General features: G+C 42.5%; 5 protein-coding genes and 1 pseudogene across 6 annotated transcripts; 2 read left to right on the forward strand and 4 right to left on the reverse strand.

The window, feature by feature from the left end:
* Window positions 1-6,955: 6,955 nt before the first annotated feature.
* LOC115139954 (TBC1 domain family member 10A-like) lies at window positions 6,956-17,324 on the reverse strand. 2 transcript variants are annotated; one of them, XM_029677862.2, is made up of 9 exons: window positions 16,350-17,324; window positions 14,437-14,536; window positions 13,013-13,120; window positions 12,831-12,937; window positions 12,583-12,697; window positions 12,281-12,346; window positions 11,973-12,162; window positions 10,797-10,951; window positions 6,956-10,202 (listed from the first exon to the last, which is right to left on the reverse strand). In XM_029677862.2, exons 1-9 carry the CDS (start codon window positions 16,529-16,531, stop codon window positions 9,603-9,605), a joined length of 1,623 nt encoding a protein of 540 aa, XP_029533722.2. In that variant the 5' UTR covers window positions 16,532-17,324; the 3' UTR covers window positions 6,956-9,602. The 2 variants fall into 2 exon arrangements, with proteins under 2 accessions (XP_029533722.2, XP_029533723.2); XM_029677863.2 differs by lacking the exons at window positions 14,437-14,536; window positions 16,350-17,324 and adding an exon at window positions 13,855-14,391.
* A 512-nt stretch (window positions 17,325-17,836) lies between these two features.
* LOC115139953 (splicing factor 3A subunit 1-like) lies at window positions 17,837-32,129 on the reverse strand. Its single transcript, XM_029677859.2, is given in 17 exon segments — window positions 17,837-18,245; window positions 18,333-18,404; window positions 18,533-18,634; window positions 18,812-18,972; window positions 19,144-19,233; window positions 19,236-19,350; window positions 21,056-21,310; window positions 21,443-21,750; window positions 21,886-22,000; window positions 22,155-22,354; window positions 22,476-22,626; window positions 27,084-27,158; window positions 28,056-28,313; window positions 28,454-28,661; window positions 28,774-28,883; window positions 31,833-31,908; window positions 32,030-32,129. Coding segments are annotated over 16 exon segments (2,370 nt in total). The 5' UTR covers window positions 31,881-31,908; window positions 32,030-32,129; the 3' UTR covers window positions 17,837-18,143.
* LOC115140672 (coiled-coil domain-containing protein 157-like) lies at window positions 32,062-36,821 on the forward strand (annotated as a pseudogene).
* A 1,894-nt stretch (window positions 36,822-38,715) lies between these two features.
* Window positions 38,716-48,776, reverse strand: LOC115139955 (cationic amino acid transporter 4-like). Its single transcript, XM_029677864.2, has 5 exons — window positions 48,674-48,776; window positions 46,521-47,588; window positions 45,525-46,237; window positions 44,218-44,326; window positions 38,716-43,442 (listed from the first exon to the last, which is right to left on the reverse strand). Exons 2-5 carry the CDS (start codon window positions 47,500-47,502, stop codon window positions 43,231-43,233), a joined length of 2,016 nt encoding a protein of 671 aa, XP_029533724.1. The 5' UTR covers window positions 47,503-47,588; window positions 48,674-48,776; the 3' UTR covers window positions 38,716-43,230.
* Window positions 48,777-53,161: 4,385 nt separating this feature from the next.
* On the reverse strand, window positions 53,162-56,065 carry dgcr6 (DiGeorge syndrome critical region gene 6). Its single transcript, XM_029678903.2, has 6 exons — window positions 55,930-56,065; window positions 55,578-55,690; window positions 55,075-55,235; window positions 54,833-54,933; window positions 54,523-54,663; window positions 53,162-53,742 (listed from the first exon to the last, which is right to left on the reverse strand). The coding sequence occupies exons 2-6, from the start codon at window positions 55,685-55,687 to the stop codon at window positions 53,662-53,664; spliced, it is 594 nt and encodes a 197-aa protein (XP_029534763.1). The 5' UTR covers window positions 55,688-55,690; window positions 55,930-56,065; the 3' UTR covers window positions 53,162-53,661.
* Window positions 56,066-56,437: 372 nt separating this feature from the next.
* On the forward strand, window positions 56,438-117,483 carry LOC115139956 (rasGAP-activating-like protein 1). Its single transcript, XM_065026600.1, has 21 exons — window positions 56,438-56,965; window positions 57,380-57,436; window positions 69,394-69,507; window positions 70,278-70,339; window positions 77,712-77,841; window positions 90,355-90,436; window positions 90,560-90,700; window positions 90,886-90,977; window positions 100,388-100,505; window positions 102,666-102,819; window positions 105,487-105,551; window positions 105,785-105,897; window positions 107,259-107,451; window positions 107,613-107,750; window positions 108,583-108,727; window positions 110,395-110,574; window positions 111,631-111,764; window positions 111,934-112,069; window positions 112,281-112,401; window positions 114,562-114,629; window positions 114,781-117,483. The coding sequence occupies exons 1-21, from the start codon at window positions 56,901-56,903 to the stop codon at window positions 114,927-114,929; spliced, it is 2,457 nt and encodes an 818-aa protein (XP_064882672.1). The 5' UTR covers window positions 56,438-56,900; the 3' UTR covers window positions 114,930-117,483.
* The last annotated feature ends 3,533 nt before the right edge of the window (window positions 117,484-121,016 follow it).

Below are 121,016 nucleotides of genomic sequence, written 5' to 3' on the forward strand. Positions count from 1 at the left end.
GGCTATTTGACCAAGAAGGAGTGATGGAGTGTTGCATCAGATGACCTGGCCTCCACAATCACCAGACCTCAACTCAAATGAGATGGTTTGGGATGAGTTGGACCGCAGAGTGAAGGAAAAGCAGCCAACAAGTGCTCAGCATATGTGGGAACTCCTTCAAGACTGTTGGAAAAGCATTCAAGGTGAAGCTGGTTGAGAGATACTGTACATACAGTGTACATACAGTGTACATACAGTGCCTTCAGAAAGTATTCACCCCTTCACTGTCCAATTATTGTTGTGTTACAGCCTGAATTTAAAATGGAATACATTTAGATTTTGTGTCACTGGCCTACACACAACACCCCATAATGTCAAAGTGGAATTATGTTAATTTTTTTAAATGAATAAAAACATGAAATGTCTTGAGCCAATAAGTATTCAACCCCTTTGTCATGGCAAGCCTACATAAATTCAGGAGGAAACATTTCTACATGTGTTTAACATGACTTTTTAATGACTACCTCATCTCTGTACCCCACACATGCAGATAATTGTAAGGTCCCTCAGTCGAGCAGTGACTTTCAAACACAGATTCAACCACAAAGACCAGGGAGGTTTTCCAATGCCTCGTAAACAAGGGCACCCATTGGTAGATGGGTAAAAATACAATTTTAAAATCCTGACATTGAATATTCCACTTTTGATGTTGTATCAATACACCTAGTCCTTCCTAACTCTGTTGCTGGAGAGGAAGTAAACAGCTTAGGAACATAAAATCAGCTGTAATAGGAGAAAATGGAGGATGGATCAACAACAGTTTAGTTACTCCACAATACTAACCTACATGACAAGAGTTAAAAGCTTGTACAGAAAAAGAATATTGCAAAACATGCTTCCTGAATACAAAGTGTTATTTTTGGGGCAAATCCAACACATCACTGAGTACCACTCTTCATATTTTCAAGCATGGTGGTGGCTGCATCATGCTATGGGTATGCTTGTCATCAGCAAGGACTATGGCGTTTTTTTTAGGATAAAAATAAATGGACTAGAGCTAAGTACAGACAAAATCCTAGGGGGAAATCTGGTTCAGTCTGCTTTCCAACATACACAGGGAGACAAATTCACCTTTCAGTAGGACAATAACCTAAAGCACAAGGCCAAATATACACTGGAGTTGCTTATCAAGACGACATTGAATGTTCCTGAGTGGCAAGACTTGAAAATGGCTGTCTAGCAATGAACAACCACCAACTTGACAGAGCTTGAAAAATGTTAAAAAGAATAATGCGCAAATATTGTACAATCCAGGTGTGCAAGGCTCTTAGAGACTTACCCAGAAAGATGCACAGATGTAATCGCTGCCAAAGCTGATTCAAACACGTATTGACTCAGGGGTGTGAATACTTATGCAAATGAGATGTTTCTGTATTTCATTTTCACAAAAAATGTGAGATTTTAAAATGTTTTAATAAAAATGTTTAAGTCAAGGGGTATGAATATTTTCCAAAGTCACTATATTTACCTCGTACTCCTGAACATCGACTCTGTATTGGTACCCCGTGTATATAACCAAGATATCGCTTACTTAACGCTTGCATTTATTCCTATGTTTCTCTCTGCATTGTTGGGAAGGGCCCATAAATCAGCAACTCACTGTTAATTTACACCTGTTGTTTACGAAGCATGTGACGAAAACAATCGTGATTGATTTGATTCGAATCAAAGATCGGAGATGCAGTAGCATCACAACAACATGCTAGAACAGAAACGTAATGCCATCTTAAAACAAGATAGTTTGCTTGAAAAAGGCTGCTCAAACAGACAAGCAAAGCAGGTCTCCCCCGTCCCACCCCCTCCATGCCCTCTCTCTGGGAGCCCCTGAGCCTGTTTGTCCCACTCCACCCTCTGTGGGACTAGATAAGCCAGTGGCCCCCCTCCATCAACAATGGAGTCCTACCACAGAGGGTAGAGTTACAGAAGCAGGCAAGGCAGTCCTCTGGGGGCTCAGTGGGAGTGGGCTGCATAGGGCTGAATTAGACATGGGAGGCTAATAAGTTCCCGGGCCGGGCCAGGCTGCTTATGCCCACCATCTGTGTCTGTTACTCATCACCTACTGACCAGGAACCACCATAAGCACATCTAAACAAACACCCCCCAGCAGAAATCCATTTAACAGCAAACTCTCTACCTGCTTGGGCCATTTCATTACTGACAATCAGTGCCACCAAAGCAGCAGAGTTCAGAAACCCTTTGCCATGTTTAAATCTCTTAAGATTGTTTTATTTAATGTATTTATTGAACCTTTATTTGACCAGGGAGTCATACTGAGACCAAGGTCTATTTTACAGATGAGCCCTGAATGACAGAAATGACAGAAAAAACACACATTCATATAAATACTAAATGCAAGCAGAAGAAAAGCCATAAAAACACATTCATCAGTCCTCAATCAACTTTCTGAATTGCCCTAGAGGCACCAAAACATCACATTTAAGAACATTCTTAAGATTATTCCACAAATAAGGAGCAAGAAAACTAAAAGCTGATTTTCCGAACTCAGTAGAGACCAAAGGAATTCCCAGAGTTAGCTCATATGTAACTCATATGTCTAAAGTTTACTAAAGATGTTAGGTACCGTGGGACTTTTTGTAAAAGGGCTTTATAAATGAAAATATAGCAATGTATCAACCTACGAGACATCAAAGAGGGCCAACCAACTTTCTGGTAGAGAAGGCTGTGATGAGTACTACAATTGTCGTCTGTAATAAAGCGCAGTGCGCTATGATAAACCGCATTTAATGAAGAGGCAGTTGCGTTCATATAAATGACAACCCCATAGTCTAGGACCGACTAAATAATCTGCTTTCTACTATTTAGCGAGAGGCAGGACCTATTTCTATGGAAGAAGGCCATTTTTATTCTCAGCTTCTTAACTCATAAATATGCTTTTTAAAAGACAGCTTTTTATCTATCCAGATGCCCAGATATTTGTAAGCAGGGACACGATCAATATGGACACCATCCCAACTATATATAAATCAGAGTTATTTACATGCGCTCTAGAGAACAACATATACTTACTTCAATTTACCTGCATTCAATACTAATTTCAGGTCAATAAAGCTTCTGTAATACAATAAAGGCAGACTTTTGTTCAGTTAAAGCCTGGTCAACCATGGGGGAAATAGCATACACAACAGTATCATCGGCATACAAGTGCAGGTTACAGTTCTTTACAGACAACAAAGATGATGATATTAATGTAAATGTAAATGATATTGTTAATATAATAGTAAAAAGTACAGGACCCAGAATCGACCCCTGCGGGATACCTTTCGTAATATCCAGGAAACCTGATTTAACACCATCAGTAGATCCACGTTTAGTTCTATCAGTCAAGTAATTATTTTGCCAGTTACATGCAGCCTGGTCTACCTAGGCCAATTTGGAAAGCCTCTGAATTAGCAGTGAGTGATCAACAGTATCGAAAGCCTTTGACAGGTCAATGAAGAGGGCAGCACAATGTTGCCTTTTGTCCAAACAATGAACCACATTTATAACTATGGATGCAGCAGAGATAGTACTATGACTTGATCTAAAACCCGACTGATGTAAATTTAGAATAGATTTCAAAGATAAGATCTTAGCTGAGAATTAATCAAGGATTCTAATATTTTAGCTAGAACGTTTAGAAATAGGGCAATAATGATTTAGGTCACAAGGGTCACGAGCTTTGTGAAGGAGGAGTACATGATATAACCGTCAGGTAAAAAATATTTAATGATTCAGCAATCAGAGGGGAAGAGAGCTGCAGCAAAAACGATAAAGTATATCAGATGGAAGGATGATGAGGAGACTGAGACTAACATACAAGCATTATATGAGGAAGAACATGCCCAGAGTCAGGTCATTCGGGATTAGTTTAACATCCAGTACATGATTAAGACAAGCAAGGGAGACACTAACCTAACTTGGACCAAGGTTCATGAGTTTCAGGGTGAGAATGTGGGTGTACGCTTCATGGTTCATTTTCTTGACAAAACTTCAGCCCTAATTGAGCCTGCCTCTGGCACTGCTGAGCTGGAGGAGGAGATGGATTAGAGGGGTCGTAGTGGAGGGGAACTGTGTAAGAGGAAATGAAAAGCTTCAACACCCAGGATTGTGACAGCCTTTGCAGGGCACACAGGTGTGTATCATTCAGCCCCCGCACACACCCATCATCTCTTTCTGCTCAGTGTTCCGTGGGCTTAGCACCAAGGTGATTAGCAGACACTTACTACGCTTCACTTGTCTTTCCACCATTCACCCACACTTTATTGTAGCTTACAAGATGAACACCGTCTCTATTGTTCATCAGATAAGAGTCTACTGATTGGCAGGCTGAATTTAGCCCTCAGACTATTCAATCGCTGTATTTTATTTGTTTTTAGCCGCAGGGCGTATGTCAACTGGGGGTAACTGGAGTAAAGACCATGATGACATTAAGTATTTCAGTTCCCTTTAAAACGTGCCCTTGGGCATTCTTGCTTGTTATCATAAGTTACATTTACCACCTTGGAATTAAGTGTATACTTAGACCCCATATGAGGATAATATTAACATGGAAAAATGTAGAACAGCTGGCAAAATTACAGTCCCACGTGTTTTCAAAAGCCTCTATATAAGGAGGCTGTATGGTGGCGTACTGGGGCCCGCAGGCTAAACTCAACACTGAAAACATTAACAGACATAATGATAACACGAATAAACGGCAGCCTGTTTGGAATGGTTAGGAATACACAAGCCAAAACAAGGGGAATATTTACAAGGACACACGAGACAAGCAAAGTCTGTATGGAGGAAGGGATTTGTAAGTAAGTGCAGTGTTAGCACAGCATATACACAAAGACAAGCATTGCTTTGCACAACTTCCCCGTGCATATATAAATATAGACTTTGTGTATTACCAATGTTACACAAGGTTGCTACAGGTAACTACATCTTCATAAGGAAGGGAAAACGTCAAAGTGTAGAGTTTCCCTTTGACAGTTGATGAGAACTCCACATGGAGGAGAAACACTGGGATGATTCAATTATCAGGCCTGCCCCAGACCCCCTTCCTGAGTAGGGCTCCTCGCACAACACCTAATGTTTTCCATAGGTGTGATAAATGACACTTATTTCACCATGCCTTGAAAATCTCACCTGCCTGGCCTATAACAAGGTCCGTAGACATGTTCGTTACCTCGGCCTTTTAATTTGACCTGAGCCAACCTGTCATGTGCCATCAAACATGGGAATCGGAGACCTCAGAAATACAGGCGGCTTTTGCTTTGCACTTTGCCGTGCCCCCTATTCCTTAACACAAAGAGCCATGGGAGCATTGAGTTCCAAGCAACCCGCATCACATGAATCAACCACTGTGACAGGGGTCCGTTAGGTCGAAGGATCAGGACCACAAGTCCCTCTTTTCCTGCTCCTTCTCCTCATCTCTATTAGCGGAGGACAAGAAGGGAGGGATGATTTCTAAAGGCACATATTTCCGTTGAACAGATAAATCAGATCATTTCTGGAGAGTGGAGAAGAGCACAGAAAGGGCCTTCTTGATGTCCCCCTTTGAGATGTAAATGGAGCGGGGGCAGGTGTCCACTGCTGAGAGGGAGTGCGTAACGGTGGGTGCATGGATTCCTAGACCATTAACTGTTGACATACCTCTAGCCAGTTTAGAGACCACGGGAGCAAGAGGCAATACAAAATGTGACTCACAAATCATTGTGCTCTTTACCATGGTTTCGCAAAGCCCCATGCAACCAGCTATTATCAAACTTGTGAAATTATGCACAATAAAGTGTATTCAGCATTTTACAGTATTTCAAAATGTTTGGTTCTCTGTACCAAATAAAACAATTCAATATAAGAAATTCAAATTCTGGTAATTGTTTAGTAATTTTTCAATCTTGACTTGCATTTGTTCATTTGACACAAGAAACAATAGAAATGGAAAGACCTAATTATTCATGCCTACTGACCTCAAGGAAAGAAATTACCTGTTGCTTGGAGACACAGGTAGTCCACCTATTGTCTGACCAGAAATGGGTTTATTGGGGGCGTAGAGGTAGCAATTTGTGCTGAACAAGGGGAAGAGGTTAGGCATTCACTCCAATTATCTCACACCTCGAGGTGGGAATAAGAGATGTTTGACCATCAAATCAAATGAAGAAAAACAAAACCGTGTGTATAATTAGTCAGGGTGGCAGAAGTACCTTGGGATGACCTCACCTCGAGTAGGTTACACATCGCAGAAATGAGGGTAAAAAGAGACGTCAAATATTTCCTTAATTGGTTGAAGTGTTTGAGCGTTCTTGGAAGACAAGTCTACAATGTGTACAAAACATCAGGAACACCGGCTCTTTCCATGACAGACTGACCAGGTGAAAGCTATGATCCCTCATTGTCACTTGTTAAGTTCACTTAAATCAGTGTAGATGAAGGGGAGACCAGTATAAAGAAGGATTTTTAAGCCTCGAGAAAATTGAGACATGGATTGTGTATGCGCTATTCAGAGGGGGAATGGGCAAGACAAAAGATTGAAGTGCATTTGAACGGGGTATAGTAGTAGGTGCTAGGGACACCGGTTTGAGTGTGTCAAACTGCAAAGTTGCTCGTTTTTACCAGGCATAACAGTTTCCTGTGTGTGTATATCAAGAATGGTCCACCACCCAAAGGACATCGAACCAACTTGACAACTGTGGGAAGCATTGGCGTCAACATGGACCAGCATCCCTGTGGAATGCTTGACACCTTGTAGAGTTCATGCCCTGACGAATTGAGGCTGTTCTGGGTGTAGGAATGTGTTCCTGTTTTGCACACTCTGTGTATACGGTCTTCTACAGCTCTACTGCGCCCTCTGCTGCTATAAAGTAAACTCACCCCACAAACCTCATCAGGCTCACTACTATACTAAATAACCAATTTCCAATTTGCAAAGTCATTAGTTGGTGAAGATCAAAGTGATTTTATTTGTAAAAACAACAATATGTAACCCCTTCTAGGAGAAATACAGAACATATGATATATTTACTGATGGTTGACATTAATACCAGAGGTCTCTTCAGAAGAACAATTAAAACCAACATTCTGCTGAGAAGATATTTCTAGGGAAGAAAGCATTGACTTTTGTGTTTGCTTTTCAAACTGTGAAACTAGTGTCAAAATTGTCTAGCTAAAATAGATAAGTCTACCATGATATGGCAAATGGTGGATTTTGATTATTGGTTGTTAAATAAAATATGTAGCATGGAGACAATTGAAAAAATAAATGTTCATTACAAAATAACGTAATTTTACAAATTAGTCTTATCTACACATTTGAAGCATCAAGGTCAACTAGAATACCTGCAGAATGGGAAGTATGTAATACAGGCCACTATGCACTTAGGTGGAGAAAGGCTTTGTTATTCGCTCTCCATTCAACTTGTATTGCTTTTTAGTGAGGTCTTAGAGGTGACTTGTATAAGAAAGTTGCAGGATTCAGTGGAATGATGTGTAATAATACTTGATGTGCATCGAGTCATGCACATCTTAATCCCTAATGAATCATTTCCCATCGTGCTGTAAACAGAATATTTAAACTTGATACCTTCGATTGCAAACCTTAAGCTCCCTCTAAACTGAATTCCTCAAAAAGGTTATGGTCACTGTCCAATTAGTTTGTTTCTTCCCCAAAGAAAAGGCAGGATCATAACAGGCCTCACGACGTTCCCAAATGAATTACACTGATTTAAAAATGGAAAGGCTCCCACGTTATCCCAAAACATGAAGGTTCCAAAAATTTCCCAAAAGTAAGGTCTCAATCACCATGTACAGAAACCCTCTTTGCCCGTCTGCAACGATTGCATTGAGACAACTAAGTATCTAGTAAAAGGAAGTGGATCACTGATGATTCGAATCACATCTTTGCGCCTTCTGGATCGGTCACTCAGTGTAGCAATGAGGTCATTCACGTCTTTCCAATACCACAGAGATACAGTAACTAGCCTGCCAGGTCCAGAACACCTAGCACACCTGTGGCAAGGAGCAGAGGTGAACACTTCACAGCTAACTGGCATAGCACACATATAACCCCCCCCCAAAGAAGTGTTAAAAATAGAAACATGCATTAATACATACACGATACAGAGAAGACTATGCATGTTAGCCACAGGACTAATTGGCTTTTAAGGAACCCAAGGGTAGGAATGTGTCATATTGTGAGGAATGACCAGTCCTCTCTCCCTTTCACTTATCTTACACGAGTTAAACGCTACATAGGGACTGGAACAGCCTGGCACAGTGAGGATTTGTCTGGTCTCAGGACATCAGGCCCATTACCACCTGACTAGGAGAATAAACAGTCACAAGTCATGCTGGTCCGGAGGATTTATGCACACGTACGAGGCACACGTCATGTTTCACTGGAAAGTAAAACATGCTAACGAAGTTCCTTTGAAAGTATGGAAAGTAGGGAATTGATAGGGAGTGTATGTCCTCGTATTGTAAATTTGAGACAAGATTGTTGTGCGTTCCTTTTTAGGAAGGGGAATGTAACAGATGGAAGCACATACCAAGGCTGCTCTCTGGTGGTGAAGAATGGAAGCGCTCTTTGCTTATCACCAAGGCTAACTGGGACTATAAACAATATTTCTCTCTTTCTTAAGCATTCCTATTTCTTACACACCACAGGTGATTTGGAGATTTGAATTAATATAAAAATTTAAAAAACACGCATTTTGCCCAAACAAAGGCAGGTTGAATAAAACCCTAGAACCTGGTACACTATTGGGTGGTCTTTGACATGTTTAAAAAGGAATGCATCATGTATACAATAACTACACTACCAGTAAATGAGTAACATGTCTCCCTTTCACATCACTAATAGTCAGAGTAAAGAATAATGAAGAGGTAACATATGGATTAAAGTAGTAGAACACTTAGAAGTGACGCATTAGTGAATGCTGCCGACTGTGTGGTCTAGGCAACACGGTGTCTTAATAAAAGCAAGCAGGGAAGAAAAAAACATCTATAGAAAAATATACAATTGTGGCACATGGTTGGGCAGCAGTGCCATTGGCCATGATACACCCAGTTGCAGGTTGATGGCGGAGCTGTGCTAGTGCCTGGTAAACAGACAGAGGGCTTGGTTGGCATGCAGAGGGCCTAAAGTGAGCGAGTGAATGGGAAGATCTCAATGTCATAATCCTTGTGTCCTCGCTCCTCATCTCCTTCTCAAAACCCACTGGAGGAGAATGTCAGAGGGGAGAGACCTCTGGCTTTCTCATCCAATGGCTTTTGAGAAGGAGACGAGGAGAGAGGACACAAGTAGTATGCCATTGAGATCGTCCCAATGACAACTGGAACATCCTCTGTAGAGCCATCCTGGAATCTCCCACAAGAGGTCAGGGGGCACATATGCCTGGCCTGGGGCAGAGCAAGGCTTTTTGTGTCTGGGTGACATCAGATTTAGACTCATTGTGGAAGTGAGTCATGTCCAGGATAACACAGGGATTGTTCCAGTTTCTCTTTTACTATTCACTCCTCCACCTTGTACCCATCATGCCCAGTTTCAGACATGCTGTTCCACCCTCTGCCCAAAGCAAGAGCTACAGGTATGTGTCTTGATCTGCCTCTATGCTACTCAGGCTCTGTGTGGACTTCTGGAGGGGCGACACTGTTAGAAGAGACTGGTCGTTAAGCGTTGGTTGGTGTGGCGGTGGAGAGTCTTCAGGTGTGTTTGGGAGGGGTGTGTCATTGACAAGGGGCTGCTGTACTGTTGAGTTTCTGAGAGTAGGCATAGGATCTCTCAGTGGAAGCTGGGGATCTCTCAGTGGAAGCTGGGGATCTCTCAGTGGAAGCTGGGGATCTCTCTGGGGGTCACCGGCTAAAGGATAAGGGTTGGGGATCTCCATGACAGTAGGGGCTTTCTTCATACTTCCTTTCTTCTTGCTCTTCTCCTCCTTGCTCTTCTCTCCCTTCTTCAGCTGAGGTGTAGGCTGAGGGGGAGGCAGGGGCGACTCTACGATGATGGTGGGGTTCTGACGCAGGTCCTGGCGACTGGGAGGCTCTGAAGCCATAATAGCCCTAGCACCGTGCATTCTGGGAGGGGACTTGCAGTGAAGCTCACCACGGTTCTTCCTCCAGCGCTTCAGCTGAACATGGTGCTCCCTTTCAACGTCCCGCTCTGACACAGGCACCTCCAGAACCTGAGGGAGGAGAAGAGAGGTTACTGCTGGTGGTTGACATTACAGGCACATAGTGTTACTAAATAGAAAATTGTTTTAGTCTGCCTTGTAGGAAATGTCATGCAAAAAGACCAGGGCTAATGGCCAAGAGGAGAGAAGGCTTTTCAGTGGGGATTCATTCCAGTCCTAATCTTAACCTTGTTAGTAAATGTCAAACTGCCTGAGGCTGAAGGAGCTTCTCACAGTGAGAATGGTCAGAGAAGCCATTGTCAAACTGAAGAGACACTCACACGAAGCCAGGGAAAGGGACTAGACACAGACTAGTCAGAACTGTGGTCAATGTGTCTCTCTCTGCATCACTTGAACTTCCACCCTGAACTCTACATTTCCACAGTACTATAGACTTCTGAACAGCCATTGTCCTCTACAGACAAACACAGATGACTATTCTCAATCTGGGTGAAATAGGGGTGTGACCTCATTCTCTTGGTCCTTTCTACTACCCCAGTCTGCTCAAAGACCATACTTATCCTGCGGTCATGCATCTCTAACTGTGTTTATTATTGGTCCTGTGTCTCTCTACCGTCATTGATTCCCTGCTAGTGAAGTCCTTACCTCCCTGACTAGGAAGCCCTCCTGCATGTAGCGTGGCTCTATGGCCCTCAGCAGCTCCATGGTCTCATACTGGCCCTGACACGCCTTCAGCTTCTCACGGGTACCCAGCATGCATTTCAGCAGCACCAGGCCCACCCGGAAGATGATCTTCACACCTGGGGGAGGGGTCAGAGGTCACACAGTCACTAACTGGACATGAGGGATGATCGCAGATGTTAGAATCCACAATTACAAGCATCACAGGAACTTTATTGATTATCTAATGTGGGTGATCAACAAATAGGAAGAGTGGGATAAGTTGAGCCACCCTTGTTTCTGGGGAACCATTCACAAAATGTATAATTTGACTAAATATTTAGGGAGCGGTCACAATTTTATGGCGTCTGAAAGAAGAAACCACATGGAAAAAGTGGTAAACAAGTTAGGTCCAAAAAACGGGTTTTTCACCAAATCAAATGTATCTAAACCAAAGTAGATCATTTGAAGACCTTGCTATACATCAGTTGGGCTCTCTAGAAGCTTCCATAGGAGGTCCTAAACCTTGGATGAAAGTCAATCCTTGTAGCTGTTTTGGGTAATATAGTCAAAATGTTAGCCTTGGGGTAGGTTCAGCCAATGGCCATGGGGTAAGTTGAGCCAATTGACGTGTTCTCTTCCCAGGTGAAATGCAAGGCATTATGGCTGGGATATGATGTAACAACAGGGCCTGGTCCATGTTAAAAGTTTTCTATAAAGGTGTTAAACGTGTTAAGATGCTTAAAATTATTAAAAGACCAAAAAGCAATTATGATTATGTTGAATTGTGTTTGGGAAATAAAGACTGCCATGGCTTTAAAAGGGTAGTGGTAATATTTCATTCAGCAGAGAAATGTGTAGACAGCTTAACTTACCCTGTCCAGCAGCTCAACTTACCCCATAGTAAGTGCCAACATGCTATGTTTTCAAAACTGTTATGTTTACATGAATTCAGATTATTTCCAGGGATACCCATCACCCTGAAAAATATGTAGATTTCTTTGTTAGAAAGAATACTATATTTCCCTTGACAGAGTGAAATTAAAAAAAAAATGGCTCAACTTACCCCACTCTCCCTTACTGTAGATGTATAGTGTCAATTGGAGGTCGTAACTAAATGAATGCAAGACAGATGTTTGTGTGGAAGTTTCTGCAACAAACCGTCACAGAGGAACATGTCCCAGACGCGGAGCACAGAGGCCCAGGGCAGGGTGCGGGAGAAGGCACACATGAACCACTCTGTCATGTAGAGGATGGGCTCCATCTTGTGTTTCTCCAGGTGACGGTAGACTAAAGGGGAGACGCGCCGAGTCAAGGCATACAGGATTTCTCCATCTAACTGAATGGCCTCCTGCAGGGACAGATGAGCATGTAGTCTCATATGGACAGGACAACAAAACACATCTTGTGTGGTCTAGTTAACTCTGTGCCTTTTCCTGTAGAGCATTTGTGAAGGGCACATGTCTTACCAGCCCAGCACTGTAGTATCCAGGAAGGTACTTCTCACAAATTTGGACCAGCCCCCAGAACGCATCCTGTGGGAAAACGTAGAGGATGGTGGTGTGAGGAAATTGTGAACGGAACCATCCCTTACAGAGGGAACCAAAACTAAAGCACACACTAGCAGGCAAACTACAGGTGTAGCATACAAACAATTTCATTGTAAATAGGAAGCTAGTTCAAAGCACTATTCACTGAGCTACACCACAGGTCAGGCAGTCATTTTGAGAGAACTATAGTTCAAGCATGAGCCCAGAGGCACAGGGTTCACCTCAGCAGGCATGTGCATGAGCAGCACAGCAGCAATAGGGGCCTGGGCTTGACAGTAGCCCTCCTCTGGCCTGTACAGTGTGTAGGCCTTCAGAACACGGAACAGGTCCTGTTGCCTGTGTGGGTAAACAAACATACAAACCCATGAACAAGGCAATGAACACACAAGGACAAAGGTCAAACAAGACTAAAAGTCAAACATCAGTCACTGAGTGAGGGTCAATTATTCCATTGTTTGAGACAACTAACCCGTGGCCCCCCCGTGACACAAACATCTCATGGAAGGGGAACTGTCTGTGCAGGTCTTTCTCAATCACATCCAGCTCCTTCGGGTCTCCAGCCTGACTGTCCAGCTCCTGAAACAACACCAGGGAGTCAACCACACTCTCACACAGTAAAAATCACACAGAGCAAGAGAGAACATAACCAACCTCAAACTTCCCTCGGTTCTGTTCCCTCTTCACTTTTCCCCCTGACAGGTAAAGCCAAGCACGGCCTCGCAGTGAGGGAGGAATCCCTTTCTGACACCGCAGTCTCACCTGTTAAACAGAGACAGAAATGTATTCATCACCAACCAAGGAATGTGCCAGTGAAGATAAAGCTGCTTGCAATAGAGTTGTTATACAACACATTTATACTGTAGGGCAGTATTGTTGACTGAACAGGATGGACCTCGTATTCAGGGAAAACAGAACAGGCCTTTGGAAATAGATGATCCAAGACAATATTGTACAGGTTCAGTGGAATAATGGCTTATTCACAGTACTACTCAGTCCATTTATTTTTACTGAGATCATAGGCCCCTCCTCCTCCTCCCAGAAGAGTGTGAACATCCATGAGGATGTCATGGAACAACAAAGTAGAGAAGGGGAAACAGACACTATGACCTTCACTGACTGACCTCAATTAACCAGCACAGCAGTCAGAGGCAAAAAATGCCTACTGAATAATTGTGTGTATATTTAAGTGTGCTTCAGTACATGTCATGTGGTAATGCCCTTAACCATGTCCATACTTGAGATTGCAGTGAGAACAAGCTAGTCGCTGTCAAACCCGAAACCTCACCACCATCTTTGTAACAGGGACGTGGTGTTAGTACAACCACACCCAGAGTCTTGCTCTGTTACTTAGCCAAACATGGAGTCAGTGAGGGAGATGAAGGATCTTTGCTATCTGGGTTCCTTGGGACATCCATACTATATTAAAGTAAAATGGTTAGCTAAGGTTAGTGTGTATGGTAAGGACCCCCTAAGGATCCTGGGAAAGCACTAACCGGAGACAAAGGGACGGGTTGTGTCACTCCCTGCTGCTGACTCATGGAAAATTAGATGAGGCTGTAGTTGAATAGCTAACGCTAGACACACGGGTAGATCCGGCTAGGCAACTAGAGATGAAAAACTGGCCAAAGGCCAAAGACAAGCACAACCTCCATGAAGAAAACTATCATCAAAAGGTCAGCTTCTTCCAAACATTTTAAGTTTACAGAGGAACAAACAGGCCAATGTCTGAGTGACATACAGGTTCATCACTGGCTTGTCTTTGAATTATTAGGCACTGCAAAATGTTGTTGTCATCCAATACAACCCAAACCTCCAACATGCCTGCCCTGGATAGAGGATGGAAGTAACAGTTGGGTTTACACATACAGGGCAGAGTGCCAACAAGATGAAAGCACTAACTAGGCCCCGGTTGGCTAATAACATAATAAGGAGTTGCCACATACTGTGAACAAACTTATTTAGGATCGTTTGAGGAATAATTAAGACCAGATGGTGAGAGACAGTGTCACAACAGTCTAGACATGGCAACAAATGAAGTCAGACCTATGAATTCCAACTCTCAGCAGGTCTCTGACCTTTTTGTGTCTCTTGACCATCCATTTGTCCCAGTTGCTGAGCATGTCCAGCCACTTGACCTCTCGCTGTCTCAAAACCTCTGGAGGGACGTCCTGAGCCCTGGGGGAGAGAGAACAACAAGAAGGAAAATATTAGAATTTCCAAAACTATAATCTTTAAAAAATTATATAATATATATATAATATATATATATATAATATATAATATAACATTCTCAGAAATGTGTGTGTATTACAGCTAGTTGCATATAAACGGTGTCTAGAAGAACTATAATGCAAATGTACAGGTTTTGAAGCATTAAAGATAAGAGATTCAAGCAGGGGGAAAGGGAAAACCAGGTATGCTATCAGAGGCCTTCGACTTTCCCTCTACGTACTTAGGCAGGGCGGGCCTGGTGCAGAACCAGTCAAGAGATGAGGTAATGCTATAATGTGGTAAGTTTGGCTCTAGCCAATAAACGGAACTGAGAATAGAACACTCACAATGCATGACAAAATATAGGCCTAACGTTTTCTTATAGGTTGGCCTGATGGCACTCAACTAGTATGTAATCATGAGCACAACCTTGTAATCATGAGATGTTAGAAGTCTTCAAAGAGAGGCCTTTAAATTTGGACAATCCTCTCTCCTAGAAGTCTGCTGTAATTCTGTTCACTCCAATACCCAAAAGTGTGCAAAGGGCTATAAATATGTGTATCTTCCTTTGCAAGTTTGCCTACCACCCTACACAAATGAAAATAAAACCCTTTTGTCTTCCACTTCCTATACAACCCTGAGCCAGAATAGGCACTCCAACAGGGCACCAGAGCTGTGGCACAAGGCCAGTCAACCTCACAGAAAACAGGAAGCTCCCAAGCAACTAATGCTTGGCACAACTTTCACTCATTCCTCCACTCACAGTGTGCTACTCAGCAGGGCCAAGGGGCATGAGCACAAGAACAGAGCCTTCTCACAATCAGAGAGACTCATTTGTTACCTCTGCTCTGGTAAAACCAGAGAGGAAATGGGAAAAGTGCTCATGGCGCAGATAATGAAATACATAATATTGTTTAGATATGAAGTTGTTTGGAAGGTGAAGGGAGCAGTAATCCAATGACCAAATCCAGTTGTGCTCCAACTCTATGCATCTTAAGGGAACTATTAACGTTAAGAAATAAGCGGAATCAAAGTCAGAAAAAAAGATGTGCTGAACCAAGTGTAGAAGGAAGTACATGTGTTCAAGAAAACAAAACCTGGTGTCCCTCCAATCACAAAGGGGAGCGTTTGCGTCTCCATTCTGCCAGCAGTTATATGCCATCAGTGTCCATAAGGCATTGTCGTTCAAAGAGACACAACAAAAGAGATGGATGAACAGGAAAGGGATTAAAATGATGAAGCCGGTCAGCGTCGCCCTTCACACCACTCAGGTTATTCTCGGTTTGCCTCCAGAGCATTCTGTTCTTATCTTATACAAGACCAAACATTGGACATAAACAATCAGGGGCCTCCCCTGACCAGAGAAGTAGTTGTCAGGGAGGGCTCTGTTTACAGAGACGTTATGATGTTAGCAAATTTGTTCAGGTCTTAAAATAGTATTGTATTTAAATGACATAAGCTAGCTAGTGAAATAAAACATTATTTTAGAACAGTGAGTTTCTGTCAAGTCCACCTCAAATAGTCCATTCACATATCAACTAGGTGACATGATCGGGAGGTTGATACTAGTGGCATTTATTTTTCATGGGTGGGGTTTGAGACGAGACAAACCTTTAAAAACACATTTGATGTAGTTCAGTTCATGTACATCTGAAAGAACTGGCATTTGGTAAACATTTCACATCTTCCCCACCAAAGTTGAGAGTTAGCCAACCAACTATAGGAATGTACAAGCTTACAAATGGGGCCATGCGAGCAGAACACCAAGGTTACTTACGATTCTTCTGAATACTGTTGCGCCCCTCCAATAAATCCATATTTATCCGTATGCCTGTCGTTGGTGAAGCCATTGATCTCGGAGTCTGAGCCAAGGGAGCTCTCGTCGTCCATATAACTGCTGCTAATTGTCCTGATACTTCTAGAGTCGGCCGACTTGCGACCATTCTCTATTTTAGCCATGATAGCTCAATAACCAAAGCTAACGTTATTTCGTTGGCACGGTCACAACCAACAGTATGAAACCAGACGAAAGTTTCCAAACAAACAAAACCATTGCCATGGCATGGAACACGTAGCTAGGCTATCGTTAGTTAGCTAGTGTTAGCCGCTAGCAAATAGCCTGTCAGGACTAATCGACTTTTAAAAAAAGTCGATTAACTACTGTAACTAACTACTACCGTTAATTAGCTAGTTACTTTATCTGGTTATTAACACAAACAAATACTTAACATGATCTCTGAGCGAGCCAAATTAGTAAATACCGCAAAATCCCCCATATGATGTTGACTTTCCAGCCTTTCAAAGCTGACTAACGCGTTAGCCTAGCTAGCTTGTGATGTGTCAATGATGTATTTAGTTCGCTAGTAAGTTAACGCATAAAGACGCATGCTAGGTTGAAATAACTTCAATCGACTACATGTTAATCTAACTAGCACAATTCACCACAAATGTGACATTTGTGTTTGTTATGTCGGTGAAGCAAGCTAAACAACGTTTTAGTGTCATTCCTTCCTTCCTGGTCCATGGATTCCGTTTCCTCGCCTGGGGGGGAAGTTCGGCTGTCTCATTTAGTCTGTGTTCAGGGTGTAATTAGTCCAAAACAGTTGCAAAAGGTAGGTCCCTCCTCTCTGCTTCGTTTAAGAAATCCATTAGTCGATTGATGCGTCCCGAAAATCTGCCTTCTCGCGAAAACGTCTGTATTGTTCGAACGGTTTGACCTAAACTATTATGACCACTCTATGGTAAGGGAAGAAGTGTCACGGGACTCGTCTGAAGGTAAGCGGTAACGTTAAAATAAAATAATCAAGGTAGTTGTGCGCCTACCCCAAAAATGGGGTTACATATGTGTAAAATAAAATATGCTAAAATTATTTCCTGAGCTTTCTTATCTCCTAGATATAGTACTGACACTTCAAAAACTTTTTATTTTTTGACTGTCTTTTTTTGTAATTTATGGTGTTCAATGCCTTTCTCTGGACTATAGTAATAAAGGCCAAATTCGATATTTTATCAAATCATATATACATTACACACACCTAAAGAGGTCCTAAAATGCAATAGCAAATGGTCATACTATGGATCGTTTAGCTATCTTAAAACAATTCCCCCAACAGCTTAAATTTACATCTATTGCCAAACCAGCTGCCTCACTTTTGAACTTCTGCTGACTTAATATTTTGACCTACGCATATAATACCCCACTTGCACAGCATGACAATATGCCCCATTCCATTCAACATACTGAACAAACTAAAATGACAATGGTGGCATTTTATTACTTTATTTGATGATTGACATGGGCTGTAAGCTCTGGACATGGGTAACAAATACACTGACCAAAATAGCAACATGAACAACTATCCCCTTAAACAATACAATTAACCTTTAGAAACTAATCAACGCTTAACATAAGAAACTGTAGCAAGTTATAGTTTTTATTTATGGTTTATTTATGCCTTAAGCATTCTTTAAAATTGCTATGACCAACAAAGGATATAAATCGTTTAGAAAGATCTGCTCAGACAAATGTCCCAAACTACTAGAGAGAAACTTGTTGAGGGGGATGTACACCTCACTTCTTTCTCCCACCTCTCTCCTTCAGTGCCAGGTGTATGACTGAACCGTTGTTTATGTTGTAGTAGGCCAGAGAGTTGGAATCTTTGATGAAAATTCCCTGTAATGGAAGACGTAATAGATGTAAATGACTCGATCATGCCAGTTTACATTTACAATTATTCAAAACGGGGACGACAATGCTTACCTCATACTGCAGCTTTTGCTTTCCGGCTGGCATTCCAGTGGCTTCATGGATTTTCACTTTAATAACAGACACCTGTGGTGAGAGAATGGGAAGATGAACTATTATAAATATTCCAGTAAATTTGACTTGGGGGTGCACTCCTGAGAATATATGAAGTATAGCTAAAAGAGTGTGGAATGGTGGGTGAACTAGTAACATACCTGATCTGTGAGTGGGATAGTGAAATTGAGCGCTTGTCCACTTAGCTTCCATTCAGTCTTGTCCTGCATGTTGGGAACTTGCACTGTGACGGACACTGAACCCTACAAAAAAATATATACAGTAGAATAACTATATTTGTACAGGAAGCCTTACATGCCAATATACAGAACTACTAACAGCAAGCATAGGATGAATGACGGCATATCTAAATCCAGCTGTGGATCATTCACACTACTGCATTTTGCCAGTAGTCCTTGACATCTAATTGGCCAACAAACCTTGTATCTACGGAGGAACTCCTCCTCTGGCATGAGGTTGTCCTCTGTCTTCATCTTCTTGCTGGCAGGCTCATCATTATGGGGTGGGGGTGGCTGGGAAGGTGGCTGCGGGTCAGGGCGGGGGCGGGGGGGCTGCGGGACTGGAGGGGCAGGGACAAATGCTGGACAGGGAAGAATAAAATGAGTCAATAAATAGTATGCTTAAAAGACAACCTGAATTAAAATGGTAAATAATCATGAAAGTAATTTGTAGCAATGCATATTTCTGAAGTCATCCATTGGATTTCAAAGTATTTAACACTGTGGGAATAGTGTAGCAATGGTTGTCTTACCAGTTGGGACCACCATGGGTGGTGGTCTGGGGGCCATCATGTGAGGTGGTTGGGGCATGGGCACCACGTTGATGCGGGGGGCATGCATCATGGGGGCATGGGTGTTAGAACCTGCCCTGGGGCTAGGCGCATCTGCACAGGGGCCATGGGTGGCCGTGGAATCACAGGCACAGCTGACAGGAGAGTGGTGCGTACAGGGGGCAGCATCTACATGATTCACAGTGGAAAATACAGTCAACCATATACAGTTGAAGTCGGAAGTTTACATACACCTCAGCAAAATACATTTAAACTCAGTTTCACAATTCCTGACATTTAATCCTAGTAAAATTTCCCTGTCTTAGGTCAGTTAGGATCACCACTTAATTTTAAGAATGTGAAATGTCAGAATAATAGTACAGTGATTTAATTCCGCTTTTATTTCTTTCATCACATTCCCAGTGGGTCAGAAGTTTACATACACTCAATTAGTATTTGGTGGCATTGCCTTTAAATTGTTTAACTTGGGTCAAACGTTTCAGGTAGCCTTCCACAAGCCCATTCCTCCTGACAGAGCTGGTGTAACTGAGTCAGGTTTGTAGGCCTCCTTGCTCACACACGCCTTTTCAGTTCTGCCCACAGATTTTCTATAGGATTGAAGTCAGGGCTTTGTGATGGCCACTCCAATACCTCGACTTCGTTGTCCTTAAGCCATTTTGCCACAACTTTATTAGTATGCTTGGGGACATTGTCCATTTGGAAGACCCATTTGCGACCAAGCTTTAAATTCCTGACTGATGTCTTGAGATGTTGCTTCAATATATCCACATCATTTTCCTTCCCTCATGATGCCATCTATTTTGTGAAGTGCACCAGTCCCTCCTGCACCCCCACAACCTGATGCTGCCACCACCGTGTTTCACGGTTGGGATGGTGTTCTTCGGCTTGCAAGCATCGCCCTTTTTCCTCCAAACAAAACGATGGTCATTATGGCCAAACAGTTCTGTTTTTGTTTCATCAGACCAGAGGACATTTCTCCAAAAAGTATGATCTTTGTCCTTATATGCAGTTGCAACCCGTAGTCCGGATTTTTTTAGTGGCGGTTTTGGAGCAGTAGCCTCTTCCTTGCTGAGCGGCCTTTCAGGTTATGTCAATAGAGGAGTCGTTTTACTGTGGATATAGATACTTTTGTACCGGTTTCCTCCAGCATCTTCACAAGGTCCTTTGCTGTTGGTCTGGGATTGATTTGCACTTCTAGCACCAAAGTACATTCATCTCTAGGAGACAGAATGCGTCTCCTTCCTGAGCGGTATGATGGCTGCGTTGTCCCATGTTGTTTATACTTGCATACTATTGCTTGTACAGTTGAATGTGGTACCTTCAGGCACTTGGGAATTGCCCCCAAGGATGAACCAGACTGTGGAGGTCTACCATTTTTTTTTCTGGGGTCTCGGCTGATTTCTTTTGATTTTCCCATGATGTCAAGCAAAGAGGCACTGAGTTTGAAGGTAGGCCTTGAAATACATCCACAGGTACACCTCCAATTGACAGGCTAATTTACATATTTACCAGAAGCTTCTAAAGCCATGACAATTTTCTGGAATTTTCCAAGCTTTTTAAAGGCACAGTCAACTTAGTGTATGTAAACTTCTGACCCACTGGAATTGTGATACAGTGAATTATAAGTGAAATAATCTGTCTGCAAACAATTGTTGGAAAAATTACTTGTGTCATTCACAAAGTAAATGTCCTAAACGACTTGCCAAAACTATAGCTGGTTAACAAGAAACACGAAATTTGTGGAGTGTTTGAAAAACGAGTTTTAATGACTCCAACCTAAGTGTATGTAAACTTCCGACTTCAAGTGTATATTGATATAATAACCTGACAGAAAAGTGTTTTAGCACTTCTATTGAACAAGAAAGCAACTTACGGAAGGAGGGGCCCGAGCCATCGTGTTCATTGGAGGGCTGGGTTTGGGCAGAAGGGGGGCAGAGGAGATGAGGGGTGATTGATGATGATGATGGTAAAGCTCAGGCTTGCTTGGCCCAATCTTCTCTTTGCTTTCATCCTCCTGCACCAGTCCCTTGGCCTTGTGAATGGCCTCAATCTGCTCTTGTAGGGTGATGTTGGCCTGTGCTGCCTGCTGAGTACGCGCCATGCTGCCAGAGTGCCCATCCCAGGTCACCTAAGAAGGTGCATTAAGTAAAGACTTTGACCTCATAATGACAACAAAAATAAATAAGATTGAACCTAAACAGCAATTATACACTAATCACTCATAAACCACATGGATAATTCCCTCATCACTTGCACGCACCTTCTCCTCAGGCTTCTGGATCTCCTCTTCTCCAATCTTCTTACCGATGGCGGTCTCCTCCACACCAAAGATATCAGTACGCCTCTCAGCCAGCTGTTTTAGGCTGCTCTCAATGTCCATGCCAGGGGCGTAAACCTCATCCTCTATTTGCCTCTCTCTGATGCCGCGGTCCCTCTGCTCCAGCCAGCGGGGATCCAGTAGTCCGATGCGCATGTGCTCCTGCATCTTACTGGCTTGGATCCTCTCACCCGTGATGGGAGAGATGAGGAACTCATCCAGAGTCTTGGCTGGAGGCTGGGGCTTGGAGGCTACAGGGCAAGAAAAAGGGATCAAATGTAAGGGCAAATTAAGAACAGGCATGTATTTTCCAGTCCTTTATGTCATGTCATGCATGATAATAAAACATCTAGATATTTAGGTCCTGATGATGAAATCCCTCTCACCCTTGGGGTCGTAGTCCTTGCGGATAATGACCTGGTCTGGAGTAGGGGGCAGTGGGGGTGGCATGGGGTTGTCTGGAGGCAATGGTGCCTTGCCATCATCCTCTTCATCAGAACCCTGGGGAGAAGGCATCAAAGACTCTACATTGATTACACCATTTCCTAACAATGGTAATATTACATTCAGATTCAATCAGTAACTCTGAAGAAGTAATACGCTGTTAATTATATCCTGTTGTGTGTGTCTACTAAAACAGGTTGTGTTTACTAACCTCATCCATGTCTTGCAGCTGTGTGTCCTGATCAGGCTGTGTGGGACGCCCATCATCCCGATCCTCCTGCTCAACGTCATCCTCGTCCTCACTTTCAACCTCCATCTCCACCTCCTCACTCTCTCCAAACTTGTCATAACGCTCCTGGGTCAGGATGCGAGCTCCCAGTTCCTCAGGTGTGGTGGGTGGTGGAAAGTGGCCTGTTGGAAGTCACAACACCATCATTACAAAGCGATTGACACAGGGGGTGGATAACATTCTCTCAGGAACAGGAATTATCTATTCAAATAATCTTGTCTGGCTCTCAGTTAATTTCCCGACCTTGCTCATTAGGTTGGAAGTCCACGGTCTCCACCACTACAAAGTCATGCCAGTCAATTTGGGCGTAGGACACACGCTCTTTCTCCCGCTCCTCCTCCTCCTTCTTCCTTTCACGCTCCTGAAATTTCGCCCACTCAACGCGGTACCTCACCTGTTGGTAAAACCAGGAGATAAGCTGTTAAGACAATGAACATTTTATGAGCCAATTGTGGGTAAACCCTAACAGACAAGGGCAGAAGTGTTATTTTGTAGTTTATTTGAAAATACCAACTTCTCAAATACTCAAGGTAGTCAAATATCATTTGTATAGAGTTTCAACTAAAAAGGCAACTATTTTCTTTGATAATCAAATACAGGTCTCATAAAAACGAATAATATTGAAAAGTATTTTGAAAACCAAATCATATTTTAAGGTATTTGAATATGCAAGTTATTTGAAAACAAAAAAATAAACGTTTTTTTGGGCATGCTGTATTAATTTTGATAGACTCACGTTTACCGGACTGCCTTTCACCCGAGTGAGACATAAGGTAATACATCAACACTTGACAGCAGATTCTTATACATGTGTAGTAACTCTGATTATTACAAAAGCAAAGATGTGGTTACATAGGACATTGCTTTATAATGGAGTTATTACATGAGTGGAATAAGGAAGTCACTATTCATTGTGTACAGTACGTGTGACAGATCAATTGCTTTTCGTAAGGCTGTTGGTCGACCGAGATTGTTTTAGTCGAGCAGTGACAAACATACATACACCACAAGTTTGGACACACCTACTCATTCAAGGGTTTTTCTTTATGTGTACTATTTTACCTTTATTTAACTAGGCAAGTCAGTTAAGAACAAATTCTTATTTTCAATGACGGCCTAGGAAGTGGGTTAACTGCCTGTTCAGGGGCAGAGTGACAGATTTGTACCTTGTCAGGTCGGGGATTTGAACTTGCAACCTTCCAGTTACTAGTCCAACGCTCTAACCACTAGGCTACCCTGCCGCCCCAATAATAGTGAAGACGTCAAAACTATGAAATAACACACATGGAATCATGAAGTAAGCAAAAAGTAAATAGTGTTAAATAAAAATATTTTATATTTGTGATTCTTCAAACTTGCCACCCTTTGCCTTGATGACAGCTTTGCACACTCTTGGAATTATCTCAACCAGCTTCACCTGGAATACTTTTCCAACAGTCTTGTTGGAATTCCCACATATGCTGAGCACTTGTTGGCTGCTTTTCCTTCACTCTGCGGTCCAACTCATCCCAAAACAATTGGGTTGAGGTCGGGTGATTGTAGAGGCCGGGTCATCTGATGCAAAACTCCATCACTCTCCTTCTTGGTCAAATAGCCCTTACACAACCTGGAGGTGTGTTGGGTCATTTTCCAGTTGAAAAACAAATGATAGTCCCCCTAAGCGCAAACCAGGTGGGATGACGTATCGCTGCAGAATGCTGTGGTAGCCATGCTGGATAAGTGTAGCTTGAATTCTAAATAAATCACTGACTGTTTCCAGCAAAGCACCCCCACACCACCTCCTCCATGCTTCACGGTGGGAACCACACACGTGGAGATCATCCATTCACCTACTCTGCGTCTCACGATGACATGGCAATTGGAACCAAAAATCGCAATCTCAGCTCATCACTGCTCTGTGAAGCAAAAGAAGTATGACTTCTGCTGAGGCCATTCTTGCCCTGACTTCTGCAGAGGCCATATCACTGTGAATGCTGCATGGTCAATGCAGACATCTGAAACTATCCGCCGCCATTGTCGCAACCCCTATTACCAGCCTGTTCAACCTCTCTTTCATATCGTCTGAGATCCCCAAGGATTGGAAAGCTGCCGCAGTCATCCCCCTCTTCAAAGGGGGAGACACCCTGGACCCAAACTGTTACAGACCTATATCCATCCTGCCCTGCCTATCTAAGGTCTTCGAAAGCCAAGTCAACAAACAGGTCACTGACCATCTCGAATCCCACCGTACCTTCTCCGCTGTGCAATCTGGTTTCCGAGCCGGTCACGGGTGCACCTCAGCCACACTCAAGGTACTAAACGATATCATAACCGCCATCGATAAAAGACAGTACTGTGCAGCAGTCTTCATCGACCTTGCCAAGGCTTTCGACTCTGTCAATCACCATATTCTTATCGGCAGACTCAGTAGCCTCGGCTTTTCGGATGACTGCCTTGCCTGGTTCACCAATTACTTTGCAGACAGAGTTCAGTGTGTCAAATCGGAGGGCATGCTGTCCGGTCCTCTGGCAGTCTCTGTGGGGGTGCCACAGGGTTCAATTCTCGGGCCGACTCTTTTCTCTGTATATATCAATGATGTTGCTCTTGCTGCGGGCGATTCCCTGATCCACCTCTACGCAGACGACACCAGTCTATATACTTTCGGCCCGTCACTGGACACTGTGCTATCTAACCTCCAAACGAGCTTCAATGCCATACAACACTCCTTCCGTGGCCTCCAACTGCTCTTAAACGCTAGTAAAACCAAATGCATGCTTTTCAACCGATCGCTGCCTGCACCCGCATGCCCGACTAGCATCACCACCCTGGATGGTTCCGACCTTGAATATGTGGACATCTATAAGTACCTAGGTGTCTGGCTAGACTGCAAACTCTCCTTCCAGACTCATATCAAACATCTCCAATCGAAAATCAAATCAAGAGTCGGCTTTCTATTCCGCAACAAAGCATCCTTCACTCACGCCGCCAAGCTTACCCTAGTAAAACTGACTATCCTACCGATCCTCGACTTCGGAGATGTCATCTACAAAATGGCTTCCAACACTCTACTCAGCAAACTGGATGCAGTTTATCACAGCGCCATCCGTTTTGTCACTAAAGCACCTTATACCACCCACCACTGCGACTTGTATGCTCTAGTCGGCTGGCCCTCGCTACATATTCGTCGCCAGACCCACTGGCTCCAGGTCATCTACAAGTCCATGCTAGGTAAAGCTCCGCCTTATCTCAGTTCACTAGTCACGATGGCAACACCCATCCGTAGCACGCGCTCCAGCAGGTGTATCTCACTGATCATCCCTAAAGCCAACACCTCATTTGGCCGCCTTTCGTTCCAGTACTCTGCTGCCTGTGACTGGAACGAATTGCAAAAATCGCTGAAGTTGGAGACTTATCTCCCTCACCAACTTCAAACATCAGCTATCTGAGCAGCTAACCGATCGCTGCAGCTGTACATAGTCTATTGGTAAATAGCCCACCCATTTTCACCTACCTCATCCCCATACTGTTTTTATTTATTTACTTTTCTGCTCTTTTGCACACCAATATCTCTACCTGTACATGACCATCTGATCATTTATCACTCTAGTGTTAATCTGCAAAATTGTAATTATTCGCCTACCTCCTCATGCCTTTTGCACACATTGTATATAGACTCCCCTTTTTTTTCTCTACTGTGTTATTGCCTTGTTAATTGTTTACTCCATGTGTAACTGTGTTGTCTGTTCACACTGCTATGCTTTATCTTGGCCAGGTCGCAGTTGCAAATGAGAACTTGTTCTCAACTAGCCTACCTGGTTAAATAAAGGTGAAATAAAAAATACAAATCATTTTTAAAAATTCTAAAAAATGACCATGTGCCCAGATGCACAATGCACTTCTCTCTCCAGAATGTGCTCTCTCCTGCCAATTTGTGAACATTCATTGTTTCATAACTTCATTGTGTGAATTATTTGCATTTGATTGTTCGTGTATATCAATTCCCTATTACATACAGTTGAAGTTGGAAGTTTACATACACCATAGCCAAATACATTTAAACCCAGTTTTTCACAATTCCTGAGATTTAATCCTGTAAAAATTCCCGGTCTTCGGTCAGTTATGACCCATTTTAAGAATGTGAAATGTCAGAATAATAGCAGAGTGATTTATTTAAGCTTTTATTTCTTTCATCCCATTCCGAGTGGGTCAGAAGTTTACATACACTTATTTATTATTTGGTAGCATTGCCTTTAAATTGCTTAACTTGGGTCAAATGTTTCAGGTAGCCTTCCACAATAAATTGGGTGAATTTTGGCCCATTCCTCCTGACAGAGCTGGTGTAACTGAGTTAGGTTTGTAGGCCTCCTTGCTTTGTAGGCCTCCTAAACAATGAACAATAGTTTTATTGACTACAAACTAAGTGTATGTAAACTTCAGACTTCAACTGTATAATTGGTTAGTTGGTTTGACTTAACATTCACCTGGGGCAATGGACATTTATAGAATGTTCAGATAGAAATGTATTGTTTAGATCAAATAGGACTGTCAGATATATTGGAATAGTATAGAAGACTGTCTTCTCCATTTCTATGTTCAACATGCAGTTCCATTAATTGAAGGCAGACAATCCAATAGTTTCTGAATATTAGTCACTGCCTGAAATCAGTATTTAAATATTTTGAATAAGTAGTTGCTTTCTCAGATCTGTATTATATTAGTTTAAAAAAGTAATGGCAGTTACTTTCTGAGATCTGAATTCAAATAGTAGTACTTTTTTGGGACCTGTATTCAAATGGTTTATTTTCACAAAGCATAGATAAAAACTATAGTTATCCAAGATCTGAACCCAACAGCAAAGCTTCAGGGGCTTACCTGGTCCAGCACCTCCCTGGGGTTCTCAGCCTCTCTTTTCAGCTTCATGAGCAGTCCCTTGGGAGGGATCAGAATCTAGGAAAAAAAGACCCAAGACAAACACAAGTGAGCATCACAACACAACCAGCTGAAGACATGGTCTACTACTAACAAGTCAAATAATTGAAATATAATATTTCAACAAAACACACTACATGACAAAGTATGTGGACACCTGCTTGTCAAACATCTCATTCCAAAATTATGGGCACTAATATGGAGTTGGTCCCCCCTTTGCTGCTATAACAGCCTCCACTCTTCTGGGAAAGCTTTCCACTAGGGCTGTGGTCCAAACACTTCAGAGACACCCTATCCCCTCAGCCCTCAAATTAAGTAGACACTTCTGATGACGTGTCATGACATCTGACGAGTATACACTTGCAGGGCAAGGGGAGAGGGAGGAAGGAATGCTTTTTAAATGGACCATCCTTAGCCGGAAGTTCAATCCGCGATGATTCTGTTTTCAGCCACCCAACGAACAGTTATTGTGCTGACGATGCTTCCAGAGGCAATTTGGAACTCAGTAGTGGGTGTTGCAAACGAGGACAGACAACTTTTACATGCTTCAGAAGTCCTGTTCTGTGAGCTTGTATGGCCTACCACTTTGCGGCTGAGCCATTGTTGGTCCTCGACGTTTCCACTTCACAATAACAGCACTTACAGTTGAGCGGGGAGCTCTAGAAGGGCAGAAATTTGACGAACTGACTTGTTGGATAGGTGCCACATTAGAAGTCATTGAGCTCTTCAGTAAGGCTATTCTACTGCCATTGTCTGTCTATAGAGATTGCATGGCTGTGTGCCTGATATTATACACCTGTCAGCAAAGAGTCTGGCTGAAATAGCCAAATCCATTAATTTGAAGGGGTGTCCACATACTTTGTATAAAAAGTGTATGTGCCACAATCAATAATAATAATTAGTAAGAAGTTGTACCTTAGTATACTGCTCCACCAGCTTGGTGAAGTAGTTGAAGAGGCTGTGTTGAGGTCGCAGGAAGTCAAACTGGTAATTTCGCTGTTCTTTCTGCATGAGCTGTGTGAGGAACTGGCGCCCGTTGCGAGCCACAAACTGGGCGGTCAGCTTGACAACATCCAGGTCGAATGCCGAGATTGAAGGAGGGTCAGCAATGAACTCAAACTCAGGCGGAGGCTCCTTTGGCACCACTGTCTCATGAATCACCTGGGCCTGCAACTACCGGTAAAGGAAACCATAACTTAGAATAGCTCTTTTAAGGCATCAATCACATCTTACACTTTACAGTGAACCATTGACACAATCAGTGATTTATAAATCGATAGACAAGGAACCACTCAATGTCTAGGAAGGCACACCTTTTGAGGAAGCTGCTGCGAGTTCAGCAGGGCCTGCTGCTGCATGACCTTTGGCACGGCCGCAGACGGCTCCTGGCCCTTGCCCTCCTTGAATTCATTGACCTTGTGGCGATAGTAAGCATGGTAGGGGTCATTGGGGTTCAGGAAGTTGAACTTTGGGTTGTTGATCTCATTCTGACGGATCCTTGCTTCGAACTCTGGTCCATTCCTGAGAATTAATGGTAGGAAAAGAATGAATGATCATTGCAATATGACATCATATTCAAGACTTCATACAATTTTATAAAAAACATGACTGAGAATGAGACTGAAAAACCAACCTGGCAACAAAGCTGGCAGTCTTATCAACGATGTTTCGGACCTCAGGAGGTGGATAGATGATCCCAACTATGGGTTTCGTTGCTGGGGTTTCCCCTGTAGGCTCATCTGCCTGTTGAAACAATAGAAATTGAAGTCTCATCACGTGGAGGTGTTTGAGGGTACATTAATGACATTTAATTGTCCCTACATCCTACCCCCTCTAAGTACTATGGTAGTAGATCTTCTGATGACTGGGTGGATTTTTCATCAATCCAAACCTTTCCGATAGGGCTGGGCGATATATAGAATTAATTCAAATCTATGTTTTTGCACGATATTCCAAATGCCTGTATTGCAAGAATCTAGTTTTTAATTTTTATCCGTTTGTCTTTTTGGTATTGTCTCCTTCAGTCTTTCTGTGCACTTTTCCATTTACACCAGAGATCTGTATATAATGACAAGAAGTTCATGTTTCTGCCCTAACAATGGGAGTTCTTGTCCTAACGGCGGGAAGGCTCATCCTCTCCGTCTACACACACCAAGTCCATTCCCCCTGCCACTCACAACAACAAAGAGATCACTTCTTCTCTGACAAGCAGTTTCACAATTATATAAGGAATTGGCAACGTGTTCTCATTCTGAGAAATAAGGTATGCCACTTGATTTCAACATCTGAAAAAGTGGACAGGCTAGCATGCTGTTCAAACAGTTGGAGATGGACAGAAGGGTGTGTTCACAACAACTCAACCGTTTTACCTTGTTCGCTAGCAATAGATCCAAGTTGGCTAAACTTGAAACATAACAATTAGCTGGCTACTTACTAGCACGGGGGCTTGTGCTTGAGAGATTATGAGACCTGGGCTAATTTGCCTGCTTAGTCATTATTATTGTAATGTGCATTATGCATGGTTCTGGTAAAATGTGTAACGAAAAGGGCATTTTCACAGACTTGAAAACCAGATCAGTGATTATTGCAAAAAGGCAGGTTAAACTATTTCGATAAAATAATACAATTATTAGTGGGTCTTATGGTTGTGTAAGGCTTATATTTAGCTTAGTTATAATTTACAGACAGGACCAGACAGGACCGGAGTCTACGCAGACCGGTGCACGGGAGTCCTCTTACATTTGGAAACTTTACAGTCCTATTGATCAAACAACCATAAAAAGGTAGGCTATCTTTCCCTATATGCACATTAACAAGATCTTGTTATGCACATTAACAAGATCAACAACTAATGAGCTAAAATCTAACGAAGGAACATTATATAATCCCTCAAACTTTTTCAGCTACTTGGCCATCAAATTAGCACTGATAAACGATGGGGGATAGCCTGCTCATCCTTCTGTAGCTTGCCTGACAATGCATGCGTTGTCCCAACCAGGCACCCAAGCTAACTAGCTAAAGTTGGCTAGCTTGCTACTTCCAGTCGCAAATGAGAGAACACCTCACTGACCATTTTACTCACCCTAGCAGAGCTGGTTAGGCTGTTTACATGTTATATAGAGCGTGCTTTACTCGTATTTTTTATGTATTTTTTAAAATGTGCTTTCCTTTACTGACACCGGTCATATTCAGCGTGTCTTGCGTGTTCGTAAATTCAGCAGTTATTCTGCGCTCTGGCACACTCACACAAGAGTGCTCTGAAATGCTAAATAGATAAGTCGTTCAGCATAGCTAGCAATTCACATTTCTTTCTAGCTAACCAAATGACACCTGAATCTCCAGCTGTAGGCACTGAAAAAACAATATGAGGTGGAAAAGACACTCACCCAGCTACTCCTAAAATGACATCCTCCTAGCAGTTAGTTAGTTAGCTATCGTTAGGCTCTGTGTTTTTAGCTTTCTACATAGATACTCTAGCATATTAGCTACATTATGAATGACTTGTGATCATTGCCCTTACTAGTTTGATTGTATGGACATTCCCAGCCTTGGTTACATTTGTCCGTTTTTGTACAAAATATTGAGAAACAGAAACAGTGCATCCCGAATGGAGGCAGAAAACAATGTACCAGGTCAGTTGTGATTTACATCCTGATAGCAATATTTTTTGGACTACCAAGAAATGTGTTGGCGAATTATATAGATTATGCATTGAACTGCATCCATCTATTCTACCAACAATGCCTTGGTGTACACCATGGACTGTTGAGTCAAATATAACCTATTCTTAAAACCTCTTATCTGTTGGTTTTGTAGCATAAACTGGGAATTTTATCATTTTTACTGATATTATGATTGCCTGTTTATTTCATATCTGCAAAGTAATTAAAACGCACACCAAAATAATGTTTTGACTTATCCTATACTCATAATCGTGGACAAAGTATACATTTGAGGGAAAAAAGCACACATTTGAGGGAAAACCCTACCTCAAATAGACCGTTTAAAACATAGCTTGCTATTTCCTCGGGGGATGAGAGTTGGCCAATCATCAACTCTACATTACTTATCTCATATGTATATACTGTACTCGATACCATCTACTGCATCTTGCCTATGCCGTTCTGTACCATCACTCATTCATATATCTTTATGTACATATTCTTTATCACTTTACACTTGTGTGTATAAGGTAGTAGTTTTGGAATTGTTAGGTTAGATTACTCGTTGGTTACTACTGCATTGTCGGAACTAGAAGCACAAGCATTTCGCTACACTCGCATTAACATCTGCTAACCATGTGTATGTGACAAATACATTTGATTTGAATATTTGTAATGATTACTAAACACCTACCCCATAATGCTGTTGGGTTACGCCCACACCATTCCAACACAGAAAAGTTGCATTTTAACATACTTTTTTTTTAAATGGAAGGGAAACTATTTCCCTCATATTGTAATTTATTATAGGTCATATTTCACATAAACGTGGAAAAACTGGACAGTTACTTTAAGTTAGGTAGCGCTAGCATTAGTAACTATACAAACAGAAACAGATAGCAACGTTTCTGGACACAGCTAGCTACTCTTTTTAGACAATACGCAACACGGTGGTAATGTTACCCCACATCTTCACAATTACAGGGAGGTAGTAAAAACGTTAAAGGGCGATTGAGGTAGCAAATCTTACCTTGCTGTTGGGCTCAAGCTGAACAAGTTGTACAGGCCCAGGCGGCATGGCTGCGTCAATTCTTTGATTGGGTTATCTGTTAAAACGTGAAAAGTCCAACAAAAGCGTTATTTATCTTCACAATTTCACTACTTGTTGTCGTACTGTATGTCTAGAAACCTAATAAATGGCACAAAATATTTACAGATAAGACCTACGAGTGCGTTTTTCTGTCGTTGACCTGCCTGGAATGGAGGTCTTTTACTTCCGGAAACACATCTAAGCATTGTGGGATTTGCAGTTCTTCTAGCAGGTAGCTGTGGAAATGAAGTGACACCATCCAACCGACTAAACTCTACTCGCTCACAGCGGCTTCCTGAAGCAGGCACAACACATGAGAGAAAGAGTGCAAGCTACTAAGTTTTGTCAAGATTACCCATCTCTTAGGACTGCGTGGAAAGTCTCCTGAACCAACTAATAGCTCTTCATGGTGCTATTCTGGATGTCTTCTCTCGGACTGGCCCAGTTCGATTCCACTCCTGGAAGTTCTCAGATAAGCTTTCATTCGATCTGGACCTGGTGCCACAATTAGAACAATACGACTTTGTTGATGGGAAGGTGGAATTCAATCAGCATTCACATTGTTTTGCTGAATTTGGTGATTTAAGTGATAATGCCCGAGAAGACGGTGTTTTGAGGATATATTGACACGGGTGTTGTTAGTAGAGGGCCAGCAAACCGTGCCAATATATCCTCCAAACACCGGCTTCGAGGGCATTACCACTTTTATACGGGTTACCAACATATTAAAATAATGATTTACATATTTTCATTACAAACGTTTTTTTTTTTTAAATAAATGTATTCATACAATTTCATCCTTACACAAGATATAGTCCCGACACAAATCGGGACTATATATGCTACTCAAACTGGCTGGTCGTTTGTTCAATAGGTTCGTTTGCCAGAGACGCGACCCAGTATTTTTGTTCTGTATCTATGGACGAGACCCAGTCGTCCAAATGTTCCATTGCCATACTAGCTGGCAACGTTATTATCCTTTGCCTTCTAGCTAGCCAACTACGGCTAATTCAGCCATGTCAAAAATTGCATTCAGAATAACAGCAAAGTAGCTACATTTGCATTTGTGGAGACATCCATAACAATGAGTTAATGAGACGCGATTTCGTCTCATAGAAAATGTGCTCATTTGTCAGGACACCGTTATTTAGAGCAACTGAAGCTGGAGATAGAATTTGAATATTGAAACAATTTGGCAAATGTCGGCGAGACAGACCGCAAGGTTGTTACAAATCATACTGTTGAAACTAAATGTTAGTCTAAAAGAAATGTGAGATAATGTCTAGATGCTTTTTATAGTGGAGATCAAGTTTATAAATTGCTTGGCTGGGCTGATGAGCCAGTGGATTGTGCAGTCAGATGGAACAGAGTAAATAGACATTTTTAACTTCATAGATTAGCCAGTGGTAAATTGTGGAATAGACACCATCTGAAATGCGGATTTAACCAATCTGCATTCAGGATTAGACCCACCCGTAGCTAGAGAATAGTTGGAAATTAACGATACATGACTGTAATCCATTTATTTTCCCTAGATTACTATTCCTGCTGCAAAGTTTCAGTGCATATGCAGAGCAGTTGAAGATTGGACAGAAAGAAAACATGAAGAAAACAGCTGCATGTGTATCAATTGGCCTTGTAGTTGGACACTATTGGAATAACTTTATCCAGATTGGCAACCAGAGTGAGTTTTTAAAGCACTCCTGGTGTTTAGTTTTTTTTTTTTTTTCATAAAATGTATATTTTATGACCATGTTGTTCCCTCTTATTCAGAGCATGAAGCAAGATATTCAAGAATGGATCAAAACTCCAAAGTGTGAGGAAAACACCACTTTCTCTTTAGCATCCTCACTCCTGACCACAAAAAGAGATATTTGTCCACAGTCTCCATCCGTAGTGTCTCAGCACTGTACTTCAAGAACAACAGCAAGCACTCCATTCCTCCACAGACAATAGCAAATGGCGGCCCCTCCTGTCCTACTCGCAGAACAGAAAGCATCATCCCCTCCTGCCTTTCCCCTATATCCACAGACACTCATAATGTAAGTTGCCAGACAGTAGAGTCCTCCCTTGTCCCCTGTGATGCCTGTGCTCAGGTCCAGTCCAGCCTGAGGGAGACTGGTGATGCTCTTGTGGAGCTGTGTCGGAGCGAGGGCCTTCCCACCCCTCTGCAGCGCCTCCTGGTGGCTGTGGATGACACTATGTAACAGGGCCATCTGACTGTAGGAGATGTGTCCCATTGGTCCACAGAGCAGCACAGGGACATGGGTCAGGTGGGAAAGCATCTGCTGAAGGTGCAGTCCACAGTGCAGGGCTCAGCTGGGGGAGGGAACAGGAGGAACTAAAGCGTGAATGGGCAAAGGACCAAGCAAGACTGTAGGAGGCCCAGGCATCCAGGAAGGAGACAGAGAGGAGACTGCAGGACGAACATGAGGAGGTGAGGTACAGTAGCACTCAGAGGAAACCTCGCTGACAACAATATATTTGAAGGGGGATGAAATATTGTAACATTTCAATAGTAAATATGCTTTCATGTTATTCACAATATACTGTAAATCTGTCCATTTTAGGCTCCATGTCCCTGGAGAATAGCAACTCCAAACTGAAGGCAGAGATTAGTTTGCAACAAAAAAGGTTACACAAACTCGGTAAGGACGTACAGCCCCACCCCAAGTCTGATGTTTTAGGAGCAGAAGGAGACAGCCCACGTTATCTAATTGTTGTGAACAGAAAATATGTGGAACCTTGTCCTTTCATTGTCAGAGTGTGAGAGAGATAAGCTACATCAGGAAGTGAAGGCCTTGCAGGTAGAGGAAGAGGCACGGAATAAACAAGAGGAGAAGACACAAACACTGGAGGCTCAACTGTCCAGTACTCAGCTCTTACTTGACAAAGAGAACTCCAAGTACCAGAATGCATGTCACCAACAGGAGGTCAGTATAACAGCCATGAAGGGGGTTGGATACTCATGGGGGCAGATGAGTCTTTAAAACCAGACCTGGGGCAGTACTGTAAATGTGTTAAAGGACACATCTAAAAACTCTGATCCTGATCCTGTTTTATGTGAGTTGTTACTGCACAGTCTCACTCTGTGTCTTCAACAGTCACTGCAGGCCAAGCAGATGTCTCTATTGGAGAGAGTGGATGCTCTGGACCAGGAGTGTGAGGAGCTTCAAGGACAGTTGGGGGAGACTGAGGACACACAGACAGGCCTATAGGATAGACTGACACACATCTCAGAGGAGAAGGACCAACTTAAAACCCAGCTCACCCAATAACAAGTACATTACTACCAGACAGATGTGACTCAACACAATATTAAGCACAATGAAATGTTTTACGTTATAGTTCATTTTATAGTGCTGCTTGCATACGCTGGGCAGAGCCATACTTCAGCATAGCAGATACAGTATATAAATATGATCCTATTTCATTTTCAAAGAACAATAATGTGTATGTAACTAATGGCCTTGCCTCTGCAGTCCCTGAGGCCTTGTGTTCTGAGCTGCAGCAGGAGAAGCAGAGATTGGAGAGTCATGTGAGCAAGCCAAAAGACAGTTTGGATCAGCTGAGAGGAGAGGTGCAGGAGTTAGCACAGAGGGAGAGGCTGCTGGTGGCATTCCCAGAGCTCAACCCACTGCCTCAGGGACCGCCACAGAGTAGGATCACTTCCCTAAATAACTCAGAGCATTTTCTGTATGTTAACCACAATGTTGACTTTACTTGTACAACCTGTATTGTTTGTATTGTATTGTTTGTTCATGTGGGTTTACTTGCATATGGTTTCAAATATAAATACCAGTATTACAAGCATAGACTGAGTTACAACTCCAGTGCATTTGGAAAGTATTCAGTCCCCTTGACTTTTTCCACATTTTGTTACTTTACAGCCTTATTCTAAAAAGTATTAAAGAAAAACTTTTCCTCCGCAATCTACACACAATACCCCATAATGACAAAGAGAAAACCGGTTTAGAAATTTTTGCAAATGTATTAAAAATAAGAAACTCAGAATTGAGCTCAGGTGCATCCTGTTTCCATTGATCATCCTTGAGATGTTTTTAAAACTTGATTGGAGTCCACCTGTGGTAAATTCAATTGATTGGACATTATTTGGAAAGGCACACACCTTTCTATATAAGGTCCCACAGTTGACAGTGAATGTCAGAGCAAAAACCAAGCCATAAGGTTGAGGAATTGTCCGTAGAGCTCATAGAAAGGATTGTGTCGAGGCACAGACCTGGGGAAGGGTACTAAAAATATTCTGCAGCATTGAAGCTCCCCCAAAACACACTGGCCTCCATTATTCTTAAATTGTTTTTATCCCTTTCTCTCCTAGTAGTTACAGTCTTGTCTCATCGCTGCAACTCCCGTAAGGCCTCGGGAGAGGCAAAGGTCGAGAGCCGTGCGTCCTCCGAAACACCACCCACCCAAACCGCACTGCTTCTTGACACAATCCGGGGATAATGCTGCTGGAGAACTACAGATGTAGGATCTTAATTTGATCACTATTTTGTTGCTGAGAATTTTCCTGCAGAGCCGGAAATGCAAACTTGTAGTGTATTCAAGGTTTAACTAGGCTTCTAATGTTTGTAATTTCCCCTTTAAAATGTCAGACTTGATTTGCTCTATTGAAAAATGTATAACCCCCTACAAAAATGTCTATTCATTATAATCCACATAATAATTCACATGTCCTGTTGCTGCAGGATTATTTTCCTGCTGTTGCAAACTGACTCAAATTAAGATCCTACATCTGTACTGCATGTTTTATTTATCGACTACACCTGAACAATGCTAATGACAGTTGTAAAACATAAAACATATTATCTCTTACAGACAACCTCTCTCAGCAGCTTTGGATTCTCCCAGTCTGCCTGAAGCTCCCAGAGAGAGACAGCTAAATCCCACCCCCTACGTACAACACAGCCCTCTGTAAGTCAACACCACAGAAAGAACATGTACATTTATGTATACTGCAGGTAATATAGCAGTCAACTGTTTTGCTTGGCCAACTGTTTTTCTGGGGACTACAAAAAATGGAATCTTACCTTAGCATGTATACTGTTTTAATTCTAGTAGTGTTTTCATAAATGCATCATTTATGAATGTATTTATGACTCATCTTTTCTCTCATTTTGCCCATCCCAGACAGACCTCCAGTGCAGGAGTGTTGAAACATTGATTGCGGAGGAAGGGAGCAGACAAAGGGGATTCCATCCCTGTGGTGATGGGGCCTTGGGATCACGTCTCTGCCACCTTCTCTACAGCTCTGGTGCACCAGCGGACTCTACGGCTCTCCCCAGACACCAGCGCAGCCAGAGCCTAAGCAAAGATACGCCAGGTGTCCCAAACATGCTCTTTCTCCAGAGGAAGAAATAAATCCAGCACTGGGTGATCAACCTCATGTTGACAATTTTTGGAGCATAGTAATGCCGAAAGAGGCTGAGGCAGAAAGAGGCTGTTAGAAGTATATGTCAGGCTTCTCCATCAGGAGACTGCAGTAAGGCATTGCATTGTAGCTCATACACATAGTTGTTTGTGTATCAGCTGAGGCAGATGCAGAAAAGTTATAGAGTTCGGGATCTTGGCAACATTGAGCTGGCTTGAAGTTGCTATTTAACTGAAAATGAATTTGATTAATTCACAAACTGTGGTATCATGTTTTTCTTTCTTGAACTGTTGTGTTAATCACTTTGCTACTTTGGATTGCAAATGTGCATTTGTTGACTTCATGCATTTAGAAAAACAGTTTTACCTAGTTTAGAATGGTAAAGCAATAAGACAGCATAACGAGCCTATCAAAGCACATTCATTATTTCAACTCAAAGAATCTGGTCATGCACAAACACACACTAAAAATAAGTGTCTTAAAATGATCAGTCTAGAAAAGGGAGAGGCTAGGTAAAAGACAAGCCATGGTGTGTGTCTGTGTGTTTAGCTAAGTGTGTGGTCTTCTAAAAGCTCTACTATTGTGTCACCAACACAATCACACGAATGCAGATGTGTCTAATGATTTACAGAGTACTCTGACGAGGGAGGGGTAAGTTCCTATGGCAACATTGATGATCAGAGCATGACATCTTGTGTGGGTTCCCTCCTGTCCTTACTGTCAGTCCAACCCTTCACCTATTGAGGAGTATACTTGATGGTAGACCAACCAATTCATTGAAGTATGCTTCCCATGGCATGTTAGGGTGCAATATTTTTGTCCTTTGTATTTCCTTGCACTAGAAATGCCAAATTACTTTTCTGAAGGTGGGTTGTAGTCATGGATATACCTGTGAAAAGCCCCATAGATCCAGACTAGATATTGACTACACCTGAAACTATGCAATTCAAGCCCATAGTATTGTTCATGCCTGTTCAAATGTTTCTGCATGAGTTCAGTGGTAGCACAATACTGGGTTTCATTTCCAGGGATATAATTAGATACTGAAGTATTTGCGGAATGCAGATGTACTAATGAAATCAATCATTTCTTAGCCCACTAACTCACAAATCCTTCTCCGCAGAGACAAACTTGCTTGATCAAGTCTAACCTTGGACCTCAGAGTTCAGTCTTTCAGTTGAGCCAATTATACAGCTGTGTCATCCCTCAAGCATGTAATTGAGATGTTCCCCCCCATAGATAATGTATTGTCTATGGTATGCTTGTCTCATGATTGACAGACTGATTTAGCCTAATTGTTAAATTGTTGCATGGAGTATAAAAACAAAATATGGCAGACAGTATTTATCTGAAAATGTAAAATGGAGCATTGTATAATCAATTTAGTTATTTTAATAGTATGCTACCCTGTAAAAATAACAATATTCAGAATGCTGCTTCAAAACATTTATTTGTCACAAAATAACTTATTTTAGACTATACAACAAAAAGACATTTGGATGTGAAAGTAGAGTACATAGGTACAGTCAGACCTCATATCGCACTGTGCTTACTGATACACAAAAGACAAAGACCGTAACTCAGAGGTGAGGAAATGTTCAGCTTGCCAAAAGCACCAGTGTCAACACCTGCAACTTGCCCCCACAGGAAAAAGAGAGACACGGTGGAAGAAGGACACATACAGTCATTTGCAGTTAGAAACTTAAACAATGTGCAAAGTTGTACAAAAATCCATTGAATATTTTTGGTATCCCCGCATCCAATAACATTAGATTATTTCAAAGGTTATATCTGTTGTTCAAATCAATTGAATGTTATATAGTCATTTACAATATAATATTCTATGAGTAAATACTGAGATTATAACAGGGAAAACTACTTGGACAGAGGAAAAAAAAATACCTGAACAACAATTTAGATTTCACGTAAGCTTTGGGAATCATTCCATATTCATGAAAACATATTTAAGGCCATTGGTTACTTGTGTCATATATTTACATAAGCATACTGGTTTGTTTATAATAACTAATAAATAGTGATAAAGAGACAAAACAACATATTTCTGAGTACAACACTAAGCTGAGCTACAGACACTTCTGAGGCTGGTAGCCAGTAGTCAGGAATCATGCTCATTCTTCATCATTCTAAGGACTGTGGTATATAGAAACTGCTAATAACATTAAGGCAATGTTTTAGAAACATTATTAAAACACAGATAAATGGTAGATGTTTTACCACAATCTCCAAACGTGACAACCATGCAAATCTACACTTAATAGGTAACAAAATAACACCTCGTCAGGACTTGACTGAAAACTTCAGCCATTGGAATGCTATGATTATCACCTTAAGACATTGTTACATCTTAGACACCGACAGGAAAGGGAGTAACTGTTGGTGAGAGTGCTGTCTCTCCGAGACATTCAGTGTAATTCAGCCCTGTGTGATCTCACATATGTGTTTTATCATCTAGGTCAAGCTATTAGGCAGCTGCAGGGACCGCTGCAAATCTGTCAGATTACAGAGGCCTCATGAGGATGAGGGATGTCCCATGGCTGGCATTACTCCCAATCTCTGCTTGCCAATATGCTTTTAAGCAGCACCACCACCAAATACCCTGTTCTGGTACATCATGCACTGGGTTTGTACTTGCCTTACAAAAAGCATGTATTAAATCATATGCCCATAAAATTGTCAGAGACTCCAGTCACCCAAGTCTTAGACTGTTCCCTCTGCTACCTCACGACAAGCGGTACCAGAACGGAAAGTTTAGGTCCAAAAGGCCCCTTAACAGCTTCTACCCCCAAGCCATAAGACTGCTGAACAATTAATCAAATGGCCACTTGGAGTATTTACTGTGACACCCCCCCACATTTTGTTTTTACACTGCTGCTACTCGCTGCTTATTATCTATGCATAGTCACTTTACCCCTGCCTACATGTACAAATTACCTTAACTAACCTGTAACCCCGCACATTGACTTGGTACCGGTACCCCCTGTACATAGCCTCGGTATTATTTTTTATTGTGTTACTTTAGTATTTTTAGTAAATATTTTGTTTACTCTATTTCTTGAACTGCATTGTTGGTTAAGGACAACACCTGTTGTATTCGGTGCATGTGACAAATAACATTTGATTTGATTTTTAATTTGATATGTTTATAACTCTCGTTATCCCTCTTGTGAATGAGGAGAAATGAGAATAAAACAATAGCTAAAACAATCCATGTGCTTTTATATCAGCTGGTTGTATAATCTAACCTCATGCTAGCAGAGCGACAGGGAATGGGCCGCTGCCTAGTTATTGTGCATGGGAAAAAACCCTTCTCAGCAGAGATTAAGTTTATTGACAAAATGTGGGACACATAAGAGAGAGTGAGGTCATGGGATAGGAGTCTGTGGATTAAGTGAGAGGTTGAAAGGTCTTCTCACCCCCTAGTCACCATTAGAATAATTTTCACTTGACCATCTCAAGTGGAGTCAGGTCACTATAATACGAAGTGAGGTACCAAAATATAATATGTGTGTGATATGCTGATTGGCCTAGTCACGGATAGGGGAAAAACACAGATTAATTAAAGAGAGTACCATCTGAGAGAGTTCATCATCAGTGAAATGTATCACAGTTCAGAGAATACACAAAATAAATCAATATCTAAAAAAAACCCAGAAAAGGTCAGTTTAAGAAACTTTTGCAATGTTGTTGATTTGCATTTGGCTGAGCAGCCACCAGCGTGAGGGAGCTACAGAGGTGGTCACAGGGGTTGTAAGTAGAGCCACATGACCCACTGACAGAATCTAGTCTCTCCTCAGGCGAGAATAATGCTTGTGTGTGTGTGCGCGCGCGCCCCCACAAGAATAGTAAACAAACAACAATTTGACCAACTGGGGACATTTTGTTCGTCCCCACAAGGTCAAATGCTATTTCTAGGGGGTTTAGGGCTAAGGTTAGAATTAGTGTTAGAATTAGGTTTAGGAGCCAGGATTAGTTTTAGGGTTAGGTTAAGGGTGAAGGTTAAGGTTGGAGAAAATAGGATTTTGAATGGGACTGAATTGTGTCCCCACAAGGTTATTTATACAAGACTGTGTGTGTGTGTGTGAGAGATAATTTTTCAGCCGATGATTGTCAAGCAAATAACTGCCAGTCTCACGGTAACTGACCTGTAATTAACATAAACACATTTAGCATCTCCTGGCTTCCACACAAGCCACTGATGCAGACCTTTGGAACAGCTCCATTTTAAAAAGTCTAATAAATCCATGTAATATAGCCTTCACAATGAATCCATTATTTATTTTAGACAGGTCTAAAGAAGCATGATATTAAGAAAATGTGGTCTATTTCAGAAGAACAGAATAGCTTACTCGGAGTTATCCTTATGTTAGGTCCTGACCTGGCTATGCTAAATGGCTGTGGGCTACACTAGTTCATTTAGCAGACAAGATTTGCTTAGAATTCCATGGCATTATTTTATAGTTTGAAGAATACAATTGAACAAAGTTGAATAAAATAGAAAGGATATTTTCTCCAAACTCACACTCGGTTATTCTGTGTTGAGCGGTTAACAAAGAAATAGGTACTCCTATATGCTTAATTTAGAGTTATTAATGTAACTTTAGTTGTTCTACAAACGTTGGTCTATATGTTTTGATTTTTAACACATTGTAAGGCTGCATGATGCGACTAATGAGGATTTGAAAAAAGCTTGAAAGGCATGAGATCTTTTTGCGTTGGCTGTACACACTACATCAGTCCCTCATTCACAATTTGACAAGCACTTGATAATGCCTCGAATTTCCCGGCGGCATCCCCTTTGTGTGGCCATTAAGCACCCTAAAAAAATCTGTCTTTTGCATCCAGTGGCTGTTGTGCCCTTGGCCTGGAATGCTGCACGCTCCGAAGCACCTCTCACTCACATGGCTCTCCAGCAGTGATCTGGTCTTTCTCACAGGCTACAAGTGAAGACAGACACATCGGGGACGCAACTGTGCATGTCCTTATACAATTCCGAAGTGCATATTGAAGATATTGGGAAAACTGTCCACTTACTTTTCAACAGACAAAAATAAGAGTAGGTCACTATCAAAAGTGACTAAATGCATTATGCATGTAATGCTTTTATTATAGGTGCATTTTTATGGTGAAAATTATCTTACTCAAACTTGAAACTTACACATTGCTTATGTATGCCCGTTAGGCTCTGCACCCAGTGTAAAGCGGATTAATGTGCTTAATTCTAAGAAGTTATTGGCCACTTTAGTTGTGATACAAAACATATAGGCGTTTGGACTAGGCTGCATGACATGTGCGACTAGGATTTGAAAAAGTTAATTACATTTGCATCGATGTCAGACAAAGTGCTGAGTACCAGGCAGTTAGCAAGTTTGGTAGGCTACTAACAACCATCAGCAGCATCAGAGCTTGGAGAAGCCTAATTACTGTGACTAAACGGTCACATGGAATTTGACTGTCTTCATGACTCGTGACCGCCGGTGTGGCAGTAATATGGTCGCCGCAACAGCCCTAATCATGATTCAATGTATGCCATAATCATAAGCACTTTCCATCTTCCAGAAACATTCAATTGTGAGTGCCAAAGGGACGTTAAAGTTGAGAGCAATGCTAACAATAAAAAAATACCTGTGCTGGTTTATTGAAATAAATAATATAGTAAACAAAGCTGGATAGCTATAAAAAAGGTATGTTCCCATATAAACAGCGATAAATATGCTTCATAATGAGAGTGAGTCCCATCCTGTGATGTGTGTTTACTAATGCAGAGAAACAGAGCCTTGTGGGGTTACACACCAACTGTATGAGGCCAGTCACATGAGGGAGGGGTGAGAAGAGAAGAGTGAGGTAATGAAAGCAGTAAAAGTATATGAGCAGGAGCAGATAGACGATAATGGCCCACTTGAATAAGAATGGCTCCCTTCGTACACATCATGTCTTTGCCTGCTGCTCCTCAGCAGACCGGGAGGGAGTGGTGTGGAGGGTGCTGGCGTCACGCTGTCCATTCGGCTGCACAGACTGGACTGTCTCTACCAGGCTGCCACTGGGGAGCACCACATACCTGGCTGCCATATCCTTGGGCTGCAGCTCCCTCAGGCCCTCCTTACTGTGCCAGATCCCATAGCCAAAATACACAAGCAGACCTGGAGAGGTGCAACACATACTGATAATTGAATTTGAATATTCTAAAAAGCAAATGGTATTTGTTACAGCATTGGGTAGCACTTTTGAATATTGTTTGACTACATACTAACATACGCCTACATAATCAGAATCACACAGACATGTTGTTATTGTTATCATACTGTATGTGCAACTCTGTTGAGAACATACAGCTATAGCAGGAATATGGCGGTGCTTAACAGTCACCACAGCCTATAGACACATCTTGGCCCATCCCATCTGTGTGTTATGGTCACAACTTTCACCAGGGAAATTATTACTTAGACATGGCTTAGCCCAAGCCTCTGTCATGTCCAATATTCCCTGTGAAGCCAGTTAAATCTCTGTAGGCAGACAGGTGTGTTTAAATGGTTTACATGGTCCAGAAGACCTCTGAGCCCATACAGCCACTCATGTTTCCTTGATGATCAACTTTTATGACAGCAATCTCTACAGCCAATTAACACCTTCTCACTGCAGCAGGTGTTGGCTAGAAAACTCACTGTCTCTTCAGGGGTTTACATTTAAATACAAACTTGTACCATGTACAAAACCCTGTAGGTATAAAACCCTGTTTCGTATCCTGCTATTTATCATCAATCAGTATTAAGTAACCATACTATTTGTCGATCATTTAGGTTAAAAGGCACAGTATTTCTGCCTGACATGATGTTTGGCTTACAAGGCCTGTCAGTGCTACATAGCACATGGTCTTTACACAGCACATATTTGTGCCATTAGCAGATGTAATCTTACCTGCGGCCACCCATACAGTAAAGCGGATCCAGGTCATGGGGCTGAGCTTCAGCATTAGGAACACATTCATGAGGATGCTTGCAGCGGGAATGAATGGGACCAAGGGTACCTAGAAATATTACAACAGCAAACAACCATACTGACATGCATTAAAATTTGTCAAATAGCACACCTCAATTTCATAAGTCTTAGTCACTGACAAAAAGGAAGCTGGGCCTCCCGGGTGGCGCAGTGGTTAAGGGCGCTGTACTGCAGCGCCAGCTGTGCCATCAAAGTCCCTGTGTTCGCGCCCAGGCTCTGTCGTAACCGGCCGCGACCGGGAGGTCCGTGGGGCGACGCACAATTGGCCTAGCGTCGTCCGGGTTAGGGGAGGGCTTGGTCGGTAGGCATGTCCTTGTCTCATCGCGCACCAGCGACTCCTGTGGCGGGCCGGGCGCAGTGCGCGCTAACCAAGGTTACCAGGTGCGCGGTGTACCCTCCGACACATTGGTGCGGCTGGCTTCCGGGTTGGATGCTTGCTGTGTTAAGAAGCATTACGGCTGGTTGGGTTGTGTATCGGAGGACGCATGACTTTCAACCTTCGTCTCTCCCGAGCCCGTACGGGAGTTGTAGCGATGAGACAAGATAGTAGCTACTACAACAATTGGATACCACGAAATTGGGGAGCAAAAAGGGGTAAAATTAAAAATTAAAAAAGGAAGCTGGAGAGCCAGAAAGACCACTAGTCTTTACTAAAAGATGAAGAACTTGGTTAACTTAATTTAATTCAGCAGAATGAATAGGTTGGTGCCAGGGGGAACACGGGTCCTGCTTGAGCTCACAGAAACGTCTGCCTCTTAAATATGAGTCACAGAAACAGCTTTTATTTTATATGAGGAGCAGATCGGCCACACAGCAGAGAGCGAGTGTCTTCTGGCTGATAATGTGGCTCCCCGAGTCCCTGTCTACTGGGCTATAGGCAGTCTGGGCTCTAGTCAGACTGAGCAGAGTTTATCACACCTGAAGTGTAGCGACAGCTACAATTAGTCTGTGAGAGACTTAAAACTCATAAAGAGTAGTATCAGTTTATCATAGCTACATAAGAACTTAGGGAAATATAAAAGGCTGTTTGCTCAACTCCCCAGGCAGACAACATTATACAGATAATAACACTAAGGTGAGGGTTTTGTTCTGCTTCCATAACTTTATGGGTGGGCCCACACTATTCTATACAAGTGAAAGTCAACAAAGTTGTGAATGGCTTTACATTTAAACTTCGGGCATATGAGCAGACATATAATACAAAAGTGAGAATCGGTTTGGCTCACCTGGAAGGTTTTGGTGTTGACATGAGGTTCATGGGCATATATGATGACCAGGCAGAGAAGGAAGGTTGAGCCAAACACCACTATTAGCAGGGCGATGCTCCACGTAGGCAGCTGAAGCTGGTTACTCCCAAACACAAACACAGCACAGAGGGACACTGAGCTCACCATCACCGCCAGCACAGAAAAGGCCACCACTTCCCCTGGCTCAAAGTCCCCCAGCAACCTGCCCAGGTAAGGCTCCCAGCGGGCCTTCAACACCCCTGGGGCACTCCGTTCCCTGGTCTTCTGCATCTCCACCAGCTGCAGCTTGTCTGAGAAGGACTCATACTCCTTCAGCTCCCCACTGTCCTGAGCTATGATCTGAGACTCTGAGACTTCGGGCGAGGGCTCAGGGTTAGAGTTGGGGGAGGTAGTGGAGTTAGCCTTGGAACTGGTCTTCTCTTTCTCAGGCTGGAAGCGCAGCACGATGACACTGGCTGCCACAAAGGTGTAGGCCAGGAGGGTGCCGATGGACAGGAACTGGACCAGGGCCTCCAGGTCAAAGATGAGGGCCATGATGGCCATGAGGAGGCCAAACACCAAGATGGCATTAACAGGGACCTTGGTGACAGGGTTGACCTTGGCGAAGAAGGAGAAGAAGAGGCCATCTTCCGCCATAGCGTAAACAATCCGAGGGAGAGAGAAGAGGTTGCTGAGTAGCACTGTGTTCATGGCTGGAAAAGGGGATGGAGAGAGAGTCACATTATCAGCCCAAGAGACCTACTGTATGAAGTAAAAATTAAATGTCATACACATTTGCCCTTCAATCATTTATATCATCAACTAACCAAAATAAACTTAATGACATGATACATTGGTGTAGCCTCGTAACTACCAGATTGACTACTGCTGCGCTATCATGATTCCGTGGTAGCAAACCATTCATGTAAGCTTGCGACATCAGGTGGCTTGCTAGGCTAACATTGGTGTGGTTACAGTCTTTCAGGAGACACTTACCACAGATGGACCCTACTGCCACAATGTAGCCAGCCCAGCTGTAGCCTCGGCGGAAGAAGGCGTCAGACAGGGCTGAGTTTGGGTCGAGCGAGTGCCAAGGCACCATGAGAGTGAGGACTGTGGAGACCAGGATATAGGCTGTGGCGGCCATGCCCAGGGAAATGGCTGTGGCCATGGGAATGGCTCGCTGGGGGTTCTTTGCCTCCTCGCTGGAGGCTGCAATCACATCGAAGCCAACAAATGCGTAAAAGCAGGTGGCTGTGCCCGCCATTACCCCATTGACACCAAACGGTGCAAAACCTCCTTCCTTCTGGCTCCAGTTGACTGGGTCGGCTAGCATGAAGCCAAACACCAAGATGAAGAGTATGACAACTAGACTAACGGCTGAGAAGATGTGGTTGAGCCAAGAGGAGACTCGCACTCCGAAGGTTATGAAGATCGTGGCAACAACTAGAATCCCGGCAGCCAGCAGGTCAGGGTAGTGGGCGATATAGGGAACATTCCACTTCATTATGTGGTTCTCTGTGTAGTTCTGGATGGTGTGGTTAAACATGGAGTCCAGGTAACCACTCCACGCCCGCGCCACTGCGGCTCCACCAATCATGTACTCCAACACTACGTTCCAGCCAATGAGAAAGGCCCAGATCTCTCCACAAGAAACATAGGTGAACATGTAGGCCGAGCCCGTTCTGGGAACACGAGCTCCGAACTCTGCATAGCAGAGGGCAGCCATCAGGGAGGCGATGCCTGCTATGAGGAAGGAGAGGACCACGGCAGGTCCAGCGGTGTCCTTGGCAACAGTGCCAGTCAGGACATATAGGCCAGAACCCACCATGCCCCCAACACCCAGCAGGGCCAGGTCCACCATGGTCAGGCAACGCTTCATTGACGTCACCATCAAGTCATCATCCAGGGTCTTCAGTCGGTTCAGCCTCTGGCAGAAACGCACTGCAGGGACACAGCCACGCCCACAGGTCGCCATGGTTACAGGATCACACTCAGCAACTGGACAGGGTCTTATCAGTCAAGATGCTCAAACTGGATCCATTCTTCTCCTGATCGACTAACCTGAGAGACAAAAACACACATGCATACCATCATGCAGGGACAAAGCAGCCATCATTGAATTTGCCCTGAAGCCTGTGACTTCAGAGCAGGTAGACAAAAGCAACTCAACTCATCCATCGATCACCTATCCACACTGCTGCCTGATGTCATATTGCTGATGATGCTGTGCTTTCCATGTCTGCCCTCATCAAAATGTGGAAACAACATGTTCAGAATTGCAGACACATTTTTCGTATTTGCCTTATGTGGGGTAGCTTAATAAATGTCTATTGGGTCTACCTGAGTAATGTAAAACATATAAATAAAGCTATAAAGTATGCAATTTAACAAATGTGATCGCTCTGTCTAAGGAGTGATTAATAACTGTCCATACTAAAGAGTTCAAACATCTGCTCTGGGTGTTTGACACGTCGTCTATTCACTGGCAGTCCAATTTGCCTAATGATGACAGGCCTGTTGGCTATTATATTCAGCTTCCTGTAATGAGACTGACTAGAAGTAGCCTAACCATATTCATGCACAGCTGTTTGGTTATGATTTAACGCTGCTGTACCAAAATCAAACATCAATGGACGTTTTATGTGATAGAATACATTTACAAATTGGACCATCGGTAGGCGGCTTTTCTGATGCACCGTTTCCGACAAAACTGCGCGCTGCGAGCATATGGCGAGTTGTGCCTCAATGCTAGAAATACATTACGTAACGCTTTTATTCCCTAGAAATAAACAGCAACACAAAGGGAAGCGACCCATACATCTGTCCTCCATAATAACCGGGTGATTCGTGTGAAATAGAATGAATGGCTTTATGCGCGTCGTTTTCACAAAATCCACATTAATAATTTAAAAGAAAATGGAAACTCATGCAAATATTATTCATGACAAACGATAAGCTATTTCAATAAAGCAATGGCTGACTATTCTATGACATTTTACGTTTTATATTGCTTTATTATGGCACAAACAAGGTGGTTCAATAGGTAGCCTATGGCAAGAGCCAGGTGAGAAACACAACCATTGCTGATATTCTGCATATATATAGTGTAATATAAAACGGTCTAACAAATTAATTTATTGGTTTACCTTGAATGCTGAATATTGCTTATCAGTAGCCTATCTCGGGCCCGGTTGATATCCCTTGAAGCTCAACGGAAGGGAGGAAGGTGGAGAACCAGAGGATTGTGAGCTGACCGAGCTCTCTTCTTAAAGGCACAGTACTGGTCTATTGTACATCTGATGACGATAGGATCAGCCATCAGACAAGCGTCGCATACCGCTTCTCAGACATTGCATGCATCATCAGTTCCTTGCCATCGACTGTATCACCGAATGACAGATTGCTATAACATAACATGGTTAGCCGAAACTTAAAATACTTATCCACAAGTTATAAAATCTGGAATAAGTCAGTAATGTCTGGGAAAAGGAAGGCCTGTGTACAGCCAGTGTTTAAATGGATAGTTCAAGAAAATTCAAAAAATCCACAATGGTTTCCTTACCTTGTTAAAAGTAACCTGTTGTATGACAACAATCCATGCTTTTGGTTTAGTTTCCCTGTTACTGTTTTCACATGCTAACGTTTTAACATAATGGCATAAATCCCATTCAAGTCATGGGACAGATATTAGCATTTTCCGTGCACCATCTCCAAATCATCTGAAAGTATCTATAATTGATTGTGAAGCTCTACAAAGTCACTTATAGATGTTTGAACATGATGCTGAAAAATTATAATATCGGTCCCATGACTTTAGCATGTGGAAACAGTGCCAGGGAAACTCAACCAAAGCACTGCCTGGTATGGCAACTGCTTGGCCTCCGACCACAAGGCACTATAGAGGGTAGTGCGTATGGCCCAGTACATCACTGGGGTCAAGCTTCCTGCTATCCAGGACCTCTATACCAGGCGGTGTCAGAGGAAGGCCCTAAAAATTGTCAAAGACTCCAGCCACCCTAGTCATAGACTGTTCTCTCTGCTACCGCAAGGCAAGTGGTACCAGAACGCCAAGTCTAGGCCAAGGAGGCTTATAAACAGCTTCTACCCCCAAGCCATAAGACTCCTACCCAGACTATTTGCAACCCCCCCCACCCCCCACCCCATTTACACTGCTGCTATTCTCTGTTATTATCTATGCATAGTCACTTTAATAACTCTACCTACATGTACATACTACCTCAATTACCTCGACTAACCGGTGCCCCCGCAAATGGACTCTGTAACAGTACCCCCTGTTTATAACAGTACCCCCTGTATATAGCATTTTACCACTGCTCTTTAATTATTTGTTACTTTTATTTCTTATTCTTCTTATTTTTTAAATTTTTTTTAACTGCATTGTTGGTTAAGGGCTTGTATGTAAGCATTTCACTGTAAGGTGAACCTGTTGTATTCGGCACATTTTTTTTATTTCATTGTTGTCATACAGTGCCTTCAGAAAGTATTCACACCCTTTTATATCCTTCCTGTTTGGCCCTGTCCGGGGGTGTCCTCGGATGGGGCCACAGTGTCTCCTGACCCCTCTTGTTTCAGCCTCCAGTAATTATGCTGCAGTAGTTTATTTGTCGGGGGGGCTAGGGTCAGTTTGTTATATCTGGAGTACTTCTCCTGTCCTATTCGGTGTCCTGTGTGAATTTAAGTGTGCTCTCTCTAATTCTCTCTTTCTTTCTCTCTTTCGGAGGACCTGAGCCCTAGGACCATGCCTCAGGACTACCTGACATGATGACTCCTTGCTGTCCCCAGTCCACCTGACCGTGCTGCTGCTCCAGTTTCAACTGTTCTGCCTTATTATTATTGGACCATGCTGGTCATTTATGAACATTTGAACATCTTGGCCATGTTCTGTTATAATCTCCACCCGGCACAGCCAGAAGAGGACTGGCCACCCCACATAGCCTGGTTCCTCTCCTCTAGGTTTTGGCCTTTCTAGGGAGTTTTTCCTAGCCACCGTGCTTCTACACCTGCATTGCTTGCTGTTTGGGGTTTTAGGCTGGGTTTCTGTACAGCACTTTGAGATATCAGCTGATGTACGAAGGGCTAAATAAATACATTTGAATTGAATTGTACTTTTTCCACGTTTTCCACGTTGTGTTACAAAGTGGGATTAAAATGTATTTAATAGTCATTTTTGTCAACGATCTACACAAAATATTCTGTAATGTCAAAGTGGAAGAAAAATGTGAACTTATTTTTAATTAAAAATAACAATAATAAATTTTGATTAGATAAGTATTCAACCCCCTGAGTCAATACATGTTAGAATCACCTTTGGCAGCGATTACTTTCTGGGTCTTTCTGAGTCTTGTAGAATATTTGCCCTTGTTCTTTTTTAAATTCTTCAAGCTCTGTGAAGTTGGTTGTTGATCATTACTAGACAGCCATAGATTTTCAAACTGATTTAAGTCAAAACTGTAACTAGGCCACTCAGGAAATTCAATGTCATCTTGGGAAGTAACTCCACTGTATATTTGGCTTTACGTATTAGGACTTTGCCTGTGCTTGAATCTATTCCATTTCTTCATCCCAAAAAACTCCCCTAGTCCTTGCCGATGACAAACATACCCATAACATGATGCAACCACCACCATGTTTGAAAATATGAAGATTGGTACTCAGTGATGTGCTGTGTTGGATTTTTCCCAAACACAATGCTTTATATTCAGGACAAAAAGTTAATTTCTTTGCCAATTTTTATTGCAGTATTGCCTTATTGCAAACAGGATCCATGCTTTTGAATATTTTAATTCTGTACAAACTTCCTTATTTTCACTCTGTCATTTAGGTTAGTATTGGGGAGTAACTACAATTGTGTTGGTCCATCCTCAGTTTTCTCCTACCACAGCCATTTAACTCTGTCACTGGTTTAAAATCACCATTGAGGGGCCTCCTGAGTGGCACAGCGGTCTAAGGCACTGCATCGTGGTGCTTGAAGCGTCACTACAGACCCCAGGTCCAGCGTCGTCCGGGCTAGGGGAGGGTTTGGCCGGGGGGGCTTTACTTGGCTCATCGCGCTCTAGCGACTCCTTGTGGTGGGCCAGGCTCCTGCAGGATGACTTCAGTTAGTTGAACAGTGTTTCCTCCGACACATTGGTGCGGCTGCCTTCCGGCTTAAGCAGGCGGGTGTTAAGAAGCGCGGTTTGGCGGGTCATGTTTCACATGACTCAACCTTCGCCTCTCCCGAGCCCGTTTGCAGCGATGAAACAAGATCATAATTGGATATCACGAAATTGGGAAGAAAAAGGTGATAAAATACAATTGATAAAAACATTTAAATCACCATTGGCCTCATGGTGAAATCCCTGAGCGGTTTCCTTTATCTCCATCAACTGAATTTGGAAGGATGCCTGTATCTTTGTAGTGACTGGGTGTATTGACACACCATCCCAAGTGTAATTATTAACTTCACCATGCTCAAAGAAATATTCAATGTCTGTTGTTTGGGATTGGAAAACCTCCCTGGTCTTTGTTGTTGAATCTGACATTTCAACTTTTCATTTTATATTAATTTGTAAAAATGTCTAAAAACATTTAACTTTGACATTATGGGGTATTGTGTGTAGATGACATTACAAGATGACATGGCTTCATACACTGGGTTGTTCTGAACAGAATGAGCCTATGTCTATTGTGAAGAAAATTGGCTGTGGAACACGCATCTGAATGTACTCATGAATCCATTCCATGCGCATCAAAATGATCTGCTTCTTTGAATTGCCTTGTGAAATCCTCACACTAAGATTGGATTTTATAACTTAGCTAGTCATGTAGGCAATATAACAAGCTTTTAAATTATTCCCACCTGACTCAGATTGCAATCTATAATGGACTGTTTTTAGATTGTGTAAACTACAAGTTATTGTGTGATGCCTGGGATGCAGGGCTGTGTTCCAAACAAAACAAATACAAGTGCGCTTGCTCTAGTTCCTCAATTGCATAGCTAAGATATTTTAAAAAGCACCTTATGGTTGAAGATGATTTGAGTCATAAAAGTGCATTGAAATGACTTAGGAACTGTGAACATTTTGGAGATGTGTTGCCAGTCATTGACCAGTTAGACCCTCACTCAAACCCTTGTCATTTCCGTGTCTTATGTTGCACCTACCCCACATTTTCAATTAATATTCTTATGTTACTGAATGTATCCAGAGTATTTTAAGATTTCATTATGAACAAATGAAGAAAATGTCAAATGCTCATTAAATCAACAGGGCAATGTTTGAATTCAGTTGTGTCAGGTGAACTATTGTGTCCTCACCTTAATAAGTCTAATAATTTACTCATAATCTCCAAACTCTATTTTAATTGTCACCATGGTTATGCTTTCATATTTCTTCAGTAAGAAACATTTCAATTTAGCTCTATCCATATAGGCCAATTCCCACAAGTTTATGTCTCAAGCTGTCAGAAGTATTCATCTACCATAGTAACTCATAACTGGATGCTACAGTATCAGAATGCAAATTATATTCAAGTCCTCTAAGTATGTATAGTACTAGTCGCTTTGAATACCTTTTAACCAATGTAGGTTGACCCTATTGTCACTGACTAGACTAATAAAGAAACAGGGGTCACAATCAAAAGTAAATTGACTTTATTTCATGAACACACATTTTACAGTGGCCAAAATCATGGTAAACATGTAATGTTGATAAACATGAATGAAAAATAATGTCATCACAAACATGATAACTTGGATGAATAATATGAATTATTTCCATTTTTTATCTGTGAGTGAGTGGCAACACAAATAGAAACGTATCTACAGCCTTCAGTGATTCTTCAAATTCCCGCACTCTCATCAGGGCCCCATTACCATCCAGAACCAGTGATTTCTACACAGAATCACAAAGCAATACAACTTCTTGGTTTCCATGTGCATTTAGGGGAACACACACAGCACCTGAGGACATGAACCTGAACGTGAATCCTGAGCCCCGCTCAAGTGCTCACTAACAAGACGACAGGATGCTCTTTGAAGTGTCTATCCACTCTAGGATATGCTCTTCAGTGTCCAGTGCTTTATTTAACACAACCAGACCCTGTCTGTGTGTGTGTGTGTGTGTGTGTGTCTGTCTCATGACAGAACTCCTGACTGGGACTCTTTCTGTTGAAGTTTAAGGATCAGTTCAAGCAGGTTAATCTGCATCGTCAGCTCCTGCAATGACAAGAATGGAACATGAAATCTCCCGAGGCATTACAGACCTACTACTACACTGGACATGCAACTTTTGCCAGGTGTGAGCTGCTAGTGACGCACGCCGATTGCTGTCAATGAAGCCTGCTACACTGGCTGTGTGAGCAGTGCAGTCCCACAAAACCAAGAATGCGTTAAGCTGCTCACGCCCAAAATCATTTTTATGTCTCGGTGTGCATTATGAAGGAAGTTAGAGGTAGTTTTGCGAGTCAATGCTAACTAGCATTAGCGCAATAACTGGAAGTCTACAGGTACAGTAGGAGGTATAAAAACGGTTTCATTGCCGCAGTATTCCTTTAAAGTGGCTGGCGCTCTGCTTGCACTGTCTGCTTCCAGGATATGCTTCCAGTGAAGCAGCTAAAAACCCACAATTTGTCTACACCTGCAGCATAACAGGTATGTTACAATGGTGGATGAGAGAGCCTCTACCACCATCTACTGGGAATGTTTCTGCACTGCAATCGGTGTTTCACCCCCTGACTCCAATGGAAGTGTACTTAGCTTTCAACACTTCAAACGGCAGAACAAATAATTTCTCTAGAATTCAAGGCAATACATTTACCTAAATAAATCAGGATTACGTCAACATTAGAATGGAGACAAACTAAAATGTACCATATTATTTGATAGAACAGACATCTGGTTATGAGCTTATGTAGAAGCACACAATGACATTGAACCATTTTGTTTCATGCATCTGCCATATGCACAAGAATGTACATTTACAAAGTGTTGATTCACCTGGGGATTGGTGGTTATGTAAAACCCTGGGACTCCAGCCATCTCCAAGGTGTTCTGCTGGTCTATCACCTTTTGGTCCATCTCCACCACAATCTTCTCATCCATCATCCTTTGCTCCTCTCTCACTCGAATCTCCAGAGCCTGATAGAGACAATCATAATGTCCTCTGACATGATCAACAGAATTTAACTCTGTGGCTGTGATATAGAAGGATGGATGTTTCGATAACATGTGAAAAACTAATATAACAGCATATCAACAACAACAAAAAGACCAATACAATGCCATGTTGCTCTGTCAATTCCCATACCTCAGTTTCTCCTTGTTGATTGGTTTTCATAACTGCAAGGTTGTGGGACTTGCAAACCTGTAGGGCTTCTTTATGCTTACGAACCAAATCCTGCTTGAGTGCTGGGCATGAGGAAGAGAATAGAGACATTGTAAGGTCAAAGGACCTCAGATCCCTAGTATAATGGGGCACACCAACATATAAAAAAAAATAACCATTTGAGTGTAAGACAGAGAACATGTGAAACCTAGAGAGACACACACCTCGATGCTCACAGTGCAGCTTTTGTCTCTGGTTGTACAGATTCCTCTCAGTCAGGTGCTGGATGTCCAGGAGTCCCTGTACTATATCATACACTGTTCCATCTATGAGTGCCTGAGCCAGGTCACTCAGTGTGGTGTAGGACAGGCGCTGCTGAAAGGAGCTGGACATGGGGGAGAAATAGTTCAACAGATTTGTTTCTGGAGGTCAAGTCTAGTTTCTGTAACGCCTGAGGTGTATTCACTAGGAATCAAACAGACTGAAACAGGGAAGGGACTACCTGAAATTCTGACATGCCTCTGACCTCCAACAACTGTAGATATCTTATATGCACTCATGGTTCCTAGTTATGTGGAGACTCTCAATTGCTTTAACTTGATTCCTCGCATCCTCACCTTCTCAAATAATCAATTGGAAGGGACCATTCGATGGGGTTTTAGATGGACGCGAGGAATAAGGTGAATGCAATTGAGATTCTCCCATGGTGCTAGGTTGGGCTGGTTACCTGGGCAAATCTTTGACAAGGGTTTGTAGTTCTGAAAGTAAGTAGTAATGTCTCTCTTGTTGTTTTGTAGAATCATTCTGCTCTTCGTATACCGCAGGATAACTCTCCATTTTCTAAAGTTAAGTCAAAGAACCATATCAATCACCAAAATCCATAATATTTACACCAGAAGGTCGATGTTTTTAGCTATCCCCGAGCTAGCTTTCGAGAAAAATCAAGGGAGCCCAAAGGATTTCCGAGTTATGAATAAATCAGCAATCCATCATGCTAGCTAGTTAGCTTCACTCTGAGCCAAAGCACAGGTTATTATCATACCCTTTACCGTAAAAGCGTAGATGAACCACATACTTACCAAGTTACCCAACTACAGTAATTTATTTGAGAAGTTCATCAAAAAGTAGTATACACAATGTATCGTGCATTTCTGCTGTAGCCTAGCAAACAGTCAGGCAAGCGGCTGATGCTCTGTGGAAGGACCCTAACAAAAGGTTTGTTGTCTATAAGATATGCCTGCTTGTAATCCATCTTCTCATATGATTTTTATTTAATGTAATTTTTGTTATCAATCTTAGTATGTATTATATTAGGAAAGAAAAGTTCAATTTAAATATGTAACTATAATTTGACACAAACAAAAGCGAGTTAGGGGGCGCGAGAACTTGCAGAAGGTACATTCGTCCGCTAGATGGCGTGCGCCGCACAATGTCTGTCAATCGAGTAAAGTGCAGATGCAACAAGGCGAGCAGCTGAGCATCGCTAATGACTTGAGGATGCTTGTGTTCGCAACTGTAGTTGACAGTGTCATGTGTCTCTTTTCGGCAGGTAGTGCAGGTTAATGAGACGCCAATGAAGTCTAAAGATGTATAGTTTTTTAAAGTAGCTACTATGATCTACATTTTTTTCCATTAAAATAGGTGGCTACAAATCGTATCTGGAATTTCTAAAATACGCATAGGATGATTATTTTCTTCAAAGGACCGAAATTAGGAAAGTAAATGTCAGTCAGAAAATATAGATTTGTTTATTGGCACGATACTTTAGATATATAAAACATTTGGTTGTTTCCACCCAAACATTTAACAACATTGTTGTTTGTTTGTCTACACTGGCCTTACGCTTATTCGTTTGCAACGTGACTGTTAATTATATATCTAAACCTGTACAATGCAAACGATACAACATTGATTAACATGGGCTCGACGCGCCGTCACGCGCAAAAGGTGCCAGAAATGAAGAGAACACACTTGCTGATGAGGGGAGCACCGTAGTAAGGATCTCGGATGGGCAGATGAAAACAAGTGGCAAAACCACTCTCTGTCAGAAATGGCCAAAAACACATCCCTATATTTCCGTATTGTAGAGGGCAGAAGCCTACCAGCCAAAGACGTGTGAGTATTTCGTAATTGTAATCAGGCAGCAATTACTACTATTTGCTTATTTATAGGTGTATCGTTGTGTGAAGTACACTTATAGGACGTACACTTGTTTGAAGTCAAGAATACCTTTGTTTTACAGATTAGTGTATGTTAAAAATGAGTATACTTGACAGGTGTTCTCTAAGAAATGTATATCAATAAGTTCTTAAGCAAATAATAAGTGAAGAGATATCTGTAGGTTTCCTCTCCCACTGGGAACACGCTGGTTGAATCAACGTTGTTTCCACGTAATGTCATACGTTGAACCAACGTGGAACAGATGTTGAAATGACCTGCACAGTGGGCTTCTACCTGAATTCCATCTTAATTCCATCTTATTTAAATATATATATATTTAACTTGTTTTATTTATTTTTATCTCTGAAGCTCTGGGACCAGTGACCCATATTGCATTGTAAAAGTGGACAATGAAGTTGTGGCCAGGTGAGTCCATCAAGTCCTATATGTTCTTGTTTTGTTTGCTACTTAATTGGACTATTTTATTATCATAAATGCTATTGATAAGTGGGCTAGACTGCTACTTTAGAATTTCATGTGACAGCAAGTGGCATGCTGCTGCCAAGAACATGAAAACTGATGTACATGAGGGGACAACTGTAAATGCAAAAATATTTATCAGTTCAAATGAAACTATTGTATCCTGCATACATGTTGAATTCAAAACTGGATGAGAACAGGATGTATGATTAGGGAGTGGGTTGGGATGTGGTACAGTAGGATAGATGTGTGATTACTGATCAGGACTGTGGTGTTCTTAGCTTGAGCCCCCCAAGCCCATGAGAACCTGATCCAAGGCTTGCCTTTAGGACACCAGCAGGTAACCATGGTTCAGGCAGTGCATTGCCCTGTTTTTTGGCTGTGTGTGTCTCCACATTTGCAATGGTGTAAGTTTGTGTTTCGGGGGTCGGGGTCAGTGGTTTCCGGTGTCAGTTCACCCCTCTAGGGTGTCCGAGGTCCTCCTGTTGTTAAAAAAGCTTTGAAATGGTTATTTCTGGTGAATTCTGAAGGGGAAATGCATTCAAAAATGTCCTGATCATTTGGTCAATATACCCCAATAACAACAAACTCAGAAAGTCCACAGCCCTTCTTTAAACTACATTTAAAAAGTTAAAACCCATTATTCTATTTGTGTACTCTTAACCACATGGTCTTCAATAACACATTTCTTATACCCAATTAACATCAAAGGAGTCAAGGCAATCTGAGTCGAGAAACATCTTCCTTGGTTACACAACTCAAATTCTCACCTGATGACTTGTTCGTCCTCTCCTTGCCTCAACATGGGTGGTGCTCTCTCACTCACTCTCTGTATTGCCTGTCTTTGAACCATCCCATAATCGTATAACCAAATACCATTATCATATGACAAAAATGGCTGGACTTAACAGTGATGGGGTTAGCTTATTAACATGAATTAGATTCTGCTTTTATTAGCAAAGTTATTAATTTATTGTCTGGCACTATGTATAGCTAGTTAGCTGACTATGTAGTACCAGTCTATTGAATTGTACAGTGTAGTTAGCCAGCTAGCTAGCTATACCTATTGCCAGACAGTAAATAAATAATAGTGAATAAAAGCATAATCTAATTCATGTTAATAAGCTAACATTTACTTACAGTCCTCTGCACTCCCCAAAAATCTTTGTCCTACACTTTTCTCCTCTTTGGCATTGGCATCTCCATTAAAGTGTAACTGGCAGCGTTTTAGCAACATGAAATCTTTTTAAAAATCTGTTCATATAAATCCCCAGGAAGAATGACAGAATTTCTTAATGTTCTGACAAGCGAGCACTTAGATATGGTCATTTTCATAAATTCATAGAATGTTTGGGAATGACATATGCTAAGGCATTTGTGAAAAATCTATAGCAATATAGAGTGGGAAAACGGAAGAGCAATTGGACAATTAATAGACACTGCAGTAAATAAAACTAAATACAAACATGTTTTGTCCTGGACTCTATGCAGACTGGTGCGCCGTAGCCAATCAGAGCTACAGTGGACCTATATGCAAATAAGCCATTTGCCACACGGGCCTGCCGTCATTTACTTTGAACTGGACTGTGTGTTTACAGGCAGTAGCAACAGCAAGACTTTAGATCCTTAGAACGCATTCGCCAAAAGCCACAAAACACACCTGAATGTATTTCTGCAAATATCTATGTAAATACCACGGGAGTCCTCTTACATTTAGGAACTTCACAGTAATATTGCAACCATGAACAGGTAGGCTCTTTCTCCCTCAGTTGCCTATGTACATCAACAACAAGATCAACAACTAATGCTAGCCAGAGTGAGATGAGCTACAATCTAACAAGGGAACCCAGACCCTCTCAAACTTTTTCAGCCAGTTGGCCGTCAAAATTGCACAGATAAACGATGGGGAATTAGTAGCCTGCTCTTCCTTTTGCAGCTTGCCTACCAATGCATGCTTGTCCCAATCCACTTTTTGACAACTGAATGGGATCTTGCTTGCCTGCCTGCCAAATACATTTGATTGACAACTAAAAGATATGCTAACTGTGAATAAGTCAATATACATTTCTTGCTAGCTAACCAAATGATGCATGCATCCCTAGTTGTAGCCACTGACAAATTATATGAGGGGAAAAGTCGGTCACTCATGTCACTCCTCCAATGACATCCTCCCAGCAGCTAGCTAGCTAACGTTAGGCTCCGTGTTTTTAGCTAGCTACATAAATAGATATGCAAGCTTATGGGTGTCAAACTCTATCAGTGGACGGGTCGTATTGAAAAAAAATGTAACGGATGTGAAACTGCTAGCTAGTTAGCGGTGGTGCGCGCTAAATAGCGTTTCAATCGGTGACGTCACTTGCTCTGATACCTTGAAGTAGTGGTTCCCCTTGCTCTGCAAGGGCCACAGCTTTTGTGGAGCGATGGGTAACGATGCTTCGTGGGTGACTTGTTGATGGGTGCAGAGGGTCCCTGTTTCGCACCCGGGTATGGGCGAGGGGACGGTCTAAAGTTATACTGTTACACTGACATAGCCTATTTGTTTTATTTTTAAAAGCGTGCAACTTGCGACCCAAACTGGCCATTGCTAAGTTTTTGAAAGAAATATGGTCCTTTATAATGTCCACTTAGGTACATAGGATACTGTATATAGCATTTTAACCATGTTAAAACAAAATAAGCGATACATAATATTTATCCAGTCTTTGCTGCTATGCTTGCATATGTGCATAATATGCTGCGACCCTAATATACAAATATTTAATCATTCCAAATAACAAAAACGTAGCTATAGGTTGTTTTGCACTGCATGGATCACCGGTGCGGTTGAATGCACCATTGTTGTATGGTGCACTCAAAATGTCTTGTAGTTGTGTAGCCAGCCTAGGCTACTTCTCAAATGTTGCTGTAATATACCTACATGTTTCCCCTTTGTATTGTGTTTTGTTGCAGGTTTTGTTTTTTGGTATTCATTGTCAAGCTTTAAAAACTGAAGCCAGACTGCAACATTTTGTCTTAAGAAGCAGTGCGGCTTGGTTGGGTTGTGTTTCGGAGGACGCATGGCTTTCGTCTCTCCTGAGCCCGTACAGGAGTTGTAGCGATGAGACAAGATAGTAACTACTAACAATTGGATACCACGAAATTTGGGAGAAAAGGGGGTAAAAAAAAGAATATGCATATCCTTGCTTCAGGGCCTGAGCTACAGGCAGTTAGATTTGGTATGTCATTTAGGTACTGCAGGGTACCTCGGACCCAATGAGCCTCCAAGAGACACCGGACAGTGTAGGCCGGACGACCATCAACAAGTCGAGGGGGTGGAGGGGCCGAAGGGACTGGTCCTCACCAGCTTGAGACGGGAGACATGGAAGGTTGGACAGACCCTCATAGACCAGGGAAACTGGAGACGTTAGGTGACTGGGTTGATGCGACTCAGGATCTTGAATGGTCCTATGTAGAGCGGAGTGAGCTTCCGCAAGTCTACCTTTCAAGGGAAGATCAGGGGTGGACAGCCACACCAGAAGAGGCCTTCGGTGTCAGTGTTGTTGTCGGGCAGAGGAGCGGAGCAAGGAGGATCGCGCTCTGATCCAGGTGCTGCAACATCGTTGAATGAAAGCCGAGGCACCCCCGCTTCGGCCTCTTGTTCAGAAAGCGGGGGGGGGGCCCAAACTGACACTCGAATGGCGAGAGTCCAGTGGACGAGTTCGGCGGTGTGTTGTTAGTATAGTCCGCCCACACAGGGAACTTGCTCCTGTTGCTGGACAGGGTAGAGATGAAATAGTGGAGGAACTTCTCCAGATCCTGCTGGCCCGCGCCGTTTGCCCATTCGACTGTGGGTGGAACCCAGAGGAGAGACTCACCGACTCCCCCAGCAGGGAACAGAAGGCTTCACAATACCGTGCAGCGAACTGGGGCCCACAATCCAAGACAATGTCCTGGGAAAGTCCTTGTAGTCGAAAGACATGGTTAATCATGAGATCAGAGGTCTCCTTCGCTGAGGGCAACTTGGGTAAGGCAATGAAATGGGCTGCCTTGGAGAACCGATCAATGACCACCAGGATAGTGGTAAGCCCTTGGGATGGAGGTAACACTGTGATAAAGTCTCCGGACAGGTGGACCAGGGCCGGCTGGGGATGGGCAGAGGTTGGCGCAACCCAGCTGGTCGCTGTCGTGAGGACTTGACCTGGATGTGCAGTTAATTGAGAGGAGTGTCCTCATTGTAGTACTTGGGAATGGGCTGATTGCGGAACGTAAAGTCTTTTTAGTGGGTACCCCGCCGGGGTCAGGTTCCTGGGTCTCGGAATGTTGGACCGTGGTCTCAATACTCCATATCCCAGGGGCCACAACGCGGGAGCTGGGGATGATGGGCTCGGAGTCTCTCTCCTTGTTAGAGACATTGTGTTGGCGGAACAGGGCGTCTGCTTTTTGATTCTTGGATTCCAGTCGATAGGCTAGTGTGAAAACAAACCTGTTAAAAAACAGAGCCCACCTAGCCTGGCAAGCGTTCAATCTCTTGGCTTCTTGAATGGAGACCAAGTTCTTATAGTACGTCCAGATCACGAAGGATGAGGTGCCCCCGCCAACCAGTGTCTCCACCCCTCAAGGGCTCACTTAACTGCCAAGAGCTCCTGGTGCCTACATCTTAGTTGTGTTCCGCTGGCGAGAACCGCTTGGAGAGAAAGGCGCATGCCTGCAGTTTCTTGTCCTCCTCGTTCCGCTGTGAAAGGACCACCCCTGCTCTGGTGTCTGAGGTGTCCACCTCTGCCACAAAGGGAAGAGTAGGATCAGGATGAACAAGGATGTGTTCGGAGGTGAAATGTCCCTTGAGCTCCATGAATGCCCTGTCAGCCTCAGGAGTCCAGCAACTTGGGGGTTAGACTTGCGGGTTAGAACCGTGAGAGTCGCTGCCACCACAACAAAGTTGCGTAAGAACTGGCAAACCCGAGGAACCACTGGATCTGCTTGAGGGAGGTGGGACGGGGCCAGTCGGCGACCGCCTCTACGGGATCCATTTGGATTCCTGCGGTAGAGATAATGTGACCCAGGAAGGACACTTGGGATACATGGAACTCACACTTCTCTATCTTGACAGTTGACTCTGCAGGAGGCGTCTAAGGACTTGGCGGGCGTGCAGTATGTGTTCCGGAAGGGATTTGGAGAAGATCAGGATGTTGTAGAAGTAAACAAAGATGAACAGATTCAACATATCCCTAAGAGTGTCATTGATCAATGCTTGAAAGATCGCTGGTGACTTCAATAATCTGAAGGGGATGACTAAATACTCAGTGACCACTAGGGGTGTTAAAGGCTAACTCCAATGCGGTGGGACATAAGGGGTGGGGAGTAACAATTCTTTATCGTAATCCATTTCAGCCCTCTAATCGATGCAAGAATGCAGGCCTCCATCCTTCTTACCCATGAAGAAGAAGCCTGCACCAGCTGGAGATATAGAGGGGTGAATGAAACCTGCCTCCAGCGACTCCCAGATGTAATTGACCATGACCGCTGCTTCAGGGATTGAGAGGGAGTACAGACGACCCCAGGGAGGTGTGGAGCCAGGTAGGAGTTCTATGATGCAGTCGTCCATCGAGGCCTTGAATCTGCAGAGGGATGGGACATTTCACTCAGGGGATTTGTAATTCTCTGGCAAAGTTCTGATCAATCAAATGAACTGTGTCCCCGGATTACACGAAGGCTTGAATCTGGTGCTGACGGTTGTCCCAGTGGAGGGTTGCAGGTAGTGACAGACGGTGACTGGGTAGCCGGTGTGTAACTTCACAGCTTGTCAGGGCCTCACCTTGTCCTGGCTCCCATCAGCTCTGGGCATGTAGCACGGAGATGGTCGAGACCTCCGCAGTAGAGACATCAGCCTTCGCACATGCGCCTGTCACGCTGCTGTGGGCTCAGACGTGTGTCCCCCATCTGATGATGATACTCCTTGGTGGGTTACAACATTTTTGATCTGGGCGATCTCTTCTGGGTCCATGTTTGGGCAGAAGCTTGCTGTGACGTGGTGAGGTTGGACCCAGGTGCAGAAAAAAGAACAGACAAGGAATCGGTGGTTAAGGATAAACATAATACTTTACTAAGAAACGGTAGCCCCGGGATCACAGTACACTTGAAAAAACAACAACTCTCAAACTCACTCAGGAAAGGAATGCACATGGTAAACAATTCAAGCTTCAGCAAAGAGAAACAGAAAACAGACCTCGTTTTTAAGGGGAAATCATAATGAGTAATAGAACACACCTGAGTGTCATAATTGTCTCTAAGATGGTCTCTGCGCCCTCTGGTGACAGCTGGAACCATGACAGAGATCATCCGTTCACCTACTCTGAGGTTGGAACCAAAATTTTAAATCTGGACTCATCAGACCAATGGACAGATTTCCACCAGTCTAATGTCCATTGCTCATGTTTCTTGTCCCAAGCAAGTATTTTCTTCTTGTTGGTTTCTTTGCAGCAATTCAACCATGAAGGCCTGATTCACGCAGTCTCCTCTGAACAGTTGATGTTAAGATGTGTCTGTTACTTGAACTCTGTGAATCATTTATCTGGGCTGCAATCTGAGGTGCAGTTAACTCTAATGAAGTTATCCTGTGCAGCAGAGGTAACTCTGGGTCTTCCTTTCCTGGGGTGGTCCTCATGAGAGCCAGTTTCATCATAGCGATTGATGGTTTTTGCGGTTGCGCTTGAAGAAACTTCAAAAGTTCTTGGCATTTTCCTGATTGACTGACCTTCATGTCTTAAAGTAATGATGGACTGTGGTTTCTCTTTGCTTATTTGAGCTATTCTTGCCATAATATGGACTTGGTCTTATACCAAATAGGGCTGTCTTCTGTATACCACCCCTACCTTGTCACAACACAACTGATTGGCTCAAACGCATTGAGAAGGAAAGAAATTACACAAATAAATGTTTAACAAGGCACACCTGTTAATGGAAATGCATTCCAGGTGACTACTTCATGAAGCTGGTTGAGAGAATGCAAAGAGTGTGCAAAGCTGACATCAAAGCAAAGGGTGGTAACTTAAAAGAATCTCAAATATAAAATATATTTTGTTTTGTTTAGCACTTTTGTGGTTACTACATGATTCCATATGTGTTATTTCATAGTTGTGATGTCTTCACTATTATTCTACAATGTAGAAAATAGTAAAAATAAAGAAAAACCCTTTGAAACAGTAGGTGTGTCCAAACTTATGGCGGGTACTGTATACTGTACATATGACTGGAGGTCGACCGATTGTGATTTTTCAACGCCGATGCCGATTATTGGAGGCCCAAAAAAGCTGATGCCGATTAATCGGCCGTTTAAAAAAATAAATAAATTTGTAATAATGACAATTACAACAATACTGAATTAACACTTATTTTAACTTAATATAATACATCAATAAAATCTATTTAGCCTAAAATAAATAATGAAACATGTTCAATTTGGTTTAAATAATGCAAAAACAAAGTGTTGGAGAAGAAAGTAATGTGTCAATATGCAATATGTGCCATGTAGAAATGTGTGCCATGTAAAATATGTGCCATGTAAAAAAGCTAACGTTTAAGTTCCTTGCTCAGAACATGAGAACCTATGAACGTTGGTGGTTCCTTTTAACATGAGACTTCAATATTCCAAGGTAAGAGGTTTTAGGTTGTAGTTAATATAGTATTTATAGGATTATTTCTCTCTATACCATTTGTATGTCATATACCTTTGACTATTGGATGTTCTTATAGGCACTATAGTATTGCCATTGTAACAGTATAGCTTCCGTCCCCCTCCTCGCCCCTACCTGGGCTCGAACCAGGAACACATCGGCAACAGCCACACTCGAAGCAGCGTTACCCATCGCTCCACAAAAGCCGCGGCCCTTGCAGCGCAAGGGAATAACTACTCCAAATCTAAAAGCGAGTGACGTTTGAAACGGTATTAGAGCACACCCAGCTAACTAGCTTGCCATTTCACATTCGTTACACCAGCCATTAGGCTGATAGGCTTGAAGTCATAAACATCGCTGTGCTTGCAAAGAGCTGCTGAATGAATGATTACGGGCCTGCTGCTGCTCAGTCAGACTGCTCTATCAAATCAGACTTAATTATAAATGTTATGTCATAATTACGTAAAATTCTGGCAAATTAGTTTGCAATGAGCCAGGCAGCCCAAACTGTTGCATATACCCTGACTCTGCGTGCAATGAACGCAAGAGAAATGACACAATTTCACCTGGTTAATATTGCCTGCTAAACTGGATTAGTAGTTATAACTAGTGATTATGATTGATTGTTTTTTACAAGATAAGTTTAATGCTAGCTAGCAATTTACCTTGGCTTCTACTGCATTCGCGTAACAGGCAGGCTACTCGTGGATTGCAATGGTTAGAGCGTTGGACTAGTTAACTGTACGGTTGCAAGATTGGATCCCCTGAGCTGACAAGGTGAAAATCTGTCGTTCTGCCCCTGAACAAGGCAGTTAACCCACCATTCCTAGGCCGTCATTGAAAATAAGAATGTGTTCTTAACTGACTTGCCTAGTTAAAACCACTTAAGCCTACCCCCTACTTTTTCGAACATTCTGATAAAAATCGCGCAACATTCAAGCGTCCTGCTACTCATGCCAGGAATATAGTATATGCATATGATTAGTATGTGTGGATAGAAAACACTCTGATGTTTCTAAAACTGGTTAAATCACGGCTGTGACTATAACAGAACGTGTGTCTCATCGAAAAGCGGAAGAAAAACTGATCACCAAAATCTGGGAAAAATATCAATCCGCCACTTGCATATATTGTCTATGGGGAAGCAAATTAGATGGGGCTGAGATTGCAAGTCCTACAGCTTCCACACGATGTCGCCAGTCTTGTCAATTGCCTGGGCTTTGTTTCTTGGTCAAACGAGTAAGAGAGAGCCCATTCCTTCCGGTCTCCGACAGGATGTTTTGGAGGAGAAATTTCCGAACATGATTTGAAGACGTGGAGCTATTCAATACACATCGCCCCGTGATCAATTTGATAGATTATTAACGTTTACTAATACCTAAAGTTGGATTACAAAAGTATTTCGAAGTGTTTTGTGAAAGTTTATCGTCGACTTTTTTAATTTAAAAAAATGACGTTACGTTAAAAAATGCTCATTTTTCCCTTGATCACTCACTATTCATAGATCGATATCTAGGCTATATATGGACCGATTTAATCGAAAAAAGACCCAAAATGATGTTTATGGGACATCTAGGAGTGCCAAGAAAGAAGCTCGTCAAAGGTAATGAATGTTTTATATTTTATTTCTGCGTTTTGAGTAGCCCCCGGCTATCGCAAAATCTGTCGTTAGGTGACGTTGCAGTATTTTGAGGGATACATGCTATCAGATAATAGCTTCTCATGCTTTTGCCGAAAAGCATTTTACAAATCTGACTTGGTGGATAGATTCACAACGAGTGTAGCTTTAATTCAGTACATTGTATGTGCATTTTAATGAAAGTTTGAGTTTTATCAAAAACTATAGGTGGCGCACTTGAAATTTCCGCTGATTGTTGTTCCCACCACGGGAACACGGCCCTGACCTTGGCTCGTATTTCTGTGTGTTTTTATGTTATAATTAAGTCTATGATTTGATAGAGCAGTCTGACTGAGCGATGGTAGGCACCAGCAGGCTCGTAGCATTCATTCAAACAGCACTTTTGTGCGTTTTGCCAGCAGCTCGTTTATGACTTCAAGCCTATCAACTCCCGAGATTAGGCTGGTGTAACTGATTTGAGCTGTTCTAATATGGAATTGGTCTTTTACTAAATAGGGCTATCTTCTGTATACCACCCCTACACAACTGAATGGTTCAAATGCATTAAGAAGGAAATAAATTCCACACATGAACTTTTAACAAAGCATACATGTTAATTGAAATTAATTCCAGGTGACTATCTCATGAAGCTGGTTGATAGAATGCCAAGAGTCCGCAAAGCTGTCATCAAGGCAAAGGGTGGCTACCTTTTTGGTTACTACATGATTCCATATGTGTTATTTCATAGTTTTGATGTCTTTACTGTTATTCTACAATGTAGAAAATAGTACAAATAAAGAAAATAATGTTTTGTGCAAATTGTTTGCTGTTTGGGGTTTTAAAGAAACACTTGAATATATAAATAAATTTGATTTGATTTGATTTGATTTGTGTGCCCAAACCTTTGACTGGTACTTTATATAATTAGCCTAAATCTCAAAGTGTAGCCTAGGTGATATGTCCACATCGATGCTGACATGAGGGGGGAACCATAAAATGTAGCCAAACTTTTAATTACATAAATATAGACTAAACGCCAGTCGTATTTGACAAATATAATTTAGTATAATTAACGTCTAAAGGCCTGATTCTGTTGACATAATCGAGGCACAGTTTGTTCAGAGAAAATGGTCAAAAGAGCGGAGAGAAAGGCACATCACCCACTATGCAATCTGAGTGGAGGAAGTCAGCATTTCAAATCAATTTAACCATTAACCTAATCGTTTAATAACCTGGAGGTTTTATGGTATTTTTAATGTCTTATTTTGTTTCATATTAGCCAAATCAGACCATAGAAATGTTTAGGGAATCATTTTATAAACTCTTCCTTATGCCATTGATACCAGCATTTCTATAATGTATTGGTTTGCAAATCAACTTTCTTTCATTGCCCAGCAGCCAAAGACAGAATCGTGGTTATATTAGCAACCCATGGTAGTTGTTGCATCTTTAGATCTCCCCTCTCTCTCAATTCCAAACAGATATTTTCATCTCTGTCACATGAAACCGCTCGCATGTGTGGTGCGCTTTTTAGAACAGTGTGTTCCAGCTAATTGCCATTTTGGAACATTTGCTTGTATCCTATAGTGTGTGTGCGCATTGCTGCGCTTACCGAACAGCCGGCTGCCTCTGGGGACCTGCACAACAAAAAAGCATCTTTGGCAGCGGGGGATCCAGTCATAAAATTAGGAACTGAGTCTGTGGTGCAAAGGCACATAGCCAGTAGCTGCCATGGCGCTTTACAGTGGGGACATTTTTACCAATCCATCAAACTAATCATGGTGTGTTTCTAATATTGCAAGTTATGCGCCTGCACACAAGTCTACTCTGTGTATATACATTTCCCATATGTTTAATTTATTGTCATTTAAGGACTGTGTATGAGTCCCCTCTATAAGAACTTTTGGGTCGATTTGTCCTTATGTGGAACCACTAACGAGTTGGCTAATCAAGACTCCTGATACCTCTTTGTAAAATGAATGCAGACCAGATCCCAACGCACTGTTTCTACTTCCTGACAAACTGAAGTGTTTCAGGTTGATAAGATGCGTTTGTTTTGTCTTTTAATGTTGTTTGCTCTCCCATAATGAGATGAGTTGGAGGGTTGACTGACTGCAGAGATCTTGCATCAGTCTCTGGTTGGCTCGTTGTCAGCATCATGGTGCTTTGACCCTGCTGTGGGCTAATGGTGTCTGGAAAAGCGGTGTCATTATAATAAAGGGATGCACATTACTGATGAAAATAGACCTTCCAGCTACCCATTGGCATAGAGGACATGATGCAGATGTCATTCCTCAATATCATGTCTAGACAGCACGTTTGCAATCTCCAGTTTATGGTTCGAGTTAATGTTAATGTTTCATAATGAAACGGTTGATTTAAGAATGATTGCATGTAGACTTGTATTTTGTTACGCTATACACCACCTTTTGAAGTTATTGCATCATCATTCTGTCACTGTGTTTCATTACTTTCAACACATCACAACATTCCTCACACAACCCTCATTCTAAATGGTCATCTTTCATTGTTACTGACATCCATGACGACAGGGTATATTGTTCTAAATAAGAAATAAGGGCCATACAGTACTTTCTGAGGTTACTGTCACAATTATTTGCAACCTTTCCTTGCAGGACAGCCACAGTGTGGAAGAATCTTAACCCTTTCTGGGGAGAAGAATACACACTGCACCTCCCAACGGGGTTCCACTCGCTCTCCTTCTATGTCATGGATGAGGACACCATTGGGTAAGATGGTCTTCAACAGCTGTCAAAGATAATTCAGAGAATTGTTGTAGTGTGTCAACAAACTAGTTGATAATGGTGTATAAACAAGTTATATCTATATAACCTGTAAAGGTCTCAAAGTTTTGTAATGTAAGAGATGTTCATGATTGTATTTGCTTGTTTAGCAGAGGCTGTGATTTGAGAGTTTTGTTACCTAGACGGACTGGGTTAGGAGCCATGGATGTGTGTTTTGGAAAAACCTGCTTTGAATAAACAAACACCAACACGCAGATGATACCACAGATTGAAAAATGAAAGACAACCTCAGTATTTTCCTTCCTGTACTGATCAACGGTCTCGTCAGTTTATGAATATATTTTAGCTGTTATATCAGGGAACTCTATAGGATATTAAGTTATTTTTTGAGAAATATCTCGTGAAGTTCTCTTCAGATTGGCTATCTTAATTTTGTCACTCTGTTGTCACAGATCATTTTCCTGTGTAGCAGGAAATGCAAATTGTGGTGTATTCAAGGTTTAAAGAGGCTTCTAAAGATTGTAATTTCCACTTTAAAATTTCAGACTTGATTTGCCCCACTGATAAATATATCAGCCCCTACAAAAATGTCCATTAATTATAATCCACATAATAATTCACATTTCCTCTTGTTGCTGGATTGTTTTCCTGCTGTGAGAAGCAGGGTCAATTTTAGACAGCGTATCTGTATTTTCTATAATACGTTTTTATGAATATGGTATTGTGGTATTAAAATTCTCTATTTTTTGCCCTAGCCATGATGATGTCATTGGAAAGATATTGCTGAGCAAAGACGCCATCGGGGCCCAGGCTAAAGGTATACCTGATCACTATGCCACAATACTGTTGGTGTCTTTAAATGAAAGGGTGGCACCATCATGATGGGGAAAAACTACCAGCACAGTAACAATTCTAAATGCTTTTCATTGCTGCGGTTTATCTGTGAGTCTTCTTCTCTGCCTATGCCATGCTAAAGAGGGCAAGCCAAAAGAGGGTCACCAGAGAGGGGTTATTCCCACGACTCTGAGTAAGGCTCTGCCATGTAGGTCACTGTAATTGAGGAGCTGGGCCTTTTTTAGGTCCTCTTGCTGGGAAATATTGCCAGTGTATTCTCACTCATCCATGGGTTAATTTAGAGATGTATTTTCTGACTTATGCTTGTTTATTTGCTCACACGCTGTCCACCTCTTTTTTTTTCTGATTTGTCTCTGAGCAACATGCTCTCATTTCATTGGACAGGCTACAGACCTGTATATAGTTACATTTTTGCAGGATTGCTCTTTGAATCAGGGTTTACATCAACTCCAGGATCATTCATTGTACAGTGCAGTTGTCCTTTATGTCTGAAATGCCACTGTAGTCTGTGAGAATCAGCCAAAGCTTTTCAAACTGTCAGCCTGTGGCTTTCTTCACCACAGTACACCTGGCTCTCCTACAGTGGTTTTTAACTTGGGAATTAGTTCGAATATCTAGCAATACGGTATATCCTTGCACTGCTTTTTCTTATCCATGGCAACTAGGTATAAAACCCTGAAGAAGAAAAAAAACACGCAAGTGTGTTGGTTAGAAATATATTGTTACTTTGAATGTGTTTTATCGCTACATAAAACTAAATGTGAAACCTTTTCTGTTAGTTAGTGTCTGATACCAGTCCTCTCCTGGTAACATTCTGCATTCAGTCCTGTGATTCACTGCAACATGTTGCCACTGAGTCAACAACTCCTTCACAGGATCTTAGGAATTCTCTCCTCTTTTGGCTGTGAAACTGAAGTTACTGCCCTCGGCACATTGTATCTCAACCAGAAATGTCAGCAGCAGTGCCCATATTATTACACACAAAAGGATCCTCTTGTCTTCTGATATACTGTATCTTCAGAAAGTATTCACACCCGTTGACTTTTTAAACATTTTGTTGTGTTACAGCCTGAATTTAAAATGGATTAAATCGTTTTTTTGTCACTGGCCTACACACAATACTCTATAATGTTCAAGTGGAATTATGTTTTATTCATTCTTACAAATGAATTCAAATGAAAAGCTGAAATGTCTTGTATTCAACCCCTTTTTATGGTAGGCGTAAATATGTACAGAACAAAAGATTTGCTTAACAAGTCAATAATAAGTTGCATGGACTCACTCTGTGTGCAATAATAGGGTTTATGATCTTTGAATGACTACCTCATCTCTGTACCCCACACATACATTTATCTGTAAGGTCCCTCAGTCGAGCAGTGAATTTCAAACACAGATTCAACCACAAAGACCAGGGAGGTTATCCAATGCCTCGCCGAAGAAGGGCACCTATTGGTAGATGGATAGAAATAAAAAAGTAGACATTGAATATCCCTTTGAGCATGATGCAGTTATTAATTACACTTTGGATGGTATATCAATACACCCAGTCACTACAAAGACGCAGGCATCCTTCCTAACTGAGTTGCCGGAGAGGAAGGAAACCGCTCAAGAATTTCACCATGAGGCTAATGGTGACTTTAAAACAGTTAGAGTTTAATGGCTGTGATGGAGGATGGATCAACAAAATTGTAGTTAATACAATACTAACCTAATTGACAGAGTGAAAATAAAGAAGCCTGTACATAATAAAATGTTTCAAAACATGCATCCTGTTTGCAACAAGGCACTAAACTAATATTGCAAAAAATGTGACAAATAAAATGTTTTCAAAAAAAAGAAACATGCATCCTGTTTTCAGCAACAAGGCACTAAAACTAGTAATTGTTGCTAACCAAGTGGTCCTGATCAACAAATCTACAATTTGAAAATGGTTGTCTAGTAATGATCAACAACCAATTTGACAGCGATTGAAGAATTTTGAAAAGAATAATGGGCAAATGTTGCACAATCCAGGTGTGGAAAGCTTTTTAGTGAAGGGTTCCGCAACGAATTTGGCCTGTTATTGTTGAATTTTCATTGTTGGACATAAAAAAAACTGTACAAACACCAGGAAATCAGCTCTAAGTGATTTTAATTTGTTCCCAAATATTTCCACGCATAATAGAGATACATTATCATATACAAATTTAAGCAAGATTTGAAATTATTATGTTTCAGTCAAATATTATATTTGTTTTTGGCTTCTTGCGGTCAATTTGCAGTCTACAAATGATTTGTCATTCTTGTTCTGGCCACCCGACCATTTGCTCAAGAAAAAAATTGGCCCTGTCTTAGAGACTTACCCAGAAAAACTTGCAGCTGTATCGCTGCCAAAGGTGCTTCCTCAAAGTCCTCAAAGTATTGACTTAACAGCTGCACCATTGAGAGCATCTTGACTCGCTGCATCACTGCTTGGTATGGCAACTATTTGGCATCCGACCGCAAGGTGCTACAGAGGGTAGTACATCAGTGGGGCCGAGCTCCCTGCCATCCAGGACCTCTATACCAGGCGGTGTCAGAGGAATGCCCTAAAAATTGTTAGACTCCAGCCACCCAAGTCATAGACTGTTCTCTCTGCTACCGCACGGCAAGCGGCATCGACTCACCAAGTCTGGGACTATCAGGACCCTGAACAGCTTCTATCCCCAAGCTATACGACTGCTAAAAAGTTTGTTAAATAGTTAACCAATATCTACCCAGAATATCTGCATTGACCATATTTGCACTCATCTCTTTTGACTCATCACGTACTCTGCTGTTACTGTTTATTATCTATCCCTTTACCTTGTCACTTTATCCTTACCTATATGTACATATCTACCTCGTTTACCCCTGCACATTGACTCAGTACTGGTACCACGTGTATATGGACAAGTTATCGTTACTCATTGTGTATTTATTCCTTGTTTCTATTTTTTTCTACTATTTCAGTTTTTTTCTCTCTGTATTGTTGGGAAGGGCCAGTAAGTCTGAACCAAGAGTTTCATATCAGACCATTTCTTACATGAATACAGTATGCCACTTTGAGTTGTCTTGCCTTCCAGGTCTCCTACTTTGTCATTTTGTAAATATATATGATTTTCTGTAACTACTACATGTGCCCATCTCATTGATATCAAATTATTAGAGATACACAAATTGTTTTTGCACCCACCATGTGGCATGTGCATAATGGTCATATGAGGTGAAACTTTGTTGGTTTGACCTGACGAAGATCCGTTTTGGATTGAAACATTGTCAATAAAGCGGTGAATTGGGAGCTTTAACCGTGTGCGGTCCTTCTTGTTCTTTACTAGGGCCAGTAAGTAAGCATTTCACTGTTGGTCTACACCTGTTGTTTATGAAGCAGGTGACAAATTAAATTTGATTTGAATACTTATGTAAATGAGATCTGTATTTAATTTTTTTTAAAATCAAAATACATTTGCAAACATTTTTAAAAACATGTTTTCACTTTGTCATTATTGAGTATTGTGTTTAGATGGGTGAGAAAACAAATCTATTCAATCCATTTTGAATTCAGGCTGTAACACAACAAAAGGGGTATGAATACTTTCTGAAGGCACTGTATGTAGCAGACAGTGGCGGTCGGTGCCGTTTAAGATGAGGGAGGATGATACATTTTTTTGCCTTATTTCTATTACAGCATATTGGATGACTGTCATTCATGTTCTGTTCACCCAGTGCACAGGTCTGGAGAATTTATTTTGTAATCAAGGCGACCGTGACATTCAAAATCACCTTGCACACTCTTGCCTGCATCTAGCTGATCTAGGGTGTAATCATTAGTCGCAACAGTTGTAAACGAGAGCTTCTATTAGAGAAATTCAGGTATGTTTATCCCTGGTTCGTTCCGTTTGCCCTCCGTTTAAGATTTTTTGTCAACAGAATTGGCGGAATGAATACACACCCACCAACACAGTTCACTTTGATAGTAGACACATACAAACAGCATGATCACTTTGCTCATTGTATAATCCCTTCTCGCATCTATCCTGTCCTCCTACTGTACACCTTCATTGAAAAACTGTGTTTTAAGAAATTATTTGGTGACGTGAATATATTTAGTATAGTTTTATCTAAAAAGGATAACTTTTAATGTTTCACTATTTTTATTTTTATGAAATTCACTGAGGAGGATGGTCCTCCCCTTCCTCCTTTGAGGAGCCTCCAATGATAGCTGACATTTATCCAGGGTCTGACTTATGAGGATGTTTAAGGATTTACAAAATGTTCACAATAACAGAACCATGCAGGGCACTACCCATTAGAGCCACTAGGCATTATTGATGTAGAACTGGGCTGGCTGTTCTACATTTCACTGATGGGTAGTGTTGTGTTCGAGACCACCTAAAGCGAAACGATTCAACACCAAGACTGAAGGAAATCGAATCCGAGTCAAGACCAAAACTGGGAGGGGGGTGAGTGGGTTGAGACCAAGTCAAGACCGAGACCAGACAAATGCGAATCTGTCACGAGAATTTTCAATCCCAATGATAATAACTGACAATCAATAGCTCTGACCAATCCCCGAGATCTGTAAGACCATGGGCTTAATAATAATTAGTCAAAGACTCAGCTTATGCAAAAAGATAGTACAGTTTATTCAGAGAACGTTCTTAAGTCCATTATACAAAGACATCCATTTTATAGCTGCGCACATACTTCCACACAAACAGTAGGTATCCTACGCACATACTTCCACACAAACAGTAGGTATCCTACGCACATACTTCCACACAAACAGTAGGTATCCTACACACATACTTCCACACAAACAGTAGGTATCCTACGCACATACTTCCACACAAACAGTAGGTATCCTACGCACATACTTCCACACAAACAGTAGGTATCCTACGCACATACTTCCACACAAACAGTAGGTATCCTACGCACATACTTCCACACAAACAGTAGGTGAGTTTTATCTCTGTAGTTCTCACCACTGTGTATCACTGCCTAGCCGACAGTTCCATTCCCCTGAGATTAGGGAAACCTTGAGAAGTACTCCCTATGCTATCATAGGTTCCTCAGAGGCCTAGCCAGGTCGGTTCAAACACAGTTTTAATTGTTCTTCGGTATTTTCCTAGGCACCCACATTCAAGTTCAAATCCTTGCTCAGACAGTCTGTTTTTCCACTATACAGATACATTGTTTAACCTAATTCTGACTAAAACTACACACATCATCAGATTATCATTTTATCATTTTATGATTCTAATCAATTTCATACAGTTATAAGGTTTCAGAGTGGAATTATTTTATCACTATCTTTCAACATATACATTATTTTATCAGAATCCAATGTCAAATTGCCACCATAATAAGAGTTAAAAATTTCCAGTATTTCTGTGTTCATATTTCTTTAGACATTCAGAATGGTGAAACAATACATGCCAAGGACAAATAGAGAGACACTTTACAAATTATCACGAACCCAAACAGGTCTATAATAGAAAAAAATACTATGTTATAAATTCCCCGGTCTCCCCTAATATTAGTGGGCATGCAACTTTCAAACTTCCCTCATTCTTCCCTACCAGCAAATCAAGGAAATTCTGATGAGCGTTTTTATTTTTATTTTTTATTTTACCTTTATTTTACTAGGCAAGTCAGTTAAGAACAAATTCTTATTTTCAATGACAGCCTAGGAACAGTGGGTTAACTGCCTGTTCAGGGGCAGAAGACAGATTTGTACCTTGTCAGCTCGGGGATTTGAACTTGCAACCTTTCGGTTACTAGTCCAACACTCTAACCACTAGGCTACCCTGCCGCCCAGCGTGACAAGGTATTGAGGATATTTTTCAACGAAAGTAAAGGACAGCAATGCTATGAGTAAAGCAGGAAGCCCAGCTTTCAATGGGCAATAACATATCAACGTGTCATTTAAAAGAGTGTGCCTGACCAAGTGGTTTTATGCGCTGAGTGAATGGGAGCTGATCATTTAGAGTTTTTTTTACTCCTCTGGTCTTGGCTGGTATCTGAAAGAAAATATGAGTCCTCACTGTCCGAGACCGAGTCCAGACCGGATTAAAAAGGTATCCGACCCCGAGACAAGACAGGGACACTCAATATGTGGTCTTGAGTACTACAACACTGCTGATGGGCTTTATTAAACAATACATACGCTACATGACCAAAAGTTTGTTTACACCTGTTTGTTGAACATCTCATTCCAAAATCATGGGTATTAATATGAAGTTGGTTCCCCCCTTTGCTGCTATAACAGTCTTCACTCTTCTGGAAATGCTTTCCACTAGATGTTGGAACATTGCTGCTGGGACATTGCTGATTTTGGGCAATTAGTCCTGGCTCGCAGTTGGCGTTCCAATTCGTCCCAAAGGTGTTCTATGGGGTTGTGGTCAGGGCTCTGTGTAGGCCAGTCAAGTTGTTTGTTTTGTGCATGGGGGCATTGTCATGCAGAAACAGGAAAAGTCCTTCCCCAAAGTTGTAAGCACAGAATCATCTAGAATGTCATTGTATGCTGTAGCATTAAAACTTTGCTTCACTGGAACTAAGGGGCCTAGCCCGAAATATGAAAACAACCCCAGACCATTATTCCTCCTCCACCAAACTTTAGTTGGCATTATGCATTGGGGCAGTTATTGTTCTCCTGGCATCCACCAAACCCAGATTAATCCGTCAGACTGACAGATGGTGAAGCGTGATTCTTCACTCCAGAGAACGTGTGTACACTGCTCCAGAGTCCAATGGCGGCGAGCTTTACACCACTCCAGCTAACGCTTGGCATTGCGCATGGTGATCTTAGGCTTGTGTGCAGCTGCTCGGCCATGGAAACCCATGAAGCACCCGACGAACAGTTATTGTGCTGACGTTGCTCCCAGGGGCAGTTTGGAACTCTGTAGTGAGTATTGCAAACAAGGACAGGTGATTTTTACCCGCTATGCACTTCACCACTCTGAGGTCCCGTTCTTTGAGCTTGTGTCACCTACCACTTCGTGGCTGAGTCGTTGTTGCCTCTAGACGTTTCCACTTCACAATAACAGCACTTACAGTTGAGCGGGGCAGCTCTAGCAGGGCAGAAATTTGACGAATTGACTTGTTGGAAAGGTGGCATCCTATGCCAGTGCCACGTTGAAAGTCACTGAGCTCTTCAGTAAGGCCATTCTACTGCCAAGGTTTGTCTATGGAGATTGCATGGCTGTGTTTTAGATTTTATACACCTGTCAGCAACGTGTGTGGCTGAAATAGCCGAATCCATTCATTTGAAGGGATGTCCACATACTTTTGTATATATTGTGTATGCGTTGTAAAATGTCCCCTGTGTCCAGGGTTGGATAACTGGCTGAATCTAACCCGGGTGGACCCAGATGAGGAAGTGCAGGGGGAGATCCACCTGGGTCTGGAGCTTCTCAGAGATGCCAAGAGGATAGGACTGCGCTGCCATTTCATAGAGGCCAGGTAATACACCCATTTTATTGCCTAATTGATGCTACTGTAAGCCGTTATGGTCTCTTGTTCAAATATATAACTTCTTGTTGAAATATATAACTGCTTCTTCAATCTCAAAAGGTCGTCAAAATGCTCATCCTCTGTGTGACAGATCATCATACAATATTTCATGTTACCAGGAATATCACACTCCATTTCAGTGTTTTATAAAAGAGTCTCGAATGCATAATATGGAAATTGTGAGATTTTAAGGTTGACTTGGCAGAGGGATCTTAATTGTTACATTGAGGAGGATGTATGGAAAAATATTGTTTCCAATGTAGGGTGGTGTACCAGGGTTGCAAGGGTGAAATGTACACATAAGATTGTTTATAGGTACTATTGGACCCCTGTTAGATGAAATAAATTGGGTTTATTGCAAAATAATGTATGCTGGAATTGCAAGGGTAGGTAGGTACCTTTCTGCATGCTATATGGGATTGTCCCATGGTGCTCCTTTTCTGGAAGGAGGTTCTTCAAAAGCTTGAAGAATGGGTGGGACAGCCTATCCCAGAGTCCTCACAGCTGTTCTTATTAGGGGATATATCTATTTTACCGGTGGTGTGAAGTACTTAAGTAAAAATACTTGAAAGGACTACTTAAGTCGTTTTTTTTCTACTTAAGTCGTTTATCTGTGCTTTACTTCACTATTTATATTTGTTGCTACTTTTACTTCACTGCATTCCTAAAGAAATGTATGCACTTTTTATGCCATACATTTTCCCTGACACCCAAAAGTACTTATTTCAATTTGAATGCTTAGCAGGACAGGAAAATGTTCCAATTCCCACACTTATCAAGAGAACATCCGTGGCCATCCCTGCTGCCTCTGATCTGACGGACTCACTAAACTAATGCTTTGTTTGTAAATGATGTCTAAGTGTTGGAGTGTGCCCCTGGCTATCTGTAAACAAAAACAAAAAAACAATGATGATATCTGGTTTGCTTAATAAAATGATTTTTTAATTACTTATACTTGTACATTTACTTTTGATAGTTAAGTATATTTTAGCAATTACATTTACTTTTGATACTTAAGTATCAAACCAAATACCTTTAGACTTTTACTCAAGTAGAATTTTACTGGGTGACTTTCACTTTCATTTTCTATTGAGGTATCTTTACTTTTACTCAAGTATGACAATTGGGTACTTTTTCCACCACTATATTTTAGCACCAGACGTTAGCAAAGAAAAGTTTGGTTTTGCCTCAGTGGGTTTTCTTACTATACTCATAACTGGAAGAGTGCAGATTGTCTGAAATCAACAAATTGGCTCAAATTTATGGGGGAGACTGCATCTCATGAATCAATGATAGCAAAATGACAGGAGAGGAAAGGGAAATTTAGTAAGATATGGGATCACTTTTTGAACTATTTAAGGGACATGCGAGGGTGTAAGTTATTACAAATAATTTATTTGATTATTATTGTAACTTTTTTATATTATTATTATTACTTGTTGTTTAATATTCCAGCCACTGATATATATGGTTGAAAGGTGCTGTCTTGTTTCCTGTCTTGTCGGGTGTTAGGTTTTTATTATTATTAGTGTTATGTAATGTCATATCGATTAAAAAAAACATTAAAAACTTTATTGACAATATCTGCAATGTTCATCAATCAATAGTGCCTGAAAAGGTATTTATACCCCTTGCCTTATTTCACATTTTGTTGTGTTAGAGCCTGAATTCAAAATTGATTGAACACAGAAATCGCTTTCTATGCGTGTGAACTTTTTGTATTTTTCTTGTCGTCAAATCCCTGCCGAAAGTCAGGTGACCGAAGCGCTTCCAAATTATGGAGATGCTGTCAAGAAACACTGGCATGTTTTATCATCGGACCCAGTTTTGCCAGCTGAATTTAAGAATCCACCACTTATTGTATATAAGAGAGGTCGAAACTTACGGGATAAATTGGTCCATGCCAACTGCCAGCCACGAATGAAAATCAGCCAGGCATTTTTTCGCCTTCTTCCGAATGGTAGCTTCTAAATGCAGAGGTTGCGCACCGTGCAGTAATATGAAGTGTGAATATTTCTGCCACCCACATATAGGTCCCAAATAAATGACATTATTACGTGCTCAAACCCACCCATGTTATCTACATGATTAAATGTCCATGTGGGCTGTGTTTTGTAGGTAAAACCTCTTGTTAACATAAAAGTTAAATCAGGAGTAACAACAGGGATTATCCAGTCGCAGTACATTTAATGAACAAAAACAGGACATTCTACTTTTAGGTTCTGTGGCATAGAGAAAGTTAAGATATCAGACAGGGGAGGTGATATAGATAATACTCTAAGCAAAATATAATGTTTTGGGATTTTCACCCTCCAGACATTATTTCCTCAAGGTCTTTAATGATGAAATGCCTATGTATGTTATGTTGTAAATGTCAACATTAATTCATGCCCCCATTTCAAATTTCTCTGACGCTTATCTTGGGCTATTCCCAATGATTTATGAAAAGTTGCTTGATGGGTCGATGTCCTCATTGTGGTTTTACAGGTTTTACATTGTGTTTAATACGTCTTATGTACACACACGATTAAATATTTATGAAATGCGCGTTGTTATGTTTGGTAACACTCATTTCCCCTCGACTCCAACCCCATTCGATGCATGGAATGGATGTGGGTGGAGCTGTGTCTATCATAAGGGTGCTAATTTTAAAACAACTCACAAAAGCTCTGAGGAAGGCCTTGAGACCTATAAATAAAGCTTATTAAAGAGCAGTGATACTATAAAGAGCAGTGGGCGGGTTCCTTTTTTTCTCATCTTATTCAACTGTTACCATGCACATGAAAAAAAGATAGCTCAGATGTGCGAATGCCTTTTGAATTAAGATTATTTATGTCAAAACTGTAACTCGGCCACTCAGGAACATTCACTGATTTCTTGGTAAGCAACTCCAGTGTAGATTTGGCCTTGTTTTAGCATATTGTCTTGCTGAAAGGTGAATTAAACTCCCAGTGTCTGATGGAAAGCAGACTGAACCAGGTATTCCTCTAGGATTTTGCCTGCGCTTAGCTTCTTAGCTCCATTCCGTTTATTTTTAGTCCTGAAAAACTCCCAAGTCCTTAACGATTACAAGCATACTCATAATATGCTGCAGCCACTACTATGCTTGAAAGTAGTAGTAGTTGGATTTTCCCCAAATCTCCCCCACTTTGTATTCAGGAAAAAAATGTAATGGCTTTGCCACATGCATGTTGCATGTTTTGGAATATTTGTATTCTGTACAGGCTCCCTTATTTTCACTCTGTTGTTTTAGGTTAGTATTGTGGAGTAACTACAATGTTGTTGATCCATCCTCAATTTTCTCCAATCGCAGCCATGTAAACTGTGTAACTGTTTTAAAGTCACCATTGGCGTCGTGAATACTTTCTTAAGGCACTGTATGTTATTGATGTCGCCTTTATTCTTAAAATAAATACAAGTCCCAGAGGAGATTGTGTTTACCCGCCTGTTGAAGTGCCAGCAGACACCAAGGCCACAGAGTTACAGTAAGCAGATTTTGAGGAGGATACGCTCATTTAGAAAAAGGAATGTGCCACAGAGAAAGCCATTAAGAAATGAGAGGCAGAGAGGTCCCTGAGAGGGTTTCAATAACGTGATGGGGACTGAGCACTGTAAGCATGGCATCTGTCCAGCTTGGCTGTTTCTGCAGGGTTTGAGCAATCACTGGCAATGTGCTCAAGACCCCCTGAAGGAGGGCTTCTAACTAGATCTGGCAAGCTCTCATTACTGCCTAACATTTGAGATTAGGGGTTTCAATTTAGTTATTTTCTACTAAATTCATCCTAACAAAATTTGTACACTGTAGTGATGTCTGATAGATATCTCCGTAATTGATTGGTTATGCGTATCATTGTCATAACCGGATGTGACTGACCTAGCGAACTACGCTAATAGAACTAACCTAGCAGTGAGGACAAGCAGATAGTTACTCGGTGAACTGCATGTTAATTGCCTGATTTAAGAGTTTGTAACATAACTAAACCGGATAATTCAGAGCCTGGCCTACATCATGACATGTGGTCAGAATTAAAGAACTCACACGTCAAAGATTAGTGGGGAAATGTCAAAATTCAACCTACCAGAGGCGTTCGATTTTTCACAGCCGTCGCCATCGGCATGGCCGATCTGGAGACAACGCTTTTCCTGTTTTCGAGTAGCATCGAAACTAGATAAGGAGACAGGTGTGGTGCAGGTGAATTCACTAGTTTATGCAATGGGGAAAGATGGAGATATTTTCTACAATGCATTCTCCTTTGATTACTTTAATGATGAGTTCAACAACGATGTGGTGATCGAAAAACTGAATGAACATCTTGTGCCACGGCGCAACGTGATTCACGAACGAGCATGTTTCCATAAACGGATTAAAATAAAAAGGGAAGAGAGACAATGGAGTCTTTTGTAAGGAATCTGTATGAGCTAGCTGAACACCGCGAGTTTGGAACTACAAAGGATGAACAAATAAGGGACAGGATTGTGATTGACCTTATGGACAGTGATCTTTCACAAAAGCTACAGCTGGTGGCAGACTTGACACTGGAGAAGACGATACAAATCACATGCCAGTCTGAGCAGATAAAGAAGCAGCACGGACATGCGAGTGGGAGCTGAGAACTACGTTGATGAGAGGCAACCCACAGCATAGAACAAACAGTTTAAGCAAAGAAATAGTCTATCAAAACAGGGGAATTTCTCACGTTGTAACCACAGCCATGATTACAGTGAAAATTGTCCAGCACTCAACGAAAGATGCAGGAAGTGTCACAAAATGGGGCATTTTGAGATTGCATGCAAAACAAAAATGGTCAAAGAAGTTACAGCTGAGGATGTAGAGGAAATGCAAGGGGCAATTCTTTTTAGGATCAGTTACTGAGGAGTCTGAAGATCAGTGGCATGTTGAGCTCCCAGTAAATGGCACACCTGTAAAGTTCAAGATTAACACCGGTGCTGATGTTAGAGCGATGTCTCAGAGCACTTACCAGAGAATGCAACAGCTCCCCCGGCTGGTTAACATTGTAACTGATGTTCGCAGCCCAGGTGGCAGGTTTGACTGTATGGGAAAATTCTTAGCCATGAGTGAAAGAAAAGGAGAAAAGTACCAATTCTGGATCTTTGTGATTCAAGAACCATATGCTAATAACCAAGTTAGCAGAATCGTTGCTTGCAAGATGAGTTTGTTCCTCAGAGCAGATGAGATCAGCACAGATGTGTTTGGAGAGATAGGGCCACTGAACTGTGAACCGGTCAAGATTGAATTTAGGCCCGATGCAGTCCCCTATTCTCTGACTTCGCCACGCGGAATTCCTTTTCCACTCCCTTCCAAAAGCGGAGGATGAACTCAACAGAATGGAAAGAAATGGCATCAGAGGGAGAAACCGAGTCTACAGACTGGTGTGTTCCCATGGTGCTGGTGATGAAGAAAAATGGCAAAGTGAGAACATGCGTAGACTTAAAACGACTCAACGAAGCAGTGAAGCGGGAGAGGTTCATCTTACTCACCTTGGAGGATATAGTACCCAAGCTATCCAGGGCGAGAGTCTTCTCCACACTCGATGCGTCTAGCGGTTTTTGTCAGATACCGTTTGAACCCAGCTGCAACCCATCAAAGAGTCAGTACTAAAGCTGTACAAAAACAAGTGTCAAATGAAAAAAGAGTGCCTTACAGGTGTAAGTGCATGCAAACGATTTGCCCACTACCTGCAGTGGATGGGCAGCTTTGCTTTACATACAGACCATAAGCCACTCGTTCCATTGATCAACACGTACGACCTGGACAAAGCACCACTCAGCTGTCAGCAACTGCTCATGCGCCTCATGCGTGTCAATGGGAAGGCAGTGTTCCCTGGGAAGCAGTTAGTGGTGGCTGACACACTGTCAAGAAACCCACTGAAAGAAAACACGTCAGACACAGAAGAAGAAGTCAAAGCATATGTGGAGGCTGTGGGGGAGAACAGACCAGTGTCTGCACACAGGTCGGATGACATCAGAGAGGCGACATGCAACGATGCACACCTCCAAATGGTCATGGGCTACATCCGAAAAGGCTGGCCTCAGAGAATGGTGCAGCTACCCTACACTCTACAGGGATTCCACACAGCGAGAGCGCATCTATCGGAGCGGGACGGACTTGTGCTATATCAAGACAGGATTGTCATCCCAGCTTCACAGAGGGAAACAGATCTACAACAGATACACAAAGGTCACATGGGGCTGACAAAGTGCAGAGAAAGAGCCAAGATGTCGGTGTGGTGGTCGGGCATCAGTGCCCACATCGCGAGAAAGGTGATGTCATGCAGGTTCTGTACAGAGAACATACCAACTCAAAAGAGAGAACCACTTGTCATCACACCTTTATCTAAGGGTCCGTGGCAGAAGATCACAGCCAACTTGTGTGAGCTATAGGGCAAGAAATACCTCATAGTGGTGGACTACTATTCTAGGGACATAGAAATAGCTCACCTGCCCACTACCACTAGCCAGCAGGTCATCACCCGCCTCAATGGTATGTTTGTACCTACAGAGCTCGTTAGTGACAATGCTACTCAGTTTGTCTGCACTGAGTTCAAGGAGTTCAGAAAGAAGTATGGAAGTATGGAAAACACCAGCAGTTGTCATCAGCAAATCTCCAGAGCCGAGATCCTACGTTGTGGAAACTGAACACGGCACCATCGCTCAGAGAAACATGCAACACCTTCAGGCTTTTCCAGAGTCACCTACTCCAGAGAGACAGCAGCAGAACAACAAGAGAGTCACCCAGTCTACAAGTGAGGGCCAGCCAGCTCCCTCACTCAGTCCACCACCTCAGCCAGCCTCACCACAACTGGTGAGAATGACCTCGAGAGGTAAAACTACCACTGAGGTTAATAGACACCTGAGAAAAACATAAGAAAGAAAGAGGTATAGGAACAGCAACTGTTTTGGGGCAGAATAATCCTTATGTTGCTGTGGACAAAGGGCCCTATGTCCTAGTTGACACAGTTATGTGTATTGTCGATGTTAGAGAAAAACAAAACGTATGTTAATATGTTACAAAAAAATATATACTGTATGTTATTGAAAAACAAATATTTGTATTTGTATTGAAACGGTCCACAGGGTGAATATTTGTATTAGGTCGAGAGGATGTTATAGTTTTGATTCCTCTCAGAAAAGCCGATATGTAGTAATGTCTGATAGGTATGACTGACCTATCGAACTACGGTAATAGGACTAACCTAGCAATGAGGACTAGCAGATAGTAGCTCGGTGGACTGCATGATAATTGTCTGATTTAAGAGTTATTACACATAACTAAACCGGATAATTCATGCCTGGTCTCCATCATGACATACACCAACTTCTGCGCAAAGGGTGAGAACCAAGAATAATGAGGATACCGTTCCAGAGATTTGCGATTATGGGATGAAACAACTTTGTTTTCTCTCATGGAAGCAGAGCACCGCATGGGAAACATCCCACTAGCACAAACTGGTTGAATTAACGTTGTTTCAACTAATTTTGTTTACCTATTGTGATGTGGAATCATGGAGCAAATTGTGGTGACAATTTCAAACCACAGGATTTATGTCATCATTGTAATCCGATATTCAACATAAAACAATCTTTAAAAAAAAAATCATGACAGGCCTGATATGGAAACAGAAAAATGTTGGGTAACTTTCAAAATGTTGACAAAACAAAATACGCTACACACGTTGGGTTCTTTTTGTGTCTGTAAAATTAATTAGAAAAGAAATGTCGGTGGAAACACTTATGCGCAAATATTTATATAATAACCATCAAGTCACGCGATGACATGTTGCGTGGTCCTCCCACTACAACTCGTCAGGAAAGCATTCAGTTTATTAGGCTAATGATGAAATAAGTTATGATGAACTACACAGGGTGGTGAAAGGTGATGAACTTGATGCTCCTTTTCCAATCAATTCTACATGTATTTGCGATTCGATACTATGATTTTATTGCGATTCGATGTTCCAAGCATATTGCTCACAATAGAGAGACAGAGAGAGTCATGAGAAAATGACTTTTGATTAGTCATGAGAATAAAAGTGCTGAAAACAAATTGGCTCCCTATTTAAAAAGCAGATGGAGAACAAGCTATGAAGGAAAAATACTGGCATTTTGGTGGAAGTACAGGTTTTTCCCCGTCACTATTGTTTACTACCAATGTGCTATTTTGAGAATGATTAAAATGGAGACCTTTTAATAACTAAATATATTCACTGTTACTATCAAAGTCATTCCAAAGGGTAGGTTTAACAAAGCAAATGAATTCAAACCAGGGTTCAACTAAAACGAGACAATACATATAGGCCTAGGGCATCAAGCTTTCATTGATTTCAAATGTAATCTTCACATTGATGTTTAATATGTTCAATTCACGTCTCCGTCTCAACCAAACATCTAAGTTAAAGAATAGGACTAAATCAAACTTTATTTAAAGTGCATTGAATGTTTGATTAGATTTAGTCCTATTTTTTTTACTTATATTTTTGCTTGAGATGGAGTCATGAATCCAACATATAAATTATGAATTTGTAGACAAACTGGATATTTATATTTTGTTTGGTTGTCAATGCAACCAAATATAAACATTTGAAGGAGAGGTATCTCCTGCTTGGATAGTTCCACTGAATTAGTCTGGCTTTAATTCCAGTTTGTCTACAAATTAATAATAGTTTGAGGTATTTCATTGGAATCCCCATTAGCTGTTGCAAAAGTAGCAGCTACTCTTCCTGGGGTCCACACAAAACATGAAACATGACATAATACAGAACATTAATAGACAAGAACAGTACTACATCAATTAAAACAATTACAAAAGGCACATACAGTGCATTCAGAAAGTATTCAGACCCCTTGACTTTTGACACACTTTGTTAAGTTACAGCCGTATTCTAAAATTGATTAAATAGCAAAAACAGGCTTTTAGAAATGTTGGTACATTTATTAAAAAAGAAAATATCAAATTGACTTAAGTATTCAGACCCTTTACTCAGTACTTTGTTGAAGCACCTTTGGCAGTGATTACAGCCTCGAGTCTTCTTGGGTATGACGCTACAAGCTTGGCACATCTGTATTTGGGGAGTTTCTCCCATTCCTCTCTGCAGATCCTCTCAAGCTCTGTCAGGTTGAATGGGGAGCGTTGCTGCACAACTATTTTCATGTCTCTCCGGAGATGTTTAAAATCCGGGCTCTAGTTGGGCAACTCAAGGACATTCAGGGACTTGTCCCGAAGCCACTCCTGCGTTGTCTTGGCTGTATGCTTAGGGTTGTTGTCGTGTTGGAAGGTGAACCTTTGCCCCAGTCTGAGGTCCTGAGCGCTCTGGAGCAGGTTTTCATCAAGGACCTCTCTGTACTTTGCTCCGTTCATCTTGAGTGCTGCAGAGTGCTGTAGAGTGCTGCAGAGATGATTGTCCTTCTGGAAGGTTCTCCTATCTCCACAGAGGAACTCTAGAGCTCTGTCAAAGTGACAATTGGGTTCTTGGTCACCTCCCTGACCAAGGCCCTTCTACCCCATTTGCTCAGTTTTGCCAGGCGGCCAGCTCTAGGAAGCGTCTTGGTTATTCCAACCTTCTTCCATTTAAGAATGATGGAAGTCACTGTGTTCTTGGGGACCTTTAATGCTGCAGAATTTTTTTGGTACCCTTTTCCAGATCTGTGGCTCTACACAATCTTGTCTCAGAGCTCTACGGACAATTCCTTTGACCTCATGGCTTAGTTTTTGGTCTGACATGCACTGTCAACTGTGGGACCTTTATATAGACAGGTATGTGCCTTTCCAAATTATGTCCAATCAATTGAATTTACCACAGGTGGACTCCAATCAGGTTGTAGAAACATCTCAAGGATGATCAATGGAAACAGGATGGCCCTAAGCTCATAGCAAAGGGTCTGAATACTTATGTAAATAAGTATTTAGGTATTTATTTATTTGCAAACATTTCTAAAAGCCTGTTTTCGCTTTGTCATTATGGGATATTTTCTGTAGATTGCTGAGGAATTAAAAAATAAAACATATTTTTTTTAGAATAAGGCTGTAATGTAACAAAATGTGGAAAAAGTCAAGGGGTCTGAATACTTTCCGAAGGCACTGTATTTTGGATTCCCGTCTCAATCTCAACCTAATATCAAAGTTAAAGAATAGGACTAAATTTAATCAAATCAAACATTAAATGGATGCAGTCTATCACAGTGCCATCCGCTTTGTCACCAAAGCCCCTTATACTACCCACCACTGCGACCTGTATGCTCTCATTGGCTGGTCCTCGCTACATATTCGTCGCCAAACCCACTGGCTCCAGGTCATCTGTAAGTCTTTGCTAGGTAAAGCTCCGCCTTATCTCAGCTCACTTGTCACCATAGCAACACCCACCTGTAGCACACACTCCAGCATGTATATTTCACTGGTCATCCCCAAAGCCAACACCTGTTTTGGCCTCCTTTCCTTACAGTTCTCTGCTGCCCATGACTGGAACAAATTGCAAAAATCACTGAAGTTGGAGACTTATATCTCTCTCACTAACTTTAAGCGTCAGCAGTCTGATCAGCTTACCGATCGCTGCAGCTGTACACAGCCCATCTGTAAATAGCCCATCCAACCAACTACCTACCTCATCCCCATATTTGTTTTTGTTTTTCTGCTCTTTTGCACACCAGTATTTCTACTTGCACATCCTCATCTGCACATCTATCACTCCAGTGTAATTTGCTCAATTGTAATTACTTCGCCACTATAGCCTATTTATTGCCTTACCTCCTTACTTCATTTGCACTGTATACAGATTTTTCTATTGTGTTATTTATCCCATATGTAACTCCGTTGTTTTTGTCGCTTTGCTTTATCTTGGCATGGTCGCAGTTGTAAATAAGAACTTGTTCTCAATTGGCCTACCTGGTTAAATAAAGATGGAAAAAAAGCACTTTAAATCAAGTTTTATTGAATTTAGTCCTATTCTTTAACTTTAATTATTGGTTGAGATGGAGATGTGAATCCAACATAAAAATGATTAATTTGTAGACAAACTGGAATTTGTTGACATCCAAACACATTTCAGTACCACATTTGCAATTGTATAAATAGCCCATCAACTTGTCGACAAGTTAATAAATTAAATGTTGGATTCACGTCTCCAACTAAACCAAAACCAAAAGAAAAAAAGAATAGGATTAAGCCAGTGGCTCAGATGAAACTATCCAAGCATTAGATATCATTTAAATGTTGATAGTCTCAGTGGAGATCACAATTTCTGTAATAATCAGCATTGATCACTTGCACCGTGTACTTTGAATGTAATCTCAACTACAATCCAAGTCATTTGTTTCTGCTATTAGATGAAGCACAATGATAACACGTTAAGTTGTTGTATAAATACAAAATATCTGACATTGTATTCCTATTTGAACTTTGTTGTGGTTTTGAATGGTTGAAAGCGCATTGATAACACATTTAGACAACTAAACAAAACATCTGACCTTATTTTTCCATTGGATTTTGGCTTTGCTTTTATATTGGTTGAAAGCATAGCGATAACACATTGGGAATTCAACAAACTTCTGGCTGTCTTTTTGAGTGGGTGATTAAAGGTTCAAACCTCATTGATCGACGTCTCAACCAAATATTGCCAAAATGTCCACGTTGAAATGACTTGGTGTGCCCAGTGGGATTGTATCAAACAGCAGAGTTAAGAAAGTCTGGTGCTCCTTTGCCTTTGTGTCCTGTAGACAGCAATGGGCTCCCAATGAGAACATAGTTTTAATGGATTATGTGCCCTGGCCCCTGAATGTGGTAAATATGCTTTCTGTTGTGGTCCAAGTATTTTAGCTGTTATGATGACGGTGACATAGCTAACTATCTTACATGCCCATTCACATCTCTTACACATGAGAATGTATTCAACAAAATGTATCCAGTATAGCTTTGTCTCTGTTTGTCAGACAGTGTTTATCTCTGTAGAGACATGATATACCATGGTGGTTTGTGCTCTCACTTATCTGAGTGAGAATGCACCTCGTCTTAGCACTGGGAGCAGTGAGAGACAGGTTTGATCATGAAAACTGGGTGTATAAACAGGTCACTAACTGGCTCTCTGTGAAAGAGTCTGTCTCTAGCCGACACAGGTCACTAACTGGCTCTCTGTGAAAGAGTCTGTCTCTAGCCGACCTCTATGGTGAAGTCACTGTCTCAGTGCTGCTCACTCTTCACCACTGTCGCTCAGCAGCTTGCCTTCTGCTCATGGATGCAGTTCAGTCTGAGTCATACTCTCACTACGCTTACTGTCTCACAACACAGGCCCATCTAACAAGCTTCTATGCTGTTCAAAGTTCTCTCATCTTTAGATTTAGCAGAGTAATGTCAAATCTCACTCATTGAATCATTCCAGCACCATGTATAGGGACAGGTAAAGGGGTTGAGGGGTTGCTCATACATTAATGTGTTTCTGTTCGTTGACCTCTTAGAGACCTGGCGCCAAGAGACATCTCTGGAACCTCTGACCCCTTTGCCAGAATCCTCTTCAATAACCACAGTGCAGAAACTTCGGTGAGGAGGGAGATGAGCCAGATAACATGTTCATGTCTGAATTATCACCAACTTTAGTGGAAACAAAGACTGATTTGAGCATGTGAAATAGTAAATGAAGGGTTTTTCTGGTGTGTGTGTTAGATCATTAAGAAGACTCGTTATCCACACTGGAGTGAGACCCTGGAGCTGGAGCTGGAGGCCTGGGAGCTGACTGAGGGAGGGAATGTCACAGTGGAAGTCTGGGACTGGGACATGGTGGGCAAGAATGACTTCCTGGGAAAGGTGAAGAGGTTATGTTCCTAATGTCTATGGGTTACTTATGTTATTCTGTGAGGACACATTATACTTATTTCTACTATGTGGAATCATTCATATTTTTACAAATGCCAGTATGTATTGTTGGTGCTAGAGTGCTGTTTCAGTTTAGTGTATGGTATGATGTTTTGGTTATTTGTTTTCCTGTTCAGGTGAAAATCCCTTTTGCTTGCCTGCACAAGACACCTGTGTTGCAGGGTTGGTTTCGTCTGCTGCCCCTGGGAAACCATGAGGATGATGCAGGGTAAGGGGTGTGTGTATGTGTTTTTGGACTAGAAGTCCTCACAAGGATAGTAAAACAAGGAACATTCAGACAAGTGGGGACATTTTGCCAGTCCCTGCAAGGAAAAAGGCTATTTTAGGTTTAGGTGTTAGATTTAAGGTTAGGGTTATAATTGGGGTTCAGTTTAGGTTTGGGGTTAGGAATTAATTTTATGGTTTGGGGTTAAGGTTAGGTTCTCCATGGCCGATGTGAGTAAGACATTTAAGCGTGTTGACCCTTGCAAGGCTGCCGGCCCAGATGGTATCCCTAGCCGCGTCCTCAGAGCACGCGCAGACCAGCCTGCTGGAGTGTTTACGGACATATTAAATCTCTCCCTATCCCAGTCTGCTGTCCCCACTTTCTTCAAGATGTCCACCATTGTTCCTGTACCCAAGAAAGCAAAGGTAACTGAACTAAATGACTATCGCCCCATAGCACTCATTTCTGTCATCATGAAGTGCTTTGATAAGGTAGATGTGATATGATCCTTAACTAGCCTACCTGTCACTACCTACCTGTATCAAAATGTTCTTTAAAGCTGTATCCAAATAATTTCTAAAATGTGTTTTCACTTTGTCATTATGGGGTATTTTTTGTAAACTCCGCAAAAAAGGAAACTGTCAACTGCGTTTATTTTCAGCAAACTTAACATGTGTAAATATTTGTGTGAACATACAAGATTCAACAATGAGACAAAATGAACAAGTTCCGCAGACATGTGACTAACAGAAATGGAATAATGTGTCCCTGAACAAAGGGAAAATCAAAAGTAACAGTTAGTATCTGATGTAGCCACCAGCGGCATTAAGTACTGCAGTGCATCTCCTCCTCATGGACTGCACCAGATTTGCCAGTTCTTGCTGTGAGATGTTACCCCACTCTTCCAACAAGGCACCAGCAAGTTCCCGGACATTTCTGGGGGGAATGGCCCTAGCCCTCATCCTCCGATCCAACAGGTCCCAGACGTGCTCAATGGGATTGAGATCCGGGCTCTTCACTGGCCATGGCAGAACAATGACATTCCAGTCTTGCAGGAAATCACGCACAGAACGAGCAGTATGGCTGGTGGCATTGTTTATGGTGGAGGGTCATCTCAGGATGAGCCTGCAGGAAGGGTACCACATGAGGGAGGAGGATGTCTTCCCTGTAACGCACAGCGTTGAGATTGCCTGCAATGACAACAAGCTCAGTCCGATGATGCTGTGACACACTGCCCCAGACCATGACGGGCCCTCCACCTCCAAATCGATTCTGCTCCAGAGTACAGGCCTCGGTGTAACCCTCCTTCAACGATACATGCGAATCCGACCATCACCCCTGGTGAGACAAAACCGCAACTCTTCCGAGAAGAGCACTTTTTGCCAGTCCTGTCTGGTCCAGCGAGGGTGGGTTTGTGCCCTTAGGCGACGTTGTTGCCGGTGATGTCTGGTGAGGACCTGCCTTACAACAGGCCTACAAGCCCTCAGTCCAGCCTCTCACAGCCTATTGCGGACAGTCTGAGCACTGATGGAGGGATTGTGTGTTCCTGGTGTAACTCTGGCATTTGTTTTTGCCATTCTGTACACCTGTCCCACAGGTGTAATGTTCAGATGTATCGATCCTGTGCAGGTGTTGTTACACGTGGTCTGCCACTGTGAGGACAATCAGTTGTCCGTCCTGTCTTCCTGTAGCGCTGTCTTCGGCATCTCACAGTACGGACATTGCAATTTATTGCCCTGGCCACATCTGCAGTCCTCATGCCTCCTTGCAGCACGCCTAAGACATGTTCACGCAGATGAGCAGGGACCCTGGGCATTTTTCTTTTGGTGTTTTTCAGAGTCAGTAGAAAGGCCTCTTTGGTGTCCTAAGTTTTCATAACTGTGACCTTAATTGCCTACCGTCTGTAAGCTGTTAGTGTCTTAATGACCGTTCCACAGGTGCAATTTCATTGTTTATGGTTCATTGAACAAGCATGGGAAACAGTGTTTAAACCCTTTACAATGAAGATCTGTGAAAATATTTAGATTTTTATAAATTCTCTTTTTCTTTTTTTGCTGAGTTTAGTTTGTGAGCTAAGCAGGCTACTGCCTGGGAAGGTCTCGCAACTCAGAAGTACGAGATGGGGCGGGGGTAGGTTGACCTCAGGTCTCAACACTGGAGCCTGAAGTAGGGGGAATCTATCAAATAGCGCACCTCTAACTTTGTACAGTACTAATGCAATTTAGTAAAATCACACTAATCACACTACGAAAGGCTACCAAATAAACCACTATTCATTAATAATACTGTGAATATATACAGTTGAAGTTGGAAGTTTACATACACCTTAGTCAACTAGATTTAAACTTTTTCACAATTCCTGAAATTTTATTCTAGTAAAAAGTCCCTGTCTTAGGTCAGTTAGGATCACCACTTTATTTAAAAAATGGGAAATGTCAGAATAATAGTAGAGAGAATGATTTATTTATTTAAGCTTTTATTTCTTTCATCACGTTCCCAGAGGGTCAGAAGTTTACATACATATTTGGTACCATTGCAATTAAATGGTTTAACTTTGGTCAAACGTTTCGGGTAGCCCTCCACAAGCTTCCCACAATAAGTTCCTACATTCCTTCTGACAGAGCTGGTGTAACTGAGTCTGGTTTGTAGGCCTCCTTGCTCGCACACGCTTTTTCAGTTTTGCCCACAAATTGTCCATATGATTGAGGTCAGGGCTTTGTGTTGGCCACTCCAATACCTTGACTTTGTTGTCCTTAAGCCATTTTGCCACAACTTTGGAAGCATGCTTGGGGTCATTGTCCATTTGGAAGTCCCGTTTGCGACCAAGCTTTAACTTCCTGACTGATGTCTTGAGATGTTGCTTAAATATATCCACATAATTTTGCATCTATTTTGTGAAGTGCACCAGTCCCGTCTGCACCCCCACAACATGATGCTGCCACCCCCGTGCTTCACGGTTGGGATTATGTTCTTCGGCTTGCAAGCCTCCCCCTTTTTCCTCCAAACATAACGATGGTCATTATGGCCAAACAGTTCTGTTTATGTTTCATCAGACCAGAGGACATTTCTCCAAAAGGTACGATCTTTGTCCTCATGTGCAGTTGCAAACCGTAGTCTGGCTTTTTTTATGGTGGTTTTGGAGCAGTAGCTTATTCCTTGCTGAACGACCTTCAGGTTATGTCGATATAGGACTTGTTTTACTGTGGATAGATATTTTTTTACCGGTTTTCGCCAGCATCTTCACAAGGCCCTTTGCTGTTGTTCTTTGATTGATTTGCACAACAAAGTACGTTCATCTTTAGGAGACAGAACACGTCTCCTTCCTGAGCGGTATGACGGCTGCGTTGTACCATGGTGTTTACACTTGCATACTATTGTTTGTACAGATGAACGTGGTACCTTCAGGTGTTTGGAAATTACTCCCAAGGATGAACCAGACTTGTGAAGGTCTACAAAAAAAAATTCTGAGGCCTTGGCTGATTTCTTTAGATTTTCCCATGATGTCAAGCAAAGAGGCACTGATTTTGAAGGTAGGCCTTGAGATATATCCACAGGTACACCTCCAATTGTATCAAATGATGTAATTAGCCTATCAGAAGCTTCTAAAGCCATTACATAATTTTCTGTCATTTTCCAAGCTGTTTAAAGGCACAGTCAACTTAGTGTATGTAAACTTCTGACCCACTGGAATTGGGAATCAGTGAATTATAAGTGAAATAATCTGTCTGTAAACAATTGTTAATCGACTTGCCAAAACTAGTTTGTTAACAAGAAATTTAGGGAGTGGTTGTTAAACAAGTTTTAATGACTCCAACCTAAGTGTATGTAAACTTCGACTTCAACTGTAGTTTCACAGACATATTGTTGCATTTTTTCTGATTTGTGCGAAATCGTTAAGAATAATATAAAACAGTCCAAATTTGTGGATCGCTCTCAGATTTCGGCGTTGTAATGATTGAATTTTCGGGGTTTTTTCTTAGCCAAATGTGATGAACAAAACGGAGCGATTTCTCCTACACAAATATTATTTTTGGAAGAAATGAACATTTGCTATCTAACTGAGAGTCTCCTCATTGAAAACATCCAAAGTTTTTCAAAGGTAAATTATTTTATTTGAATGCTTTTCTTGTTTTTGTGAAAATGTTGCCTGCTGAATGCTAGGCTTAATGCTATGCTAGCTATCTCTTACACAAATGCTTGTGTAGCTATGGTTGAAAAGCATATTTTGAAAATCTGAGATGACAGTGTTGTTAACAAAAGGCTAAGCTTGTGAGTGAATATATTTCTTTCATTTCATTTGCGATTTTCATGAATAGTTAACATTGCGTTATGGTAATGAGCTTGAGGCTATGATTACGCTCCCGGATACGGGATTGCTCGACACAAGAAGTTAAACAAGTTTTAATGACTCCAACCTAAGTGTATGTAAACTTCGACTTCAACTGTAGTTTCACAGACATATTGTTGCATTTTTTCTGATTTGTGCGAAATCTTTAAGAATAATATAAAACAGTCCAAATTTGTGGATCGCTCTCAGATTTTTTCTTACTCTTCCAGTGACTGTAGCTGAATCATAGAGGAGCTTTTGCAATGATGGGGCGGTAAGTCGGAAGCAGGCAAAACATTTTAATATAACAAAACCAAGAACACGACACTAACATAAGGCAGTACGCCGATACACAATAACAATACCAACAAGGAAGGGAACGTGCCCACTCACCCTGCCAGTCCTGACAGTTAGTCCTCAGGAACCTCCCTAGCTCCTGATTCATCCCCTCCACCTGCCCGTTAGACTAAGGCTGCTACCCGGATGTGAGGCTAACCTTGACCCCGAGCTTTTCCAATTCTGGATGTGAATTGGGGGCCACGGTCTGAGATGTCCTCCGGAAGGTCATAATGCCGGAAGACCTGCTGGAAAAGTGCCTCAGTGACCTGAAGAGCAGTGGGAAGACCAGGAAGAGGGATTAGGCGACATGACTTGGAGAATCTATCCACTACCACTAGAATGAAGATCAGTAATTCAGTAAGTCAATGGATAGATGGGACCAAAGGTCTCTGAGGCACGGGAAGCGGCAGGAGCTTCCCTGCTGGAGCATTCCGGGGGGGGGGGACTTGGTTTGAGCACACTCGGAACAGGAGTTGATACTGCGTAACATCCTGCACCAAGGTGGGCCACCAGTATTTCTCAGTGAGGGAATGGATGGTGTGAGAAATAGCTGGATGTCCATTGACGACAGCTGTGTGCCCAGGTCAGCAGCCAATCCCTTATCCCTGTGGGAACATAGATGTGTGTGCCCAGGTCAGCAGCCGATCCCTTATCCCTGTGGGAACATAGATGTGTGTGCCCAGGTCAGCAGCCGATCCCTTATCCCTGTGGGAACATAGATGTGTGTGCCCAGGTCAGCAGCCGGTCCCTTATCCCTGTGGGAACATAGATGTGTGTGCCCAGGTCAGCAGCCAAAACATAGATGTGTGTGCCCAGGTCAGCAGCCGATCCCTGTGGGAACATAGATGTGTGTGCCCAGGTCAGCAGCCGGTCCCTTATCCCTGTGGGAACGTCAGCCCAGGTCCGGTCCCTTATCTCTGTGGGAACATAGATGTGTGTGCCCAGGTCAGCAGCCAATCCCTTATCCCTGTGGGAACGTAGATTTGTGTGCCCAGGTCAGCAGCCGGTCCCTTGTCCTTGTGGGAACATAGATGTGTGTGCCCAGGTCAGCAGCCGATCCCTTATCCCTGTGGGAACGTAGATGTGTGTGCCTAGGTCAGCAGTCGATCCCTTATCCCTGTGGGAACGTAGATGTGTGTGCCCAGGTCAGCAGCCAATCCCTGTGGGAATGTAGATGCGCGCGGAGGACAATTCTGGGGTGCGGGCTCACTCTCTAGAGCCTGGCAGATGTCCACATCTACGTCCCAAACCACTGGACCCATGACTCGGGAGGATGGGATTATGGGTGCCCTCTGGAGAGGAACCTCTCCCGAATCGTAGAAACGGGACAGGGCATTGACTTTGATGTTCTTAGAACCTGGGCAATAGGTCAGAGTGAAGTTGAACCTGGTGAAGAAGAGGGCCCACCTGGCTTGGCGCGGATTCAGTCTCCTCGCTGTCCGTATGTACTCAAGGTTCCGATGGTCAGTGAAGATGACAAATGGTTCCTTGGCTCCCTCCAGCCAGTGTCTCCACTCCTCTAATGCCAACTTCACCGCCAAGAGCTACCGATCACCAAGAGCTCCCGATCGCTGACGTCCCCCTGTCTTTGTGACAAAACTGCTCCGATACCCACCTCCGATGCGTCTACCTCAACCACAAAGGGTAGCGTGGGATCTGGGTGTTTTAGCAAGGGGGTGGAGGTGAAACACCCCTTGAGGAGATGAAAGGCGTCGTCGGCTGCTGGAGACCAAACCAACCTACGAGGCCCACCCTTGTCTCCAAGAAGGAGACAGCCCTCTGGTGGAATTGGCACTTCTCCGCCTTCACGAAAAGGTTGCTAGCCAAGAGGCGTTCCAGGACTGCTCGAAACGTGAGTGATGTGATCTTCCAGGTTGGTCGAGAAGATCAGGATGTCATCGATGTACAATCACCTGACGTCCGCATGTCCCTGAACACCTCGTTGACGAATGCCTGGAACACTGACGGAGCATTGGCTAAGCCAAAGGGAATAACCAAGTGCTCGTAGTGACCAGACATCATGCTGAACACCGTCTTCCACTCATCCACCTCCCGGATGCGAATGGGATTGTAGTCAATCCGCAGGTCCAGTTTGCTGAAGAACCGGGCTCAGCGGAGCTGCTCGATGGCTGACTGCACCAGCGGGAGAGGGTTCCGATACTTCGCGGTGATGTCATTGAGTCCACGGTAATCGATACAAGGGTGTAATCCTCCCTCCTTCTTGGCTACGAAGAAGAAACCAGCCGACGCAGGGGACTTGGACCTGCAGTTGAAACCCTGTTGGAGCGCCTCTTGAATGTAGTCCTCCATGGCCTGGGTCTCAGCCACTGACAGAGGGTAGATGCGTCTACGCGGAGGGAAAGCACCGGAAAACTGGTCAATGGCAAAGTCCCAGGGGCGATGAGGTGGTAGACCGGTAGCGCGGGTCTTGGAGAATACCTTCCTTAGATCCTGATATTCCTCCGGGATGCTGGGCTGGAGGGCAACCACAGGACTCTCAAACAACGTGGAACCACAGGGGACAGGAAAGCAGGTTGTCCGGCATTCAGGTGACCAGTCGGTGATTCTCATCCTCGACCATGAGATGATAGGGTTATGGCGCTGAAGCCAAGGTAGACAGAGGATGATCTTGTGAACTGGTGCAATGGTGATGAAGGGATGTTTTCCTGGTGATTGGGCTCCATGGTCAGGGTGAATGGTTGGGTGATGTGTGTGATGGTTCCAGATCCTAGAGGCTGACAGTTGAGACCTTGAACTGGAAAAGGAGAGGAAGCAAGGGTCTGATCCATAACGTTCCCTGCGGCACTGGAATCCACTCAATATGTAGACACAGGGCATGAGGGACAGTCAGCCAGAGTGATGGGTACTAAAAATAGTCTAACAGGAAGAGCAGTAGATGGAATACTCACTCCAGGTCCGGGGGATATAACATCACGTGACCATCCCTCTGCTCTAATGGATCCCAGATTCTGAAGTAATGGACACCGCTGGCGCTTGTGCCCTCCCTGGGCACAGTACAGACCGAGCCCCAGCTGTATCCGTCTGCCTCGTCTTGCAGCGGGAAGACGTGTAACCCCTACCTCCATGGGTTCAGGCTCTGATCCCGAACACTCGCCGAAGGAGGGAGAGAAGTGATGGAGATGCCAAAGCTCCTGGAGGAGGTTATCCAGACGATGGCCATTGCAATGAGTGTGTCCAGGGTGAGGTTGTCATTGCGGCAGGCCAGTTCAGTCTGGACCTCCTCGTGCAGACCTCTTCTAAATAATGTGCTGAGCGCTGACTCATTCTATCCACTGGAAGCTGCTACTGTCCGGAAGGTAAGTGTATACTCAGTAGCCGTCAGATTCCTCTGCTGGAGCTGACGCAGACACTCACCTCCCGCTCTGCCCTCCGCGGGATGATCAAAAATACATTTAAAACAGAGCCATGAACCCCTCATAAGACTCGAGCTCCTCCTCTTTCCCAGACGGCCGTAGCCCATTCCAATGCCCGCCCAGTCAACAGAGAAATATCCGTGGCAACCTTAGACCTCTCGGTGGTGGGAGCTCCCATCTGATGTGAGAAATAGAGGGAGCACTGAAGGAGGAAGCCACGGCATTTGGATGATGTCCCTTCATATTTCTCCGGGAGGGATAAACAGGCATCGCTGACCTGAGTGGTTTGCTGGATGGGCTGGTGTGCTGACTCGTTGGGTAGACTGGCTCTAGAATATCCTCCACTGTTGAGACGTTGTAGACTGTGGACAATATAAAGCCACTCTAAATGTGCAGTTTTGTCACACAACACAATGCCACAGATGTCTCAAGTTTTGAGGGAGCGCGCAATTGGCATGCTGACTGAAGGAATGTCCAACAGAGCTGTTGCCAGATAATTTTATGTTAATTTTCTCTACCATTTTAAAAGAATTTGGCAGTACGTCCAACCAACCTCAACTGCAGACCACTTGTAATCGCGCCAGCCCAGGACCTCCACATCCGGCTTCCTCTTTTGTGGGAAAAAAAAAAAAACTCAATTCTGATTGGCTGGGAGACTGGCTCCCCAGTTGCTGTGCCTAATAAATGTATTTCAATTGACCGATTTCTCTTGATGAACTGAAAGTCTGTAAAATCTTTGCGTTGCATGTTGCGTTTATATTTGCTCAGTATATTTAGCTAAAATAATGAATTGCTGAAATAAAATGGACAATTGAAAAACGGACCCCCATTTTCTCAGGTGTTTATTACCCTGTCAGGTGAACGTCAGCCTAATAAGTACAAGGCAAAGGTTTGAAGACAGCCGGCGGATCACTGTTTAAATATCTTATTCCCTCACCGAGTTTCATCAAGGGACAAGGGTATACAGCTAGGGCTCTGCATGCATCTGTTCTCTGTGATAACAGTAGAACAAGGGTATAACTGTGATAGCAAGGCACACACACACACAGAGAGAGTCATTACGGAATGAGTCACAGATTTAGGGGGTTATTTGTTCCGGAAGGAATGACAAGGTACTATCAGAAGGGAGGTCTGTCACTCCCAAGATGGCAGGGTAGAGGAAACTGGAAAGGCCATTATAGGGTGGTTGTCACACATCATACCCCGCATGGCAATCCACCAAACCTATCCCCGGTGTGGGCACATTCCCTTTTTAATACTCAGCACTGCTTGTGCTATAAGATGTTTGTGCTAAGCAAACTTCCTGTGAGTATTGTTTGAGTGTTGTGACTGTAGTGTCTCTGAGGCCTCCCTCTCTCTCTCTCTGTCCACAGAGGTAAGCTGGGTGCGCTGCGTCTTAAGGTGCGTCTGGTGGAGGACCGTATCCTGCCCTCCATGTTCTACCAGCCTCTCATTGACCTGCTGGTGGAGTCTGTCATCTCTCCTGCTGAGGTCAGCATCACACTACTGTCACAAACACAACACATTGTTATTAGCTCTTCAGAGGAGGAAGGGGTGTACCATCCACCTCAGTGAATTTCATACAAATAAAATTGTTAAAACATTTAAAAATTATACTAAATATGTTCACCAAATAATGTTTTAAAACACACTGTTTTGCAATGAAGGTATACAGTAGCCTCAACAGCCATCTGTAGGGTATCACCATGGTGTAGCCGGAGGACAGCTAGCTTCCGTCCTCCTCTGTGTACATTGACTTCAATACAAAACCTAGGAGGCTTATGATTCTCAATCCCTTCCATAGACTTACACAGTAATTATGACAACTTCCAGAGGATGTTCTCCAACCTATCAGAGCTCTTGCAGCATGAACTGACATGTTGTCCACCCAATCAAATGATCAGAGAATTAATCTAGTACTGAAAGCATAAGCTACAGCCAGCTAGCACTGCAGTGCATAAAATGTGGTGAGGAGTTGACAATAGTTTTGAACAAATGAATTTCTTCAAAAATAAAGGAGAAGCAGTTTCACTTACTTAGCTAGCAAATGCAGCTAGCTAGTTTAGCATACTCATACACCCTGCTCAAATAGAGGGATGTTAGCTAGCTTGCTATGGCTATCCAACACAATACTGGAACTCTTCCAAGTCAAGGTAAGCTTTTGGTTTTACTACTTTATTGCCGCCGGTGTAACTGCTAAATTTTTAACTGACTATACACTATAGTTACTGCATGATTATAACAGGTTTACTAACGTTTTAGTTTTATTAGCTATGTTGACTATGATGTTACTTTAGCTAATATGGGGACAACGATGTAGGTTGTGTGTAGCAGTTATGATTTTTGGCTTGGAAAGGTTTTTTCGCACTGATGTGTTGTGCATTGAAGTCCACAAACGAAGGGAAAAGGTAAGAGGTAGAGAGCACATAGAATTATTATTATTTACCCATTTTTCTTCCCAATTTCATGGTAATTTCGTGGTTGTTACAGTCTTGTCCCAACTCCCTTACGGACACGGGAAAGGCGAAGGTCGAGAGCTGTGTCCTCCGAAACACAACCCTCACTGCTTCTTGACACAATGCCCGCTTAACCTGGAAGCCAGCCACACCAATGTGTCGGAGGAATCACCGTACACCTGGCGACCGTGTCAGCGTGCATTGTGCCCAGCCCGCCACAGGAGACGCTAGTGCGCGATGGGACAAGAGCATCCCTGCCGGCCAAACCCTCCCCTAACCCGGACAACGCTGGGCCAATTGTGTGCCGCCCCATGGGTCTCCCAGTCAAGGCCGGCTACGACAGAGCCAGGATCTCAGGATCTCTAGTGGCACAGCTAGCTCTGCGATGCAGTGCCTTAGACCACTGCGCCACTCGGGAGGCCTCACAGAACACATAGATACGAGAAGGAATACAATGTGGCTGCTCTGAATGTGAGCTGTGTTTATGTGTGATCAGGGGTGTATTCATTCCGCTAATTCTGTTGAAAAAACGTTTCTTAAAATGAAGCGAAACTGGGATTAACATACCTGAATGTGTCCAATAGAAACTTTTGTTTGCAACTGTTGGACTAATGATTACACCCTAGATCAGCTAGATGCAGGTAAGAGTGTGCAAGGCTGTATTGAATGTGTCACTGTCTGTCCATGTGTCACTGTCTGTCACCTCAACATTTTCTCTGGACCTGTGTCACCTATGTTGCGATCTTTCATTCATAGGCTAGGTTGTAACAGCCTTATGATGGGTATAGGCAAAATTTGAGTGTCATTTAGTAGCCTAAACCTATATATGTTACATTGAACTGGGTGAATGGAATATGAATGACAGTCGTCCAACATACTGTAATAGAAATAAGGCCATGTTCCTAAAACAAATGTGTCCCCCATCTTAAAGGGCATTGACCGCCACTGATATTGTTATGATTTATTCAGCTACTAATGAATTCCATTTTCATGCCATATGAAGATGCCATGATGCGTGATTCCTTTCTATGAAAATACATTTCCTTCTTTAAATTTATTCGAATATGCCATATCCTTCCACAACAGGGTTATATAGAGAGCATAATGTGCTCCATGGCTGACAGACACAAAGTCAGCTTCCTCTCATATATGAATACCTGGCTAATAGACCCTGACTATCTATGACCCCTCCCAGGTGGAGGACAGCAGCCCTCTGACCATGCTGGAGGAGGTGACCACGGTTGAGAGCCGGCAGGATGTGGCCATGACCCTGGTCAAGATCTACCTGGGCCAGGGCCTGGTGGTGCCCTTTCTGGACTACCTCAGCACCCGTGAGGTCAACCACACTTGTAAGAGACACTGGCTGGCTTGGGAATTTAACATTGGATAGGAAAGTCATATTTGTGAGCTTTAAAAAAAAACATGGTTATATGACCACTGAATCTTTTGGATGTAGGGAAACAAATCCCTGTGAAGCTGTGAACAACCAGGGAGTGTGTAGGTTAAGGTAGTGTACAGTGTGGGTAGGAGCTTTGAGTGTGCAGTACAAGTCAAAAGTTTGCACGCTCATTCAAGGGTTTTTCTTTATTTGTACTATTTTCTACATCGTAGAATAACAGTGTAGACATTAAAACTATGAAATAACATATATGGAATCATGTAGTAACCCATTTTTAAAAAAAAATACAAATCAAAATATATTTTATATTTGAGATTCTTCAAAGTAGCCACCCTTTGCCTTGATGATAGCTTTACACACTTTTGGCATGCTCTCAAACATCTTCACCTGGTATGCTTTTCCAATAGTCTTGAAGGAGTTCCCACATATGCTGAGCACTTGTTGGCTGCTTTTCCTTCACACTGCGGTCCAACTCATCCCAAACCATCTCAATTGGGTTGAGGTCAGGTGATTGTGGAGGCCAGGTCATCTGATGCAGCACTCCCATCACTCTCCTTCTTGGTCAAATTGCCCTTACACAGCCTGGAGTTGTGTTGTGTCATTGTCCTGTTGAAAAACAAATGATAGGTCCATTAAGCGCAAACCAGATGGGATGCTGTGGTAGCCATGCTGGTTAAGTGTGCCTTGAATTCTAAATAAATCACAGACAGTGTCACCAACAAAACATCCCCACACCATCACATCTCTTCCTCTATGCTTCATGGTGGGAACCACGCATGCGGAGATCATCCGTTCACCTACTCTGCATCTCACAAAGACATGGCGGTTGGAACCAAACATCTAACATTTGGACTCATCAATCAAAGGACAGATTTCCACCGGTCTAATGTCCATTGCTCAAGTTTCTTGGCCCAAGTAAGTCTCTTCTTATTATTGGTGTCCTTTAGTAGTGGTTTCTATGCAGCAATTTGACCATGAAGGCCTGATTCACGCAGTCTCCTCTGAACAGTTGATGTTGAGATGTGTCTGTTACTTGAACTCTGTGAAGCATTTATTTGGGCTGCAATCTGAGGTGCAGTTAACTCTAATGAACTTGTCCTCTGCAGCAGAGGTAACTCTGGGCCTTCCTTTCCTGTGGTGTTCCTCATGAGATCCAGTTTCATCAAAGCACTTGATGGTTTTTGCAACTGCACTTGAAGAAACTTTTACCAGATTAATTTTAAAGTAATGATGGACTGTTGTTTCTCTTTCCTTATTTGAGCTGTTCTTGATGTAATATGGACTTGGTCTTTTACCAAATAGGGCTATCTTCTGTATACCACCCCTAACTTGTCACAACACAACTGATTGGCTCAAATGCATTAAGAAGGAAGGAAATGCCACAAATGTACTTTTAACAAGGCACACCTGTTAATTGAAATGCATTCCAGGTGACTACCTCATGAAGCTGGTTGAGAGAATTCCAAGTGTGCAACGCTGTCATCAAGGCAAAGGGTGGCTACTTCGAAGAATCTCAAATATAAAATATATTTTGATTTGTTTAACACTTTTTTTGGTTACTACATGATTCCATATGTGTTATTTCATCATTTTGATGTCTTCACTATTATTCTTATTATTATTATTATTATTATTATTCTACTTAAATGTAAATGTAAAATGTAAATGAGAAAATAGTTTTAAAAAATAAAGAAAAACCCTTGAATGAGTAGGTGTGTCAACTTTTGACTGGTACTGTATGTGTGCTAGGCAGATTGAATAAGAGCCCAGCTGCTCACCTGCTCTTGTTCCTGCGTATCCCACAGAGGCTCTAAGCGTTGTTGGTATTTAACACTGATTTGACGCTCTTTCTCTAATCGTAGCAGCAGCCACGGTCGGGCTGTGTGGGCGGGCGGTGCACGCCTGCCAGCACTATATTTATCAGACATCCGACAATTATCCACCCTTAAGTCGTTTCACAAGTTCTGCGTGTTCATTAATTATATTTCTGTCTCCACCCGCGTCCCCAGGCTAAGTCATAAGGAGTTTTGTTGTGCTCTGCGTGTTTTCTTCTCTTTCTGTTCGTGTGCCTTGCGATTACAAACAAAATGCCTAAGTTTCCATAGCAACTCCACACGATCTGAAAGGGAGATCAAAATAGATGTTGGGGAGCAGCAAGACATTAAATCAGGGCACAAAGACAAATGAGAAAAAAACTACCTTAGAAGTTATGTGGTGGACCCAAACTTCTAACTATCCTTTATGTCGTGAAAGTGCAGGCAGCTCCTCCCTATCCCCTCTCACAAATGACCTTTAGGTATACAACTAAAACACTTTGCCTGGTAACAGGTCATATCACCATGACTACTTCAATGTTCCTCCCTCCAAGGATAAAGGTAACTGTGTAGCAAAGAGGGCCAAAGACAGTCATCTTTGAATACTGAAATTAGAGTAGCGCTAGTATTTGGGTGACCCTCGTAGACCAAGATCAATATCTGGTTCATGACTCCTCTTAGCCCCATATACAGTGGTTTAGAAAAATGATGTCCCTGAAGTGTATAGCCTGTCCTATGTTATAAAGATATGTTACATTTTTGTTATTTACATTCTTCTTCCTTTTCATGTATCCTTCTGATAGCGGATCCAAACACCTTGTTCCGGTCCAACTCTCTATCTTCTAAAGCCATGGAGCAGTTCATGAAGGTGAGTGGAACTCCAGTATATTCTTATCATGTTGTCTAGGCATGCTCAATCCAACATGTTAGCTGGATTCACTCTTGGCAGTCACACTATGCTCACACCTGTCCCACAGTATATACATGCCAAAGACTTAAATCTAAGAACTACTATTATTCTGAATAACTGGTGTTAGCCGGATAAATATAAAATAGCATTGAATGTATGCTCTGTAAATGTGAGGTATTGTGAACTGGCAGGCTGTGGGGATGCTGTACCTTCATGAGGTCCTGAAGCCCATCATTAACCGCATCTTTGAGGAGAAGAAGTACATTGAGCTGGACCCGTGTAAAATTGACCTGAACAGAACCAGGTAAAGAGGAAATACTGGTGTAGAAATACAGATGTAAAAAATGGTTTGAGATGTAATAGTTTCCTGGATAACAGCACACAAAATATTCACAGTTGACTAGAGACAACAACATCAAGATATGAAAAAGGAATGTAAAAATGGGGGAAGGTTGTTGCCTGGCAACCAGAGAGAACCCCCTAAGATAGGCCCAGTCTGTATTAGATAGAACATCGCGACCCTGCCCGCCTGTGGTGGAAAAAAACCTGTGGTTACCTAGGTTACCCCATTGGCTCACAGCAAAAGCTTGATCTTTTCCAAACGCAATTTTCTTGTTGCCTGCTTTTAGTCAATTACAAAACAACATTTAAGAAAAGTACAACATGTGTAAAGATTACTTTTCAACATTGCCTGCTCCCTAGCGTTCTCACTACTTAGAAAAATTTAATATTGTAGGGCTTCCCTCATCCCCCTTTTCATGACGATGCTAGCAGCTGCTTAAGTGAGTGAGTGCTAGCTAGCGAATGGAACATTAAGCTAGCCAAGACCAACAACACAAACAAAGGAACTATACAGCTACAAGTAGTAAGTGGAGTTACAAACGGACTATACTAAACAAGTTAAATGTCTTACCTGTGATGAAATGTTTTACGTTTAGCCTTCTTGGACACTACATCCCCACATTTCCCACTCTCCCACACTGAACAGCCTGAAGCCAGAGGGCTGAAGCCAGAGGGCTGAGGGCTGAAGCCAGAGGGTTCCTCTCGCAGGCTCTATTTCCCTACGTGGGAATATTATGAAATCGTAGGTTAGGATATTTGACCTGGCTGCGTGTACATTGAACGACACAGCAGCTTTTCAGCATGTTTTGTTATTTCTGTATAACAAAAATCGATGACTAAGTTGCCTCTTTTACAATGGGGGTCAATAGGAAAGAATGTTGGTTTCCCCAAGTTGTGGGCGTGGTCGAGGGGAATTCCTTATTATTACGTGAATACCGCCTGGGACTATGCCTATCACTAATACCCACCCATCTCCAGTATCTATCATCGCTACAGCCCAGACCAGACCTGATATTTACACAGACTGATCCTAAATATCCTCAGACTTAACCTGCTATGTACTGTAACACTATGCTATCTGTCCACATATGTGCTCATGTCTCTACAGACATCACAACACTGAGGCATCTATTGATTCATGGAATGTCTTGATGTTGTATTGATTTGCCCTGTGCACAGACTTCCTAATTAGTGACAATGCTTTTTGTACAAAGCAAAGATCACAGTAACGATCCGACAGACCCTTGCGTTTCAGAGCATCATTGATTTGGCAGTATACATTTCGTTTCAATGTAACACTGACCCCTCTCTTTCTCTCTGGAGGCGTATCTCATTTAAAGGTGCGGCGTCTGAGGCTGAGGTGAGGGAGAGCAGTGTGGAGATGCTGCAGGGCTATCTGTCCAGCGTCGTAGAGTCCATCGTGGGGTCGGTTGCCCAGTGCCCTCCCGTGATGAGGGTGGCCTTTAAACAGCTGCACAAGAGGGTGGAGGAGCAGTTCCCTGAGCCAGAGAACGAGGTCAGTCTCACCAATAGGTCAATGGTCAAATGCACCTACAAAGGTCACCGAGATGAAGGTGTGTTTTCAGTGCTGGATAGAGAATAGACACTGGGGCGGTGTCAGTGTTTTTCTTTATTCATATCTCTTGTACTCCTTCCCTACTCACCTTCTCCCCACAGGATGTGAAGTATCTGGCCATTAGTGGATTCTTCTTTCTGCGTTTCTTTGCCCCTGCTATCCTCACACCCAAGCTATTCCACTTGAGGGACCAGCATGCAGATACACGCACCAGCAGGACACTGTTACTGCTTGCCAAGGTACTGTGCCCTTGCACGCACACACACACTAACACACATGCATGCACACACATTCCCAAACAGTGCCACACAGTAAAACCAGCCTGATCACTAGAAATAGACTTGGATTTCTGACATCTGAGAACGTCGATATACACAGAAAAAGAAAAACGATTGGTCAGCGCTGGGCGCGAACTTGTGATGCTCAGACCACTGCGCCACTGCAATTCACAATGCTCTAGCAAGCCATGACAATGGTTGATAATGCTTGACGGTTACAGCAAGTCGTTTTTTCTTTTCAGCCATCCCCAAACCATTCCCATGACCTTAACCCCTCAGCATTAATGCCTTAACTGTCAACAATTGAATTGATTCTGTTTTAATCCTGTAACCATGCTGAATTAACCCTGTACCCATGCAGAATTAATGTGTCAAAAATAGAAGTTCATCCATAATACGTTGAATTTCGAAGGACAACTATGAGACCGTGTTGGTAAAACAGTTGTAGAGAATAGAGTTGCTGTCCGTGGTGCTGAAGTCCTGTTGCTATGGGTCCTCTACAGAACATTTTCTATTTTTACCTCTGTGTGCGGCCAGGCTGTGGTTCAAAGCAGAGCTTCGGAGAGGGGTGGAGAGGGGCTTTCTCTGCTCCCTTAGTCAGGTGTGTGTGTGTGTGTGTGTGTGTGTGTGTGTGTGAGATACTCTGTTACTTAAAGCACAAGCAGCACCGGATCATACTGTGCTTTTCATTTAATGCCAGGTTTGATAATGATACTCCTTGTCCATTTGATTGATTGTTTTAGTTACATGAGATAGTGATGGGTGAACATGGCTGTTTCTCTGTGTGCTCCAGGCAGTGCAGAGTGTGGGGAATCTGGGCTTGCAGCTGGGCCACGGCAAGGAGCTGTGGATGGAGCCCCTGCATCCCATCATCCTTTGCAGCGTGGCCTCTGTTAAAGACTTCCTGGACAAGCTCATCGACATAGACCAAGATAGTGGTAAGAAGCACCAGCAAGACACTGTTTCAGTAATGCATAGGGTCAGGAGTTTTTTGTCACTACGTCACCTGACTAATCAAATCAAAACATATTTATTTATATAGCCTTTCGTACATCAGCTGATATCTCAAAGTGCTGTACAGAAACCCAGCCTAAAACCCCAAACAGCAAGCAATGCATGTGTAGAAGCACGGTGGCTAGGAAAAACTCCCTAGAAAGGCCAAAACCTAGGAAGAAACCTAGAGAGGAACCAGGCTATGTGGGGTGGCCAGTCCTCTTCTGGCTGTGCCGGGTGGAGATTATAACAGAACATGGCCAAGATGTTCAAATGTTCATAAATGACCAGCATGGTCGAATAATAGTAAGGCAGAACAGTTGAAACTGGAGCAGCAGCATGGCCAGGTGGACTGGGGACAGCAAGGAGTCATCATGTCAGGTAGTCCTGGGGCATGGTCCTAGGGCTCAGGTCCTCCGAGAGAGAGAGAAAGAAAGAGAGGAGAGAATTAGAGAACGCACACTTAGATTCACACAGGACACCGAATAGGACAGGAGAAGTACTCCAGATATAACAAACTGACCCTAGCCCCCCGACACATAAACTACTGCAGCATAAATACTGGAGGCTGAGACAGGAGGGGTCAGGAGACACTGTGGCCCCATCCGAGGACACCCCCGGACAGGGCCAAACAGGAAGGATATAACCCCACCCACTTTGCCAAAGCACAGCCCCCACACCACTAGAGGGATATCCTCAACCACCAACTTACCATCCTGAGACAAGGCTGAGTATAGCCCACAAAGATCTCCGCCACGGCACAACCCAAGGGGGGGGGCGCCAACTAGGGGAACTCTGGACTCTAGTAGTAAAGCATCAGTAGCCTGATGAAGAGCAAGCAGGTTACCGTAGAGATAAGGTAGAGCCACTGGAGGGGAACATCAGAACTTGGCTGGGCTCCTGTCCTGGCAGGCTAACCCACCAGGTGCCGGTGTGGCAAGGCCGTTTATTACTGATATCAATCGTAAGAATAGACCCACTGGTGAAATATTAATGGGCAGCTGGGAGCTGATGCTGGGGTAACAAGGGAGCGGGTGTGCTGGGCGTTGGACTGTGCAGCCCTTGCCACCCCTACACACCACACAGATTAGATAGCATGCCCCTTTTTTTCCGTGGTTACGTGTCAGCGACTCTGTTGTTGTGGTGATCCGTCTTATCCCTCTGAAATATCACGTTCCAATCTCCATGTCATCTCAGCCACTGGGCTCTCCCTCAAAGGCCACTTTGACATTTAATGCACACTGGACAACGGCTCATAATAATGGCCAGAACGGAGCAAATGGAATGGCATCAAATACCTGGAAACCATGTGTTTGATGTAATTGATACCATTCCGCTCCAGTCATTACCACGAGCCTGTTCTCCCCAATTAAGGTGCCACCAACCTCCTGTGGTGCTGTACTGTATTTCAACAATATGTATAACAATACTGCTGCAGCTCCACCTTGTGTTCACATTGATAACAGTATCATTTTTGTTTGCGTGCTCCCCCGTATCAGCTGTCTTATTTCACTCTCTTCCTTTCTCCCATCCTACCTCATCGTCCTTCCACTTATTGTCACTGTTTTTCCTACTCCCTCTCTCTACCCCACCATCCTCTATCTCTCTGCAGTGTCTGAGGTGCCCCAGAGGGCTGTGTTCCTGCCCTCAGTGACAGTGAAGGAGGGCTATCTCCAGAAGCACAAGGCCGAGGGCCCCCAGCTCCTGTCCCGCTTTGCCTTCAAGAAGCGATACTTCTGGCTGAGCAGTGAGACCCTGTCGTACGCCAAGACTCTGGACCTCTGGCAGGTCTGATCCCAACATACACTGTACAGAAACCTATCCATGACCAGCTTTGATAACAGCTCTGATGGTAATTCCTCCACTCTGTTACGTCAGAGAAAGCCAGACAAGAAAACTTTAAGGATCAAAGTCCTCTGAAAGTGACTCATTCATTATAACAAGGTAACAATGTTTCCTCTGGTGATGAATTGGCTCCTGTACCCTTCAAAGGGTGTTTGATCGTCATTCTGCCTCATAAAAAAAACATTTTAATCATCCCTCTGCCTTATTTATTTGTGTTTGGCTCTGTATGGGAACATCGTTAGTGTGGAGGCCATTGTCATGTGATGCCCAGCCTTTTGATAATGAACTTCTCTCATTTGCTTAGCCAGCACAGGACAAGAGTGGGGATAAAGAGAGAGAGAAAAAGAGAGAGAGGGGGGGGGTAGGAGGAAGAAGGGGGACAAAAAGAGAGGGGGGAGAAACAGAGATCGATAGAGAGCAAAAGAGAGAGTGAGAGAGATGTGGGGAAGAGAGTCAGGCCAGTAAAAGGCTGTTCTCTTTGAGCGGGCTCCTTCCTTTGTGTGGCTCGAATAAAGGCTAGGTTAATTGAAGGCTGTGGATATTCATAACAACATTGCAAATCAGACTGTGGACAATACCCCCTCTCCGCCTCGCCCCTCCCACCGTGCTCTAGCCTGAGTGAGGCAGGCTCCCCATGGAAGCAGCTGATTTACACATTAAAGCAGCCGTTCTGCCGGGTTTCTTCCGTCCTGCTCTCTCTCACTTTCTCCCCTTTTTTCCTCCTCTCCACCACTCTTTTCTCTTCTCAGTCCTCTTTCTTTGCTAAATGGTGGCACATCTTGAATTGCATAATAATAAAATGTAGGGAAGGATAAAAGCGGATACGTACTGTACAGACACTTGAAGCCGGGCCTTTACTCTCCCGAGGAGAAGCTGATACACATCAAATGAATCATTTAGCTATTTGCCTGTATTCATAAGATTACCTACAGAGTAATACAGGAGTGCCACATGGACCTGTGTTTGGATGCTCATACTGTGTTATGTGCGTATCCTGCAGGTGCGTCCTCCATCCCCATCCAGTGTGTGTGTGTCGTGGAGAGAGTGGATGAGAATGCCTTCCAACAGCAGCATGTGATGCAGGTCGTCGCCCAGGACAACGATGGACAGATCCACACCATCTATATCCAGTGCAAGGTACTGACAGACCCCCAGTCACTGACCACACTATTGCAATTGACCCTGGTCTGGGTTGACTATGTGGTACTTTCTTTGCATCACTGTGATGTTTGAGTGCAGCCTCCCCACTACAAAATGGTGGGCGTTATCAGAGACAGTATAAAAGGTAGAGTCTGTCTGTCTGCAGAATGTGAATGAGTTGAACCAGTGGCTGTCAGCCATCAGGAAGGCCAGTATCTACAACGAGCGCATGCTGCCCTGCTTCCACCCGGGGGCGTACCGCAGTGGGAAGTGGACATGCTGCCTACAGGCCAACCGCGCTAGTAATTATAACATTGACCATAATGGAAGCTTTGTTCAAGTGCCACACACTTAACATGTTAGTGCTTTTTTAACTCTTCATAATGCTCTTTTTACCTGCCGTTTATGTGCACTGCTCTTACACCAGCCCATAGCTGTTTGCTCCCTCAGATGAAGTAACTCACAGACAAAAAGGAATGTGAATACACTGTATGGCCCCTCTCTCTTGTTCAGCTTTAGGTTGCAGTCGCACTCACTCTGCAGTGACTCTGGGTGACTGGAGTGACCCACTGGATCCAGACGCAGAGACTCAGACCATCTACAAACAGCTTCTTCAGGGAAGAGACAAACTCAGGTCAGTGGCATACACTTTGATATTAGGACATTTAGAGGCTATGATAAACCTCCTCCAACAGACAGTGTGCAGGATAATTTCCTTGTCACAAGGGGTCTACATTGCAACACTAGGACTACTCTCTACTCATATTCATTAGAAATAGCCTGTAACCCAGGAACACATAAATGTGGATTGATATGCTCAGCCTCTCTCACACTTGGTCACTACCATGGCAGGGAGATACCATGGTACTGGTGCAAATACTATGGTATTTTCCTGCCACGGTAGTGACCAAAAAACATAATAGTACCATGGTATTTTTTTCATTGTACTACCCTTGCAGGGAAATACCATGGTATTTGCATCAGTACCATGGTATTTTCCTGCCAAAGTTGTTTCCAAAAAAACATGATAGTACCATGCTATTGAAATGTAAAGTACCATGGTAGTACAATGACAAAAATAACATGGTTTTGTACTACCAGCATGTAGTGAAACATGAAAGCATGGTAGTTGTTTACAAGGTATTATCATGATCGTCTGTGTCCCACCATTTTTCGGGTAAAGTGACATTGACTTCTTGCTCTGCAATGGCAAAGTGTACCCTCTTAAATCCCTTTAGCTCATAGTGAAAAACCACAACACACATTTTTTATTATTTAACTAGGCAAGTTAGTTAAGAACAAATTATTTTACAATGACGGCCTACTCCGGCCGAACTCGGGCAACGCTGGGCCAAATGTGCGCCGCCTTATGGGACTCCCAATTGCGGCCGGATGTGATACAGCCTGGATGATACAGACACATGGTCTAGTAGTGTAGTGTAGCCTCTTAAAACTTGGGACCTGGATAGGGTATCGTGAGAAGAATAGAGTCTGACACCTTGAAGATAAGGTTTAAAATAATTAGCTAGTTTATCTGGCGCTCTTTAATACAGTTTTCAGTTGTCTCTCTCTCATTCAACTGACTCATTCAACTACTCTAAATACAATTGTAAATAGCCAACATACTACAAAACTATATAAAAAACATACTAAAAAACTACAAAAGGTATAGATTATCATCTTACGTCATAAATACATTTTCATCATGTCATTCTCAACATACCACTAACAACAGCAAGTTACAATGTTCGTTAGAGTCCTCTGTCGCCCTGACCACGACAGGCTAGCTTGACTGGCGCTAATGTTAGCCGATGTCAGCTTCTATGCTAAAGGACTTTTATGGATGAATTAAACTCCAGTTAACTTGGTCTTTCATATCCTGTGCTTTATGACTCGCTCACCATGAAGATAAGGTTTCAAATCATTTATCTGGTGCTTCTCTCTTTAGTTTTCAATTGTCTCTCTCATGAAACTGACTCTCTGACTATGGGACAGCAGATAATGTAGCGGTTAAGAGCGTTGGGCCAGTAACCGAAAGGTTGCTGGTTTGAATCTCAAAGCAGACTAGGTGAAAAATTGGTCGATGTGCAAGGTATTGCTCCTGTAAGTCGCTCTGGATAAGAGCGTCTGCAAAAATGTCAAATGTAAGGAGGCCAGAGCCAATGTAGAGTGAGAGCGCGTTTATTTATTAATGCATTATACTCCCATTGTACCATGGTAACTCACAATTAATAAAGATGGTGCCATATGATTTTTGGAACCATTTATCATAATTGTGCATTACCATGGTTAATGTATAATGCAGGTTAAAACCATGGTTTTTCTATGATCCACATCTATACCATGGTATAAGGGAAAGTACCATAGTAGTACCATGGCATCAATGAAAGTAAGGCCAGCCTCTCTCACAACTCTCAGCCTCTCTCACAAACTCTGTTACACACTATCTAAACATTGATAAACATGTTGATCAGTCCGTTTCATGAGGAGGTAGGCGAATAATTACAATTTTGCAGATTAACACTGAGTGATAAATGATCAGATGGTCATGTACAGGTAGAGATATTGGTGTGCAAAAGAGCAGAAAAGTAAATAAATAAAAACAGAGTGTGCACTATTGTAAAGTGGCTGTTCCACATGCTGTGTTTCCATTTTATTTTTTTAAACGCTGGGATTGTTTTTGTTTCTATGGGTGTAGAGACAGAATGTGCTATGCAGTCAAATGACCAATTCGCCCTCTTTTATTTTATTTTATTTTTATTTCCCTGTTTAACCAGCACCTGTGTGGTTACAGGAAGCAGTATTTGGAGGCTGAGACGACCCCAGAGGAAGAAAAGAGTCTGAACTCTGGGCTGCTGACTGGTGAGACTCTGTCAAAACAGTGCCTTTTTAATATGCAGTTTAAGTAGTTGTAACACCTTAGCCCTCAGAGGTTGGTTCACTAGACCCTTGTACTATAATTTAATACTATAATTTAAAGCATTCTCCTGCTTTAAATCTAACTCTCCCCCAGATGGAGCAGACAGTAGTGGGCAGCTCCTGAAGCACAGGCAGGCTGCAGCGGCTCGGCTGCTGGGGGTGGTTCTGGATCTGGAGCAGGCCCATGCCACCTTCCAGCAGAGGGAAAGAGAGGAGGGAGGCAGCCTCATCCTGACCCCCTAGACGGGGCCTTCCCAGCAGCATGAGCCCGGGCCTGAGGGGGAGAGCAGCTTCCTGCATCAGTCACAACTGTGTAGGAAAGCTAAGTGATCGCAGAAGGAAGGCAGTGTCTCCCTTCTCCCTGTCATATTGTCTGTTTCATGTGATATCAAGAGGAACTTTCTTCTCATCCAGATCACTTCTTCAAAAGACAAAATGTAGAGGATGCCAAGCCCACTCTGCTACCTTCTTTTCCATGGACGTTTGACATCATACGCAGGTTTTCAGCTGTGGCAGAGGGGCAATCTAGTGACATAACTGATTGCTACAGGCCTTGCATGCAGATTGACTGCCACATATTAACTTCTGATACTCTCACAAAGCTTGGGCTCTTGTCGATTGAGCAGGACACAAACTGTTATGTGGATCAGAGCTGAAGGAGGGGTTGGACATAGTGTGTCATTCGGTGGTACTGCGTTATTGCATGACTATAATGTAATGCATGCCCTGCATCCAGCGTTTGTGAAATGTGAAGAAAATGCTTTTATATTCAATATTGTCATACCTTGAAGGAGGACGATTATGCAATCTACTCTAGTTTTAGCTGAATTTACCTGAATGTATGCTATTTTGATATTGCTTTTATTGATGTTTTTTACTCTCTAATTGTATATTTCAATTGAGAACCGCCACAATGTAGCAGTGAGATTTGGTGTTCATGTCACTGAGGACATTGCGCTGTGAGATGCCTAAGTAAATGTTATTAATACAACGGCACACATAATTGCCTGAACAGTCACGTGTTTGCTATTAGGATATTGTTTTCACTGTTGCCATGGACACCTGAGATGAATATTTAGTGAAGCTTGTGTTTGGTACTGTTGCTCTGTGCATGTATGTGGAGTAACTCAAACACAAAGCTGTGGCTTTGATAGAATACATATTTGACATATACAGTATAGGGTTCACAGTTGATTAGTTAATTGGTTATCGTGTCTTTGTAGCAGTACTACTGACTCCAGTCAATCCAGTGATGTGTGTTTGCACTTCTTCTCAGGTGTTGTATTTTAAGACAGCTGATTTTGAGTAAAGTGTCATACAGTAACTGCAGTGGTGGAAAGTACTTAAGTAACAATACTTTAAAGTACTAAATTTTTATTTTTTTTGAGGTATCTGTACTTTACTATTTATATTTTTGACTACTTTTACTTTCACTTCACTACATTTCTTAAGAAAATAATGTACTTTTTACTCCATACATTTTCTTTGACACCCAAAAGTACTCGTTACATTTTGAATGCTTAGCAGGACAAGAAAATAGTCAAATTCACACACTTATCAGCCGAACATCCCTAGTACCTCTGATCTGGCGGACTCACTAAACTCACATGCTTGGTTTGTAAATGATGTCTGAGTGTTGGGAGTGTGCCCCTGGCTTTCTGAACAATTTAAAAACAATCAAATGGAGCCATCTGGTTTGCTTAATATAAGGAATTAGAAATAATTTATACATTTACTTTTGATACTTAAGTATATTTTAAACCAAATACTTTTGGACTTTTACTCAAGTAGAATTTTACTGGGTGACTTTAACTTTTACTTGAGTAATTTTCTATTAAGGTTATCTTTACCTTTTGTCAAGTATGACAGTTGGGTACTTTTTCCACCACTGAGTAGCTGTCATGCGTTTAATGAAAATTGGACATATTATGTAGATCATTTCTGTTCTACTTCAGTTGGGCTCTCTGTGGAGAGCTTATGATGTTGACTCTTAACAGTATGACCATATCCTGTCTTAGCCATTTCAACATCGATGTACACTACAAGACATTTCATATGCTGTACCTTATATTTAGTATACATTTATGTTTTTCCTCCACAATTTTGACCAAATTCAGGTTGGTTGTTTTCGAGCTAAGCTCAGAGAGATGAGGAGTCAGACTCCAAGTGTGTGAGTTGAGTTGCGTGGAATGGTGTGTGCCATTCGAAATGCTTTTCTGTGGAGATGTGGGATATGTTTCAGATGTCAAACTGTGTGTTGTCTTTATTTTGGTAATAGTTTATTTAATTAGTCACAAGGAAGAATATTTTATTTCGATCAGACTTGTCGATCAAGAGAGAAAAGCCAAACTTATTAGAATTTTACAATTTCACTTATACAAATGATCTTGAACTGTTATCCAGATAGATTTTTGACCTATTATTGTAATCTGTTTTGTAAATTGTATTCTCTACATTCCAAATTGTATTCTCTACATTCCAAATTGTATTCTCTACATTCCAAATTGTATTTACAATGGCTTGCCATCTTTGGAAGCTGATTTTAGACCACTGTTGTATTCCACAGAAATTCACCAAGCAATTTCAAATCTGGACAAATATTGAATGTTGCTCATTGACTTGGTATTTGCTGAAAGAGAGCTGCAATTTTGAAAATGAGCTTCAATTTGAGTGCTTATACAAAGTTACTGCATGTACAAAGTGGGTGGTTACAGATGACTGGTAACATCAGCTATATTACTGTGAACTGTATTGGAAATATTCAGTAAAATGGAATGTTACCACTTCTACTGTTTAGTTTGAATCTGTGTTTATGCACACAATGGAAAACCTTTTCAACTTATAATCAGTCAAGTGTTTTTTGTAACAGGTGTTGGATGGTCTGGGGGACACCTCCAGCTCTTTCCTAAGGTCCCAATTCCCACTAGGGTTAACTGCAGCCCCTGATTGTGTGGTCACAAAAGGATCTGTCCTGTGTTACTTATCAAGATAAGGAAGGGTTACTTCAGTGTATTTACTGAATCCCAATTCAGGTCATATCACAAAACCCACCACAGTGATACTTTTCCCAGCTGATTCTTACTCTAAGCTCTGTGAACACAGACATCAAATCTCCCAGGATTTAGACCAGGTAAATCATGCGAAATATTGAAAGTGGCCCGAGAAGTACAAAGTCAGTTTCCCTTCATATTAGATTAATATTTAAGAATATGAGTAAAATGTGTTCGCAGCACATCCCCTTCCTAACCTTATTAAAATGCTAATGAGAGGCACCTGCTATGGGGCAGCAGAGGCTCCCTCGTTAACACCCTCATTACATTAGTGACGGAGGTGAGTGATGAGATGAGGGGAGCTCGGCTGGGACATGCGAGTCTGGGATGTCAGCCCTGGGCCACGACAGACGCTCTAAGCTACGGTGTCACGGCTATGCTTGTGAGAGGGGCGATGAGCCCCATGACAGACACCACAGGCTGTCCGCAGGACCAGCAGGGAGACCTCCCATGACAACCCCACAAGCTGTTCCTCCAGACCTGGAAGGGAGGGGGGAGGATTGGGGTATTTGCTTTAGTATGCGCCACAGTGCCTGCAGACCCAGCCTCCATTTCTTTCACACAGCACCAACATTCAGCAGCCAGTGACAGAAAATGGCCATAACGCAACATTTACTGCCGGTGAAAACTGTTACCGCCACACTCCACAGCTCGAGCGAAGCTTGTTTATATCTGCATAACAAGGCGCAGGGCAGCCAGGAGGAGAGGGGAACGAAAAAGCTAGAGGAAGAGGAGGACGTGGTGGCAACGAAAGACAGTAAAGAACGAGAGAAGGTCAAATAAACTACTCTGTTGAGGGCACATTTATTTTTCACATGAAACACACAAACATGCAACAAAATCATCACGATCCAATAAAGAAGGACAGATTAAGAAGCCCTTTAATGTTTTGTCTCTAATCTTGCCTTTATTTCTATTTCATTTGATTATACATTTCAAATCTCAATTTCTCTTTGTGTGTTGTGTTTTCTTTTTAAAATCGCAATATGTAGTATGTTGCTTCTGATGAGAAATGAAATTTGAATGTTGAACCATAGCCACATGGCTCTCTGACGTTGTGTCAGTAAAAAATGGGCACTTAAAATGCAGACGATTACCTCATACATATGGTTACCTTTTTTCTGTGCAACCTGAAGAGAGAGCGGAGCAGCAAAGCGCTAGCTCATTCTCATCTCTCTCCATCAAAGCCTCTTTAGAGGTAAAAACAGACAAGCAGTGGAGTATGGCGCAGTCCACCGTGCCACTCCACAGGACACAGCTGGATGACATCTCTAATGACTCAACTGTCACAAAATATTTTCTTTGTCAGCAGACTTGCTTAGGTCTTGAGTAACATGCACTTCTATGGTCTATTTTTTGTTTGTTTGTCTCAAACGTCTACCGTTTCAATCTTTTTGGAACTTAAACCAAACATTTTCACACACACACATGCAATACGCTCACACACGCAGACCCTCTTATCTCACACCTACACAGATTCCCACCAAATTGTTGCAGGCCAATCTGTGTAGACATAAGCACAGTATGCTGTGGAGATTATCAATATGATTGTGAGATAAACTCCCAATGAGAAAGTATCCCTGTTAATGTGTCCTTAAAGTCAGCTTTACTCCATTTCCCACAACTAATCAATATATGCTATGGAAAATGGTATGGAATGTATATTAATTACTAATAGTAATATAACAACGTTACACAGTATGAATGCTCAATTGAAGATATTCAATCTTTTAAAAAATACATCAAAAATATGTGTTCTCCTATCTGGAGCATTTGAGCAATAACCTTGGATAGCAAATGGACACACCGTACAAAATGTTGAACATCCATTCTCCTGTACCCAAAACCTCCTGATACCTTCTGCTACACATGACATGAGGTACAAATTGCTCGCATATATAATTGCATAAACTCTATTCCTCTGTCCAAAACCAGACAATAAAATGTATGCTCACATTAAAATTCCCCGGTGTACAGACTCCACTGAAAGCATACTGACCTTATGTACACACCTGAAAAGCGGAGGAGGCCTAGACCATGAAATTACAGATACATACTTAAGCATTTGGAGACTGGAAATGTAAGTCTAGAAATATTAACTGGTACAGTACATCAGTTAAAGTACAATGACATGGAAAATAGGGTTGGCCAAGCAAAAACGTTTTATCTGTACAACTTAATGAGTCTCACTTTAAATGGGAAATTCCCTGATAAGACTGGAAGCATTTCTTTCCTGTTTTTCCCTATTTAAGAGAGCGACAAAAAGACATCAAAACTTGCACAAGGATAAAGAAGAAATGAACAGGCAAAATGACTTGTTTTTCACTCACCAGTTTGGGGTACTGACAGTATCGTCCTCTTGGTTCTATTAGGTTATATACATGGTAAATGACACAATTAGAATTCTCATTCTATGGTCAATGACCCATCTGGGGGGATAGGGTCGACTACATGCTGCTAAACTCCCCCCAGCCAATAATAAAGAGGAACTGCTGTACTTACTGAATCCCTCAGCGATTCCAATACAGAATCTACATTGACGACAGCAGCAAATTCTAAGACTACTGCTAATATAAGATGCTCATAACATGGCAGACATATTTCAACAGTCCCTGACATACTGGCAGATCACATATGCCAGATTTGACATACAGGGCTTTGGGAGAGTATTCAGACCCCTTGGCTTTTCCCACATTCTGTTACATTACAGCCTTATTCTAAATTGGATCAAAGAAAGAAGAATCTTCAGCACCACATAATGACAAAGTGAAAACGGGTTTTTAGACATTTTTGAAATTATATATATATTTTTAAATAGCTTATTTACATAAGTATTCAGAACCTTGGCTATGAGACTTGAAATTGAGCTCTGGTGCATCCTGTTTCCATTGATCATCCTTGAGGTGTTTCTACAACTTGATTGGAGTCCACCTGTGGTAAATTCAATTGATTGGACATGATTTAGAAAGGCACACACCCGTCTATATAAGGTCCCACAGTTGTTAGTGCATGTCAGAGCAAAAACCAAGACATGTGGTCGAATGAATTGTCCGTTGAGCTCCAAGACAGGATTGTGTCGAGGCACAGATCTGGGGAAGGGTACCAAAACATTTCTGCAGCATTGAAGGTCCCCAAGAACACAGTGGCCACCTTCCAAAAGGACAACAACCCTAAGCACACAGCCAAGACAACACAGGAGTGGCTTCGGGACAAATCTCTGAATGTCCTTGAGTGGCCCAGCCAAAGCCTGGACTTGAACCTGATCAAACATCTCTGGACG

The sequence above is a fragment of the Oncorhynchus nerka genome, linkage group LG13 (assembly GCF_034236695.1).
Source record: "Oncorhynchus nerka isolate Pitt River linkage group LG13, Oner_Uvic_2.0, whole genome shotgun sequence".
In the NCBI taxonomy this organism is placed as follows: domain Eukaryota; kingdom Metazoa; phylum Chordata; class Actinopteri; order Salmoniformes; family Salmonidae; genus Oncorhynchus; species Oncorhynchus nerka.

Excerpts from the sequence above, each read along its gene's own strand:
- dgcr6 (XM_029678903.2), bottom strand. The coding sequence starts at position 55,687 with ATGGAGAGTTATCCTGCGGTATACGAAGAGCAGAATGATTCTACAAAA. Across the intron at positions 55,236-55,577 it reads CTTGTCAAAGATTTGCCCAG|CTCCTTTCAGCAGCGCCTGT; the intron begins GTAACCAGCCCA and ends CCCCATGTCCAG. Across the intron at positions 53,743-54,522 it reads ACATAACCACCAATCCCCAG|GAGCTGACGATGCAGATTAA; the intron begins GTGAATCAACAC and ends TTGTCATTGCAG.
- LOC115139955 (XM_029677864.2), bottom strand. The coding sequence starts at position 47,502 with ATGGCGACCTGTGGGCGTGGCTGTGTCCCTGCAGTGCGTTTCTGCCAG. Across the intron at positions 46,238-46,520 it reads GGCAGTAGGGTCCATCTGTG|CCATGAACACAGTGCTACTC; the intron begins GTAAGTGTCTCC and ends CCCCTTTTCCAG. Across the intron at positions 43,443-44,217 it reads TACTGTATGGGTGGCCGCAG|GTCTGCTTGTGTATTTTGGC; the intron begins GTAAGATTACAT and ends GCACCTCTCCAG.
- LOC115139956 (XM_065026600.1), top strand. The coding sequence starts at position 56,901 with ATGGCCAAAAACACATCCCTATATTTCCGTATTGTAGAGGGCAGAAGC. Across the intron at positions 100,506-102,665 it reads CTGTCATCTCTCCTGCTGAG|GTGGAGGACAGCAGCCCTCT; the intron begins GTCAGCATCACA and ends GACCCCTCCCAG. Across the intron at positions 107,452-107,612 it reads TCCCTGAGCCAGAGAACGAG|GATGTGAAGTATCTGGCCAT; the intron begins GTCAGTCTCACC and ends TTCTCCCCACAG.
- LOC115139954 (XM_029677862.2), bottom strand. The coding sequence starts at position 16,531 with ATGGCTAAAATAGAGAATGGTCGCAAGTCGGCCGACTCTAGAAGTATC. Across the intron at positions 13,121-14,436 it reads TGGTCAAGAGACACAAAAAG|GTGAGACTGCGGTGTCAGAA; the intron begins GTCAGAGACCTG and ends TCTGTTTAACAG. Across the intron at positions 10,952-11,972 it reads GGACATGTTCCTCTGTGACG|GTGTGAAGATCATCTTCCGG; the intron begins GTTTGTTGCAGA and ends CCCCTCCCCCAG.